General features: G+C 33.3%; 4 protein-coding genes and 1 pseudogene across 4 annotated transcripts in view; 3 read left to right on the top strand and 2 right to left on the bottom strand.

The window, feature by feature from the left end:
- LOC128236230 (heat shock 70 kDa protein 12B-like) overlaps nucleotides 1–4,359 on the top strand; it is a 6,356-nt gene extending 1,997 nt beyond the window's left edge. The window contains exons 3-7 of the mRNA XM_052951113.1: nucleotides 642–734; nucleotides 1,435–1,653; nucleotides 2,057–2,216; nucleotides 2,481–2,615; nucleotides 3,944–4,359. Coding sequence (XP_052807073.1) covers nucleotides 642–734; nucleotides 1,435–1,653; nucleotides 2,057–2,216; nucleotides 2,481–2,615; nucleotides 3,944–4,359 — 1,023 coding nt within the window. The remainder of the gene's footprint in view (nucleotides 1–641; nucleotides 735–1,434; nucleotides 1,654–2,056; nucleotides 2,217–2,480; nucleotides 2,616–3,943) is intronic.
- A 23,460-nt stretch (nucleotides 4,360–27,819) lies between these two features.
- On the top strand, nucleotides 27,820–53,717 carry LOC128236221 (uncharacterized). The gene is made up of 27 exons (XM_052951106.1): nucleotides 27,820–27,991; nucleotides 32,362–32,445; nucleotides 33,815–33,912; nucleotides 34,668–34,763; nucleotides 35,325–35,446; nucleotides 35,632–35,773; nucleotides 37,488–37,639; nucleotides 38,037–38,175; nucleotides 38,389–38,503; nucleotides 38,619–38,717; nucleotides 38,944–39,149; nucleotides 39,394–39,566; nucleotides 40,211–40,349; nucleotides 40,646–40,996; nucleotides 41,274–41,397; nucleotides 42,676–42,864; nucleotides 44,382–44,418; nucleotides 44,670–44,794; nucleotides 46,203–46,368; nucleotides 46,764–46,832; nucleotides 47,353–47,525; nucleotides 47,779–47,968; nucleotides 48,373–48,498; nucleotides 48,792–48,946; nucleotides 49,158–49,268; nucleotides 49,846–51,159; nucleotides 53,142–53,717. The coding sequence occupies exons 4-26, from the start codon at nucleotides 34,753–34,755 to the stop codon at nucleotides 50,035–50,037; spliced, it is 3,306 nt and encodes a 1,101-aa protein (XP_052807066.1). The 5' UTR covers nucleotides 27,820–27,991; nucleotides 32,362–32,445; nucleotides 33,815–33,912; nucleotides 34,668–34,752; the 3' UTR covers nucleotides 50,038–51,159; nucleotides 53,142–53,717.
- A 7,203-nt stretch (nucleotides 53,718–60,920) lies between these two features.
- On the bottom strand, nucleotides 60,921–77,985 carry LOC128236209 (uncharacterized; annotated as a pseudogene).
- Nucleotides 77,986–96,220: 18,235 nt separating this feature from the next.
- On the top strand, nucleotides 96,221–102,646 carry LOC128245366 (myosin-11-like). The gene is made up of 3 exons (XM_052963536.1): nucleotides 96,221–96,307; nucleotides 100,064–100,190; nucleotides 101,274–102,646. The coding sequence occupies exons 2-3, from the start codon at nucleotides 100,074–100,076 to the stop codon at nucleotides 102,474–102,476; spliced, it is 1,320 nt and encodes a 439-aa protein (XP_052819496.1). The 5' UTR covers nucleotides 96,221–96,307; nucleotides 100,064–100,073; the 3' UTR covers nucleotides 102,477–102,646.
- Nucleotides 102,647–111,833: 9,187 nt separating this feature from the next.
- Nucleotides 111,834–137,656, bottom strand: LOC128238075 (uncharacterized). The gene is made up of 28 exons (XM_052953654.1): nucleotides 137,435–137,656; nucleotides 133,330–133,437; nucleotides 132,180–132,277; nucleotides 129,460–129,555; nucleotides 129,050–129,157; nucleotides 128,084–128,225; nucleotides 127,536–127,687; nucleotides 126,984–127,122; nucleotides 126,653–126,767; nucleotides 126,441–126,539; nucleotides 126,005–126,210; nucleotides 125,723–125,895; nucleotides 124,943–125,084; nucleotides 124,126–124,479; nucleotides 123,513–123,636; nucleotides 122,902–123,087; nucleotides 121,933–121,969; nucleotides 121,477–121,601; nucleotides 120,433–120,598; nucleotides 120,106–120,165; nucleotides 119,609–119,796; nucleotides 118,960–119,131; nucleotides 117,501–117,617; nucleotides 114,960–115,114; nucleotides 114,647–114,772; nucleotides 114,337–114,451; nucleotides 114,020–114,110; nucleotides 111,834–113,718 (listed from the first exon to the last, which is right to left on the bottom strand). The coding sequence occupies exons 1-28, from the start codon at nucleotides 137,512–137,514 to the stop codon at nucleotides 113,586–113,588; spliced, it is 3,807 nt and encodes a 1,268-aa protein (XP_052809614.1). The 5' UTR covers nucleotides 137,515–137,656; the 3' UTR covers nucleotides 111,834–113,585.
- Nucleotides 137,657–144,179: the final 6,523 nt, after the last annotated feature.

Below are 144,179 nucleotides of genomic sequence, written 5' to 3'. Positions count from 1 at the left end.
GATAAAGGCTTTATTAGACTTTGCTAAACACGCCAAAACATGTAGCAGCGAATTAATATTTTAAACTTTCAAAAATCGTGCCGAAATTTAAAAAAAAAATGAAATAATGAAGTGTTCAAATGTAGAAATCTTCAGCGTTCTCTTTCGTCTTTCTTTTAAAATCTATCAATCTAGAATATACTATTGATAAATGTTGCGATGTCATAAGTACAAAGTTGCAAATTTTGCAATAGTCATACAATTACAAACTTCAGTTATTCTTTTTATGGTTTGTCTGATATAGCTTGTTCCATTAAATAAGATTTCAGTAAGAATTTGTCTGCTTGGTTTGGTTGCGCGAAAATGCAGCTGTGGTTGATTATTTGAATTGCCTGAGATTGGCTGTTTGGGTTGTCTGCTGGGATTGGCTTCTGGCTTTGGCTACTGGCATTTGCTTCAGGGATTGGCTAGTGGGGTTGACTGCTGGCATTTGCTTCAGGGATTGGCTGGTTGCAATGATTGCTAGGATTGGCCGGTGGGGTTGGGTGTTTATTTTTTGTCTTCTGAAGTTTGTTTAAGTTTGTTCATTTGCAGCTGGGATTGACAGCAGCGTTATCCAGGGCAACGTTCTCTTGTTATGAATTGTTCAATTTTCTTTCCAGGCCGAGACGAAGTATAACAATCTCGCGAATGATGATGAACATAAAGGCTGGCGGTATTTCAGAAGATTCAAAATGACATTGTTTCAAAACAATGTAAACAGTTTTTAAAACTTTATATTTTTTTTTACATTTTTACTTAAGAATACCTAACTAAAACAAATGAAAGGATGAACGTTAGGTTTTTTTTAAAAAAGCGATCTGATTTTGTTTGCGCCATAAAACTGTTTGAAATAAAGATTGATCAGTATGTCTATAATTATAAGTACTAGACGATAATCGCATCTTTATCAACGAGAGTTTTGTTATGTATTTTAATGTAGTCACATGGCCTAAAGCGGAGCCTTATATTGACAATACCCTCATTTTCCCTCTGTAATAAAGTTCACTTTAAATTTATTTCTAATTTAATATGGTACTTTTAATTGCAGCGGCTAAGTCGCCGTACAAAAATTGATGACGAACAAGGCCAGAAAATGCCAGCGTTACATGTATTTGCAGCCGCTATACAGTTCTTAAAGGACCATTTGCTAGCACGCCTGAGAAATAGGAGCAACGATTTGCTTCCAACTGATATTAACTGGGTGCTGACTGTACCTGCCATTTGGGAAGACGCAGCAAAACAGTTCATGTACTAGACGATAATCGCATCTTTATCAACGAGAGTTTTGTTATGTATTTTAATGTAGTCACATGGCTGAAGCGGAGCCTTATATTGACAATACCCTCATGTTCCCTCTGTAATAAAGTTCACTTTAAATTTATTTCTAATTTAATATGGTACTTTTAATTGCAGCGGCTAAGTCGCCGTACAAAAATTGATGACGAACAAGGCCAGAAAATGCCAGCGTTACATGTATTTGCAGCCGCTATACAGTTCTTAAAGGACCATTTGCTAGCACGCCTGAGAAATAGGAGCAACGATTTGCTTCCAACTGATATTAACTGGGTGCTGACAGTACCTGCCATTTGGGAAGACGCAGCAAAACAGTTCATGACAATTGCAGCAGAAAAGGTAGATTTTAATAAAAATGATTCGACATAAATGATGTACCGGGAGTAGTAAACACTGGCCTCGTAGTAAAATTCCAGTAAAGAAATTAATGGTATTATCTAATAGTTAGATTACATAAATTAAAATCGTAATGATTTAGTATGGGCGGAGTGAGCGAAGTGAACAAGCCCAAGCTTAATCATTAAGATTTAATTCAGGTTATCAAACTGTCTAAGGATACAACCTCAGTGGCTGACACATTGTCAACGCAAAATCTGACGTAGGAGTTGTACATCGGATGAGAGACATCGCCCAGGAAAGTTGAATTTAAACCTGGGTAATGATTGCCTATCTGTAATTTCATTGGCTATAAATGTTGGTTGTATTCTAAATGTATTTTGTTATTGAAACAACATGATTTAAGGCTGGTATACCGAGCGACCAGCTCAGTCTTGCCTATGAGCCGGAGGCTGCTGCTGTTTTCTGCAAACATATTAACTTTACTCTATCAACGGCGGGAGGTCAAGCTGCTGAACTGGAACCTTTCGGTGCGGGATCCAAGTTCATGGTTATAAATCTTGGAGGTTTGTAAACTTGCAAAAGGTTTAAGAAGTGTTAATTAAAAAAGTTATTATAACAATTTAGGTTTTACACAGTCATAATTGCGATCCGAAATAAGAATTAAGGAAGGTAATTTTAGATTAATTTAACAAGACGATGACATCAAATAGACGACATCAACCACTTTAATTTTAATCAATCCGGTTAATTGCCATTGTTGATTCGCATTAGTCAAAGTTTGTAGATGTTTTGCCACTTAACATTATTACTTTTACTTCTTTAAACAGGAGGTACTGCCGATATTACCGTTCACGAAGTGCAGTATGACGGGACGCTGGCCGCTCTCGCTGCGCCATCGGGCGGGCCTTGGGGTGGAACCTTGGTGGAGAGTCAGTTGGACAAGTTCCTCATTGGGTTTTTGGGTAAAGACGTCATTGACAAATTTTCGGAAGATTTTAAACCCGACAAATTAGACATGGACAGAATGACGGAAGTAAAAAAACGACAGATAATTCCAACAACCGACAAAGTTCATATTAAACTACCAACTGAACTGTATGGGTTGTATACGGAACAAAAAGTTGAAGAACAAAACATTCGATACATCACTGTTGAGTAGTGACTTTAGTCAATATGTTTCCAAGAAACGGGACAAGCTATACGTTGCGAATACAGTTTTCTTGGACATGTTCAGAGAGTCGAAAGAAAAACTCATAAGTCACATGGAGGCACAATTGGGACACACTGATATGAGAAATTTGAAAACGTTGATGATGGTTGGTGGATTTTCCGAATCGGGAGTCATGCAAGATGCAATAAAAAATGGTTTGAAGACAAAGGATATGACGTTATCATACCGGAAGATGCAGGCTTGGCTGTGGTAAAAGGTAGCTTGTTCAAAATGTTCTTCATTGATTGATTAATATTGATAACGCTAACATGTTTGACAAGTTGAAAATGTGGCTCGTATTTGTGTTTGAAATGAGTATGCCGCTGCTCTGACTATATTTCTTTCGGCATATATTTCTAAAGGCGTTTTGTGGTTTTGTATTTTTTGTTGATTATTGGATCAATTGGTTCAATGCAGAAATATAGCATTTATAGTAATGTTCACAGACGCTGACATATATACCGTTATTATCGTTGGTGCGTCTTACAATGAGATCAACAATGCTCAGTAATATTTAACAAATATAAACAGTAGATAAATTGTCACCACGGTATTGTTTTCAGGTGCCGTGATTTATGGTCAAAATCCTGATGTAATCTGTTCCAGGAAGATGCCTTTTACTTACGGTACGTATAGTTCAAACTTCAAAATGCCTTTTTTACTAGAGGGATAGGCTACCAACATGACAATATTTGATATAACAACATTGTCTTAAACAGCGTATATTTCGCGTTTTTTGTTTTTTTTTAAACATCTATTGGTCTACAAAAAGTGTTTTTATCACGTTTATTGCTTTCCTCGCGCTCAACTTCCACTAGTAATACAAGACAGAAGATAGGTCGTTTTTTATATTTCCTTGTACAAACTATTACTTGTACTTATACAAACTTATAGTATACTATTCATACACTTGACTGTTTGGTGATTTGTGGTATGAGAACAAGTGTTCAGTCTAAAGTAATATATTGTGATTTGTGAAGGGGAATACGTATTCAATTATAAATCTTCAAGGGGCCCTAACATAATAAAGAATTATTAACTATTTAAGACTTCCTTTAAATGATTTATTTTGTTCTTCAGGCATCAGTACTGCTGTGCCGTTTGACTACAATAAGCATTCCGTAGTGCACAAATACACGCGATCAGATGGAATCGAGGTGTGTGAAGATATTTTCAAAACGTTTATTTTGAAAGGAGACACAGTTGCTCCCGAGAAAAAGTCCGCCGAACACACTTTCAACTCACCTACTGCAGGCAACACGCAAGTAACAGTTGAAGTATACAAATCGGGGGATGATACTCCTCCAATGTATTCTTCCGACTGCAGAAGAGTAGGGGAACTAGTGTTACAGACAAGGTCCTGCCAGATGGGCCAGAAAGCTTTGATAAAAGTGAAAATGATGTTTGGAGGAACGAAGGATTCGGTGGAGGCACAAGAGCAGGGTACACTGGGAATGAACAAGGTTGAAGCTAAATTTGACTGGTTAAAGAATTAAGTTTGGGGACTTTCATTGAACTGTTTAGAGTCTACTGTGATAGTTAAGCATTTTGTTATAACTCATACTATATTTGTTAATTGAACGAATATACACATGTAGACGCGTTTGTGCTTGCAGTGAAAATGATTAATATCGCTAATGATCAAAATTTGTCAAAATGCTTTTACATGTGAGTGATACAAGTACATTCTGCGATAAATGCGAAAAAAGACTAAGCTTATGAAAGCATTTGTCGGTCTATACGAATATCATTGATAATGGCTTGTTCAAGCCTTCAGTAGACTCGGGTTTAAGTGAACTCTTGTTTAACCGACCGTTCCAAGGCGGTTACTCCATCATTTATAAGTAAAGCAAGTTGATGAATGTGTTGTATTTTTGTGGTATTTGTTTTTGTGTACTTTTGTATTAGTGTATATTTTTGAATTTTCGACTACTTGGTGGTCCCTGGTGTTTTCATTGTTTAATTGTATTTTTAGCACTGTTTAGTTAAAACTGTTAAAGTTTTCAGGGTACAATGGTAAAGTTCAAGCCTTTACATTTGACTATCTTAGAAGCCTTTCTAGTATTTCCTTTTAAATAAAATTTTCGTGCTACTTTTTGAAAAATAGGGTATTTGTTAACGTCATGTCATTGACAGACATATATTTATTTTCGTATGAAATCTGAACAAAATGCTCATACAATGATAAGAAATTATCACAATTTCAAGTTATAGACATTGGAACGGTTCTGTAAACAGATGTTGAAAATGCGAAATAAAATGCTGAATTTTACCGAAAATCGTTAGTAAAGCTATTGTAAACTGTATGATGTAAGGCTTAACATTATAATGTTCTGTATTTTGCTAGTGTCTGTTCGGTGCTTGTTGCACACAGTAGTTAAAATACACCAATTTTATTATTATTATTATTATTATTATTATTATTATTATTATTATTATTATTATTATTATTATTACTTTCTAAGGATGTCCTTCAATATCTAAATTTTGAAAATCGCTTATAAATACTGGGCAAATTTAAATGAAATTTATATAATACAAAACTATGTAATCTCTTGCTTAACTTATACGATGTAGCATTTTTTATGGCAACATGGATAATTGAACATCTGTTGTACAAGGTGGAATTCTCTTATCTGCATAATTTGATGTCTGAAGATAACAGTTAAACACGTTTACTTACAGTACGTTTAAAACAGGTATATAGTGAGGGGTCATTTCATTTTTAATGGTAAAAGTTTTAGAAAAACAATGGATTATCATGCAGACGACAAAAGTATCTACTTGCAAGTTTAGAAAAATATTCTCTGACATTAACGATTATCAATGACTTATTAATCCACTGTATTTCACGATCAAATATGAATGTAATTTTGTGAACAAAAACAAAAAAGTAAATATATTGCATTGATTTAATATAGTGCAGTGTAAAATAGTTCTTGTCCAATCGACAAAGGTTAATGCCAGACCTTTATGCAATCAAACCAGAAAAAGCATAATGGAATAACTAGTATACAGATTAGGCCATTTGAGTGACTATTTGAATAAGGCCAATAAATAATTTTTTACAACCTGGAAGCATCATGAAAAGATCAGTCTTAGATAACTTCCCCATAACGAAAAGCGAATACACCATTTAACCATTCGAACCCAATTCGGTCTGATGAACATCCGTAAAACGACGAAGTCACTCATTTCAATGAATTTTAATTTCTCAATAGTAGATGTAAACCATACATATAAATGATTGGTCACGAATCGATATATAATACCCAATTTTATTCAACGAGTTCAGGAAATTTGTAAGAAAGTGAGCCTTTGATTGTCGATGAATCTATCTCAAACATATTTATTTAAAGGAAAACCTATTACTTAATTTCAACATATTTGGATTTTAAAACAGTCCAACACATATTTTTCTTTGAATCAATACTCATTTCGCAAAAAAACACAAATGTTACAGGATCTAATATCGTATCTATATAGTTTCCTTTATTCAGGGAGAATGGTTATAAGATAATTGTACTAAAATGTAGACTTCGATGTGTTTTTTTAAATTTGATTTTAATGCATAACTTGAATGCCTTTATATATTATTATTTTTCAGTTAAGATTACGTGTTCCTAGTTATTTTCCCCATATTTCTTCTCTGATGATTTGCTCGAGTTTTGGGTTGAAAATAAGTTTTTGATATACTAGCTTGCGAAGTCTTTTGTATACTTTGTTTATTTCATATAGTCTGAGTAAGTGCACAAAAGTGTTTCTGCTATAAGCGTTATTGATGTTCAATATATTTATCTTTGTTGTACCAAATGGTATTGATAAAAGTGTCATCGTTTCGTTGTAAGAGTTGTACTTTGATAAGATTTACCTTCTGCGTTTTATCTTTATCTTATTGTTGGGATAAGAGTGAGGTTTGTGCACATAAACTGGTTTAAAACCCCAGTAAATTTACATTTTACTGACCATTCCAAGGCAGTACCTAACAATTCTTGATAAACATACCTATTATATATATATATCGTATGCACTGAGCTGTTTGTGGAGTTTTGTGCTGTTCTTCTGTTTCTTGTTTGTGAGTTTGTGTTCTATGTCTTTGGCGTTTGCCCAGTGCCACTAAACTGGGTTTATGTTTAAACCTTTTGCTACTGAGCTTGTTTCTGTAGCTTTTTGCATAAATATTGTTCAAAATATTTTTTTTAGCTGTAAAGTTTACTTTTCTGCTTTAAATTTCAGTTGCCTATGATTTTATAACACCACGGAAGAATTTTGATTTTGTTTGAATACCTTCTATTTAATTTGGATCAAAAGCGTTCGAACCCAGCTACATGTTGTTGCATATTTGCTATTGAATATTTCAAGCATTGTTAAACCTCTTTTTTCATAGTTTTGAACAGTTTGATAACGAAAAACTCTTCCCTCACAATACTGAATAAGCCTACGGAATAACAATTACCTTTGCACATAATCAATTGTTTGTCATGCACGTTTTTTGTCTTTGACAATCAAACACATTATTGCGTGTGATGCCTTATTCAAACAAATCGACACTTCGGATATTTTAATATATTTCTTTAGAAGAAAATATTGACTTGATACTAACCGTAGCCTCAATATGGACAGTTTCCGCTCGAGAAAACTATAAATTGACTAAATGGCCGGTATATTGCCCAACAAGCTTTGCATCGCCGTAGCACCAGAAGCTTCAGCTATATTTTCCGATAGAACTAATTGATAGAGATGTTAGCTGAATCCAAAGAAGGGGATTTGCAGAGTTTCCACACCTCCAGGAATGCTTTCACAATACAAATGCCAGGTAAGAAAACCATTTAAAACATAGCCAGTTAATGTAAAGGATTCATCTAGAAAATCATGTTGGGAAATATACGGAAAGGAAAAAAACCATCTTGTGCATTTGACTCATTTCATTCATAAATATGCGATATAAGCAGGTATGTCTTCACTGGACAACTTTTCTTATTGGGCAGATATATATAAGAAGTTCATAGAAAATCACTTTGGATGTTATAACAAAAATAGCCAATGTAGCAAAGATAATAAAAAATGCGTCAAATATACTGAGTTTTTGCGCATTATTCCAATTTAAAATTTACTGGGGTTGTTTAAAAATAGCGTTTTAACTATTATAACATTATAGTATAAAGTTAGGGCACCAATAGGTAAAGATGTTCAGTATATGCAAACATTTCTGCTATGATATGTCCAACGTTTATAAATTCAAAACCATGTAACAAATAATTATATTTTTTTTTCTTATTTACTGAAGGATATATACTTCCGTTTCAGCTCAGCAGTTCTTCAAGGCACCCTGATGATGAGCGATATGTCACCGGACTCCAAACAGCAATGGTCAAGATTTACCTTGCTTTGGTTTTAAGTCCTTTATATCGCGGATGAACACCCCGACTTTTTGACATTTACCGAGGATAGATTTGATTGGTGTAATGGTGTTTTTGACAAAATGATTAAGAAGTAAACACTGCTGGAATATGGCAAAACATGTGTACGGAAAAGGACTGGTCAAGCGTTTTATCCAAAAAAGAAGCACCAGGAAAGATATGCGTCATAATAGAGATCTACGAATGAAAAACCTTTTGTTTAGCAAAAGAAGGGGTACGAGAATGGGCGTATGAGATCTCCCTCCTCATGACTGGACAGACTATTTGGAAGCCGAAAATCGCCAGATTGTGGCAGGGACTTGGTTTACAATTCAAATGGGAAGATAAAAACACGGGTGAGGAATATGATATTGTGATGACCTTCCTACAATAAACACAAAACTATGAACCTTTCATACATATTATTTCAGTTTACGTATGATGCGCATTGCTCTTTCAAAGACTGTTAGGCAAATAACTCAGACGTTTTCAGTATATAACATCGTACTGTATACTTTTCAATGGAAATAAGATAAATACAAAAAAATACAAAAAAAGGATCTGCTTTCATGTTTTTTTTGCTTGCTTCCAATTTTAAATTGATATAAAAATAAAAGTTTACTTTATAACTCTTCAACAAGCAACTAATACAGTGTGGGGCTTTCAAACTGTTAGCGTGAACGGTGTTTATTCTACAAAACTATAAATATAAAATGCCAATGTATTCGACAGACTGCAGAAGAGTGGATAAACTAGTGTTACAGAAAAGGTCCTGCCATATAGACCAGACTACTTTGATAAAAGTGAAAATGATGTTTGGAGGAACGAAGTTGACGGTGGAAGCACAAGAGCAGGGCGCGGTGGAAATGAACAAGATTCAAGCTGAGTTTGACTGGATAAAGGATGAAGTTTGGGAACTTACATAAGACTGTTTCATGGTCAGTCTGTTATAACTGTGATAGTGGGGTTATTGGTATATATATTTCTTTACCAATACGTACATGTTATCTTCTACACAAAAGCGATGAGCAAGTAGTACTCGGACCAATGCAGTCTGCAAGAATTTTAAAAAAGCTGGAGGCTGAAGCTCCTGAAATATCTCTTCGACCTGTAGAAATTGCATTGTTGATTGCTTGTATATTTTTAGAACTAAATAGTACAAAACTGTAAAAGTTTTCAATCTTATATTGATATACTAGTATTTAAAATATATTTAAATATATTTTTTAAAACCGTACCATATTCTTAACTATGTTTTTTTTATGAAATATACATAATGCAAAACTATTCCGTGCCTTGCTTCAGTAATACAATTCAAGCCTCATGTTTATGCCACATTGAATGATTGAGCATCAGGGTCATATAATTTCAATGAAACACTTTAATAAAAACGATGGATTTTCAAGAAGACGACAAACTTAAAGTATTTACTTGCCTGCATAAATGTAGCAATATATTCCTTGCCCTTAACGTTTATCAATGGAATATAAATCCACTTTATCTTATGATTTGATATAAATTATATTTTAATTAACAAAAACGAAAAGGTCAAACATATTGTTTTGATTTAATATAGTGTATTAAGTTACTTTTTGTCCAATCGTCAAAGGTTATTGTCAATTATGCAAACAAAATAGAAAAACAAGTTATTTATACTTATCTAATACCTTTCGATAACCATACAAAACGATATGCTTCCACGGGATGTTTCGTTCGAAATGCACGTACACTCATTTATTGGCATACATAAAATTAAGAATGAGGCAGTAACTATTTTTGGACAGGAATGGCATGGTTTCCAAAAACATTTATAATGAAAATGACATACAATTTTGAACTTTGTCCAACGCAGCGTCATGCAGTGGCGGTCAATTTCTTAAGCACTCAATGTTTCTTACAACTTGGAACATTTATGAAGAAATCAATTTCAGATAACTTTTCACTTACAACAACCTAATACGCACTTTAGCTATTCAAACCCACTTATTTCTGATGAAAACCCATAAAACATGGCTTAGTATCTCATTTGCACGAAAACTAAAACGAAAACTTATATCGTTGTTTAAACATCATTTCAGAAAATTGTTTTTTGAAACTAGCAAGCTTAGAACATATTCTTTATTTAAAACCAATTTTTGCAGACAACCATACTTACATCTGATTATGTTTATTAAGACCCATGATGATAGCACATGTTTCTAAAACTTTAGAATAAGCTTTTACAAGAATATTACAACTAGTAAACGACATTGTAAAATTTGTAATTCTGCAGAGGTTGAAGATGAGGTCCATTTTAAAACCGACTGTAAAGCTTATGATAAACAGCGAAAAATATTTTATGATAGTATTCCAAGTCAAAACAAACAACTTCGAATCTTATTAAAAAATAACAATATTATTCTGCTACTCAGTAATGAAATTAAATATGTGATATTACACTTAGCCAGTTATGTATTTGAATGTTTCCAAATAAGATCATCATGTTTGGTGAAATAACCTTATAACAATGTACATTTTACAAATGCGATATTTTAGTTGATCAATAACATTGTGCATAATAGATATCTGTTAATACTCATTTGGGAAGTTATCAGTAGTGATTTAATAATTATTGCCAATTAATGAGTGAATGCCTTCTTTTTGCTGTTGTCTCCTGTTGAAAGTTTTATGAATACTATATTGTGGTTGATTATAAACATGATTCCCAGTTGTAATTTATAATCAGACTTAAACATCAAATCTGGATATTTAAGTAGAAGTTTAGTTTATGGTATTTTATTATTGTCATTAATCACAACAATTAAAAACACAATTTAGTAATGCATAAAAAAGAAATGGGAAACATATTTATTGATTTTCCGAATGAGCTGATGTCATTTGTGTTTAAAAATCAAAATGAAGAAATATTTACATTAACTAAATATGTTACTTATTGTTTTCATTTATTTTCTGCATTATGTAAACTGTGATTAACATGTCATTTAACATGACCCATGATTGGAAATGAAATTTATTTTATTTTATCTAATCTTTGCATTCTCCAACCACACGGTCACCGAAAAATATGCTTTCACTGATTTTGTGCCTTTTTTCTCAAATATAGATATAGACTAAACACATATTAGATCTCTCACGATTCGTCATTTAAAACACAAATTTATTCAACGAATTTATTCAGGAAATGTGTTAGTGAATGTCGATGTATCTACCTCAAATGCAGTTTTTATATAGCCTGTTATCTTATTCTTAATATTTGGGTCTTAAAACTGTCCTACCTGTAGCTTTGACGAATCAATACTCATTGTTCAATACTCACAAAGTTTACAATAATTCATATTGTATCCAAATAGCTTACTGTAATGAAGCAGTTATTGGCATTTGTACTGAATGCTCTTAATTTGGTATCAAAGCAAAGCTTGAATCGTTGAATATTTGGGTATTAATATTTTCAGTTAAGATTACTGATATCTAGTTCTGCTTTCCATATTTATTTACTTGTGATTTGTGCGGGTTCTGGGTTGAAAATGAGTTTTTGATATATTAGCTTGTAAAGAGGTTTTAAATATTTCTTTAGTCCATATCGTCTTTGTTAGCGCTCAAATGATAAAACTATTTCTATTGAAAGTTGTACAGTTGCTCGATGTATTGTAAATCTTTGTTGTACCAGATCCTATAGAAAAAACGTGTTATTGTTAGTGTTGTTCCAAATAAATTATTTACAAGTAAAGTTTATTTCTCTGCTATAAGTTAGAGTTGCCAATGATCACGGGGAAGTTTTAATTTGATTTTATTCCAAGAGTTTATTTGAGTCATGGTGACATTTGAAAATAAGAATTATTTTAACATATATTCATATATCTAACCAGTTTTTATTGCGTTTAAACAACACCCATTGAACCCAGCTAGATGTTGATGCACATTTTCTATCGATTATGTCATAATGTCTAACAATTTGATTTCGCTAAACTTTATCAAGTTGATTGCCCAAATGTTTATGAACATTTTCTGTCTTACATCCAAATGTATCCGGAGGTCATTCTAATGCAATTGGGTACAATAACTTTGGAACTGCAAACGCTTGAAAAACATATATTTTTTTCTAACAGAAGAAGGTAACATTGTTTCTACTTTTTTAAAAAAGCTTCAATTATTATCTGTTAAGTTCAATTCTGATGAAACATTTAATGCATGGGTGGAAAAACCATAACGACGTTCCATGAAATAGATGAGCTGAAAAGACATCAAGCTTTGTCTTTGCAGAGTGAGATTTGATTTTCGTTTAAACATCGTTGAAAACAGGAAATAAGAATTATAATTATATGCACTTTTTCTCTTGAGCAATTAAAAACGTTATGACTTTGGCGTGTGATACCATTTTTAAACAAAGGGACAAAGATAGTCGAGTGTCGAATATAAGCGACGGAAATAGTGAATGGAAACTAACCGTATCCTCAACATGAACAGATCCGAATTATGCTGGAATGGCGAAATGGCTGGTATTTTGCACAAAAAGCTTTGTATCGTCTTAGCATCATAAGCTCAAGTTATATATTCAGAAAAAGCGAATTTATAGAGATGTAATATGAATCCGAAGACAAAACAGGAATGACTATCTATATACACGTCCTCTCTGATCTAGGAGTGGGCGTCTTTAATTTTAACCATTTAATTGATATGGAGGTTAACCGTGAGTATTATATGTTGCTTATACTTTTTAGAGTTTATTCGAATAGAGTGATAAAGCATGGAACCATTTTACCAGAAGGTTTGACTATGTCGTGTGTTAAATGTAAATGTTGTGAACACAAATCAGAGAACCTTTTCACGTAGGTTTGATCATGCCTTATGTTGAATGTAAATGTTGCGAACAAATATTCCAAATCTAATCCTCTAGAACTTCTAACTTGCTAAACCTTTATATAGACTGCCTTAAAAATTATTTTGCACGGTATTAAACATGTATGTCGCTTTTTATACCCCCAAAATGCCTTTTTACGATTTTCAGAACTTTATTTGATATACTCGGAGCCTATGACTAGATTGTGTTGTTCTGGTGAATAGGTTGTGGTGGCAATGAACTGTTCTAGTTCTCTTAAAGGGTAACGTTGCCGGAAACGGAATATAGTAAAACTAATTCAACTTATTGAAACAAAAACAAACAATACAACTAATTAAAATACATGTCGATCTTTTGAAAGAGAGACGAACCACAAGATTGTTTGGTGACTTTAAAAGCTCATTCGCTGCTTGATAAATAACATACAGAAATTTGTCAACAAAATCTTACATATATGCTACACATACATGAATGGACTGCTAAAACCAGCAGAGCGATATCACGTTTTATGACAATTCAGTTTTTTACGTGTTTAGCATAACAGTCTAGCCCAGTGTACAAGCTCTTGACGATCAGTTTTTAAGTTTGGTTAGAAATTTACAGCTAGCATTACATAAACTCCAATGTGGTATACTATCCATCGTGTTCAATTATTTTTACCGTATTCACCTCTGTAAAGGAACAACCATAGATCATGTTCGAAGTTTAGCTCCATTGTTAACGACGGATGGTACAATGGAGCATTTCAAACTCATTTAAAAATGTTGTGGCTCAAATGATTCAACTCTAGAGTTAAGAACTCATATTTCTTTAAACTAGGGAGCAACGGTTGTGATGGCATGGATCTATACTACTTCTTTGTTTAAGTCACTTACTGTGTCAGAGATTTAAAGCATCGTCGTCTTTATTATAGTTCATCAATTTACAAAATGATTTTATTTGGAAACAGCTCAAATGTGTATACCTAGGTAATCAAATGGGATTATTTTTTACTTGCTTATAGTAAAGATAAGCAATATTTCATGTTAAATACTAATTGCATTCATTTTTTAAAACCGAGTAATTTTCTTTTCTTGTTACTATTCTTCACAAAACTAGGTCAAACTTAGCACTACCTTAGTTTTGTTACTAATTTTAAGCAGGTTTGCTTATGATATTTAGTCAAGTAAACCAAACCATTCGTCTGCATGCAAGTAGTTTGCATTGTACACACACTGCATTACTTTCAAGATTAAAGATTTGATTGTAATTAATGCAAATTCCACGCATTTGATCATTACAAATTCACAAAAGTATAGTAAAAAACACAAAACACTAAAAAACCCAAACATGTTTAGTATGTATACCTTAGGCACATCTATTTCGAGACAGTAGAGATATCATTTACCACCCAATTTTAAAGAATTCATATCATAAAAATAGCATATGTTGATATACGGAGAATTTGTTATCGAAACACAGATCAGAGCAAGTTTATAAGATTTTTCCTTTCTTTGCTATTCATTTGATTCTTAACTTTGTAAGTATTTGAATGAGTTATGTGGAAAAGTTTTTTATATCAATATTAAAAACTTACAGAGGTGTTTTCTCAGACTTTTGTAAAGGGGACAAAAAGAGGGAGAAAAGGAAAGCCTGATTTACGAATAACGAAACAGTGTCTTCGAAACCTAAAAATAACAGAAGATAAGTCCGAATTACAAGCAGCAGGAAATGGATTAAACACAAGAAAACAAATATTGAAATAGAATGAGAGATATATAATTGGTATATAACGATATTGTGGGATATGCGAAAAAAAACTAATGACACATTCATACCAACAACAGGTAGAAGTACTACATTAAAACAATTAATTCAATTATTTATTATCGAAAACAATGGTTCTTATAGAGTATACCTTGTTGAATTTGAAAAAAAGGTGCAGAAAGCACGATATTTCTACATCATGGGACGATTGTTGATCAGTGTTAAATCTTTTAGCATTCACCAATCATTTTATAATTGTGCATTTTCATCTATTAAATACACGGTTATAATCGTGTTATATCACGAGTGTCACATAAAATTATTGCTACTAATAGAACATATATGACAATTTTCTGCGCAAAAAAATGCCTTATCTTTACGTTATCATCTACATTTCCTGTTAAACACACCGACTGGTGGAGGCCAAAATGGCCAAAAGAAAATGTAAGAAAATAGTGAAATGTTGAAATCAAATTTCTGTTATAAACTTATGCTTATTGATAACAATTATGCGATGTTACTTGAACGATGTTTTTGTCGGGAACACATGAAAATGTGTCCTTGCAGCTAGTTATAAATGAATAACAATTATTGATAGCGAAATATTATATGATGTTTTTCGATCAAACAAATTGTCATTGAAAATATGGATTTTATATAATTACTGCTGTCATGGACTTTGGTTTCAATTAAGTTTAAAAGGTTATGTACGTTCTTTGTGCCGGGTTACTCATGAGTATCACACATATCGCTGATAATTCGGCAGCTTCATTATATTGGTTGTTCTGAATTGTTGCGGGTTATTCACATGATCATCGTTATTTTTTCATCGATATTTCCAAACTCATCTTCAAAGTGAATAGGTTGCCATATAATTAAGAGTAAGCTTGGTATAGAAATGGTTTAAATTGCAGTAATTTTATGTTTTTGCTGACTGCTGCAGGGCGTTGACCCAAATGGTCATTGGTAAATTGTTTGTTCTGAGTATTTTGATATTTATATTTCGTTCAGTGTTTCTAATGCATTTGTAAGAATGTCCTTAAACAGTTCTTAGCGTCTTAGCTTGTTCATGTAGTTTTCATTGTAAAATTGATCCTATTATTACTGAAAAGCCATCCTCTTGTTCTGAGTTCGTATAAATTAAACACCTAAAGAAAGTTTTTAAATAGGTTGATTTCCGTTTAAACCTATATAAATATATTGAAATTACTAGTGCTTTTAAATGATAATGTCATCTTTTAAATTTTGGAATCCATATTTTAATTGCATAATAAACATTAAGCTTGACACATTCTACCAGTGAGATAAAACACTTCAGTTTACTATTGAATATAATGAAGACGTATACTATTAACTGAAGCTACTTCCAGGTTTAAAAAAATGCAATTCAGAATTTCAATTCTTTGAAACAAACACATTACTTTATTTCTAAGTTTAGACCAACCATCGAACCGAATGCATACATGTGAGGTTAGGCACCCTTATAATTGTTATATCAGTGAATATCGTCTCTATGAACGTTTAGCAAATTACCGGTAGAAACATATTTTTCTTGAATTTCCATTATTCTTAAATTCCATTTAGTATTTTGAGTGGCTTCTGCATTTCCCATTGCAATTGAAAAGCTGTTTCAATCTCAAAGATAAAGATATCTCAATTAATTCAGCTACAATTATGACAACCAATTCAAATGAATATTCTGAACTTTGTCATAGGTTGGATCCAGGTTATGTTCCACTATCATAAGTACTATGCTATAAATATTTAATCATATTATTATCTACTCTACCTTTGAATGTATACTTTAAAAAATTACAAACTATCTTATAACCCAACAAATCTTCATGTAACTTGAAAACAATGTCCAACATTCATATCTTACCCATAGAGTGTTGACGCCTTATATATGGTAATAATAAGTATTACATTTTTTCGTTCAAAGAACGTATTAGGTTACCATATTGAAAAGTTGTTCAGTGTATGAATACATCTCTTTTTTGACATTTTCAACGTTCAAACCATGTATAATATTCTTTTTCTAACATCCCAGTAATTGAAATTTATTGAAGGATTTATCTGGTGCAATATGTTTTGACTAAGTGATTGAAATGAAGTAGCTCCTGGACTATAGACAAATATGTCTAAGGAAAAGGACGGGTCTAGCTCTGATTTAGAAAAAGAAACACCAGGAAAGATTCGCTTTAATATTAAGATATGCGAATGAAAATCTCCGCTTATGTTTTGCAAAAACGAAAGATGCAAAAGCGATGGGGATAATGGTTTAGCAATATAAAACTTCTTTCCAATTCTTGAAATACAAGACATTGCATATGTGATTGCCTACTTACCAATTACCTTATTTCTCTTGACTATTGCTTTTTAAGTTTCATAATTAACACAATTACCTTTTATGATACAATATGCAAGAAGGAATCAAACATGATTTGTAAAATCATTCCGCGTTTAAATAAATTACTAAATTTACTTTAAAAATATTATACGGACACATTAAGTATTTGGTAGAACTTCCTAGTGGAGCCTACTTGTCCTAAAAAGATAACATATTTATCTATTTAAATATTGACATAACAGGATTAATTAAGACCGTTCAACTCAAACGCAAGCGCTATCGAATATCAACTTTCCAATAAGGAAGTAAATTAAGCTGTCCGTGAATGGAATGCAATTGTAAGACAAGTGTGTGAAATGGCCAGCTGGAGAAAAAAGTCTGAGGGTCCCCTGCCTCCATGGCAACAGTTCGCTTATCATCGGCCAAGAAAAACGCGTTTGATAGTTGCGGCTATTGACTTCGGTACAACATATTCCGGCTACGCGTATTCCTTCCTGGATGAATACAAGAAGGACCCATTTAAGGTAATCTCAGTTAAACGACTGTTTGCTACTGCTGCTGCTGCTTATAATGATGATGATGATTTTAATTATTATTATTATTATTATTATTATTATTATTATTATTATTATTATTATTATTATTATTATTATTATTATTTGAAATAGTAGCAATATCAGTAACAAAAGCAGCAGCAGCTGTAGTAGCAGTGGCAGTAACAGTATCACACGTTTTAAATAGATATTTCAGCTGTTTATTTTATGATATGCTATGGAATGTTTGGCATGACAATTCCCTGCTGTGCATCTCCTGCTAATTGCACTGGTGTCACAGTAGGAGCAAATTTCCTGTGTATTCGTTTATTTGCTCAGGGCCACTTAGGGTCCATTTCTTTAATAACTTCAAAAACTGCACAGCAGGATACTCAGATTGGAGATCTGATAAGAGGGATCAAGGCAAGTCTGATTTTATCAAATATTAAAATAAATATGAACATTTAAAAAAATCCCACATCTATTTAATAATTTGAAAATTATTAAATGAATATAAGCATGTATGAAGAGTTTTATATTTTAAGGAAGAAAAGTCGAACTTAAGAAATACAAACAACACCTATAACAATCGGTAGTCGGTGACAATATGAAGGCAATACGGTAGACATATACTGTACTGATGTTTAATTTCATATATAATCATAAATTATAATTGTGGCGGAGGTTGTCAACATTCCAGCCAAAGTTGGTAAAATTTAAATAGTAAAATTTATATTAGATTGGGCAGGTTTTAGACGCTTAAAGAATGGCGACAGTGAGAGAGGTATCCGTAAAGTGCAACTGGGCTTATAATATTCTCATATTTAATAGAAACATGTCTTCTACAATTGAACTATGAGCAAGAAGTAGTGGAACCAATACCGTCAGAAGAATTCTAAAAACACACCACGAAATCTGAAGCTTAGGAAATCTCTTTTTGGCTAACATAACTAGCATTGTTGATGACTTGCATATTTCAGCAGCGTATAGTTAACTGTAAAAGCTAAAAGAGTACCAGGGCATAGTTCAAACCTTTATATTCGACTATTGCACAATCTTAAATTACTTGTGCTTAAATTGTACTTGATGGCTGTAATTTGGATAATTATAAGCTTTTCTTATGGTGACTCGTTCACAGTTTATTGGGTCAGACATACAAACTATCAAATAAGTATGACTTATTAAGAAAATGCTTGTAACAATGATAAGGCATTATCACATGTAGGTTATATACATCAATATCACCAAAGTTTGATAGGCAAATGTCAGTAATATATAAACTGTGAACAAGAACCTTTAATACTATCCGGAAACGAATTATTTTAACAATCCGAATTTCTGTAATTATCACAAAATGCATGATTATATTCTTATTTCTTATGTATTTTGAAATGCTCAACGATATTCTAAACATTGGCCAATTTCAATAAAATTTGTACGATGCAAAACTATTTTCTGTCATGCTATTATTATACAATATTGATTGAACATCTGGACCGATTTTAAGAAAACCCTCACTGTTTATCATGTGTTATCCTCAGTCAATTTCCTAAAATAATCAGAGTCAAATCAAATAAACACTATGCATTTTCAATGAAATCAATGAAAATTGTATATCTACGTTATCATAGCAAATGCTTAGTAAGATACTTAGCTTAAGAAAATGACTTAAGTTAGGAAATGAGTTAAGCAGAGTTTTGAACGGTGGATTCCCCTAACTGCATACGATGTCTGAATAATATTGTTTAATACCGACACATAAAGTACATAAAATAGGTAGATAGTGAGGGGTCTTATCGTTTAATTAAACATTGGATTATCTTGCAGACGACAAACTAAAAGTAATAACTTTTCTGTATAAGAATAAAAACATATTCTCTGAATTATCAGTCGAATATTGATCAACTGTATCTTACGGTCTGATATTCATGTGATGAAGATAACAGACAGGTAAAGGTAAACGTTATTGTTATGATTTAAGATATTAAAGTATTTTCCAACAAGTTATTATTTTGTCCAATCGTCAAATGTTAATGTCAGACCTTCCTGCAGCAAATTTATAAAAGTCATTTATATTGAGCTTATGGCTAACAGGGGTAGAACTAACAAAAATACATGCTTCCCCGGGAATGTTTTGTTAGTCATTACGGTAACACACATTTATTGGCATACGTAAGTTTAATCTCAAGAAGGTAGTCATTTCTTTTTCTGTACAGGAATGGTGTAATTTCCAAATACAATTTTTTATCGGAAACAACTTCAACTTCTTAAATTTGTCCAACCCCGCAATTTCCAGTGACGGGCAATTCTTCGAACTAGGCAAAGATATTCCAACAACTCTGAATTTTACATCTGCGGGATAAACATCCATCAAAACATGACACTGTGCCTCATTTGCTTTTCCTATAACATGAACACCGAAGAATATGCTTTGACTGATTTACAACCTTAAGCGTAATATGAGGAACTGGAATAAAAATCGTCGATATTTGTCGGGGAAATATCGTTCACTGTCACCAATATCTATGTGAAAAACTACAGAAACAAACTCAATAACCAAATGTTTAAACATAAACCACGTTAATAGCGCAGGGTAAACGCCAGAGAAATAGAACACAAAAACAAACAATCACAAACAAGAAACATGGAACGACGGAACAACACCCCACAAACACCACAGTGCATATATACCATATGAAAAGATTAGATGTGTGTTTATTGGATTGTTAGGTACCGCCTTGGAACGGCCAGTAAAATGTAAATTTTCTGTGGGTTTAAACCTGTTTACGTGCACAAACCTCACTCCTATCCCAAGTAAAAACGTAAAAGGTAAATCTTATCAAAGTATGCATTGACTTGAAGAAACGTAATTATGAAACAAATAATAAGAAATAGTTAAACCCCAAGTACTTCAATGTTTAGGGAACCCAACTCTATCTGCAGACGAAGGAATATAATTCAGAGTACCTAATGTAAAAAATTTTCAAAGATACGATGCAGTTATTGTTTCCTCATAGATGAGTATCACAAACAGTCTGCCTAAGAAAATAAAAAGGTTTAAGACTGTGTGGTCATAGCGTTTCATAATAAAAAGCATTATTGTACTTCAACTGGGAACAAATGAAGAATACATTATAAAAAAAAACATGTTTTAGCTAATTTTTTCTTCCAAATGATAACCTATGTTAAATTCTTGAAAAAAGAGAAACCAAAACATCTTTGTTTACAGACAGAAAAATGTAACCTCTGTCAGTGTTTCTGATTTGTCATCTGTGAGTTCGATAATTCTGGAATATTGAAAAGAAACTTTAACAAACATTGTATTGCTAAAACATGTTAAAAAATAGAACATACAAGAAGATGCAAAATGCATCGTTACACAAAACATACAGCATAAAAGTATGTTTTGATCTCTCGATGAGACTCCTACGAGTACAAGGTTTGTAATGAAACAGGATAAGAAATGAAACTATGATATAATGCATTGTGCAATATACGTTAGTAAGATCCGAGTGGTGGTTAAGTGTTTACTCCCATGTTCGTATTTATAACCTGAATTACACCAAAGCAAATTAACAAAAACAAACCACATTCTTACCCGGGAAACACTCACGCCAATCACACAACAATTAAAAAAGAATAGCTTGGGACATTTTTTCCCCGCCCGGGAAAACATTTCTCACAAAAATGGAACTTGCAATGACTAAAAGACCAGGCCCCAATTTCTCGAAACTTCTTAATTCCCTTATAACAGGATAAAGCTAATCTCACTATTTTTGTTATTCTATAAAATGTGTTATATTTACTTCTTCAATAATTTTTAGAAATTATGTAGGAATAATCTGTATGATTATCAGAATAAACCATTTTTCATTTACCAAAAAACATTTTCAGTATGTATTTTGGCTAATTGAAATAAGCGACTTAAGCCTGTTAAGCTTAAGAAGTTTCGAGAAATGGGGGCCCGAGGTCTACAATTAACAAAGCAACAAAATATATAAAAATCAATGTATATTGAATAAAATAAATGCAGAAACTTAATTAGACTTGCACAAATTTGAAATATACAAAATATAGCAGGAACATATTAGGAATCATCAATGGGAAGTAATCATTGTAAATACTGAAAACTTCGAAAACGAAATTGAAACAGTCGTCGCCATTGATTATGAAATGCGGTTGAAGACTGTGAACAGAATATACAATTAATCAAAAATAGCAATATTCGTTTTAATGCTAATATCAAGATAAAGACAACTGAAAGTAATAGTTTATTTTTAACCACATCCTAAAAATGGAGGATGCAAACAAACTTTTCGAAGATACCTTAAGAGGTATATAACAAGATCAGATTAAATAAAGTAAATGCTTAAATACAATTGATTCAGGATAGGAAAGTTTTCTGCTGTGATTTTTTGCTGCTAAAACAAAAAACAGTATCTGGAAAGCATATTTCAAATGAAAAATTAGCAAAATTCGCCCATATGATAGAAAGTCGACAAAAGTGCAGTAAAATAATGTATGAACTAAAAATATCAGAACATTTGAAGCTTGAAGGGATTAAATCAACTCTGTAGGGTAAACAAAACATTAAATGCACAGTAACAACTTAACAAATGAAAAGTAATTTTGGCAAATAATGATACAAGTACAAATATAAAATCTAAATTTATACAAATAATTGAATAAGATCCACAATTGAACAACAAATGATAAAAACATTCGACTCCCAATGTTAATAAATGTTTAACATATCGTTAAAATTATTGAAAAGTATAATGTATAAAATCTGAATTATTGTGTTCATGATCAATCTTGTATTTGGGTAATGTAGTGTCAATTATTAAATCAGGATTGGACATCTGAGTTTTGCTAAAATATTTATTTATATTGTAATAAATTAATATGTGTTGACAATATGAGCGTTTCTTAACTTTCCCAATACACATTAAATGCTGAAAATGTCTCAATGGCACCAACTTGTTGTGTATACATCTCGATCTCGAAGTGTACCTCTTGACATGGGAACAATTACTATTCTGAAAAATTGGATGATTTTAACTTTTGCGGGTTGTCATTCATATCCCTGTGTTGCTTCCCGATAATCAACCAGAGAATACATTTATGCCATTACTCATTATAATACATGTAAAAAAATTGAAAACGAGATCGCGAAACACAAAATCAAATCTGCCTAGCTGTGGTACATAGCCCCAACGCTATGCATGATTAGTAAGAGAATGACAATGACCTTTTCAACTACCACACGATTTATTAAAGTGCATTTTAACGTCAAAAACGTGTTTGATTTTTTTATATGTTTTAAACATATGACATGTTTAAGTGAAGCACTTCTGAAGCTACCACTACATTCAATGACTAAGGACTTTGAAGAACTCTTCTTAATACATCCAAGTCTGGCACTCAATGTTAAATAGGAATCAGAACTGTAATAACAAGAATAACACACACCGTCTGCGACTTTTGCATTATCACGAACAAGCTCCGATCCTTTTTGTCTGCAAATACACTAAACTAATATCCTACTTGTTGTAAAAACTAGATAACAAAAATCCATAAAATATTAAAATCCTTTTTTTTTTTAAAAGTCGTGTTTGCCGAAATTCTCAGGAATAAAAGATAATAAAATATATTTTGTGTGCACTACAAACCGAACATTTACATTTAACTTGTATATATTCTTGGGTGACTGGCAGATGGTGATGTGTATAAGGTTGTGAAATTATGAGAATTGGTCTCAAGACGGTATAAGTTCAAGTGCCTGAACGTAAGGTCTAGAGTACAAGATCCAAGTTCATGGTAACCGATCTTGGAGGTGTTTAATAATAAATGGTGGTCGCAAATAAACTTATAAAAAAGCTACAGCTATGAAAGTTTTATTCAGCCAAAACAGCGATCCAAAAGAAGGTAATAAAAGTTTAATTTTACATTGACGTTGATGAACAAACATCATATACCAACCACGTCGGTTTAAATACCCATGTTGAATGGACACTAATAATACGCTTTAGTCAAATTCTGTAAATGGTAATAACTTGATGTTTTCTGGTTTGTTTTAAATTGATTAGTATATTTTGCAAATTAACATCATTATTTTTACTTCTCCCATCAGATGGTACAGTGGATATTAACGCATTTGAAGTGCAACATGACGCGAAGCTGCGCCATCAGGCGGTCCCGGGTTGGAAACTTAATTGACAGATTGTTGGACAATTTCTTATTGGCTTATTTGTTAAATTAAGAATATTGGCTCAATTCTCGGATGAGTGCAAACCTGAAAAAACACATGAACAGAACGGTTGAAATCCAGAACCGACAGATTTAATTATCAAGTTTTCACATTTCAAGTATTACCATTTGAGTTAATAAATAAGTTAAAGAACGAAAAGTTCGATAAATCATTGATGAGAAGTGAGTTTAGTAAAACAGTTTCCAAAATACGAAACAGGCTAAATGTTATGTATAGTTTACAGAATTTAAGAAGAATCATAAATCACAGTTGATGCACACTTATTTGAGACAAATGAAAACTATGATGATGGTTGGTGGCTTTTTCGAATCTGAAATCATGAATACAAATCGAAGGATGGGAGTCCTTCTTTGGATTGGATCGACTGAAGAAGAGAACGAACACAAGGGTTACACACACACATTCCCGCCAAATGGACCAGAAAGCTTTGATACTTCGATGAGAAGAAATTCTTCTCATTCGTTCTTTGTACTCATCCCACATGAAATGGTTTGAAAACAAGTCACCTATTATTCTAATCTGATTATGAAGAATCATAACTGATTACATGAAGTTTCACGAAGACATTTGAATAAAATTGAATCGTACTGAAATATTATCTATAAATGAATAGTAAGTTATATCTGTACTTTTCCGTCTATCGCCAATATATGTTGTATTTAGTGCTTTTTTAAACGTGTACCATTCGTCTAATGATATGTGTTGTTTTATTTTGGAAGCCATTATAATTCGGATTTTCTGATCTTTTTTTAGAACAAATTTGTATCACACTTCAATGTTCTGACTCGGTTATTGTATATTTTTGAAAAAAATAAAAGTAACTTTCAAAATAATAAAACAACAAAAAACACAGATTGGAAGGTCCCTTGATATTAAATTACGGCTGTTTATATATTATGGTTATATGGCCATGTATAAATTCTGCGTTCACTAAGCGAAAAAATCCTCAAAGTCCATTTCCAATCAACCTCCTCTCCATATCATATTTTGGAAGTTGCTTTGTGTATTCTAAGTAACAACATAGATCGGCAATATTATATCTCTTCTAATGACAACATCTTTCAGAAGATATAAAAAGTAAGTTAGACGAGCGAATTTCTTTCTTTGACAAAGAATATTTCATCAAAACTTGCTATAATAATCATATTCTTGCATACCGGACGTGTGTTTCTGGTCATGTGACCAGTGCTGGAAAAAGCCATCTTACATACCCCATGTAAGATGAGTCACGCGCAACAACGCACCACTTCTTATTTCATTTATTGTATGGTTTATGAAAAATATATTATGCCATTTCAATAAAGCGCAATCAAATATATATGTTTTTTAATTAAAATTGAACATAAATAATCGTTAAAAAACGCTATTTTTAGTTATTCAAAATTACTGCGCTCTATGACGTCGGTAAACAACGTTGCACGCGCTTTTTGGTATAATTGTACAAACGTTCGTTTTCTACGTCATTCTTTCCACAAATTGATAATATCAGATTATAATATTTATCTAATTAAACAAAATTTTGAAGCTTTTACTGTGGCAAGTAACGTCGTTGGTGAAATATAAACAAAAGTGGACCAAATCGATTTCAGGAACTGCAATGTCCACCCCAATAAAGCGAATAAGATTCGTTCTTACGTTGATTCTTTTATTTGTTATTTGTTACAGTTATTATTGATGTGAGTATTTTTGAAACAAAATGTTGCGGATCATGTTATTCGGACTAGTTGTGCTTGCTGCTTTTGTAACAACATATTTACACAATCACAGAGCATATTAAGTGATAACTTACCACACGTGACATTCTTAATGTGGCATTTTGCCGACTGCCAATTCAATGAGATAAGCTTAGACAATAATATATTGGATTATATAAAATGCATAAATACATATACGAATTGTCATTTGATGGTAAACTTTCATTATTTTACTCGCTCATGTGTTTTATTATACATGGGCTAATCATCTTATTATTGTGAGTAAAATTTCATTATCAAATTTACATGAACAAAATTGCTATGGTAAAATACAGCAACCCCAATGTAAATATATTTTACTTTATATATGACCTACTTACAAAACCTCTTGTTTAAAATCCATTACACAAACTGCAATTTTAGCCCAGAGAGTGAGTCATTGTGCAAGTGATTACGTTCTGGGTTTGGGTCGAAGATATAATTAAAATTGTTCAATTATTTGCTATCTGTTACTGTAATTGTAGAAAGGAGTACATTTGAAGCAAACACAAACTGTTGCGGGGAATGTGTATTGGACTTAATGTATTGGCTGCATTTGCTGTTAATCTTACAAAATCACAGAGCTGGTCTGGATAGGTATATCTCCTTCATGTTTTCAACATAATGCTATATCCGAGGATACTTATTTTTGTTAATTTTGAAATTATTGATAAATGTTGGGATAAAAAGGCGGTTGCATACATAAAGTCTCGTCAAATTCTGGTTTTAGTTAACTAATGTTTCACTGTTACGATTCGGAAACCCTAGCATTTATTGAAAAAGATATTTAGATGTGTGTTGTCTATTGGTGTTTTTATTTTTACATTTGTGTGTCTTGTAATAGAACATTTTAACCTTTTTCGACTTATTTACTCAACTCAGCTCTTAAGTTACGTACGGTTTAAGTATAAAAATGTATAACCAATAAAATTTAAAACGCACCGATTTAGAATTCATTGTAAATTTAATAGATATTGGCAGGCTAAATTGTAAAGCTTAATAAAGGACATATTGACAAATTTAAAGAGATCAGGAGTTGTATTCAATATTGGTCTTTATTGGATCTAAGATCGATGAAAAGCAAGCGTAATTAACGACAATGTAATAGCACCGGGCATTTTGTACCATAAATTTTAATAAAGAAATGAATACAATCTCAAATCATATTTTTATTCAGCCTATTTATGTTCACTTTAAAAAAAACAACCTATTATAATACTAATAAATACGTAATGATCCTTAAGAAATATACAAACATGTGAGCGTTAAACAAAACTATGGTTCTAACATCGAAGGATGATAGCTCCAAACCCTATGACAAACATCTAATGGTTTTGTATATGAGATTTTGATTTTGCGAAAAATATATTCTTATTAAGTAACGAAAAGAAAAACGCTTGTATTGGGGCAAGTGATTTCCGTCTCTTGGTAAATTACTTTCAAAACATTTAGGTGTAAATTAACTACTGCAATTCCACACAAAAAAGGAACGAAATATGGTGAAATGTTTTCGTTCTTGGGTGTGTCGAAACATATTAATACTAATTGTTTTGTTTGCAATTTGTTTTTTTCATTAAAGATGAATGTTTTATTTGAATCAATATTGCAAGGAATGTGTTTCAGACTAGTTGTGTTTGTTGATTTTGCTGTTACGTTCACAGAGTCACAGAGCATAAGGTCATAACTTAGCAAACATAGCTAGTTTTGAAAAAAATATTACTTCGAAGAATGCCGATTTCAATGTGAAGAAAAAGTGAAATAATATATTGAAAGCTATGAAGTTTATGTTTATATATAACATTATGATTTGATACTGGAATAATATCATTTTACTTACTCGTGCTTGAAACGGAAATCAGCTAAGCACTCAGAAACATCAAATTATTATATGTAAAATTTCAAAATAGAGGTAATTGAAACTAAAAAGGCGACGTGTGAAATATTTTTTTTTTTATTAACAAAGACATTCGCCGCGTGAGACAGCAGATCAATTACAAAACAAAATGCCTGTATAGGTGACATAACTTCCTGGTCTAAATATATAACACTCACTGCACTTTCTCCTTATAGAGCGAGTATTGGCTTAACAGTTTTTGTTATTGGGATGGGTGAATTACTTCTTTTATGCGCGCTGTTTGTTGTTGTAATTGTAGATGTGAATAAATAGAAACAAAATCATTATGTTGCGGGAACGTGTTTTGGACTAGTTGCGCTTGCTGCCTTTGCTATAACCTTTACAGAATCACAGAGCTGGTCAGGGTAGGTATTCGATTATATTATCAAAATAAGCGGGCAACTAGTAATTGTTGTGCAAAGGTTTTCTTTATCTATAACTAATGATAATGTTAATTGTTCCATTTAATTTGAATGCCAACGTGTAAGCTGTTATAACCTACACTAATTGAAGGCATAAATGCGTAAAAACATATGACTACTCATATTTACGAACGTGCATGTGTGTTAATATGATGATGATTATGATGAACGAGCTTCTTCGACAGTGGTACAAAAACCCTTTCATGTGGTATCGTAAATAATAAGTCGCATTAGTTTTGTACGATTTAAGGGTGTAGTATAATGCGATATTAGAACGATAGTTTTGGCATTTAGTACGTTAGAACGGCATTTAATAATTCTTATATTAATGTTGTTAAATATATATTGGTACTGTCCCTGCATAAAATGATTTGCGCGACAACAATTAGGTTCTTCGTATGGCACACACGTGTTGCAAACACGCACGTGAACTACACATTAAGTGAAGGGAGATATCATTTGAATATACCATTAAGTATCATTTCTGACTCGACCAAAATACATGCTTCCAGATGATGTTTTGTTCGGTAACACGCGTACATTTGTATGTCTATGTATGTAAATAAAATGCTAGTAGAAGGCAGTTTCTCCGTTCTGAACGGGTATGGCGTTCCAAATACATATGTAACGGAAATTACCTCAAACGTTTCATTTTGTCTATCGCTGCGTTTTGCAGTGATGTGCATTTCTCTGAACAAGGCGACGACTTTCATCTCAAGTAAGAATCAACTAACAACGACCGATTCAGATCTTTGACTATTGAAACTCACTTCTATCGAATGAAAATCTATGAACATATGAAGCAGTATTTTATTTGCATTCACCCATTACACTGAAATCGATGAATATGCTTTCATTGAAAGGAACTTACAATGATGCGGCGAATGTGTTTCGGACTAGGTGTGATGGCTTCTCTTGCTGTAACGTTTACAGACTTACAGCTCTGGTTTGTGTAGGTCTTATTCGTCATTGTTCTTAAGTCGATGCTAGTTGCGATGAGGGTTATACTATTTCATTTTGTAATTTTTTTATAAATGTTGAGACAAGCGTGAAGTCATATGCATTTAAACTAGTTGAGATAACGCCTGCGTCACTGACCGTTCCAATGTGGTAATTATAACATTTATTGATACATATGTTATGATGCGTGTTTAGGATGTTTGTGGAGTTTGTATATCTGTGGCTCTCGTTTAGTTTCGTTTGGACATTTTTCTTGTAACTCTGGAAAGGGATTATATTTGAATTGTTGACTACTTGCAGTTTTTAATTGTAGCATATTAATTTTGTTCATATCAATATAAAAAAAATATCAAACAAGTTGCTCAAAATATGTAATTTATTTATTATAAATGCCTGGAAAACGTTAAGATGAAACCAAAACTCATGTTGATAAAAATCATAACAAGCGATCATTTATGTTGGAAACAAGAATCCTTCAGCAGAATGTTTTACAATGTCATTAAGAGAAATGCATAAACATCAATTGTGAGCGACCTTCATTATCACAAAAAGGTTTAAATTACTCATCTTATTTGATCAACAAGGTACTTGAGTTACACTTTAACAATGAAATAAATACTCGGTTAATTTGAATAGGCAAATATCGATAATTTGATGACAGATTAAAAGATATTTGCAGCGTATATCCAAAGAGATAAATAAGATACGTGGTGATACATTTAACGAGATCAGGGTTGGCTAACTTACATTATACTGACCGTTCCAATGCGGTACCTAACAATCCTTGATAAACATACCTAGTTTTTTTATAAATAGTATGTATGCACTGTGCTGTTTGTGGAGTTTTGTGATGTTCTTCCATGTTTCTTGTTTGTGATTTTTTTTTGTTCTATGTCTATGGCGTTTACCCTGTGCCATTAAACCGGGTTTATTTTTAAACATTTTGCTACTGAGCTTGTTTGTGTAGTTGTTTACGTAAGTATTGGTGATCGTTATTGGTCCTTATCGGATCAAAGATCGATGTTGAAGACCTTTGTGGGCAACAACTTAATAAAACCAGACACATTTGCACCGTATAATTTGATAAATAAATGGTCAGAACGTGGATTTTCACCAAAGGTGACCTCTATTCTCTTTTTTTTTATATTACACCTGTACCATTTTCAGACTCTTGTTTTGCGCTTATGCAATAATTATTATCTTACGGTGCCAATGTGTGAGACTTATGAAGAGCCAATGGTCATTCCAATATGTTAACTTTGGTGTTCTGCAGGGTTCCATATTGAATCATCTTTTGTTTCTTATACATATACAGGATTTCTCTTCCATTCGTCACTAGTCTTCTATCGACATATATACTGACGATTCGACTTTGTATACAACAAAAAGCAACATTAAATGCATACATTCACAATAACAAAGCAATGTTGATGCTTTGGTTGACTGATGTGAGACGAACAACTTGAAAACAAAATACGTGATAAATTGCTCTTCAGATAAACTAAAGATTGAATTCTAACTATCCTAAAACATAAACAACACGTATCAATCAATTCTGAGTTGTCCATCAATTAATTATTTAAATTCTTTCGGTGTCACCGGAATACTGAGTGGCAGAATAACTCGTCAATGGTACAAAAGTGATCATTTGTTTAGGAAAAGGCCTGGTTATCCAAATGATATATAATATCTCAGTTACTATGTATTTCGTATTTAATTTGCAAAATAGCGGAATTCGGTGTACCTAACCTAGGATACACCTTAAATGGGTCGGAATCCGGTGTATCAAAAGGTGGTTGAGTAAAACCGTCCTTGCTTAACCGAATTAAGAGCATATACTTAAAATAATTATATAAACATTTAACAAAGCAATAATATATACATTCAACAGCAATGAATTACATAATCATAATATCATAATTCAGTATTGATAATTACATATATTTTTAATCTAACCCCATTCGGAGTTTTAATTGCTTTATTGAAATGTTACTTTATTTTCTCTGTTTTTTTCTATTTAACAGCGACTATCATGCAACTCGCTTTTGTTGTTTGTTTCGGGAAATTGATATTTTGCCCAGTCTAAGGTACACTACCAACCACGCGTTTTTTTTACACATTTCGCACATCGCCGCAATCTTTTCTTACCGTGGACGTTACATGTATCTTTTTAATATAATTTAAATTAAATTATACGCCGCGATCGAGCATAATGCCCACCGCGTTGGTTTCTATATTTTTTCCTGCGTTCCACTGCGTCGACTCAACTCGATACGCGGCGTTGCGAAGTGTTAATAAACAATTATAAAGGTAGCTGAAGGCTTTTTCTTTGTTCCAGCCCTATAAATATAGTTCTAGTCAGTTGTATTAAACTCATACAAACTTGACCCGTAACCTACAACTCTTGGTTCGTATTCACAACGTAGTTTGATCCCTCAACATTATGCTTTGCAACTGGGATTCAAAGTATTCAAACCATATTGTCACATTATTCGCAAAAATCTAACTTTCGAATGCCTTCGTTAGACTTGTGTGATGGTGAATAAATAATATATTGAATAAGACTCCGCATGTTTTACTATGCTTGATGTTCTGGTTGTATATTTAGAATTTATATAAGAGCTATGTTTTTACATTGAATTTTAAATCAATTAAACAGACTTAAACAGACACTCAATATTCCAGCGACATGAATATCAAGTATGGGGGACAATATTGTTTACACTCGCAATCGAGTGAAATCCATACTGTAAGCACGATTCAATTAACATTTACAAGCTTCTGTTTGTATAAACGGTACCTGTTAAATACCTGAATATCGCAAAAGCCTCATCGCGGCGAAATGCCGCATGAATGTTTTCGGATTTGTGTACGCGGTGGCAGCAGATGAACGCGGCGATGATGCGCACCACCGCTTTGGCTTCCGCGGAATATATCGCCACAATTTTCCGCGATGTCACAATCTTGTCCGCGGTGCCAGCTCGTTTTTGTTTGAAAAACAACAACGCGTGGTTGGTAGTGTATAGCATTAAGGATTTTACCTACGTAGAAGTAGGTGTGAACTCTGAAATGTTGTAAAATATAATGAGCACAATAACTTTATTCTCTGAGCAGTTGTCGGAAAAAAACAAAGGTGGCGAGTTAGGAATTTTCTGAGTATAATAGAAACAACATCAATCTATGAAATAGATAAACTGAAAATGACAGTGACTGTCCTTAAGCCCCCCCCCCCATTTTAGTTTGGTTTTCATCGACGAATTTACAGTACAGGGATAAAGTATAAAGATCACCGTTAAAGAATGTTATCTGTTTAGCATGTTAAAAACGTGATTGTAAACAAACTGTTGTTTTAGAAATTACAAGAGGCGATATGGAGTGACACGCTACACATCGGTCTGGTATTGTCGATCCCGTTACTGGTACAACTTGCAATCGTGGTAGGTATGCTGTTTCGAAATAAGTCTAAATGGATTTTTTTTTAAATTATCAGGTTTAAAAATATTGTTTTTCTATCATTTTTATCACTCAAACAAAGGCTAGTCTAGCATACATTATGATTTGAAATGTAACATACCTGCATCATTGTAAATAAAACTTCATTTATCAGTCTCCAAATGAAAACAAAAATCCGTAATCTAATTATTTTACATTCTCAAGCTAGTTATAAGAGATTGAGTTTCTATACACTATTGAATTGATAGAGCATTATTAATTATAACCGTTGATAAATTGTATTTAATAGGATTTTAAATCAAATCAGTAACTGAGTTTTGCAAAAGATAAGAACGGGCAGTCTTGAATTTAAAGTATTGATGCCTTCTTGCATCAACCAATTTTTTTCTTTCCTTGATGCCCGGGGGCGGGGTGGATTTACGTTTTAAAAACAGGTTCGCATGAACCTTACAATGAATCCATTGTTAGAAGAAAAAACTCTGAAAAGTTTATACTCCCATGTGAACACTTTTATTACTTAAAGCAACTGTGCACCTGATAATCAAATTGCAAGAAAAAAAAAGAAAATTGTCGAAAACTGACATTAACTTGGTATTAATGTGTACAATGCATTGAAACTTACTAACTGAAGTACCACATTGTTTACAATATATTTAAGTTTAGGAGTTATTTCGTATTGTTCCATTAAAAAGAATACTGGGTATGTCTACCTAGTAGAATTCATTCCTTATGCGTGATTGCTAGTCGATGTTACCACATGATATTACCAAGTTAGGTATATAGCTTAAATATACCACTCGTGTAGTGTAAGCCTTCGTAGCACACTGGATACAACACTGGACTGCAATTTTGGCGACACGGGTTCGAACCCTGTCTCCGACACATTTTTTTTACATTTTGATATTTTTTAACAATTATGACATCAAAGCGTAACACATTCTACTAAATCATGGTCCTGAGATTCGTTACAGAAAAAAAAACTTTTTTTAGTGCCAATCTGGTGTACAGTCCCTTTAGCACATGTTGAATAACACCGTTTCTATAGGATATACATTTCCGGTAAATTCAGCCGTGCTGGAAAACTCCATCTGGCATCCCCCCATGCCAGATGAGTCACGCGCTGTGACATAATACTTTATATTTCTTTTATAATACACTATATTCCGTATAAATGACCAGATAGCACATAAGAAATAGGTTTCCTTATACTAACTGTATGATATAAAACAGCCTTAATTAAATGGTTTTGACAATAAATTATTTGTAAATGTTTATGGTTGGGTAAATGTTGTTTTTATTTGTAAGTGGATAATAGCCTAAAATCGAACCTTTCTTAATTATGCACTTTGCCAGGTGTCCCGCTTCCAGCTTTTACCTCCGTCCTGTGTATGGTTATATTTACTTGTGTAAATCTGGATGGACAACGAGTAGCTATCGGAACTGCAATATACGTGAGTGTTGTAGATATGTGACACTTGTCTAGGGGTATTATTTCTAAAATAAAATTTCCCTTCCAAGGTCCTATAAATCATTGTTCAACGAGCCATCAGTAATATTCACAAATGGGAGTACTCCAGTAACTACATAGCTAACATAAGCTGGTAAAAATACACGTTTATACATGCATAGCTATATATATCGTTTACATGACAAAACCACAATACTATTAAACCGTCGAAATTACCCTTACAGGTTTCATTCTCGTTGTGCAGTGTTTTGCTGTACGGTATTGTTTTTTGTTGTAACTTTGCGACTAGATACATTCCACTGAATTACATAACGGACATTTGCTGAAAAGTAATCTTTCATTGTAAAAACTGCAATTTTCTAAGTTAATTAAGCTTCTATTAAAACCGATTATCTAAATGGCAAGGTATAGTTGATACCGTTAGAATTGTTTTTATTTGTAACATAACAGTGCATGTTAGAAATGTTTCCTAGTTTATCATACATTGATATAGGCAGCATATATCCTCCGAGATACGACAGCCATGACTGACAGATAGTCTTTTTGAAGGATACATTGCTTTTTGAAATTTTAATAGATAATTGTTTGTTTTGTTAATGCTTCAGGTTATTTTATTATGCATGATAACATCAGAAGATAATAACGCAAATAGAAAATAACGATATAGTACGTATCGAAGGCTTTTCGTTTCTGTTATGTCGTTTTATTGACTATGTCGCACATTCGATCACATTTCAGCTATTTGTCGGCCATCATGTCAGAATGGCGGGAATGGTACACATCCAAATCAGTGTGATTGCCCTAGTACATCAACTGGTGGATCATGTCAGACACGTGAGTATAGATTATTCTTTGATATTAACTTAGAGCATAGAAATGTATTTTATAACTGAGATGACATGCATCGAATGAATCAAATATATTTTGGACTTATTAAGAAAGATTTGTTTTAGATAAATGCAGTTCGTTTACATCATTTGAGATCAGAGCTTCGGGTTAGACAAATTAAAATGTAATGTCTATAATAATTTGTTTGTGTATGAAAACACGAAATTCACCTGATATATTGATATATTTAGAATACAGCCTACATTTTAAGCCAATGAAATTGCAGATAGGCAATCGTTTAGTACTGGACCTAATCATTAAGAATTTCACCATTCGCAGGTGTTTAATGTCCCACCTACTGCCAATCATAAGATAAACGCTCTTTGCGTCAAATTTTGCGTTGGCAACGGATCAGCCAATGAGGTTGTATTCTAAGTCAGTTAGATGATCTGATGCTCACGCTTCGCTAACTCCACTCATTCTTTTTATTAAGAATTACCATCATGTCTTCTTTCCATTACATAATTTACAAATATTGATACACCTAACACAACTATGAAAAACTAGGTCAATACTTGCAGTCACATGTTCCTATAGACGCCCCTGCTATCCTGGGGACTGTGAAGCGAATTCATGCAAGTGTGAGCCTGCATTTTATTTAACGAACACACAAGACGGATGCATTAACAGTAAGGCTTATTAATTAGAAAAATAAAAAAAAATGATTCAATTATAGAAATAATTAACACTGGGAAAATAAACAAAAAATAAATGAATTCATGAAAACAATGGATGGCATACAAATATAAAAGAAATGGTGAAAAAAAAACTGATGGAAAACATTGCAATAAATAGTGTTTGAACTTCTTTCAAGTAAACAGCACTGCTGAGAAGTTTCGCCCAGAAATCGTCCAAAGCAACGTTACACTTGGCCATATTCGTCGCCCTGATAATCAAACTCAGTTCATGTTCACTGTGGTCGGGAAGGATGAAAATGACTTCACTTTGGTGTGGAGGTTTGTTTAATTGTTTCGAGAATTTATGTATAAATGACCAATTTCATTTTATTCAGGTAGGATATGGTGATGATTCAATGTTTTATAATATACATAAAACTGAAAAATACAAATGATCGGATAAAAAATCCCATATTACACACTGCATCTTTCTGTTACCATAATACACTCTAGACCGGGACTCCTTTTTTTGATCGTACATGTTCAAAATGTCAATAATTATGCAATTGCGTCACTGAAAATGCAAGAAGAAATGTCAGACATTCAAAACAAACAAATACAAATATTACCATACAAACTTCGTCGTTGTCAGTACCGGCTCGATTGGATGACATCACTGCCCGAAATGCAATCCCGTAACGCAAATCACATGTCCTTAGTAATGCTCGGCTACTTTACTGCAACATCCCTAACAACCATATGACAGATTGCCCAGAAAAACGAATGTTAACGGATTCCTGTAATCGATAGTGACAGTAATTGAGTGCCCTTAAAGACATCTCCATGAATAAAACTCACATACACCAGTTCAACCGTGTACTCGTTTTAAAATGGCGGACGTTTACTTTCGTTCAGTCAATTCATAAGTGACGTCACATAGAGTCGCGTGAATTATTTATATTCATACGCCATTTATATTTTGTATTGTACATGTATACTTGGAACTTTTTGTCTAGCTGCTTACGTCTTATGAGTGCGGGAAATTAAAACGGTAACATTATTTGCTGTTTTTATTCAGAAATAGTTTGAAGGTATAAAATAAAAGGGCAATAATGATAGTCGGTTGATCAACCGACTAACATAATTTACAATGTTGTTATGACTTGGCATTATTTAACTTTTTAACGGAATATTACAATTGAATGCATGGCCATCAAAAGGCGTCTTATGATAAAAAAAGGCACATCCCTTTTGGGAAAAAATGTCCACATATTAAGTAAAATATCCGTCAATATCTTAAAGACATATCTGCCTAACACGGAAACCTTTTCTATTTTCAACAAACAGGTAAAATGCAAAAAAATTGACACAATAATCATTGAAACAAAATGTCATATTTTGAAAAGTAGGAACTTGTGTAAACACTAAGACTTGCATACAGCAAATAAATTTTCAAGAATTACCTTGCTTTTAGAAAAGGCATTTTAAACAATTACTCATTAATCGACATGTGCAACTAACCAGTTATACAGGTTGTGTCTGACATATAAGTACGTTTTTTTAGCTAACTTTTCATCATTTTCATTTTTTAGAATTAATGGCTTCTTTTCACTTTCAAGATTTGGCAAACGGGGAAAGATATTGAGCTGTGATAAAATATGCTTACTACTAGACTGAAATATTTCACTGAACAATATGCAAACCATGTTACATACATATATAATGCTTTTTCTTTTCCATTTATGGAAGTGTTGTTTCGGGATCCCCGACCCATTCCAAACTTAAACGCAGAAATAAAATTAGTCTATGGCTTCAAACAGAACAGAAAAACGCGCATATATCAATGTCGTGACTACTTAATATTACATTAAAAACCTTTGTAACAATTAATGTTTACAACTATCTTCTTAAATGAAATTTCTAGTAGCGTAATGTTGTTTTGTGAGGTATTTACCAGCCTGTTTTTCCAACTATTTTTATGTTGTAGTTAGAAATATACATTCGCTTATACCTTATCCAATTAGTAGGTTCAGAAATGTTTTTTTATTGACAGCAACCAAAACCGTTTCAACAACCTGAGGTTCGAGTTTGATACGCTGATCAACATTCCTGAAATCCCAGAAAGGCCTGTTTATGTCCATGACGCTAGAATTGGAATAGTCGCAAGCAGTATAGAGGCATCTGTAAGCAAAATACCACGTGATGGTAAGTGCATCTGTAAATAGATGTTCTTCTAGATTGTTTATGCCAGCAGACGTAAAGCATGTCGACAACACTTACACTTACAGTAACGGTATAACGTTTTCAGAACAAACATCACATTTGTAATTCTACTTAAAAATAAATTTAATTTTTAAGCATACTCTATTAATGCAGCTATATCATGAAAAAAGGTAAAAGTGAAAATGGACAATTAGCAATAACATGAATACCAAGAATGGGTATATTCTGGAAAAGATAAAAAAAACATGACAAAGTGAAAACAGTAGTTTTCGTCCCGATTATATTTCTTCATGGCAATAACAAGTGAAACATTGCTAAACCATTTGTTTTAGTTTATTGATATTATAACATGTTGTTCATGATGTGTTCGTTATGCTAGGAGGCAGCACTCGATACATTGCTTCTAACAAAACCTACAACTGTGAGACTGGTATAAGCGAAGATAATCCTGCAGTAGAGAAGAACACTTGTGAAATCTACGATGAAAACTTCGCGACCTTGATTGAACATGGAGATATGTAAGTCGTTACCAATTATGAAAATAATCGTGAGTTGCAATAAATAACTTCTGTCACAGTTTTATGGTTTTTAATTGAACATATTTAAACATATTAACATTGCAGCTATATCTTTTCCCAAATTAATGAAAATAAAACAAAACAAAACACACAACAAACCAACACAACTTTCAGTATCAGATAGACAGTTAGCGCAAATTGTTCTGTTTACAGCCTTCTTCTAAAATTCCGATCGCGTAGCGGTGGGTTTCAAAAGCTAATAAACATAGATAACCAGGGGAAACCGTTTGCGACCAAACATTACAATGGCCTTCAAGGCCAGGAAAATGTAAGTGTCTTGGTATATTACACAAATTGTGCATATTGTGTCTTAACACAATTGTTTATATACATAAGATGTATATTAGTTAGCGTATTCTGGAATGTGACTATGTTTTTTACAGTTGGAGTTTCGTTTCGACTTTATTGTTCCCGAGCACTGTTCTTTAGATTCCGGGTCGTGCCTTTCCAAGCCACTTCACATAGACGATGAATTTACCAGGGTACATCTTATCAGTTGTATTCTATGGAAACTATTAAAAAGTGTTGACAATTAGACACGAGCGTTTATTACTAGACATCGTTGTCTACGTTGATTGTTCTTCCATGATAATTATGAACATTGCCAAGGCAGTGAATATGGTTGCATTATGCTTTTAATGGTAATTACCTGGTACTTAAGAAAACACCAACTATTTTATAATCACTTCTTTTGCATCTGCATTTAAGAGTACTATACAAGTCCGTTGGTCTGATTGGACAGATGCGATGTCTGGCATGTGGCAGTATTATTTTGAGGTGTTTAAACTGCAACCAAACAGAGACGGAAAACTAGAAGAGGCTACGCCTATCAACCCAGTTTTTAATAGAACACTTAACCACACTGACGGAGAAATATCTAGTTCTTTCACACCCGACGAACCTGGAATGTACAGGTACATTGTATAATCGATTGATGAATGTGAGCGAAATGAGGTGTTTCTAGAGACAATAAGGACTTTTATCAATATTTTAAAAAAATCAATTTATTAAACCCTTACAATATCTAGGTATTAAGATACATATGAATAGTAACAGAAAACGATTGATATATATGTGCAACATCTGTTTTTAATTTTAAATACATTAACTTGCTTTTTCAGAAAAAGATATTCGAAACTATCGAAATATCTATTTCAGTGTGCTTTTGAAATTGTCCGATATGGCCAACAATTCCAGAATCGCTCGGCGCTTTGTTCTTTACGATGACACATCCGTGATATCTGTGAGTAACGAGACGGACAAGAAGCTGTACTTCTCCAGTGCTATGGAGGAGACTGGATACGCTTGGCAAACGCCTTCGAACAATAACGGTAAGATACCCAATACTTTTCTGCATGCTCTTATAGGATGTCAGTAATTGACAAAGACATCGTTTGCTTAATAGTAGGGTCTACCAGATGAGTTTATCGGTTAAGATAATCACAGGTTTAACGGACTGCGCGAAGTCGTTTACATACTCTTAGTCCTCGAAAAATGTTTCTTTTTCGGTATTAAAGCAGTTAATGCATTCATGTGGTCACATTCTCTTAGTCTTAGGTAATATTTTGGAAACAAGTTCACTAACGATTATATGAACAACCAACAAAGAACACTCCTTACATTCGTCAGGATATTGAGTAATTATTTAAATGTACCATGCGTTCTTAGTCAGTGAAGTAATATATTCCAGTGCCCATTGGGATAATGGAAGGCGTCTAAATATTCCTAGAGAATGCCAAAGTACCTTAGTCTTAGAAATGGGAAGTTGGAAGGGGGGGGGGCGGGGGAGGCGAGGTTCACTCAGTTCCGTCAAAGTACAGTTTACATCAATTCAAGACTGTTGTTTTCGTACTTGAAATGCGTTTTTATATGTTCGGGATTTGTATTTATATAAGGGGAAATAATTTATTACATATTTCTTTCATTATATTAACGTTATTTCTGCTGGTTGATTATCAAAGCAATTTTGAAATAGATACCACGGTAACTGTGAATGTGAGTTGGGATGGACACGCAAACAAATTGCATGAAGACGGGAAATTTCTTGCTGAAATCGAAGAGTTCCCAATTCAGTTTAAAGAAATTGAAGATGAAGGGATATTTATGAGTCTAAAGTAAGTAAAAACTATTTCATTATATGCTTACTATCCTGCCTTTTCATTGGTCAAATGATATCACGCGACGGCTGTATGATTGTACTTCTAATGGCTTGGTAACGATATAAAAATAGCATTCTAGCTGCATACTGTGGTCTTGGTTATTATGAGGGTGAAAAGATAAAGCGACCGTATATTCGACAAGGACATTTAGGAATTGACTTAAAGAAACCTCAATGGAAAGTTTAGCGGTATCGGCGCGCTATTGGGTTCACGGAATAAACCAGAACATAAAATATTGCTTTTATTTTAAGGTTTGTTTCCGACTCTCTTGACGACGACGAGGGTGAACGTACACGTCAAGCTATTCCTAACTATCATGGCATCGTCCAATTTGAGGTAGCATACGAACAATCCGCATCAGAGGAGGTGCCAACAGGATGGTCAGTAGTCGGACTTCATGAAAGAACATCATCCCAAAGAACCCTTGAAAATGGTGATCGTTTGCGTGTATGGATCAGAGCTACTGACGTTATGGGAAATACTAGGACGGATTCGACATTAATGAGAATTGACGGATCTCCGCCAACAATTTCAAGTGGAAATAATTCTGATCATCGCATTGAATTAAATATTTTTGGTGGAGCATATAGACATTCATCAAGGTTTGAAAAACTTTCGGTTACTGATCTTGTTTCTGTAGTTTTTCATATAAATATTGAAACACACTATCGGAAAAGTGGTGCCTTCTTCATATACAGTTATAAGTGAGGGCCCGTTATAAGAGAAATGAAACTAAAGTAGTTTTAATGAATACAATTACTTACAATCTTATTCAATATAGATCTTATACACACTTTTTGTAACGTTTACCATTATTGTCGATGACTAGTTTCAATCAAAGAAATTGAACGAATTAAAGAAAAATATTACCGTTTTCAGAGCAAACTTTTTGGCATCCGATAGACAAAGTGGAGTACACAAAATTGGAATAAAACTAATAGTGAAATTGCCTGGGAAGGATGGTTTAGTAGCATATGACAATTTTACAGAAGCTATGAGAGGGGTAATTCAAGTTCATTGATTTGTTTTTAAATGTGTGTGTTTTTGTTTTGGAATGTGTCTTTGAAGTTGTCTACTGATGCACTTTTCCCCAATACAACTATTATCTCATTTTCTTATCCAACTGATTTATTGTTGAATTTTCTAATTTATTTATGAAAATCGCAGATTCCCCAGGCTATCTCAAAAGTGTGTTAAACAAAGAGGGTAGGCTAATGGCATAAATCGATTCTTGGTGGCATTGGCAGTGTTACACTTAACATTACTTTCAATAAACATTTTCAATCAAATCGTAACTGTTTTCATATTTTGAATGCATTCTGTGCTTCCTAAAGTGTTTTTTTTGAGAAAACACTCTTTGTTTTTGTTAGATGTTCCTGTTGATTTGGCTATATTTTTTGATTTCATATCCATTCAACAACAAAATGATTCCAGTATTGTGTAGTTTCAAATCCTTTTATTTTTTTATTTATCTATAAATAATTTAGGATGAACATGCTCAACGTCTTACTTAGTTGTTTCTTTAAGAACGCTTATTAATTTAACCTGAGTGATGCTAAAGCATGTTTCTATTAGTTCCATTGCATCCTAATGGACATATATAAAATCCAATCGTGTTCCTTGATAACTACATATTATACAAGTACATGCAGATCAAAACATATTATCAAAATAAGAGTATCGAACAAATATGTTAACACTTAAAACAATATATATGCAAAAAGCTACAGAAACGTGCTCAGTAGCAAAAAGTTTAAACATAAACCCGGTGTAGTGGCAATGGAAAAACGCCAAAGACATAGAACACAAATTCACAATATAAATAATTGGTATGTTTATCAAGAATTGTTAGGTACCGCCTTGGAACGGTCAGTAAAATGTAAATTTACTGGGGGTTTAAACCAGTTTATATGCACAAACCTCACTCTTATCCCAACAATTCTTAATAAAGATAAAACGCAAAAGGTAAATCTTATCAAAGTATGCATTAACTTGAGGAAACTTATAAATAAAACAAATAATAATAAAAAAACGAAAAGGTTAACCCCAAGTACTTCAATGATAAGAGATCCCGACTCTATCTACAGACGGAGGGAAACAATTCAGAGCACCTAATGCAAATACTTTTCAAAGATACGATGCAGTCATCGTTAGAAACCAAAAACATCACACACAGTTTGAATATCATAACTTCATTAAAGATGTTCCAAGTCCTTCGGTTAAATTGTTACTCATGCCGATTTCGCTCTTTCAAGCGGACGTGTTGTGTTTATCATTTCAGGACGGCGACGTCGAAGATCCTCGGTGTATCGGTTTAGACCAAAATGATCGGTGTCTCCTGCCAGAACAAATTGTGGATATCGATAACTGCTGGCTGACTGTAGACAAGGAGGATCTGGAGACCGCGACTGCCGAGCTAGAGATCACCGCATACAATCAAGCAATGCTTACAGCAACCACCATATTCGATGTAAGTTTTTTTATATAATGTACTTAACATAGTTATTATGAGTTTGTCAAACAAGTACTAGTATTACATAGCTCACCACGTAGTTGACACAACACTAGGCAGGGATACGGTCTAACATCATGGAGGTAATTGAGGTATCCAAAATTAACCCATCTTGCTGGCTAAGTGACCACAAACAACATTATGAGAATTCATGAGAATTAATCAAGCTTGCTAAGTATTTTTATGAATGTACTGGTTAGCAACCTATTATTCGCCCTTACCACTTTTTCGCCCACCCTGTTAAAACCAGTCAAAACGAAATATGTTACACAAATTTGTCTGGAGTTACATTGCGGCATCATTTTTGACAGATATTAAATGTTAGAAGTATGTTGAATTCGACCCAAATAAACATTGTTTACACTTCTGACCTTGTAAGTTGCACGCGGGGATGTAAGGATTTTTTTTATTTTCATTATACCTTGCACTATCAGACGACATTATTAATTGTCATTATAAACTATAAAACCAGTGTTGAATTATACAAATACCATAAATTGCTGTATTTTACGTTCAATTTTCGAAAAGGCAAATGGTAAAACCTGAAAACGGTGAAGTAATCGCCGAATTTTTCGTCTAAGGGAAGCAACTCAAATTTGAATTAATCATTACATTCTTGTACGGACATGCGTTGTCCCTCTTCGGAAGTCTATCAATAAGCATATATTATGTACATGAAGGTCATGTTTTAAGAAGGAATCCCGTAAGCATACATAAACAGTATGTAATAGTTAACACATTAAATTTATTGACCAATTGTCGTTTTAAATGGTCGCTAGACTGGTAAAATAAAATAAAAATGTTTGAAGATATAGTTTAGAGAAAAATATACGAAAACATTGTAAGAACAGCGAATTCATGGGGTGGTACAGTAGGGTGCTTATTTTAGCGGAATTATAGGGGTACTTTGCACGTGGGAATATTCGGAAACCCTAGCTATTTTTAGACAGTTTTCGTCTGAAGAGCCAATCTGTCTGAGATTAAAGTTTTATCGTAATATCTATCTTATGTCAAAAGTAACGAAGGAAAAATCTCCGGCCGAAAAGGGGTCGCTGACCAGTACAAACTATGGTCACAAAATGTTGAGCAATGCAAAAAGAAAAATTTATATGGGAATTCCCCAACTCTGATGACAGCCAGATCTACTATAACTGTATTCTATATTTGCGTTTATCCTTTTGGCTAGTTAAGTCATCTTCAAGTTCAACTCGAAGCCTTACAAAATCTTAAGGCTAGTACTACTCTTACCTGAGAGGTAATGGATTTTAGCGCCATTATTGATACTGTCTTATGGCCACTCAAAATAGACAGCTAGCAAGCTTTAATTATGTCAACTTATAACTGTCTTTAGAATCGGACTATAATACAATAACATAACGGTCCCACATTATTTAATATACAATTTCAGCATCCTCGCTTGTTAGTAATCTAAAAATCGGTTGATTATAGGCAATGTATTCTCTCTTATTTGCCAGATGGGTCCACTTAGATATCTTCAAGGTTTGGAAAAATGTGAGTATCAGTGTTTATTATAGTTGTGTTTTTTTGCTAATGATAACGTATGCTGAAAGTCTGTATCATTTAAAAACTGAATGAAAATATTTTGATAGACATAGGGTAAGATATTTGTACATAAATAAGTGCATACGTAAGTAAGTAGTAAGTAAATAAGTGTACATATATTCAATGCTGTTTTAAGATTTATTCAAATTTAAAGAAGTTTATATCAGTTGACAAGTTAACAAGTTGCTTCTTATTAACAGACAATGGTCCAACGAACTTAAGGATTGAACACTTGAAACCCACAAGCTTCCGACTTAAATGGGACCTTGAAGAATCGGAGTCTTGCTACTGGGCACCACACATCATCATTATTATAACATTTAAGGTATCGTTGACTTAATAATGACGATATTTTCCTCAAGTGTGTACTGTTCGTCGTCTTACAGCATTGTACGATTAATGTTTTTGGGTGGGCTTGATTCTTGTGCTTTAAAAAAAGTTTACCAAAGTCAGCAAACTTTTATCCAGCTGATATCAGATACATATCAATCACATATCGGACATATATCGATTATAGACATCAGTGTTATGCCTAGTCCAGTGCAATGCAGTACAGGTCTGATATTGTTCTTGGCATCTATCAATTATTTTAAGTATCAATCCGAGGGGTAATTCGATATAGGTCCAATATTGTCCGATACCTATCCGATGATCCAAAGACAGGCAATAAATGGATAAAGCAATATATGCTTTATTATCTGTACTAAAGTACTCATATAGTATTTATAGGACAACGGAAGCCTTTTTTATTTTTCAATAACATACGTTCTAAAGCTTGAACCGATACACATACAGAGATTAAATAATAAAACGAGAGTCATTCAAAATAAAGCACAACTTGCATTTGCATTTCCATACGGATGTGTACAGGTTTGTTTTACGGGAATTCTATATTACCGTTGAATGTTTTGCCTCTTACCCACGTCATCATTTGTTTGAAATTACATAAAGATAATTAGAAAAACGTTCATTTATCTGAAATTTATTGTATGATAAGGAAAGTCATGTGTCCATCTGATTACAAACATTTCTTGAACTGCAATATTTTCTTAAAACGAACTTTCTTAAAAAGAGTAGACAATCAGATACAATACATTTTGGAATTGTTTATGTTGGGTAAAAATAACGTCCCAGTAAACATTAAATTTTGAAAATTCTTAATTTCCATTTGATCAATAATTATTAAACTCTGCTTTGAAAATAAGTTAACCTTTTGTCAAGCTTCGGCTCTACAATCTAAGTTTTGAAACTGACGGATTTCATAGTTTAAGCATTATCAATTACTGCAAATTATGAACGAAAATACACCGATCGATATACTTTTAATTTATAAATAGAGTTTCGTTATATAAACGATATAATACAAATCGGGTCATTTTCGAAAAGTTCCGTCGACATTTAGACCATAGGCTATATGGCTGGGAAGAAAGTGTCCGGTGTGTATGATTATGTGAATTTTGGATGCCATTTTACACTGTTTTTTTACACGAAGTAAAAAGGTGTAGTGAAAATATGTTATATTTAAACCTTAAATATACAAAAAACATATTACAAACTAAAAAAATGTCTTTGTTATTTTGTTTATTGAGTGGGTATCGTTTGGTGTCTTTTAAAAAAAAATCATTGTTAAATCATTGGCTCTTGGGCTTGTTTAAGTTCTGAACATTGTATAATTAAAAACTTAGTTTAATATGAATATTTAAAGTAAATATTAAATGATTTACTCTTTTCAGGACTTAAACGGCGAAATTCAAATGCAGTCCTTTGAATTTTTAAGTACTTTAGCCTATTTTGATATTGCTGGACTGTACCCTGAAGTGGAATACAATGTAGAGCTTCGGTTAAGAGCAGACAATGGACATGTCCGACAAGTCGGAGAAAACCTTTCCGTTGTTACCCGTACGTACTCATCCAAAGAATTAATTTTAAGTATAATCTTATAAAGTTAAAGCTACTCTGAAAGAACAAAATGGTAATGCCGATGTATATAATTGAGTCCCTTAAGTAAAGTGGTTAATCCGAAATGTATATATTTTGAGTTCTTTTTAAGTTGATTCTGGCTCTTTATGTTTAAAATTGCAGTTATTTTTTGATGAATGATATTGGATACAAAGAATATAGTTCAAGCCCTGTAATCAGTTATCGGTAGATTAAGACTACTTGGCTTGCCGGCAAACTTAACTTTGAATTTAAAGTTTGTTAGTTTTTGGAAAAAGACATTGACGTCTCTATGTAAAGACCTAGCACGATGAACTTGTCATGCATTTTTACCGAATCAGATCATATGGTTTCAGCACATTTTAGTCAAGAAGAAGACTTATCTCGGGTATTTCCTACTGGTGCTGTGGTCGGAATAACAGTTGGTATGTACGGCACAATAATGTAATATTACAGCATGCTGAAGTGTATGTGGATACTAGTTACCTGTGTTTGTTCTGTATATAATCTCTATTAAGGTTCCCGGCGTACATATATGTATATGTTTGATGTTTGGTAACCCTTTTATATATTTTGAAAGAAGTGTGAGTGTAGAAAAAAGAAAAAGGTGAAACAAATACCGAAACGGAAAAACAAACTATAATGTTTTCACCTTCAACAATTGCAAAAATGTCATTTTACTGTCGAGTTCAAATTAAACAAAGGGGGAAATATAAAAACTGTAACAGCTTTATGTGAAATGTACATTTTGTAATGCATTTAACATATAAGTAATCAGAAAGTTAAAACCTTTCAAATGAAACAAAATAATAAAGAGTCATAGGGCTTCAATATCTTTGAGTAGGGATAATGAAGCTGCCAGAGACTTATTTTATTTCTAAATCAGATTCTCAATCTTATTCACCTTTACATAATGTATTTAGGTATTCCTTGTTTTCATTTCAGGTATACTGTTATTGTGTGTTATTTTCGTTCTCCTTTTTATTAAAATTCGTGGAAATATCAAAGAAAAACGTAAAAAGATTGCGATGCCTCGAGCCATTACGAATCGTGTACATCCATCTGCGTCTGAGTCGAATAAGGGAAGTTTACATGAAATCCATAACAATGAGAATGAGGTGAGTTACATCTGGTTTTAAGAATGTTGCCTGGAACATAAGCCATATATGAATAAATAAGCCAGTAAGCCAGTAAGCTTGTGTTCAATGGACACATACCTGAATCGATGTAAACTGTTTTTGGTGTAATAGGCTTGAAGTCAGCCTTAGATATCAATTTTATTCTGATTGATATTAATTAAAGAATCAATCATCTGGTTTTAGCTTAATTTTACAGTATGATATATATATATATGCGAGTTTCCGTTTACAGAACCTTCAGAGTGAATTGTACTTGTACGGAGAAATGAACTTTAATTCCTCCAGCAAAGGTTACATAAGCAGTGACAATATTACGTTTATAGCATTCTGGAAGAGCGGTCACTTTGCGAACATATACCACGCACGTTACAACGGACAAAACGTTGTTGCTAAAACTCTTACGAACATTTATTCTTTATATTGTTTTTAAAAATTCTCTTCCCTTTATCGAAAGACAGACGCAAATAATAAATAATAAATACCTTTGTATGCTCACTTTAGACAATTCTTAATACATAAAATGCCTTTGGGATATTGTTTAATATAACCATACATAGAGTCGTTAAATTAATGTAAAATTGATCTAAACTGCAAAGAAAAATGATTAAAATAAACATGGTCTTCTTGGACATGCTTGTTTTGTTATTTTATGTCTTAACAATGTTCATTTAACAACTTTTTTTTAATCAAATGTTTTCCGGAATTATGTATTTTAACAATGACAATAAGGTTTTGACTGTTGTCCTTTGATTTGTACGGTATGATAAGTAAAATGTTAAACCTTTAAACTTTTAAACTTTTATATTTGTACGTACCTGCGATGAAGTTTCAGAGGACTTTTCAAAGAATGACGAGCTGCTTATGAAGGCGAAGTTAAACTTCTCTTCTGTAAAGGCTGGCGACCATCCAAATGTCATCAAGTTCGTCGGTGCGGTAGTAGATAACGTTGCACGTAAGCCTATAATAATCTAGATGAAGTTTAAAGTCAATTGTTTTTAGTTCATTCTCAAAGTGATAATTGTGGCAACGGTACTGCAATATCAATTTTTAGCCTATTGTTTTGCTTATCAATAAGTTTGTACGACATATGAAAAATATTTTGATTTTGCTTTTAATGCCTTTTTGAATAGAAAAAGAATTAAAGATCCATTATTCTTTAATTCAATATCTGTTCACGGATGAATACATATGCAGTAGCCATTTTTAGTTGATTTATTATGTGGAATCAGTCATTTCTTCCTTTAGTTGGTCCAATAATAATTTATGAGTTATGCGAAATTGGAAGCCTAAGGCATCACCTCCAGAAAAACAAATATAACTTCATCATCAAAATGCAAGAAAACCTCTTTCGCTTTGGACTCGATGTCGCCAAAGGCATGGAGTTTCTAGCTTTTCGAGGGGTAAGCAACATTCATTTACGATGGAAAGAATACAGAAATTCGATAAATTAACACATTTATTTACTAATTGGAATCAGACAATTATAATAAATAAAGAACAATTTGCTTCTTAATTATATAAATAGGGATGGAAATTAAACAAATTAAATGGCTTTAATTTGAGTGACAATTAAAAAGAGATACCAATATTACCTCCAATTTAAATCTACAGGTGACACACCGACGTCTTGCTGCTCGGAACATCCTGCTTAATTTTCTCAACGAGGCGAAGATTGCGGGTTTCGGACCCCAGCCGTCAGGCAAGGATAACGGAGGTGAAGCGGTTAGTATGAGCTGTGCTATCAAAATGGATTTCTAAAAGTCTGATATATATGATATTATTCAGATAAATATGCTTTTGAGAGAACCTTTACCTAATTTAACCAGACATTTTGGTAATTCAAACATGCATTGAACATATCAACAGAAGAGTTATTTAATCTATTGTAAAGAGTTTGCCGTTTTAGATCAAAGAAAACGAACAACCATGACGTTCAGATCATTGTTAAAGCTGCACTCTCACAGATTGAACGTTTTGACAACTTTTTTAATTTTTTTCTTGGAACGAGTCAATTTTTGCGAACATCCAGTTATATTTTTTCTTAAACCATTATTAACGCCAAAAAAAACATTAATTTTTCGAACAGAAATAGGTAAATCTGCGATCTGATCTTTTGTCAGAAATCTTTTATTATTAGTTTGCAGTTAATTAGCTCATTCCAAGATAAAAAATAAAAAAAGCTGTAAAAATGGTATATCTGTGAGAGTGCAGCTTTAAAGCAAAGAAATCAATTTTACAACCGTCATAAATCTTTTTAAATCATGATATTACACTTTGTTTTAAACTTTCAATATGAAAGGAACGTATTCCAATGAAATGGACGGCGCCTGAGTGTATGACAACAACTAAGGAGGCAAACGAGAGAAGCGATGTCTGGTCGTATGCTGTAGTTCTTTGGGAAATTTTCTCTCTAGGCAATTTCTTAAATTTAAAATATGTTGTAAAAATATACTATTATAAGCATGTACGAGCTGTTCAAATAACCTTTTAAGTAATAAATTGTTACAAGTTTAGGTAAATGACATAATATGAAACTATGTGCACGATTGCTGAAGAAATTGGTCTAAGCACCAGAACGATTTCATATTTATATTCTTTTAAAAACTCTGTTTTTATATAACTTTTAAAATAGTTATATTTTCCGCTTATATCGGGTATTGGCAGGTATGACATTTTAAATAATATTTTCTATGTACTTTCCAGGTTATTCGCATTTGTATAACAAACATCGGATAGAAATTGATGTGACTTATATGTTTTACTTTTTATATGTTTCAATTGTTTTATAACGAAACTAACGGCGCAGGACTAGTGTTATAACTTTGCATATAAGGTAACCGCATTGCATACAAAAGTGTAAAGATGCAAAACGGTACCTCAGCCTTGGGATGCTTGATTAAACAGAAATACTGTCGGTGTGAACAAACTCATTTCCATGATGAAACGAAGCCTGCTTTAATCCAAACAAACGACTCCCTTAACAAAGAGCCAGAAAGTTGAGAAATTGAATTATTACAATATAACTTCTTTTAGCTTATACCATGCCTATAAAACTCATTTGTTTATTGGAACATGATTTATATTTCATTGTAAATGGTTTATTGTTTTTCCGGTGGATAAAACTGCCCTATAACACAGGACACGACAATGTGTGTTGAGGAAACTTTGGTCGAGATTTCGACTGTTAATGAGTAATGTTAAAAAAAGAATCTCAAATAAAGGTTTATTTGGTATCGAATTTAACCAAACACAGAGTCTCGTTTTTGTTGTTTTAAAATGAACTCGTTTCAAAAATTCGATACGAAATAAACACTGATTTGAGATCTTCTATCTATATCGCATGAGGACTCCCAAAACAAATTTGGTTGCCACGATTTCATCCGATTTATATGTTTAACGTTGTTTTGGATTGTTGCACTGTTTAAGTCCGGCAACAACGGTTTGAATTTCGACCTGATGTTGGATTTTTCATTCATTTTACTAATACTGTATACTCACTAAAAATGTCTCCACAATGTATAGGTGAAACTCCGTACACTGGTAAAAGCCGAAAACTTCCCCAGCGCCTGAAGAGGGGCGAGCGTCTCGGAAAACCGGGGCTTTGTGATGACACGTAAGTTTGAACTTAACTATAGATTAATGTTAATATTTATTTTGAATGACGTTAATTCTCTATTTAAAACAAAAAAGTGAGATTCTTTATTTTGCATTGTCTATACCCTTATATAACTGCATCGTGGTATATTGCATTCGCGTTGATTCGCACTGGTCAATAGACACATTGTTGTGTTTACTTCACATCAATGGTCAAGAAAATGAGTATGCGTCATAGGCGTCAGTTTTGAATAGGTTTAAATGCTGTACCATAGAGTCTGACGTTATCAAAATGGACACGCCTACATTATTATTGTAAAATATATATATAAAATGACTTTGATAACAAACAGCCTTGGTATAAACTGATTAAAAAACCCAGAAATACCAAGATACAATAAAACGTATGTCTTATACTGTTAGTACACCTCTTTAGATACAATAAATGGGATTTTAAAAACTTGTCCATAAAGTAGTTTGCAACTGGTTTTATAGCTTTGTTTTTAAACCTTAGGACCCGATTTAAAAATAAAGTTTTGACTGTCCCGCCTATCCAAAATGATCTGATTTTTTATAAATGGGTAAACTTAAAATTTCAATGACAATTCAAAATATTTAACAGTAAGAAAGATATATTGTAGAAACTGAACGTAACCCAACTATGCAATATTCATGGCCGTATCATTGTCTGACCTCCTTTTCAAATTGATATAAATTAGCATTAAATTAAACTGTTTTATGAAAACAACAGTGTAAGTATGATATATTTTTTTAAACAGATTATTTCTTAGTTTAAATACGGCAATTGTTAGTATATAAAGCAATATGGTATTCGTTGCATTAACAAAGTCACGTGACATGCAAAGTTCGAATTGATATGTGTGATCAATTTTGGATAAAAAAAGAATGTTACTATTATTTCTATGCCCAAGCAGTTAAAATCTCTTGAAATCCTAATATGATTTTGGAAATATATCATTTTATATTAATTGAAACAATTTAAAATTTACTTAAGATGTTGCTGTAATACCGACTTTGTTGTATTTCTTACATTCCTCTCAATACAGGTCAGTTTGTTTATTCAGACCATTGTATTATTGCTGATTGTTGAGTATACAATTATGTGAATTTTATTTTAAATATCATAAATGTTCATTTATATAATATACTCCATTAAACTTGATAAGTTGATAATTAATTAAAAGAAATCTCATATATGCTCCATAAAGAATTTAGAATTTCCCTTTTTCATCCAAAGTTTATCATTGTTGTCTAATTATCTGATCGTCTGTTCGTCCATCCGTCCGTCACCACGTCCATCCGTCCGTCACCACGGTTTCCAATTCATATATGAACAAATCTTAGGCCCAGGAGTCTCAACCTATACATCCAGGTTAGAAATAACCAGCAGATAGCGCCTTTTGATTTTGAGGTCAGTTTTTCAAACGTCAATGTGCTGGTGACCTTTAGATGACCTTCAGCTAAAAATCGGTTTCAGATCAATATAAATATGAAGAACAGGAGCCTTAAACTTGCTAGGATGATAGTTTATGACCATTATATGAACTCTATTGATTTTGTTAAAAGTCGGGTAGAATTAATATCTGAAGAACGCTTTGGCTCAGATACCCAAACTTGGTAGTAAAATTGGTCATTACTAGCAGATGAATTATATTAATTTCGAGATCAGTGAATCAAAGTTGAAGTTGAAAATCGGTTTTGCGCGAGAACCTCAAATTTGGACCAGCACCTTAACTATTTTGACGTCAGTTGGTCAAAAGTCAAGGTCGTGGTAACTTTTAGTCCGTATTTGTTCAATTACGAATAAATGCTTGTTTCCAGGTAACTAAAAACTTGGTATGCTGGTGATCTGCAGCTGCTTCCTTTTAGTCATGTTTCAATAATATTTGCGGCGTATTTAATGCCTTGCATCAGAATTAGTCTTTTTTCTGTCATAAGATAATATAAAAATACCGAACAGAATACATGCTACTATTTTAGATGGTACAAGGTTATGCAGCAATGTTGGGAATACGACCCGCAGAAACGACCTAGCTTCGCTGAAATCCGCGAACAACTTGATACCATGTTTGCCGCTTCTCCGGGAGATGGCTTCGATGACTGCAAACGCTAAATTAGCTCTTCATTTGTGAAGAAAACTATTCGAGTATTCTAGGAAATACTTATACATGTATACTAAACACCCGAATAATTGTAATAATTTTCTGTGTCGCTTCTCTCGTAATCTGAAGGATAACTTATCATAAAGGCTATACATTTTGCACCAAGATATCGAAGCACTTTGGGAACGATTGTTATAATAACAAACACCAACAATCCCTACAAGGAATATGAAATATTGAATACCTTTGAAAGATTACGCAAGATTAGGAAATATATATTCAAGCTCGGCAGACTGCTTTAAATACTTCATATGCTATATAGCCCATAATATACAATGCATGTTGCAAAAAAGACGAGGTTGATGTATTTCAGGAATGTTAATAGACTGAAATACTTTAATTGGAAAAGACTTACACACACACACACACGCGCGCGCAGACGCACGCACACACACACACACACACACACACACACACACACACACACACACATATATATATATATATATATATATATATATATATATATATATATATATATATATATGCTTATTTTCAAATAGGGCGTTTGGTGAATTTAACTGTATCTTAATGGCAGTGTGAAGCCTCTTGGTTTCTTGTTTGTTATTTTTTGTTTTTATGTTGTATGTCTTTGCCGTTAGCCAGTGCTGTTAGACCGTGTTTATGTTTAATCTTTTTGTTATTGCGCTTGTTTATGTAACTTTTCGCATACATATTTATATTATAAATCTATGTGTTGCTATATTGGTATGATGTATTAACTTATGTCACATTAATTACATTTTAAAAATTACTTCATATTATGGACAATAGTTCAGGCCCAAATAGTTCTAATGATGTATTCCATTGCATGTAAACTAGAATTAAACAATATTGTTAGTGACACGAGTCTTCCAATAAAAATAAAATGTGCCTGACTTAAATAATGACCGCCTTTACAGCTGCCGATATAACTCCAAATAAACTCACTTATACTCGGCGATAACCGTAGAACTGTGTATTTTGTCCTTCGTAGCTTATAACTTTAGTATTTATTATCCAATCGAGATGAATTTCAGTGGAAGTGTGTGTAGGCAGACCTTTTCATTTAATTTCGATGTGGATTCGCAAAAATCGGTATTATAATTAGCTTAGTTATGATGCTTAACAGGCGGCATGAAACTCCAGGGAATTTCAGTAAGTATCCATTTGTCTACACCGTGACGAAAGCTTAAAGATAACAGAACCACACTTGAGTACGTTACCTTGGTAGAAACTGATTAGAAAAAAGTGTCAATTATGAATGACAAAGAGGACTCTAGCCCTACTTCATTGTTAATACTTTTCAATAAAAAAAACTGTTCGTCTTTTCGGAATAAGAATAGACAAACTTTCAATTATGGAATTCAAATCGCAATATTTAAGATTGAAATTTGTCCTGTTTTTTTTAAACAATACAAAGAGAGCCCTTATTTTCGTAAGTTAAACACCAGCTGGTAACTACATAAAAAGCTGCGATTTCAATACATCGATATTTTGTTAAAACAAGTGTGTAACGCGTCCATGCTGAAACAAAGTGTACAATATATTAGTTGTTCGCTGGTGCTTAAATCGAATGTAAGAGCTATGCAGATGCAATCAACAAAGGTCAGTTGCAATTTCTTAATATCCTCGTGCAATCGTGTTTTTACCTCATCTTATTTTTAGATTCACCCGTAGACATATAATGCACATACCATATTCAACAATGTATAAATAACAGGAGAAAAAATGGTGAATAAGATAAAACCTTATATAATGAACTAAATGATATCCTCATGATATGGCTAATACAAAATCAAACATAAACTATAATAGTTGTCCACCTCTGAACAAACTATTAGGCCTGGATGTACAGTAGCTTTCCTGTCCATCTCTACATAGAAAAGGAGGACTTTTGCTTTAGTAGTTGTCATCTCCATCTCTACATAGCCAGCATGTCTTACGCTACTGTGGATGTCCTCGTTATTTATATGAAGGCCAGTACGAGTTACTACAGTAGCTATCCTTTATCATTTCAAAGAATAGTATGTTCGACATTAAATAATGTGTCTACTCTATCCCTACACAGATACGAATACTATACAAAGTGTTTTATCTATCAACTCATAAATCAGAAAAAGCTGATAAAACGGTAGTTGTCCCCTTAATTTATTCATAGATAGGCATGACTGACATTAAAGTAGTTGTCCCGTTCGTTTTTAAATGGATTAAAAGGTAACACTTCAGTAGTTGTCACCTCTATCTACATAGACTTATATTAAAGTAGTAGCCCCCCCCCCCCCTCACCCTTAATCTACATTGACCTGTATGATTGACACTGAAATTGTATTCCTTTATAGATTATCTTATATGACACTACAGTGGTTTTCATGTCCATCGTAACAAAGAAACCCTCACGTGACTTTTCTTCACGATTCAAAACGAATAGTCAAGAATGTAAATTGTATTTTTCTTACGAAACGACTACGACCACTATACGATATTTAACTCTATTGCAGATCTGTTTATAATATAAAGCTTCTTGCCCATCTAATGTTTACGACACGTCTAATTGTCTTATCATCAGAAGCTATAATAATATATTCCAGTAAAAACGAAATATTAACAGAATCCGAAAAAGAAAAAACAACAACGACCTGCTATAGATACATACTGGCTGATTGCAGCTGCTGATGCTAAGACGATTCGCAGCTATCTCGGCAAAATTCTTACCAGTTTGACACTTTCAAGTATAAATTTTCTAGCGTAATTTTTCCATGTTGAGGATACGGTAAGTATCAAGTCAATTTCGTCTTCGTTTTTATCCGCCATCTGACTAACATTATCACATGTCATAGCCATAAGTGTATAATGGCTAAATATGTATATAGATTTTATTTGTTTGCTTATTCCCAGATTTCAACGTTGTTTTAACTGATATTATCCTCACTGTTTAAAGACTAAGTTTGAGTTCGTTATGTATTATCACTCTCCTCTTTTTTCCTCATCCTTTTCTTGTTACCTAGTTGTGGCTTCGTGTGCAAATAAGTCAAGTGTTTCAACAGGTTACATCAGCAGATCAGTTGATACTTTTTCTTCTGGCTCGTTCGTAGCTTTAAAACCCATCCTAGTATCTTTACTGCAGAAACAGTAACCACAATATTCCGATACGAAATGCTACTGCAATGTATTATCATCGACATCAAAGCGTGCATTAGAACGAGCACAAACAGTATCCTCACTATCAACTTCATCTTACTCGCCTTTATCAACACTTTCTACCTATGTGTGTTCGTTTTTTGTTGAGTTATGGTTGTTGACTTTAAATTTGGCTCATGCTCCCTTTGTTAAAACAATTTAATCAACCAATATACAGTTTAACTCACGCAAGAACAGCCACATTTCTATAAATGTTCAAAGTTTCTTCGGGGTTATTATAATTTTGTAAAACCCCTCAAAATATTAATTGACCAATGAGATGAAACTCGGTGCTTTAATTGTTTAACACGCAATTGGATATTCGATATATATTAAATAAATATTTCTTTACCCGGTAGCTTGGCTAAAGAATGATAAACATACTTGCCATGTAATTTCGATATTTTCTTTTATCTTTATTTTGACTACCTTCTTTTGATTTTAAAATAATAAAGAGTCCTGCTGATATTAAAATGCCACTGTAAGGAAATGTTTTCGTGTAACAAAATAAATTATGGACTGCCTGGTAGGATTCTTGTATATACCCAAAAGAAGTATACTAAATCTCTAATAAAGAGTATTTCTGTACTTAAGGTATATCAAGTATAATATATAAATGTAAACTGGAAAGTCATACTATCATTAATATTCGATCAATTGGGGGAAAAGTTTCTAATATTCCATATGCATGTAGACACTATTAAATCAATGCCGAATATAAGAAAAATAACTTTGTTTTATAAACGGTTGCGTATATTATGGATCCAGTTTAAACAACTGCCAATTAATCAAACTAAAAGGTCCGACACTAACTACAATATTAGAAAAGAAATATTTGGGGTAATACATTCATAAAGTCTTTTATTGGAGAACTGGATCAATTCAAACATACTTTACAATAATGACATTATATCAATTTCGGGCAACAGCGACACAAAATATTCATTATCAGCTGAAGTATAAACACAATTGGATAGCAGAAGTGAATTTAGGGTTAATACATCTTTTTGAGGTCGTTACCATCTGCAAAGGCCCGCAAAATGGTTGACAGCCCGAGTGCGTATCGCCTTTATTGCATAAAAAGGCTGTTAAACGTCACGAAAATGCAAAAACAGTTAGTTCAAAATAACCTCCATAACAGGTGATTGTGTGACGTCATGAGTGATGTCATTGAAAAAGTTTTAAATTAAGCTCGATTCGGGCTGCAACATAACTCGGCAGGTGCATTTTTGTTCCGATGCCATTTATTGCAGTGTTCAATCGTTTGGAAAGTGTTTGGTTTTGGAAATTGGCTGTATTTCTCGGATTATTTACAAACAATAACTATTGGGTAATCGATTAATTACCGATATAGTCCTACTTTAACCATTATTTCTTTTGACAACTAATTTAAGCCTGAAAAATTTGCAAACATGTTCTTGATAATTTGTACAGCATCTTCAGCATCGGAAAAAAAAATGTTTGAAATTTCTTCGTTCATTGCTTACGACGTATTAGAATCATGTCCATATAAGTCGTTTGTTCTAAATAAAATCGACAGAAATAACTAAAGTTCGTAGAAGTTGAACGTTGTAGACTTAATTTAGTGCTTTTAAAGCAAACAAACTGCAGACAGTACTCTCTAGTAAGCACACATCAGCTTGCCAGGAAAAGACAAAGAAAATATGTAAGTTAGATGCGGTTTACTTAATTTGTTGAAATTTGTATACAGCTATATATGCTGAAATTTGTTTTGTGTAAAATGGCATCGTTGAGCCACTTTCGGTCAGAAACTAGGTCGCTCAGCTGCCATTGTTATGATGCGAGCCCTGAAAGCACTTATGTAAATCAAAAAGCCGGTCATTAACGGCACGTAAATTTACTGAATAATGCACGTTTTCCACCGATAACGCCCGGATTTTTGCGTTTTCAAGCACCGCGATAATGGACCGAAAACACTCATTTTGTGCAATAATATATTAAAACAAGCAATATCTAACACTTGGAAAAAAACCTTAAGAACAAATGTATCTACAAGGACTATGGTTAGAACAAAACTTTTAATTAGTTGTCAAGACAAATCTCTGGAAAACATGACGAATAAACAGATATATCAGATATAAATTAAACAATTCTATGAAAAGCCATATATTCATAGTTATTGGAAAAGACGATACCAAGAGCATATTTGCTGGAACTCTTGGTATAACATTGTTCCTAAATCCATCGTGGGCAATAAAGTCAAACACTTTATAAAAAGTTATTACATAATATTATAGTAACAAATTTAAAGATTGCCCTTTATGCATATACTGCATTCAAGTAGAAGATTATGAGCACTTATTTGTTACATGTAAGGCATTGTCAATTTTTTAGAGTGATATTTAGACAGTCTTTTAAATATGTTGAATACAAAAACATGTTAAGAATATTAAGCACAAGGTGCCGGGGTATCAAATTAACCAAAAAAAATAATATTGTTAACATTGTTTTAAGTCAGGTTTCTTATTGTATTGACAAGACTTACTATGTGTGTGAAAGAAAAACGAAACCGATAAATACTATCCACCATTTATATAATGATTTAATAACTCTTCAAACTCTTTTTGTAAATAAAGGCATTTCCTTGCGCTATCTAAATGAGTTAATCAAGTATATTGCTATATATTGATCAACTAAAATATTGTACCATTTACCACATTACTTGTTGATGATAGCTGAACTCTTTGTATGTTTTATGACAAAACAAACGGATTGTTATAGATTGACAATCCCAAAAGAAAATAAAGCTTAGAAAAATAAATTTACACTAAAATTTCGCGGATTTTTATGTCGCCAGTTTGGAGCACTCATCATAGCCAACCCAATTATAATACCTTTTTTGCGAGTGAATCGACGTCAAATTTGAACTCAAAAGTTTGCCAACAAGCACTTTCCCAAATATCATCACTAAATGCTCAAGTTATTGAGACAAGACAAAATTTATAGTTTGCTGCGGTAAACGCCAAATACGAGGGAGTTTTCTTGGACTCACCAATAATCTTATTAAATTTGGACTTTACATGCAGTGGCATACATTATCAGAAAAGAATGTCAACACATATATTCACAAATGAGTTTTTCAGTCAGATAATAAAGATTTACATGTACATCTTTTCTTTACACAAACTTTTAGGAAATAAGTAAAATATGATACTTATATAGCACATATTCCAGTATGATATATTTCCTTAATGATTTACATGAATCTACATTTATGATAAATATATGCAAATGAAGCCTGCATATGCTTTAAGAAAAATACAGTTATTGCCTTCTACTCGTATTTGATTTTAGCATTACCTGTGAATGTTTGTACGCGTTATAAATGCCAACCTTTCCAGGAAGCGTGTACAATGAAATACGTCCTCCTTCCTTGATACAAAGTTTGATTTTACTTAACTCCTATGGAGGAATTGTTCTAGTTTGTTTACCAATGAGACTATTATGTTCAGACATAATCTGCAGGTAATGAAATTAAGTTTGAACAAAGGCCGAAAGACAAACTTTATCAAACCATTAATAAAATGTTTTAAAACGTTTGGGTATATGCAGGAAATTTAAATTGGCAGCATTGTCGAGAACATAAAATAATATAAAGTTCTCCTTTTAAAAACCGGAAAGTCATTTTAATGCTTCTCATACTATTTTTAACATACAAACTAATTGTCCCACAATATCTAGATATATATTAAGTGTACCAGGTTTAATTATTATATCTTAATGAGCGAAATTACTTATTTTCAAAATGATTTTATAATAAAAATCATGGTTTATCACGAAATCTTTTAAAATGACTTACGTTATTATATCAAATCTCTTGAAAAGGTTGACATTTTCCACCTTATGCCAAGCTATAACAATGATCTTAGCAAGATCTCATGAGAAAAAACATACGATGTATTGGAGCCTGAACAATTATTTGTTCATATTTTGAAGTATGAAAATGTAATTCTTGTGACATTAGTTAATATATCATACGATAACAAAATCATCTAGGCTTTTACCCGTCCTTAAGCTCGCTTAAACACACCAAAGGCCCAGAATATAAGCATATAAGTCTTTCCAAATTAGAGAAATTCAGTCTGTAACAACTGAAAATACCTCAACTTCGTCTTAAATGCAGCATGAATCATACACTTGAGTTTGTAAACAATAACTTGCGTTATCTTTCCAAAGAAATCAGCATTTTGTTCAAAACATATTCCTTGTCGGGAGGGTTAGTGTTTGTTGTATAGTAATCGTTCACAAAATGCTCCCTCATTTTGTATAAATGTAAAGCCTTTCTGATAAAGTATCCTTTAGATTATGAGAGCATCGACAAAGAAGAGTCCAATTATTTGGGTGTTTAGTAAACATGTTTTAGTATTTCCTAGAGCAATAGAATAGTTTTCTTCACAAATGTAGAGCTTCGCGTAATTTAGCGTTTGCAGCAATAGAAGCCTTCTCCTGGATGAGCGTCACACATGGTATCTAGTTGTTTTCGGATTTCAGCGAAGCTAGGGTCATATTCCCAGCATTGCTGCATAACTTTGTACCATCTGAAATAGTATTTCGTTCAGTAATTATATATCATTAAATGAAAAAATAAACAAGTCTCATTTTGATACAAGGCATCGAAGACACCGCGAATGTCTTCACAAAGAAGCAGATGCAGTTCCCCAGCTTACCAAGTTTGAGTTTCCTGGATACAAGCGTTCTTCCGTTATTGAACAATATCGGACTTTAACAACTAAGTCACCACGACCTTGACTTTTGACCAACTAGTGTCAAAATAGTTAGAAAGCAGGTCCAAATTTATGGTCCTTGAGCCATAGCGTTCTTGGGATATTGATCAGAAACCGCTTTTCAATATGACCTTTGATCTACTGACCTCAAACATAAAATAGATCATTAGCTGGTCATGACCAACTTCGCTACCAAGTTAAAGGTCTCTGAGCCAAAGCAGTCTTCATATATTGAATATAAACCGATTATTAAATGAAGGTCAACGAGCTCTTGACTTTTTATCTTCTGACCTCAAAATCAAGTTCATATTATGGTCATGACCTATTATCCTAGAATATTTAAGATCCCTGTACCTAAGTATTCTTCATAAATATATTGATCTGCAATCGATATTCAGCTGAACGTTATCTTTAGGTCACCACGAATTTGACATTTGACCAACTGACCTCACTATCAAAAGGCACTATTTATGGTCTTGACCAATCTGCATGCATAGTTTGAAACCCCTGGGCCTTAGCGTTCTTCAGATATTGATTTTAGACCGTGGTGATGGACGGATTGACGATCAGATGACATTATCAACAGTAATAACCTTACGGTTTTTAATGTGTTTTTTTAAGTTTTGAATGACACAAGCTTTTGAAGAATAAAGGTTATTCTAAACTCTTCTAGAAGCATATGAGAAAACAGAAATTTAGATTAATTAAAACTAGATAAACGGTATTTACAAAGTATGTATGCACTATGCTTTTTGTGGAGTTTTGTTCTCTTCTTCCATGTTTCTTGTCTGTGAGTTTTTGTTTTTGTGTTTTATGTCTTTGGCGTTTACCCAGTGCCATTAAACGGAGCTTATGTTTAAACCTCTTGCTACTGAGCTTGATTCTGTAGGTTTTCACATAAATTTTGAGAGGGATGTAAGAAGTACAACAGTGTCCGTATTAAAGCATCTTAGGTTAATCTTAAATAATTACACTCAATTATAAAAAAGTGATAAATTACCAAAATCATATTAAAACTTCAGGATGTTATAACTGTTTAAGCATGAAAACAATAGCAATATTCAGTTATTTATGTAAATTTTACCACACATAAATATCCTTTATGTGTAAAGTACCAGTCCCAGTAACTTTAAATAATTTAATGTGAGCTCATGAAAATGTATTTATAACACTATGATTTCTCGTAACCTTTTGTCATTTTTAATCCCCCGTTTTATAAAAACACAAACATGCCTTTCCATCGAAAGTTTAGTCTTAATTTAGCGCGCACAACGTTAACATGAACTTTGCATATTACGTGACTGTTGTAATGCCATATTGTTTTTTATTCTATTTTTTCATAAACAAAGAAATAAAATACGTCTCAAAAGATTTGAAAAGAAAAAAACAACATACTCATGAATATCTCCATGGTACAACATTAACGCCTAATCAGAAACTGACGTTTATGATAAAGCATACTCATTTTCTTGACTGTTGAGTCACCACAAGGTGTCAATTTTAAATGTAATGACAAGTGCGAAACAACGGATATGCAATATACTATGCATTGATATAAGGGTAGAGACAATGCAAAAAACAACAACAAGAATCTGCAATAATTGTTTAAATTAGAAAATTAAGATTTCCAAAAAAAAAAATATTTACAGCTTATGAAATCCATTGTTAAGTGTAAACGTACGTGTCATCACAAAGCCCCGGTTTTCCGAGACGTTCTCCCCTCTTCAGGCGATTGGGAAGTTTTCGGCTTTTACCCGTGTACGGAGTCTCACCTATACATTGTAGAAACATTCGTTTTCGTAAATTATACAGTATAACTTAAATGAATGTAAGATCAACAATTTGGTAAAATTTTAAACCGGTGTTGCTTGATTTAAATATATCGTCAATAAGCATTATCGTGTCCTAGTGCGAAAAAATACAATGTGTGTTATTAGGCACGTATATACAAACAAAAAAAAGGACTGTATACAATAAAAAAATAAATCATGTTTCAAATACCAACTGAATTTCAAAAGTTTCATTTAAAAACAAAAACACAAATATTTCAATCTATTTCAATCAACCCAATCAATAATAATATGAGCAATATCATAAGTACGTGACATCACAAGTTTTTTTTGCGGATGAAGTTTGAATTGACTTTTAGTCAGTGTCACTGTCACTTTCAATGGAACTGTTTTGCTTTCGAGCTGGTGAAATACCACAGGGATATTTGTCAGTTTGTCGGATGTGAACTATGTATTACCAGCGTGAATTTGAGCACCAATAAGGTTGCAAATTTCACCACAACAGTGAGTGTGGAATCAGTGACCGTGTGAACTTGAGCATAACTGGCAAACCCATCGATTTACCTAGACAGAGCATTGTGCATGGAAGTTGACGGACGGGGTTATTTTAACGGGAGTATAAAATGTCGGACTACAAGATGTTGGATTTATAGATGTTAATAGATGCACTGTTCTTGTGTTCCGAGATTTGCAAAATCGTATGAGGAGTTATATTGTCGCTTTTCAATTTCTTGACCATCTGGCTCTGTGTTAAGTCATTTGTTTGGATTAAACCAGTTTTCTTCACCATTCGTTTCATCGTGCAAGTGAGATTTGAAACCGAAAGTATTTCTTATGAACCATGTGTCTCGAGGCCAAGCTACCCTTGCCCATTTGTTTAACATTTATTTGTGATGCGATAACTTAATTTGCCTAGTCATAACACTAGCAATATATGAAAAATATTGCACGGATTTATATCACTCATGCGTCGAAGATATTGTATGTATAGCATTAATACATACAAAAAATAATATCTATATATAAAGTATAAGTATAAATAAATAAAAATATATATATAAAAGTCATGTCAATTTCTATCCGATGCATATCACGCAAACACGAATAATCTAGAAACTATAAAGCAAATATATTAAAATGTCATAGCTACCAACTTTTGATATAAACGGAAAATAGAACTGCTTCAAGAGTAATATAATAAAAAAGTTTAACAAATATATGAATATGTCTAAATATGACTGAAATCATCCTTTCGCTAAGACACATTTCGCCAGAACTCGTGCACATGATTATTATGTCAATAACGTAAATACTTGTAGGGCTGCCACGATACGCCAAGACTGTATCGCGGTATATCGTGATACAAGAGCTGCGTATCGCGATACGTACCGCGATATTTTTGTGTATTAATAATATTGTTTCGAATTGGAACATTTTTATTCAAAACAGCAAACTGCTTAAACAATTCATAGATATGATGATATCATATGTTGACTAGAACATATCTAACTAAAAACAAATGAACCAAACACAACAATAAAACCATCACGGTGTTCAAAACTTCTATATCATTTCAGTCTTTAACTTTGGTCTAGAAATATATAAACAATTAACACTAAGACCACACATAGTAATTAAACTGTCTCAAGCCTTCGGTACTTAGTCACATTTCTGACAGTTTTTCTTAAAAAGAGTAACCTGTCTACAAGATCTGAAGCTAGGCAAGATCTCTGGGCGGTAACTATATCTCCCGCTGTGCTGAACACGCGTTCGGATGGTACTGAAGTCGCTGGGATGCAAAGCCGAGCTTTTACTAGATTGGCAAGTAAAGGAAAGTAGAAGCAATGCTCCTTCCACAAAACAAGAGAATCCATTTCATTTTTATTGGTTGGATCATTTTGTACTTGGTAATCTCCTCATCCACCCTCTCATAACTATATTCGGCTTATTGTTTATCATTACATAACTATAATGAAAACAATTATTAACAGTTACGTTTAATAACAATACTATAAACTGTAAGAAAACACAAAATTGATCGGTAACAAATTGATCGGTACGGTGAACGGCGGTCCGGAGACCCGGGTTTTGGGGATATTGCAAGCGCCTACATGACTGGAACAAGAGGTAATCGATTATTGAATCTGCACACGTCAACTTTTTCATAATCCAAATTACGAAAAGACCGATAAATTTGGAAATTGATTCTAATGGAAAAAACCGGTACGCTAATGTTGTACCGCGGTACGATTTTGTTTTCCTTCGTACCGCGATATACCGGTATACCGGTATATCGTGGCAGCCCTATTTACTTGTGACAATTTATTTATTAAATGCTATTTGAATAGTTCGTACATTTTTACAGTAGGTTGATTTGACAAATTTGTTTTATATTTAAGTAATTACCAAAAGAGAATATTTCCCAAAGAACAACAGCATACGACCACACATCGCTTCTCTCGTTTGCCTCCTTTGCCGTTGTCATACACTCAGGCGCCGTCCATTTCATTGGTATACGTTCCTTTAATATTGCAAGTTTTAAAGAAATTGTGATACCATGCTTCGAGAACATGGTTGTGAAATTGATTTTTGAACGTCATCGTTGTTAAATGATATGACGAGGCTCTTTGTTATCTTCATTAAAAGCGGCACACATTTTAAAATGGATTAAATAACTCGTCTGTTGATATTAGTGATAAAATTACTAAACTGTCGGGTGCAATTAGCTATAGGTTCTCTCAACAGAACACTCATCCGAATATTCATTGATGTATTACAATTAAAGAAGTCCATTTTGATAACACCATTCATACTTACTGCGTCACCTCCGTCATCCTTGCCCGACGGCTGGGGTCCGAAACCCGATATCTTCGCCTTGTTAAGGAAATTAAGGAGTATGTTCCGAGCAGCAAGACGTCGGTGTGTAACCTGTGAATTCAAATTGGAAGTTAAAGTGGGATCTCTTTTTAAATGTCATTCAAAATGAAGCTATTTACTATAATGTCTGATTTTCATCCCTCTCTTTCTATATATTTTAAAAGCAAGTTGTGTTTGATTAACCATACTTATTCCAGTTACTTTATCGATGTGTAAAAATATCGATTTACTGTTTTCTTTGCAACACAATTGAGTTTTGCTTACCCCTCGAAGGGCTAGAAACTCCATGCCTTTGGCGATATCGAGTCCAAAGCGGAAAAGGTTTTCGTGCATTTTGATGATAAAATTATATTTGTTTTTCTGGAGGTGATGCTTCAGGTTTCCAAGTTCGCATAACTCATAAATTATTAGGCGACCAACTAAAGTGAGTAAAAATAATGACATACTTCACATATTGAAAAGAAATTGTCACGATAATAAGGCACGTTAAACAGGACAATCATTTAAAAAGTATGGAAGTCTGACTTGTGGTAACTGGAAGGAAAGTTAGATTTATCTAGATTGCACATCCGTGAACATTGAATCAAAGACTAAGAGAGGTCGTTTTTCCTATTCTAAAGGCAAACACTCAGTACAAAGTATGTTAGATCAAACATATTAACGTATTTATAAGCAAACCAATCAGCTAAAAATTAATATTTTAGTACCATAGCCACCATAACCCACTATTAGAATAAACTTATAACAATGGACTTCATTAAGATTATAAAATACGTACGTGCAACGTCATCCACTACCGCGCCGACGAATTTGATGACATTTGGATGGTCGCCAGCCCTTACAGAATAGAAGTTTAACTTCGCCTTCATTAGCAGTTCATCATCCTTTGTAAAGTGCTCTGAAATTTCATTTCGGGTAAGTACAATTATAAAAAGGTATTACCTTTTACTTTAAATCATACCGTACAGATCATAGGACAGAAGTCAAAACCTTTTAGCCTTTGTCAATGTACATAATACCATAAAGCACAAGGTTAAAATAAAGTTGTTACATTAGTATTGTTTAGACTGGAAATAGCAGTACAAGCAAGTCCAAGAATACCTTGTTTGTGCACTTTTTACATTTTGGGTTCCGCTAAAGATCAAATGTAGTGGCTCTATGAGTGCTTTATTTCAAAGATATGCCTTAGGCATTGTATGTGTTAAGAAAGGTCCGAAGTGAGCATGCTAATATATGGAACACTTATTTCTATTTTCTTGGTTTTATATGTTAACTTTCGTGAGCGCCAGCAACAATTCAACAGTGGCTGAGGAAGGTCAAACACGTTTAAAAAGTTCATGTATCATTTAGTTCACAATAGTGGATGAAATTCATTTCTGAGTAACAAAAACGCATATATATATTTAAAATAGCTGCAATCAAGACAAAGCCCCAAGTCATTTTTTGAAATGGTAGTTCCGATGAATTTGAATAAACAAAATATTATAATTGTATTAAGACATTTCCGGGAAAACGTAAATGCTTTTTGATTGGAAACTAATAATATTTTCTTTCTTAAAAATTGTTCAACTCCTAATACCAGCGTTTCAAGTTGCAACGGATATATGCATCATGCTTGTTTAATATTGAACCTCAAAACTAAATAGAAATTGATTTTTTTAAACATTTTAAAATTTTGATCCTTCAATTGACTTTTGCATCGCTGCCGGCCCTAAAATTGAAAATAATTTAAAATAAAAATAAAAATGTCCGTACCTTTAAGAGTTTTAGCCACAACGTTTTGTCCGTTGTAACGTGCATAGTATATGTTCGCAAAATGCCCACTCCTCAAGAATGCTATCAACGTAATCTCGTCACTGCTTATGTAGCCTTTGCTGGATGTATTGAAATCCATTTCCCCGTATAAGTACAACTCACTCTGTAGGTTGTATAAACGGAAACTTACAAAGGCGAATTGTTTGACTTTAGATGCATTTTAACTGTTGTATTTATCATCACTACCATACATATATAACACTGACTTCAAGCCTTTATCTGACCAAAACATTTTACTTTATTTAATTTAGGAATGTATACATTGAAAACCTGCATCATATTAGCTAATGTATTCATAAATAGCAAATTGTTCCAGACAGAGGTCTAATAATCAGAAATATCTTACCCTCTTTACAATGGTATGGTTTTCATGTGAAATTTCCTGGGGCGACTCAGACGCATTATTTGTTGATGGAGTTACACGATTCGTAACAGGTCGACGTTTCTCATTCTTTTTACCTTTTACTTTGATAACTCCACGAATTATGAGAAACAGGAGAAGGACAATGACGCACATTAAAAGTATACCTAAAATGAATACAATGCATACCAAACATACAAAATGTAAAGGTAAATAAAAAGAGAATCTGATCTTCAAATCAGATAAGTCTCTGACAGCTCAATTAACCCTTAAGTTAAATGTTGATGCCTTTATATAATCTATAATCCTTTATAATGTTTGTTTCATTTGATAGGTTAACTATTCTGATTACTTCCAGGTTAAATGAATTACCTAAAGTACAGTTCACATATAGCTATTACAGTTTGTGTATAACTCTTTATTTCAATTGAAGTCGAGCGTAAAATGACTTATTTGCAATCATTAAAAGTGAGAAAGAAATAGTTTGTTATACTATCGTCGGAATCTTTTTGCCCTTTAATTTTTCTTCACAGCAAATTCTTTAAGGTAATACAAAAAAGTATGGGGTCACCAAGAATCCAATATTTTCATAAACTTTGAGCCAGAAAACATTAATGAGATAATAATAAATTTAATTTAATTAAATAATTTTAAACTATTTTGACACAGGTAACTAGTATGCACTTCATCGTGCTGTGACATTACATTATTGTGCCATACATACCAACTGTTATTCCGACCACAGCAGCAGTAGATAGTTCTAATTCTTTACTGTTTTTGGCTGAAAAAATAAATGTATATATTCCCAATATCTAAATTGCCTAAAAACTCAGATCGAAGAGAACTTAAAATATTTTGGGATCTTTTCTAAGTTATGAATATTAAAAGTACGCGTATGCATTTTCATCAGCTTAATGACAACCAAATCTCTATTGGAATAACCTCCTGAAATAAGAATATTAAGGATACAATTAATCCTTCAAATGTAGCTTCAACTTTACAACATCATACTCAAAATAAATCAATATTAACGTACGAGTAACAACGGAAAGGCCTTTGCCGAATTCTTGGACTGTTCCATCATCGGCTCTTAACTGAAGCTGTATATTGTATTCCACCTCTGGGTTAAGTCCTCCAAAATCAAAATAGGTTGCAGTACTTGAAGTTTCAAACGATTTAATTTGAATTTCGCCATTTAAGTCCTGAAGAAATAATGTGAATCTTCATGTATTTCATTACATATCAATATCAAGTTTAAGCAATACAGACAACAGTATATCAACAAGCCCAGACGCCAAAAATGTAATGCCAATACTGTTTAACAGACACCAAACGGGAGACACACACCAATCAAAACATCTTTATTCATAATTATTTTCGAAAAGCGGAAAATGGATGCCAAAGTTTATAGCGAGGATAGGCATATCGGTAAAGTTTAAACACATATATCAAATGAATACTGAGAAGTTACATGTAAATGATGATTAAAAGACATAGACACTCCCAATGGTAGTGTATCAAAGTTAATTGGAATCCTTTGTCTGCGCGATGCATGAACTCACACCTACTATGAAAATGGCCGTTTTGTTTGATAGCTCATTTAATTGTCAATTACTCTTTTATAACAAAAAATGATTATTTAACAATCATCCATGATCTTCTGACTCCTAGTAAATATTTTTTCACTATAAAGAAACGTTCAATTATACTAATGTACGCTGGCATCCAAAAATCCACAGAATAGTAAACAATGAATGGACATCCGATACCAAGCAAATAGCCTCTAAGTCAGCTTGGGTCGGAAAATTATGAATAACTAAACAATGTACTTTGAAGTAATTGATCAAGTATCAGACTTTAAAACTTTTACTTTTAAAACTTTAATTGTAGTGCAAAGGCAAGCGAAAGAAAAACTAGTTTGCAAATAGGAATTAAGGTGTATTTTATTTAATGGAAATCAGCCTAGCAATATGTAATTGAATGCAATTTTTTACCCCTTAGACATTTCTGAAAGAAATGTATTGTTTCGTTTGGCATGAATGAAATTATCTCCCCCGTTTAAGATTGTTTTGAATACAATGAATTTCAATCAAATGCGCCTTAATATAAGCTGATCTTAATTAAACTTGAAACATAAATGGTGTATTTATGTTTAACCCGTTATATAAGCAAGGATAAACGCTAAATCCCTATTAAATTTTCCTGTAATCCTACAATAAATGGTAAAAGAGTCCTCAGGACATATGCAAAAACGGCCACCCTTTCCGCAGGTATTTATAAAATTGAAGTTAAGATTGTAAATGCAAATGACGTTATATCGAACGGCCCTTGTATTAGTGTTTCATTTCTGTATTTCTTTTAGTACATGCTGTATGTTTTCGTAAAGCATGACTTTCATTTTCCAATAATTACTTTGTGAGTGTTTTTGTACTGCTTAGCCTTTACGCTACGGTAAACCTTTACAAATATCCTTTTCAAATTTACAAGTAACAAGGCCAAACAAACATCAAGCAATTGATGCAAAGATTCAAGACAACAATCAATAATACATTTTAGTACATCGTAATTAGTACGAATCAAATACCTTATATGTGAGGAGTATGATGATATATGGTACCCATAAGCAAAGCTCCGATTCTAGGAGGCTCCACGCAAGTCGAAAGCTTGTGGGTGACATGTTTTCAATTCTTATGTCCAATGGATCTTTATCTGGCAATTCATATAAAATATTGCCAATCAATATAACTTAAGGAAATGCCATAATTGTTTGTGTGTTCGGGAGGGCGGGGATGCCGGAAGGCACTTACCTTTTTATTTTTGAGTAGTTAGGTCTCAAACAAATACATATTGACGAATGGAGGGTTCTTCAAAGAAAGCGTTGTCGTAATTAGTGGGTTGATTGCAATTAAATGGTAGGTTGTATTGTGTGACTCGTATGAATCAATAATGTTTGTGCTCCATTTGCACTTAAATATGATCTACACGCACATGACTCGGCAACAACGTCATATATCGTCATATAAGCAGGTAATCCGGACTTAATTTGCCGAACTGTCTATTCGTAAATAACATTGACAGAAAAATGCATATACTTCGCAACGTGTGCGAAAAAGGTTTGCAATCAATCAATAGATGGTTGTGACCTTAAAAAATTTATATAAATATCAATATAAAAATATATATATTTAGAACTATATAATTACCAAGAAATACGACCTTTTGCAAAGACAATAATTAGGTCAAATTACATAATCTCATTTAGAGTGGTCATAGATGTTCGCGCTTCGAAAATGTTTTAAATTTCGCGAATAGGGAAACAAAATTTCTATATCGACCAGTGTTAATCACTATGAAATAATTCTTTGTCTTTAATGCAAATTACAATGCTATTGATGAAATCTGATAATTTTGAAAAAAAACTTCATTAACTGCTGGTGAACAAGGCATCACCAGGACCCTCCGTTGGTCACATGAGGAATTCAAAGCTTTGAGGTGTAAAATAATTTTGGACAAAAAAACTGGATTCCTGCAGTATTGTTAAATTATATAATAGTATTGTGTAGCACGTGTTTAACAAATCATTTGAACATAAAAAAGTATTACTAACAAGTGTTTTATTCGGGTCCCTCCTGGCAATAATTGATATCACTGTTGTTTTTTTTGAAATTTATGTTCCTATTGATTATACACCCAACCAACCCTGGACGGAAGATTGGAATATGACCGTCCCCGTTTCGAAGTTTTTAAAAGGTCAAATTTGGTTCTGCTATTTGTTGCTATTATAAGAAGTAACTAGTAACCATAAGACTATATGGATGATCCTGTTCATATGTCCGTCATCGCCCACGTCATTGAAAAACATGTCTCTGCATTGTCCATCGTTGCTCACGTTGTATCTCATGTAACTGTCGTGTCCGTAGGATGTCCCGTCGTTTGTGTCACAATTGTGTTCGTTGGTGCTATCGTCATCGTATTTCATGTCATTACATACTCTCTACCTGTTTTGTGTCCGTTGATTCTCCTGTCGTTGCATTACAAATAACTGGCATGTCCGGTAATACTTAAGTAGTCGTATTTCAGGACACTGCTGTGTAAGACAAGGTCTCAGTCGTTATATTCATACAATTGTCATGCTCTTGCCGTCTTCGACCATTGCACGATAGCCTGCCTTTTTTATACACGTTGAATATAATATATCCTATTGTGATATATTTAAAATTAACCTACAACCGAGTGCAAGCTTCATCAAATCAGGGCTTATTTCTTTCAAGAATAGGTAAAATGTGTTGCCGTTGATATTTCTTTCCCTTATATCCATTTCATTTTCAAGTTTGTTTAACGTTCCAAATTCTCCGAAGCGCTCCATTTTAAACATGCAATTTGATAATTTGGTTTTACGAAAAGGTGTCGCATTTTTGTAAGAAGATTATAAAGAAAACTAACACGAATAAACAGCATCGGTTTCCATTATCATCCTCGAGCACTTACTAATATGTTGAATGACTAATGCATTAATTAACCCACGCTTGTGTGGTAATTGTGGGAAATAATTAGCTTTGGTGATCGGTTAAAAGGGGAATACATTAATATGAAAAATGGACTAGCAGATTACTTGAATTATATTGGTAGTTGGATAAATTATTTCAAAAATTGCCGTCCGCTCTCCCTTTACAATTAATTCTGGAATCATCCTCGCTTTTTAATGAAATTTACTTCATTGGAATAAATGTTTATATCTTAAATATATATTAACTTACTAGCGTATTTCACTTACAAAGTGTTATCCTATGCCCCTCGGAAAAATTGTTTTTGATGTTTAATAAAACATTTAGCAAACGTCGCAAAGTCGGTACCTTATCATAAGAAACAATAGCAATGTATCAATTATCCTTACCTTTTCCAAATCCTTGAAGATGTATAAGTGGACCCATCTGCATGGCAATGTAAAAAAGACATTGTTTATAACAAAACATGTTTAGATAAGTAACAAGCTACCATGCTGTAATTGTCTTTCGAATATTGTATACTATGTGGAAAATTGAAGAATATACCCAGACAAAATCCTCTATCAGAAGTTTATGCTTTAAAATACTTTTTGGTAAATGGTAAAAACAGATTGAAATAGAAATATATATCAATCTCAGAATTACTACAGTTAGATTAAAACACACAAGAAGCGAATCGCACATCAAATTTGGTGGTTGCAGTGAGCATTGCTTGGTTGTAGGCTGTGATCTCTAGCTCGCCTGAAGCCGACTCGATTTCCATATTGCCGACAGACAGCCAGCAGTTGTCAATGTTCACAATCTGTTTTGGCAGGAGACACATCCCGATCTTGTCGAAACCGATACAGCGCGGATCTGTGATGTCATTCTGAATAATACACCCGAAATCGATAGCGACATTATAAATGAAAAAAAAAAAACTTTTCGAAACGAAGAAGCGTTATTTTTTAAACGAAAACATCCGTGTGTGGTCTGTTTGTGGAGTTAGCATAAGTGTAGGTGGTGTTTTTACGTTTGTGTCTCTATTTCATTGTCGTTTTGGCCCTTAACGTTTGCAGCTACACAAGGTGTTTGTTTTTGTTAATTTCGAAAACCAGGCTTGTTTGTCCCTATAGAGAACATTGTATTCAAATTAGGTTATGAGTAATATATTTTGACATATAGAACAAGGGCTATTTGTCATTAAACGAAAAGATATATGTCATCCGTTTTGTCTGTCTGTGTGGTGTTAATACGTTTAAGTCTCTAGTTCATTGTCGTTTTGATCCTAAACAGGGTAAACAAATTAAATTTCCAACTGGGATTGTTTGTAGACCTAATGTGATGGTGTTTAATGGTATATGCAACCACAAGCTCTTAAATACATAAACTGTCGAAAGATATAGAACCATTCGATCAATCATGTACAAATATGCTCAAGGTTTCACTAGCTCCTTTTCACAAGCTGCTTTTATGTTTTGTTTCTGAAATGATTTGCTTGACATTCTAACTTTCATTTCCAGTCTTATTGATCAAGCATTGCAATCTAAAACGTACTGACATCTTAGTCAATCGCCGAATGATCAGTATCAGTATATTTTGCAGGTAAAGACCTTATAATGAAATGTACAATTGTATTTATTAAAGAGTCAATACACGTGTGGAATACTTCGTTAAAACAAACATATGAATAGTACGATAATTTAAAGTACCCCTCTTCTAGCTTCTGTGAAATTGCGATATGTGACCATATCATCCTTGACAGGTGATTTCACTGTTAGTTTTATTTCGATCTTATGAACACCACTTTGCTGATCAAAAGCCAAAAAGCTCGCTCTGAAACGAAAAATAACCTTTTCTGTAATTTGATAAACTAAATGACAGCCACGGTGCGATTCGGACTGTTCCTTTATGATTAAAACAAACTTCAACATTGTAAACGTTTGTTTGAGTTCTAAGACGAACGAATATGTAAATAAATTACTGTAAAAATGAAAAGTAAATTCGATACCAGCATCGTAATACTTACTCGCACATATAAAGGTTATGAATATGAAGCATCTATTTTTAAAAAATATCACAAACCTTGACGCATGTTTGAATTCTCCACCTTCAATATTCAATACTACTTGATGTTCAGAGCCATTTTCACTTGAAATGAATGGAGGGGATCCGTCTATTCTCATAAACGTCGAGTCCGCCCTTGTATTTCCCATGACGTCAGTAGCTCGGACCCATACACGCAAACGGTCGCCATCTTCAAGGATTCTTTGTGTGGATACACTTTCTTGAAGTGGGATATCTGACCATCCCATTGTTGGCACCTCCTCTGATGCGGATTGCGCATATGCGACCTCAAACTTGACGATGCCATGATAGTTAGCAATGGCTTCACGTGTACGTTTACCCTCGTCGTCATCAAGAGAGTCGGCAACAAACCTGAACATGAAACCGACGGATTATCTCATTCATGTTTGCGTCTTAAATTCAGTAACTCATTTGTTTTCAATGCGGTAACCTTTATTTATAAATGTACTAGTTGTTTTGTGTGCTTCTGTTTTATTTAGAAATAAATATGTGTTCCTTTAGATTATGTTATTAATGTCAATAACAAATAGCTCAATATCTTAAGCATCTTAAATGAACTTTATATCAACGCTTTATTTGATACCATTATCACGCTACAAATATACAACATTTAAGTGACAACATATCGTGCGAAAACAGGGCGGTCATAAACAAAGCATATACCAATCAATACTTACTTTAAACTCATTAATATTCCATCATCTTCATATCCTTGAACTGAGTTGGGTACTTCTCGATTTCAGCCAGAAATTTTCCGTCGTCATGCAGTTTGTTTGCAAAGTGTCCATCCCATCTCACGTTCACTGTAACTATGTAATCTGTTTCAACATAGCTGAGATATGTAACAAGCGCAAATTACGTATAAATCAAACACCTTACAAGAAAAGAAATGTGAAATACACATCTGGAAAATGAATTTCTTGTACGAAAACAGTGTTGATTTTAACTGTTCAGTGACGGTAAAGATTAGTAATCAATGTAATCTTAAGCAGTATTCAACTCCGTAGAATCATTAAGATACATTCAACGATCTCGGAAGACCAGAAGATAACTTCACTTCATAACGTCACTGACCGAAAACGTATGATGAACTTTGTTTTAAAATAGTATCCAATAAATATTAGATTTAATCAGACTTATTATTCATGTGACCACGTTTATGCCTTGTACATCAATGAACTCGCACATACCGTAAAGCATGTGCGTACCCGGTCTGGTAAGTCCACTCGATAAACCACGTAACATACAAGAAAAATATATGTTGGTCAATCCCGGACAGACGACATTGTCATATTAGCCTATATATCTTACCCTCACTGTTCGAAGACGTTTGCCAAGCGTATCCAGTCTCCTCGACAGCACTCGAGATGTACAGCTTCTTGTCCGTTTCGTTACTCACAGATATCACGGATGTATCATCGTAAAGAACAAAGCGCCGAGCGATTCGGGAATTGTTGGCCATATCAGACACTTTCAAGAGCACACTGAAGTAAGTTTTTTTTAACATTGGTTTCGGACATCGTATGCACAACATTTTTGTATTTCAATTATGTTTTGCGTGTACAGACAAAAGAGAAACAATATGTTAAAAATACCTAAAATATTTTGTCATGAGCATACATTCAATCGATTTCTGTTTAATAACGCTTATATTTTATCATTTGAATTTGTTAATTGTAAACCTCGAGTAGAGTCAATTTTCAAATATATCGTTGAAAGACCTTATTATCTTAAGAAATCCCTTATTTCTGTCTCATTTTCAAAGTCTTTATAAATAAAAAAGTACCTGTACATTCCAGGCTCGTTGGGCGTGTATGAAATTGACATTTCTCCTGCAGTGTGGTTCAGTGTTTTACTATAAACTGGATCAGTAGGCGTGGCCTCTCCTAGTCTTCCGTCTCTGTTGGGTACCAGTTTAAACACCTCAATATAATACTGCCACATGCCAGACATCGCATATGTCCAACCAGACCAGCGGGCTTGTATGTTACTCTAAAAATAAGGACCCAGCTGATAGGATAATAGCGTTGTATATGGACAACTTACCGATTAAATATTATCTTAAGATGCATAATTCAACCAGCAATTATACAAAACTTCGGACATCATATTGTCTGCCTTGAATTATTTTCAAAATTATTACGGAAAAATAATCACCGTCAGAAAAAGTTGCCTAGTGATTAACGCAGATGTCTTATTTTCTCTAATCTATCTACACTCTCATTATAATAAAGTATTGACGTACTTACACTGGTAATATCATCGTCTATGAGAAGTGGCTGGGAAAAGCACGACCCGGAATTAAATGAACAGTGCTCGGTTACAATAAAGTCGAAACGAAACTCCAACTGTAAAAGACATAGACATATTCAAGGATATGCAACCTAATATGCATCTGATGTATATAAAGTATTGTCTTAAGACACAATATGCACACTTTGTGTTTAAGTACATAGACACTTACATTTTCCTCGCCTTGAAGGCCATGATAATGCTTGGTTGCATACGGTTTGCCTTGTTCGTCGATATTGATTAGCTTTTGAAACCCACCGCTACGCGATCGGAATTTAAGAAAAAGATTGCAAATATAACAGTTACGATTAAGGTCTACTGGCATTTTCCAAAATCTGATGTTTTACAATTTGCAATGTTTTAAAATAATACTTTAAAAATAACAGTTATTGGGAAAAGCATATTGCTGCACTCAATTATTTATAGCAACAATCGATTAATTGGTAACGACTTACATATCTCAATGTTCAATCAAGGACACAAAGTTTTCATCGTTGATTTCACAAGTGTCCTTCTCTACTGCAGGATTATCTTCGCTTATACCAGTATCACAGTTGTAGGTTTTGTTAAATGCAATGTGTCGAGTATTGCCTCCTGCATAAAATGAATCATCATGAATAACTGTTATGAAATCAATAATTTAAAACCAATGATTTAGCAAATCGGGACGACATCTACTGTTTGTACTTTGTTGTGTTTTTATGCGTTCAAAGGATATCTTTTCTAAACTATACTATTTATTTTGTGTTCAAGCTATTGATAATTGTCCATTTTCATTTTCACCTTTTTCATGAAACAGCTGCATTTATATAATATGCTAAAATAAGATATTAAGTTTTACGTACACTTACAAGAGTGAGTTTCGATCTATGACATTTATACCTTTACTGGAAGTGTTGACAGCATGATTTACATACGCTGGCATTAGCAAGCATATACTATCTTAACAGGTGCACTTACCATCACGTGGTAATTTGCTTACAGATGCCTCTATACTGCTTGCAACGACTCCAATTTTAGCGTCATGGACATAAACAGGCCTTTCTGGCATTTCAGGGATGTTGATCAAAGTGTCAAATTCGAACCTCGTGTTGTTGAAACGCTTTTGATTGCTGTCAATATAAATACTATGAAATCTATTTAATAAACGCAATTCAAACTCTATAGGATACATTTTTTTTTTATTTTGATCCGCGAGAGAAACAGATTTGTTAAACCAATACCCACGAACACTCGCTTGCATGATAACACATTAAAGGAAATAATTTGATTGATCAATTCCATGCTGAAAAATGCTTTAATAACAACGTTTAGTTCTTAAAGATTCGATTATTGCGCCATTTTGATCTCAGAAAGCACTTTTATTGCCGGCCTTTCGCTGCACTCTTAACATTATTATGCAGTATAAATGGTTTTATTTTGATAAACTACCTTAGTTTATTGTTCTTTAAAACCAATATTATACAAACTTTAAAACAAACCTCCACACAAGCGTGAAGTCATTTTCATCCTTCCCGACAACAGCGAACATATACTGCGTTTCATTATCAGAGCGTCGTATGTGAGACAGTGTTACGTTACTTTTAACGATTTCTGGACGAAATTCTTCCGCGGTGCTGTTTACTTGAAAAGCAAAAACATTCATCTAATATTTATTTGCACATTTTCCGAACTGCTTTCTTCTTTCAATATTAAATTATCAAACAACAATATATTTTATTATTATTATTTTTGTTTATGTCGTTGATTTCATATACTTATCATTCCATTCATTTTTCCACCTGTTGTTTGTTTGTTTGTTTGGTTGTCCGTTGTTCCTTCCTACGATTGTTTGTTTGAGTATTGTACATTTATTATCTATTCCATTCAGAGTTTTATGCATTTCTTCATTTATGAATTAAAAAGTTATTGAATTGTAATGACATTATTAAATTCCGTATTCAAATTTTCAGGACTGTTACATTATCAATTTAATTATATCTTTAAACAATTAACCATACTGTTAATGCATTCGTCGTTTGAGTTCGTGAAATAAAACGAGGGTTCACACTTGCATGAATTAACCTCACAGTCTCCAGGATAGCAGGGGCGTTGATATGAACAGGAAACTGCAAGTACAGTTCTAGGTATTTTTGACGTTTCCAGAACAGTATTTTCCACATTTGTATTGACATAAAATGAAATAAAAAATAAAATAGCAGTATGTATTCGGACTATAATGCATCATTAACTTGATAATCATAGCAATAACATTACCAATGTCAATGCAACATGTAGTTGCGACTTAATAATTTGTTTGGATAGTTAAGTCATGAAGAGATGCAAATCTCACAGCATCAATAAAAACAACTTGTCGACACTTTCAAAATATGCTTCATTCGATATATGACATATCTTTTATCAAATTTTATTCTATACTATTATTTTACATATAAGATATCTTATTTTAAATACAACTTTTTGCTCTTATATACTTCATTTACAATTTTGGACTCTTATCTGAAAGCAAAGCAAAGGCCACTCACGTGTCTGACATGTTCCACCAGGTGACGTACTAGGGCAATGACATACGTTTGGAAATTCACAAGTTCCACCATTCTTACATGTTGGCCGACAAATAGCTGAAATTTCAATGTATATTTGAAACGCACTATAAACTGGTATGTTGAAACATAAACCCGTACGTATTGATATACATCGGCAAAATATAGTCATTTTACATCGTGTTATCTTTTATACTTATAATGATTAGTTAGAACTCCTGACATATGATGTTTAAACGAATACAAAATAATAATAATTTATATGGTTTCAATATATAATGTATTATTGCATTTGAATCTTAGTCATACGTGCCGTCTGGTCAAAATTGTTTACCCAGACAGCAAACACATGCTATATATTATGCAGTTTATCGATTTCTTGTAAATGTCTTTTAGGGTTGATTCACGTGCACGCTGAGCAACCAAACGAATTGTTTATGTACATCGGCAAGTTATATCTACATTTTACTGACCGTTCCAAGGCTTAACAAGGGATAATCAAATAGTTCCGGGCATATAAATCGCTTATGGTAATTGCTTAGTTTTTAAAAAGAGGACTCAAAACAAATGCTTAGAGTGTGTATTAACATAATGCACAATTTTATTGACTTTGATTGTGTGTAATTCCACTGATAATTCTAATACATAATGTTTAAAAGGTCACGCCCGTAACAATAAAAGTAACAGTAAAGTGGGCAAAGGCGTACACAAGATCGGTTGGGCATATTCTAATAATAATTAAATATTGCCCAGGTGCAGAATCTAAAATACATGTGTAAGAGTAATAACCGTTTTGTGTGTATAAATTTAAAAATAATAGCCCTCGATTAGTTCAATTAGTAACATATAATATGACTCACGTATATTGCAATTTTGATTTTCACTCTGTGTCCATCCAGGTTTACAGGAGTAAATATAACCATATATTGGGCGGCGGTAATAGCTGACAGCGGGACACCTGGAATTATTCGTGATAAATGAAGTGGAGCGTTTCTCATAAAAGGTAGCAAAACGTTATCTTAGTTTTATAAAACTTCACAAAAAAGTAAGTTTGTTAATAACAAACGATACCAAAAAAGGTTTCAAAAACAGAATACATCGAGCCGGGATCTAAGGTATTTTCAGGTAAGAACGGACCCACTTCACCATAGAAACGGATTAACAATTTGCAATTTTGGTTTTTAAGCAAAAGTGTTAACATTCATCGCATTTGTTTAAGAGAGCGACCCCCCTTGTTTAAATGAACTCAACGAGAATTTACCGGAATGAAAAGTTGACATATTTTACTGCATAACAAAAAATACGAAGTTACCCGAAGTAACATTAGCGACATATATTTTGGACAACCGCTATCGATTGTCGCCAACATAGCATTGTTAGCGACGATTTATCGATTGTACTCGATAATAGTTTCATCACTAGTTTAACCCCCCAGTAAATTTACATTTTTCTGACCGTTCCAAGGTACAATCATTGATAAACATCCCCAGTTTTTAAAACATGTTATATATGTAGTGTGTTCTTTGTGGTGGTTTGTGCTGTTGTTCCATGTTTCTGGTTTGTGATCTTTTTGTTTTTGTGTTCTATGTATTTGGCTTTGACATTGTGCCATTAAACGGGGTTTATGTTTACACTTATGACAACTGTACTTGTTTCTGTAGTTTTTCATATAAATATTGATAACATACATACCACGTTCGCCTATACAAACTGTAACGGGATCGGCAATACCACACCGATGTGTAACCTGTCACTCCATATCGCCTCTGGTAGTTTCTGAAAAATAACTATGCTCAATCCTTAAAAAATCATAGACTGTACCACATATGTTAATATATATATATATAAATAAAGTAATCCACTTAGAGTGTCCGATGTTCAAATATGTTTTATGTCCCCTAACGATTTCTCCGTCCATCAACTCAAAAAGTATCAACGCTAGGTTAATGAAACTTAGAATGTGGAAAGAGGGAAATATGGAGATCACGCACGTTACATTATTGTTTTCCTCAGCCAAAGTAATGCAGAGTTATGGCTCTTGACTTATTAAAAATATAGCCAAATTGGTTCTGTGATAACTCAAAAAGTGTCAAAGGTTTATAAAACTTATGTATGGAGGGTAAAATTGAAATTATGCACATTAGTTTATTTTTTCGTCAGACAACGTTATTAAGAGTTATGGCCTTTGACTTAATAAACATATCGCTGTTGACGGAAAAAAAACTGGGTCCTGGGATAACTAAAAAAGTGTCCGAGCTAGGTTAATGAAACTTAGAATGTGGAAAGAGAGCAACATGGAGTTTATTTTTTCGTCAGACAAGGTAATGCAGAGTTATTGCCCTTGACATTAAAATATAGCCAATTTGGTCCTGTGATTACTCAAACAGTATCAAGGTTAATGAAACTCAGTATGTGGATTGAGGGCAATACATCAAGAGTAGACATTTGTGATCTGGTAGGTCTTACGGCTCAAGCTGTTGCATTTTGATAAATAACGTTTACTGTAAAAGCCATTAGTTCACTATCACATAGGCTGGGGTGACTTAAACAACTTTGATATATTGGTACAATTTGTTTTAAGTTTTCATGGATATTCTCTTGAGACACGCTCATCCTTTCACAAGGCTTTAAACCTGTAGGGTGCAATTGGCGCCCACTGCGCGGCGCTCTTGTTCCTTTTATTATGCCATTGACCGTAATGTTAAATTCCGATTCCATGTGACATCATATAATTTTGGAATCTTGTGATAGGGTTTTGCTCAATTATTACTTATATGCAGAAAAAACACATCTTTCAAATCCAATCATTCAATATTTAAACCCCGTGTTTGCAATATTCTAATCGGTATAATATTTACATATTCTTGCTCTACCCACTAAACTCCTTCATATGATTCCAACATAATATGAGGTCATTGGGCATCAACATTTAACATAACGGCCAATGACATGATAAAACGAATATTTTATTTATTTTATACTAATTTATTTTATCTCGATTGTGACGATAGCTGATAGCGTATAGAATCACTGTCGAGTACGTAAAATCTTTCTTGATGGATGTTTGGACCTGTGTGAGGATGAACGTACCTAATCTAGTTTATAACTCCATAGAGCTCCAGCTAAGCAAACCGTTACACAGCGGGAACCCGAGCATTTGTTAATAAGTATATTTTGATACATCCGTGGTTTGTCTGTGTTCGCATAGTGTGTGTCCCTCGTGTATACATATGTCCTTAGCCTTGTGCCTTAAGACACTACTTTCGTTAATTTTTTTCTACAGCAAGGGTTTGTTCCCGAAGTTAAAATTGCATTATTGTTCATGTTTTTACATTTCAATATGCTATACTGGACATGGATTTTGTCAACAAAAATTGACGCATTGTCTGACAAAAATGATCGGAGGAGACCCCGATCAACCCCACACAGAAATAAAAAAAAACTACACCCTATTTTACTAATAATATTATGTTGTTTTAGAGAAGACGAATAAAAAATCATAACAAAATGTTTACATGATGGTTTTCTTTTCACGCATTCAACTAAACAATACGCAATGACCTCTATATGCGCAAATCGTATCATAATAAATATACTTGGATAGAAATATAAACGAAATCATTGAAAACACAATCCACAAAAGACCCTTAAAATTTAAAGTAACAAGACAAATCACCATTGATGCTTTTTGTTTATGTTACAAGATACGATATACAAGAGTCAATCACCATTCATTCTGAGTTTTTGAAAGCATGAGTATGTTGTAGGCCTTAAACCAGTCAATCATGGCGTCAACATCATTTCGTAATTGTGAGTGTAGACATTTAATATTGCTTCCTGTTTCAAACAAAGTCAAATCGTCATTATACAAGTCAATAGAAGAATTGTACTGACAGGAACCGATATCATTCATATATAAGAATCAAAAGAAGATTGAATATCTAAACTGTGGAGCACAAAACTTTCAATAATGGAACAAAGACTGTTTTTACTCATTTGAACACATTGACTCCAATTTGATAAGACATATTTTGTAAACACAGGACTAGAGTCTGAGAATTCGTAAAGGTACAATATATGAAGAATTTATGTTAATCGTGATGAAGTTAACAAATGCCTTTCTTAGATCATAAAAAGAGAGAAAATAGTTCTACCGGAATCAAGAGTCTATCGACCTAAGAAGTGCCGTTTGACAAGACTTTTGTTGTCGAAGTCCAGATTGGTGTTTATCTTTCCAAATATTCCTTTAAACAATTGTGAACATGTGTTTCTAACATCTTTGATATGGTAGAAAGAATCAATTGAAATGTAATGTTAACGGTTATTCTGCTTTTCAAGTTTTTTTATTAGATGTGTCACTTTTTTTCGTTCAATCTAAAGAACATTTAATTTGACGATGATCTGTCTTTTTTCATTAATTTAATATCGTCTGTAAACCAACTATGAAGATTTACAGATTTCATTCGTTTTGTCTTTAATTAGTGCATACGGATCAAATACAGATTGCATTCTGGGTCATGGGTCTATTCTTTTGCTACTACTGTATAAGCTTTAGTCCTGATTGTTGTTCATTACAATTTAATTGTTCATAAATTGTCTATTTTATTGATGTGTGTTGCTGTTTTTACAACTTGTAGTATTTTCGTGTCATGTACTGCGGACAAGATAGTGGTCACGAAGATAAAATTAAAGCCTTTGCCAGTATTATCGGTTTCGACCAATATTAGACCCGCCAATAATATCCGATATCACTTTTTTATTTATTCGTGAATTAATGTATAATACATTGTTAGTAATCCATCGGTTATCAAAAGTAAAAGACGTATGAATTGATTAGTGCTTTAATCAAGATAGTTTCAGCTATCCATTAGCTTATTTGCTTGTTTTGTCTAATTATATAACTTTTCAATCGATTATCTTAAAATGAATGAGTCAAAAACTAGCAAATCTTCCCTTGTTTCATGTTACGTGCAGGGTAAATATCCGACAATCAAAAATATAGATTATAATTAAAGATTATATGTAGCTTCTATGGGTTTCGCGAACGTTTGTGTGAATTTATTTTCTTCTAAGAAAATCCAGATTTGTGTTAAATATTTTATTCAATTAAGGCTTATTTGGCTGGTGGTGAAATTGAAAAATACTTCTGAAAGTGAATAACAAATATCTTACATGAGTTACCATTTTAAACAAAAAATAGTTTGGATAACTTTATAAAAAATATCCGAATATAAAGCGAGTTTCATCAAATTGTGATTTAATTGTCAACAACTTAAAACATATTGATAATATGAGACATCTAATGTTTTAATGTTTAACGCGTTAATCATTTTGGTGTTTCCCATCCTGATAGAAAACCCCCCAGATCCGATTGCACGTGCATTAGTCGCAAATGTGGCTCAAAGAGTTACCGGCAACGCAGTGTACCCAAGTACCTCAAATTCTACATTTGTGCAAAAGTTGAATAAAGTAGAAAACACATTTTTGTACTTTTTACCCACACCCTTGTGCGACATGGTTTTTATGGCGCGTACACCAATGATTATTTCGGTCACACGAAAATAGCATTTATTTCAATTTGTTACAATTGTATTCTTTGAATCTCTGAGGATAAGGCATATATGTATACCCTACGGGTAAGGCATTATTATAGGTTATTTTTTGAAAACAATAAACACGAAATAAGTTGCATAGAACTAGTTAATTTGAGATTCTGGACATTTGGTTAGCAAAAATATAATGCAAATATATCAGGTGTAATTCAGCTGTCGTTCATAAATTAACCCTTCATCGATCTTAGATCGAATGAAGAACAATATAGAATACAACCCCTGATCACTTTAAATTTATCAACACCATCTTTATATAGCTTTTGAATTTTGTCTGCGATTATCTTTTCAATCTGTACATTGAATTGTTATTCATTATGTGTTATTGTATATCCGTATTTAACTCGAGCGCTGAGTTGATCAAATAAGTCGAACAAAAATAAAATGTTCTATAATATAAAATTCACACACCATTGATTTTGATAAATTTCTCTTAACTCCAGTATGTGTAACTGGTTTAATCGACATGATTTTACACACTTATAGATTCATCTGCTACATGTTTTACGGCAGTATAAAAAACCCAAACAAAACAATTTTGTATTAATTACAAATTAATGAACAACATGATTTCTATTTCAACTCCTCTGCTCATTACGATATTAATATATAAGTAGTACATGTAATACAATGCAAACTGTAAAAATAATAATAAATAACACTTTTTAGAGGTATAACGTAAGGACCCTTAAGATACAAATCAAGAGACACAAATGTACAAAACAAACAGAAATAAACATCTGAATATCTTTACCAATAAATGCTAGGATTACCGTGAGAGTGAAACATTAGTTAAGTTAAGCGATAATTCAACGTGATTATATGCACGTAAACTCCCGCTTATCGCAACAAGTATCCAACATTACAAAATAAACAAAAATAAGTCTCATCGGAAATAGCATCAACGTCAAAACAATATAGAATTAAACCTACCCAGACCAGCTCTGTGATTCTGTAACAGTTATAGCAAATGCAGCAAACACAGTAAGTCCAATACACATTCCCCGCAACATTTTGTTTATTTTAAATGTACTCGAGTCTACAATTGCAGTAACAAATGGAAAATAAAAGAAACAATTTTATCTTCTCGCCAAACCAAGAATCATTTGCGCAGCGACTCAATCTTTTGGCGGAAATTGCAGTATGTGTTATCGATTTTGAACAGGAGGTTTTATAATTAGGTCACCGATAAAGGGATATACGTTTTCAATGGGTTAAGTGTCTTTTAAACATAGCATTTTAGTTTATGTAAAGGTGGAATTTCAAAAACTTTTATTCAATATAATATTGTTGTCTTAGCTCATCTCATTGAAATCAGCAAACACAACTAGCCCTAAAATATTACCCGCAACATTTTGTTTTAAAAGTATTTACATCAACAACTACTATAAAAAATAAATACATGAAAAAAGTATTTCAATATTTCCGTCACCCGAAGAACGAAACCTTAATGGCTCTTTCGGTAGACATTGCAGTTGTTGTAATCGATTTGGACCATTTTGTTAAGTAATCCACTTACGACGTCACCAGCCCCATTATTTTAATAAATTAAACAGAAACCTTTTATCGCAAAAACTAAAGTTCGTGGTTTAAACAATAACAATATTGTTTAAACAATATGTCCTTCAAAAGAACATTTTAAGGATATATTGTTTAAAGTATAGTCAATAATTTGAGGTTATAATACATGAAATGTAAACAAGTGTTTATGCACAAAACAAAATAATTGCGACATAATTGAGAAAGAAGCTTGTACTATGCCTCGCTTCTGTCACTTTTTCAAGCTGCTTATAAAGGTGAATATAAGGTTATAATTTGTTGTTTTGTTTTATCCTTATGATTGGATGAATAAGCGGAAAGTTGAATGACAAATGTATGAAGTAGTAGATGGTAAAATGCGTCAGAAGTATGGCGACACTAATGCTAAACGTGATTGATTATCGTCAGGTCCGTGGCTGTTTTGTTTCCAAACAGTAGTACTTGGTGATGCCTTTGTGCATGATATAGATGATATAGAACAAGTGATTATCTAGAATTCTTCAGTGTTTCCACAGCCATGAATTGGTGACACTCAATTTAAAAAATGCGGAAATTCTAGCATTTATTGATAAAGATATGTAGATGCCTTTGTTGTATGTTTGTGGTGTTTTATACATATTGTTCAGTGGCGTATGGACCTTTGCCTTGTGCCTCTTAAGAAGGTATTTTTTTATTTTTTGTATTAATTATATCTAAATATCGAAGTAAGAAAAAGTTGTTTTACAATCTATTTTGTTCATTAAAATGTGTTTTATACTAATTTGTATTGATATAAGCTTTAGATTGGGTATCTACAAACAAACCATAGATTTCGTGAAAATGTCAATTTTATAGTTATTTATCCAGGATATTGTTTGCATATAATTCATATATGTTTACCAACAATGTATCATAATGTGTTTGTGCTTGTAGGTATGTAATATATGACTACCAGCAAACATTCAAACGCTATACCATAACTATAGCAATAACATATTAAGGGTTAACTGGACAAATTTTATAAGAGCATTGACAAATAACATCTGGTTCAATTTTATGCAACCGGTATTTGTCTTCAATGCGAGGTTACCAACAGGACATGTTTACAAAACCATCGTTCAGTTTATGCCACTTAATATGGAGTTCATCCATCCTATTCCTGTAATCAGTAGCAACAATTGTCTTGTTACTCATGATGCAACATACTTATAAAAATCAACTATTTTAAACTGATGGCAACTGATGTTCAGAGGTAGATTGAAAGACAGCAACGTAGATACCATCATATAAATACACCCAATATAAAGTTACTACTATTCATATTCATTTTATCTGCTCAATCACAATCATATTATGTTTATGTTAAATTTCAAGTTTTAGTCTCTGATTTAAATTTCCGACACTGTATCCAAGACCATTACTGAAGATAATGGTAATACAATTTTGAAATTATACAGCTTATCATTTAATAAAATATAGTATGGATCATAATTTAGTTATTTTGAAGATAAAATGGACATAATCATTTACATTTCCACACCGGTCTGGGTTTTAAAGCAAGTTCGCGATAAATGTTCTCTAATATTTACTTACAGAACCCTACACTGGAATAATTCATTTCTCAGGTAATCATGTTCAAATAACACCTCTCACACCTGTGTTTTTCACTCTTTGTTTGTCTTGATATGGTTAATATTACCTGATATGTTCTATAAATGGCAAAAACAGTTTCTGTTGACAGAAAAAAACAGCAGCATTCTTTTCCTGGAAAGAATATTTTCTTTTAAAAATAACCTTTTTCTTTTATTCATTATTTGAGTGAGAAATCTGGACGCTCGGGATATCAATGACGCACGCTCTTCCTTTATATATAAAAGTCAACAACTGGATTCACGACCGAAATCTTGTTTACCTCTTCTTTATCTTGTTACTTATTATTTTTCATTAAACATCAATATTGATTAGAACATTATCATATAAAGCTTAAAGATATGTGTCTCTTTATCGATACTAATTTTGTATTATACACGAGATGTTTCTCTTGGACTACCAGGTGCTTAACTTTGATTTTGCGAATGGGTAGACACTTTTATAACTCTAATCGCCCTTTAAACCAATCACAAGTAGTGATACCCCCCTGCAAAGTACACCATAGCGTAAACAGGCAAATCTAAGGTTGGGGACAAATCCTAGGCTTAAGGCAAACATTTGGTTTAGGGGAAATTTAGGCTGGGGGAAAATCTTAGGTGGGTGAAATCTAAGGAGGTTCTATGACCCCCGACCAAATTACACTACGGACACTTTTAGCTTTTTAGCTTATTGTACAATAGCAAACGGAATTGGTCAAGTTCAACAAGATCAACATCGATATCAAGTAATTTTTGTCCGTTTTGGCCGTTTAAATTGATCAACTTTTGATAAGAAGAAAGTTGTAGTTGCATCGTCGTTGAACATCAGTCAACCACTGCATTTGTTTAACAAAATTAAATGAACATTTATTGATTCAATAACTCAAATACTGTACATAAGACTAACGGTTCATTTGCAAAAAGAAGATGTTATGAAATATCAAAACAACAATAATACCAATTTCATGTCGGTAAGCTCATGGCGCATTTTTAGCAAATATTTGATAAGTAGGTAACACGGGTCCGCCTTCAAGTTGTTGGAATAAGCAAAATTTGATGTATTGTCTGTATTGATAAATGCTGAAATCAAAATGTCCAATAAATCGGTCCAGCAAACTCACATGTTTCAACGTATAGTCTGCACTTATTGCATGCACATACTTTAAGGTAGTAAGACCCCAATGGTCTTAAATTTTAAAACATTATCAGCTAAAATATTTCTTAATATGTAATTTTTCCTAAATGCAACATTACAATTTAAAAGACATTAACCTTCAAATAACCATTTTTATTTTAACTTGTACCCCTATTTTAGATTTTTATCATAAATCCCGAGATGCAAGAAGACATTTTGTACGTTTTAGTAATATTTTATCAGTTACATTGTTTCAGGAAAACAACAATACATCACATTCTCTACAAAAATGATCAGTGTACTTGTATTACAATTTCAACATACACTGAAGTCCGCGTTCTTTATATATAAGAAATTAAACCTTTCGGAAACATTATGCCAAAAAATCAATATTTACCACCTTACTTTAAAATACGATTACGTTTTTAATACCAAACAACCTACTTAGAATGAGCCTGCAAGTTAATCTCCGAAGAAGCTTATATTTGTAGAAATGTATTTAACAATTTATTTTTTAATGAAAATAAAGAAGAAAAAGAAAACAAAATGTGCTTCTGGATAAATTCCATCATTGAAACCTTCAAAATATCTGTTTTTACTTTTTATCACATTTAATCGTGCTTGTTTATAGCCTTTGCGACCTTACTCATATTAAGCAAAACTTGTTAACAGTTCTATTCTAATAGTACTACATATTTTCGTATATTTAGAATTATATAAATTTGACTTAGTTATGGTAATAGAATGTGCTTTGTAAAGAATATATTATAAACACAAACTAAAAACAATATAGGTCAGATCTATGACGAAGTCATCTGAACCATGTAAGAAATATACGCTCTTGGTTAACCAGTTTATAGTAGATGAACATAATTTGTCCGTTAATTCGTTCAAGGCAGAAACAGAAAAAAACCGCGTGCAGACGTTTACTGTGTCGTATGAATATACATCGTGGAAAACATATATATTCCATCTAGAGTTATTGTTTATTTCAAAATATTCGCCATGGAATGAACATAATTTATTCAAATCTTTCCAGTAAACACGTACTATGTATTTTTTGGGAAATATCATTTGAATGTTTGCTTGTAGCATTGCCACTTTTAAATACTTACAAATAATTATATTGAAATCTCAGCGCAATACACACGTTACTCAATATAAACATACAAATACAAATGCTGAGCCCCAAAAGTCTACGTAAATGTTATATAGAGAGTTTGTATCTGTGCGGTGCTTAAACTAAATGCGCTATTATCTACAGCAAATGGTTGAAATTATATTCTTTATATCGTAAACATGGTAACTTGTATTAAAACGATGCAAATTTCAACTTGACGAAAGTTTGTAGAACAATGCAACGCTGAAATTTTGTCCAAGGTTTGCATCATTGAAATAATAGCAAATCTGAAATAGTTCACGTTTAATAACCGCAAATAACATCTTTTATAGGCTATGAACTATTTTTATATCGTTTCTGTTAACACTATTTAACGTAATTTCCTTGATTGTTTACATCGGCTGTGACCCGTGATGATGCATGTGAGAACCCCTTTGAATTCACGTGATTCATAACCGTGGTATTATTTGTCATTTGGTAGGATACTTGGATTCAATAAATGTTGTATCAGGATTAGGTTTGAGCCGCATTCATCTTATATGTAAATGATGCCAATGATTGTTTAACTTCTGGAAGAAAAATACCCATATTTAAAATGAGGACTTTAAATACTTTTTGGAGCGTTTAAAAAATTATATCTACTCCAAATTGTTTCATCCTTTTCACATATAGTTAAGGTTTATATCCAATTGTCACGGATAAACTCTATTTTTAATAATGTATATTGTCTATTTTTCTGCAGGGCCTTATTATTGAATATGTAACAAAAGAAATGGTATGTAAATCAGTGGTAATATTTGCAGATTGTTTTAGTTATCGATAAAGAAGTCTTATTTTTTTATTTTAATTTCGCTAAACTCCGATAAGTATTGTCGTAGTACTCTTAATCGTTAATCTTAAATTTAAAAATAAATGTGTATGTAGCTTTACGGCCCTCGTTTGTAACTGGCTGTGATTTAGACGCGTAAAACAATTACTAGTCAATATTGAAAGTATGCAAGCAAGATTCATCGACATGAAGTTTTCTGCTTTAGCGCAAAATGAAAGGCGCGGAATTAGAACTCACTGGCCACTAATAAAACACTCCATAGAGACATTTATAGAAAGTGCCTCGGCTGAAAACTGGTTAGTAACATTTTCCAGAAACTAATTCGCACAAACATCTTGTTCGTGGGTTCCTTTTAAAGTGTCTGAACATAGCTCGAGCACTTTGAGTTCATGTTAAGTTAAGCCCTCGAACGACTATGCTAAAGCTCAAATTCCGTCTGGACAAAAGTTGTCTGGAAATTATCTACTTTTCATACATTCGCCCAATTTTTAAATATGCTGATATTATGTCAGGCAATTGTACAGACAACGGAAAAATGAACTCCAAAAGACCCAAAATAAGGCAGGTAGAAGTGTGTGTGGGACTACAAAATTAATATCAATACCTGTTCCTCAAATGGAGCTTTGTTGACTACTCTCTTCGAAAGACGACTCAACCACAAAGCGTGTCTCTTCTATAAAATGAAAAACTGCATTGTACCTGATGATCTATCATCACTTTCACCTGCTTTCCCATAATGATTCACTACGCAATGCATATAATACAAGATCAGTTTTGTCACGTACTAGTTATTTTCTCTTCCGTTTGCTTCCTTACGTGCATAAAATGAATTTCCTCATAAAATGCAGGATCATGATCGTATTGTTATATTAGCGCGTTTTCGTGATCGTACTGTCCTCTTATCATCATCGTAATGTTGCGTTTTCGTTATGATAAAGTTATTTTGTGAGTTCGCGGTTTCATTATCGTACTATCGCGTTTCATATCAATTTTTTTACAGGCAATAGTCCTAACTGAATTCCGTGGATGGCCCTTCTATGGCTTCTATCAAGAGATCTCTTCCAAGTCAATCTTCAGTCTGCCCTCCATACTTTTACAATGGTAGCCGTCGTTTGAAGATATTTCACACTCGACTGCGTACGCGTTGAAGTACCCTGAACTACCATCTGTTTTGCAAACAAACATTCTAAATTCTGCTCTATGCGATTGTGGTGAAGTTGAAGGCAGCAAAAACTTCTTCTTGCATTCTTCATTGTTTACAGATATTCGACAAACTATAATGTGTGATGTGCGTAGAGTCACTGAAATTAGAATTGATTTTGTTGTCGATATATATTCTACCCTTAACAATGAGGGCAACTCCAAAATCTTCAGAATTGCTAACAACATCTCGAAAAGATTTTGATAATGCCATATCGCACGTTTGGACTGATTTCCATCATCAATCTAACATGTATTCTCATCTTCTCTGTTTTCACCCATGTTTTCTTTGTCCATTGTACAAGCGCATTCTTTATTATCTTAAGATAATATTCTGCATGTCTAAACCAATTTCCTTAAACAACATATGTATATGAAATCGTTCAACCTTCTCTTATTTTGCAAAACGTTTAACTTCATTCCCACGGAGAGAAACTTCTAAGCTATGCGAATATAATTTTCTCCCACCTCAGATAAGTAGATCCAAAAATTTAACCATGCGAGAAATTCTTATCTTGTCCACGGGCGAAGATAAAATGACCGCATGGAACTCCTTTTTTAATGGTCATCACATTGAAGTTACCTCCCTTGTTGAAGACAGTCGTCTGTAGCATCATAGAAACATTGTCTTGTGGCAATATTTAGGATGCTAATTAATTATTTCTCGCTTCAAATGTCACAATAAAAGTTTTCACGCACCCTTCATGAAATAATGCTCCACTCTCATCAGTACTATTTAAAGACCGCTTTGACTATTAACATAATCTGAATCAATGCGCCCAAATCCATGACAACCACGAGTTATTAAATCTCCATACGCATTATTTTCATTACGCACAAAAGAGTTTCAGGAAAAAATACATTTTTACTTAATTTTGTTTAACTGAGGTGGGAGAAAAAGCATCTACCATAGCCGCTCGTGTAAGATAGGTTCATCTCGACCCTCGCGCAGGGTGTTTTGCGGAAACTCGGTAAACATTGTTTCCGCAAAACATCCTACGCTCGGGTTGGGATGAACCTATCTAACACTCTCGGCCATGGAAGATACTTATAATATGTAAAAGTTGTTTATGTGAACTTTGAAGAATAATGTATGAATATATTTGTTAAACCTCACTTTTGTGTACAATGGTAAAATCCCATTTACCGGAAAAGAGATACTTTGATTATCAGAAACATTTTCAACTTTTTTGACACGTGACCAAGCGAAAATTCACTGTCAGGTCATGTGACCGCAGTGACATTTTGAATGTCATATAAGGGCAAATAACTGCTTTAATATTTTAGCTCAATCATGACGTGATTGCCTCCCTTATACACATACAGCAGTGACGTCACTATAAACTATATTTGTGTACACAAAAGACATCAGACAACAGTTTTTGAAGGAATTTGAGCATAATTAAAGGTGGAATTTTGTTATAATTATTTTAATATGGTATATTTTGTTTACCTTGTTAAACTTGTTTGATTAAATACATTTTTAAACTATTTTATGTAATTAATTTTGTTCGTTATAATAAAATAAATATCATATGGCAGCATGTGTGACATTGATATTGTCAGCCCTTGAAACAGGATGTCACCCTTGGTAACGCCTCGGGTGACATTCTGCTCTCTGGTTGACAATATCAATGTAACACATGCTGTCATATGATATTTATGTCATATAGATATATATGTTGTTTAAAAAATGTTAAAACCCACTTCAAAGCTAGAGCTTGACCGACCATCTGGGAAAGGACACCACACAGATTTTGCTTTTATAGTTCGGCTTTTGTTAATAGTTTATATTCGATAAGCTAACGTAAAAGATTTGTTTTAAATACAGATTTCGATGTGATAATTGTTTGGCTATATATACAGGTATCTCGTAGATACGGTTCTACTCAAAAGGCATTGGATAACTGGTAATTGTCTTTGGGCAAATAGGGTGTGAATGATTGTTGGTTTAATGCATATTACATAAGCATACAATCGACTATGTTATGGATATAGTGATTGTTTAAATGTGGTGTCGTTTGTTATGGGAATAATTTATAAGCGCTGTGAAGACGTTGTATCAGTAACATTATTCTGATTTGCAAAGTACTTGATTATATTATCAACATGTCCAAAGATGTTGGCCTGAGATACAGTCCATAGTGGACAGGTTAAATATAATAGTTGATATGTGTCTTATTTTGTAGCCGTTCTGGGTCGGGTGAGACGCACGGCTTGGTTATGTCAGGACGAACCCGCCTCAGTTAGCGTGATGCCATTTCTATCAGACCAACATCCTGTCTACACTGAGTCATTCACGTTGACAATGCCGACGCCACCAATGCCATCTCGAGTTACCGCGCTTGGGCACAGCGGACCATCAGACGTCCGGCACTTGACTGCATCGGTCATTAGTAAACGAGATCACCGGCAGATGGTCGGCACGTAGTGACATCGGTTGTGAGTATACGAAGTTCATTGTACTTTGACTTTCGAATTTCGGATATGGCGTGTTTCCGAGCATACGACCCGAAAGCGCTTTCAAAAACAGGTATATTTCTAATGCACATCAAAGTCTACATACGGAACTGTTACATTGGTGATTAATATAAACTCTTAATTAGTGGTTTCTTTCGAAAAGTAGAGTGATTATTAATAATATTTTGAATGTTTCTCTTAACTTATTTTAAATATATCTTTTGTTAATAGAATGTAAATCTTTAAATGTTTTTATCGATATAAATGGTAATTAATATTGATAGTTTTTAGCAGACGTGGGGTATCTTTGTGTTACACCAATGCTATTTTGTATGTAAAGGCAGCGAAGTGAGTAAAGGCTGTTTTGGAGTATAACTGCAATGGTGTTTGTATCCAATTTTAGCTGAGATTGTTTGTAAAGATAGTGCTTTTTAGGGTTATAAATAAGTCATCAAAATGAGAATAGGTTGTTTGTGGAAATCACCAAGCGCTGGTGCATATGATGAAATACTAGCTCTTCTATAAAGGCTATATCGGGGTATTACTAAGTAATGGTGATTGTGTGAAGTATATCACATAATTCAGTTCGTACGTCAAAACAGAACAATTTAGCTCTAGAAAGTATAAACTTAATCTTTCTATTTAAGTATATCTTCAAAAACAGATCAATAATGCATGTGTTACCTTAAAACATTGTTGCCAATAACATCAAACCCAAAACAGTTTATCTTTCTCAGAAAACAGGTTTGTCGGTTAGTGTATTCATTGTCGACACAAATCATGCACGCGTGCAGCCAGCCCTCACGAAAACAACATGCTGGTAAAGTTGCAATAAGAATCCAAGATTCCGAAGGAAGGTTCCCCTTCGTTTTAAAATCAAATAAACTTCAATCTATTTAACGTAAATATTGAGATTAAATTAATATTCGTCTTGACGTCAGTAAATGAAGTCGTACATGCCTTTCGGTGAAATGTAAAAGGAATGCGATGAACATTCATTATTACGCCAATTAAATACCTAAGGTATGTATATTATATTTTATATGTCCCAAGAAATGTTTATGCACAACAATAGACCAATCCTGTGTTTCTAGATGATATATATCATATATCCGCACGAAGACCGTCAAGTTTGTATCTAGTTTATTATTTCGTTTTGTTCACTGTAGCTCAAATCCTACTCATTTAACCGATTTCTGTTTGAACCAAGGCAGCATATATATAACCGGAAGATTTGTTGCAGTCGCTTCATTGCAGAGGAATCACACGTGCTAAGACAGACGGTAGTTTTGAACTAGAAATAGGAGTTTAGCTGTGAAACAGGTATCAAGGTAAGAGCATCAGTGATTACAAGTGTGTGTTTTCATTTACTGTTAGTTATTATGAAGTGTTGTGCATGGGGTAAGCAGAGACAAATTTACACACAGGGCTAAACTACTAGACTAGTTATAACAGCTATATACATGGCATAGATGGTCAAAACGGTCATATTATAAGATTCGGTGCGTAATGTAATTTTTAGATTTTTTCAAAGACTTTGAACTTGATTACAGTTCCATCAATTTGATTGAATGGTTCACAACCTTTGAAATTATTTTCTTTTTGAAAATACCTTACACATCGCGGCTCATAAAAATAGCAATTAATAGACAATTTCTTATTGATCGAAAGCACGGTTGGTAATTACCTGGCTGATGACTACAGGACAAATTGAAAGACATTTTACCACTTTTTTACACTTAGCTCGATAGGCGATTATATGACATATCAATAGATAACCTCTCATTAGCTAGTTCTCTGAAAGCTGCATTGATTTTTTTCTTTATCAAATAAGCGAGTTCTCTGGAAGCTCCATTAAGGTTTGGGCTACTGTAACGGGTTCTACCAACACACTATAACGGAAATCAGTAATAATGGCCGACTGTTGGTTACATGTTACGATGTGCTTTCCGTTATCTAATGCTATAAAAGTTTACTACATTTATCCGAATTTTACATATAATAAGCATGATTTACAATTTATACTTCTTTTTATTTCAAATAAAATTAAAGTTAAGCCTTGCTTGCCATTTAATTATACATTCAGCATCAGCTGATAATGAATAATTGTATATGCAAATCTTGTTAATTTAATTTTGTTTGTAATTTATTCATTGAGAAATGTGCCTATTTGGGAAATAAAATATGAGATAGATTGCTTTAGGTCGCTTGTTTTGACTCAATTATGTTATTAAAATGTTTTATAATTACCAACATGTCGGCTTGTAATATATTTTAGCTTTGTTGTTTAATTGATTTAATAACCAAATTAAACTATGCAATGTGAATAAATATTCATATTTTACAAACCATATTTGGGGCGGTCTTTCTGTCTTCTTAAAAACCGACAGAATCATTATCTGTATGTTATCTCTACTCTAACAATCTCTTCAACCTTTTTATTTTCATTAGCTTCGTTAAGTAAGTGCATGGGTTCCCTGTGGACCGTTCTCATTGATTTACAATGGGGTTTCAATTTAAATGAATTTATTGTTCCTGAGATGTGAATTTTCTCTGCTGATCAGTTTTATAGAGTTAGAAATCATTAACGTTAGAGTTTTTTTTAAGATAGTGTACTGTTGATTACCAATTTGTGACAATTTCATTTCAAACTGACAGTCTAAAGTTTACATTATAGCTTACCGGCAATGTGTGGCTTAGACACGTATAGATTCCTATTTAGCTAATAAACTTTGGTACAGTATTATTGCCATTTGAATTAATTGAAATATGAATAGATTTTATGAAAATGAATGTCGTTTTTCACTCCCAAACTCCATGCCTTTGCCCTGGGTCGAACCTGAGGATTCATGTAACCGCCCGTGCGGCTACAACCACTCGTTAAATTTAATACGGGTTCGGTAACACTACAAACAAACTAGATCTCTGAAAACTACATATAAATTTGGCCACAAATAAGTTAGTTTTTAGAAAACTCTATTAAGGTTTTTGGCTAAAAACAAACTACATCTCTAAAAACTACTTTGAGGGTTTCGGCCACAAATAAGCTAGTTCTGTGAAAGCTACATTGAGGTTTCTGCCACAAATAACTTGAAATAAGTGAGTTCTTTGAAAGTTTCATTAAGGTTTTTGGCTACAAACAAACTCTCTGAAAACTTAATTGATATTTTCGGCCACAGCTAAGCTAGTTATGTAAAACAATTCCATTGACTGTACACCAAATTGGCAAATCTCAGGACAACTATCTAATAGAATGTGTTACGCTTTGATATCATTATTGTAAAAAAAAGTACCAAAATGTAAAAAAAAAAGTGTCGGAGACCGGGTTCGAACCCTTGTCGCCAAAATTGCAGTCCAGCGTCGTATCAACTGAGCTACGACGGCCTACTCTAATAGGGTGACATAATTCAGCTTTACACCTACCTCGGTAATATCACGTGATAACACCGACTAGCCAATCACGTATAAGGAATGAATTCTACCTGGTAGACATACCCAGTAATCTTTTTTGATGGAAAAATACGAAATAACTGCAAAACTTAAATAAATTGTAAACTATGTGGTACTTCAGTTAGTAAGTTTCAATGCATTGTACACATCGATGCCAAGTTTATGTCAGTTTTCGACAATTTTCTTTTTTTTCCCGCTATTTTATCATACGGAGTACAGCCCCTTTAAATCACACTGATGTATCCAATCTATAACTGAACTAGTTCTTGCAAAGCTCCATTGCGTTATCGGACCCAAAATTAAGGTAGAAATCTGAGAGCTTCATTGAACTATCAAACCCACATAAGGCTTGTTTTCTTGAAGCCCTTTTGAGACATCCGACCATAAATTAAGCTGATTCTCTAAATTAATCATTAAGGCATCAAACCCACAAATCAGCTAGTTATCAGAAAGCTCCATTTAAGTGTTCGACTTAAGATTGAATAGGTTGTCTAAATCTTTTAGCATCAGACCCACGAATAAGCTAGTTCTTTTAAAGCGACATTGATGTTTTGGAAATTCAATTGAGACATCCGACCCGCAAATTCGATATTTGTCTTAGAGATTCATAATGACTTAAGCTATTTCCCTGCAAACTCTAGTAAGTATTAATACTTCCTATCTTTATGAAATCTGATTCATTAAAAGCTCATTTAATTACACCTACCCTTGAAAAATATATGACTCTGAAATGTTCACGTTAGGTCCAACCCACAAGTAAACTACTTATCGGGAAGCTCAATGACAAAAAACATGATACAAGAATCTTTAAATTATTTATATATTAACAAGAAACATTAGATCAATGAGGCATCCTGCCAGCAAACAAAATAGTTTTCTGAAAGCTCAATTAAGGCATTTAATTCACATATACACAAGTTCTCTGAAAGATTCGTTAAGGCTTTCGACTCATACAGCGTCTAGTTATCTGAAAGCTGTATTGAGGTTTTCGATCCACAACTAAGCTAGGACACTGAAAGCGCCATTGAGTCATCCGATCAACAAATTAGCCATTTCACTGAAAACTCATTTTTCGATCCAATCCACGAACTATCTCGTTCCTGGAAAGCTTTATTAAAACATCCCACCCACACATTAGCTAGTTCTCTGAATGCTCCATTGAAATATTCGATTTTAGGTAAATTATTTCTCTTAATGATGCTCAATTGAAGCATTTGCCCATAGGTAAGCTATATCTCTGAATAGTTCGTTAAAACGTTCGACCAACAGCTAAGCTAATTCTCTGAAAAATCCATTGAGGCTTCATGGCAGACAAATAAGCCAGTTTTCTGAATGCTCCATTGAAGCGTTCGTCTCCCTTAAACAGGCTAATTTTATAAACGCATGCATAAGTAAAATGTTAAATCATTATAATCATGTTTATTCGACACTGTTAATACTTTTTAATATATATATCATAAACAATTCATTTCAGGTGAATATAAAGAGATTAATTGTTTTCATCCTCATATTCGAAACGTTGTTTCTATAATTAAATATTTTATTTTATTCGTTATTTTCCTGGATAATCAAAATAAACACTCAGATTTCTGACTCTAGACTCATGCAGAACTCATTTATCTATCTAATAATTTCAGATACGGCGACATGCGACCCGTCCTGCTTCATCTGATATTTTGCTTGACTATCTTAAAGCCCATTGGTGGATCACGGCTGGGAAGACTTGAAGATGATGTTAAAATTCTTAAAAGCTACATTTACAGGGTAACAATATTTACATTGCAGCCAAAATAAAAATAATATTCTCAAATACAATTCAAAAACATTAACACAAGTTCTATTTTCGACGTTTCACTATCTCATTAGAAGTAAAATTGAATGACAAAACAGGATACTTGTTTGCACTTAGGCTACAGATAAAAACATATAATTTTGTGCCCTCTTAGTCTGATATATTGCTATGATACTGTGTAACAAACATTTGTTATTTCAAACCTCGTGAACTACCTATATTAATGTTATTGACATTAATTGGAACAGCATGCTAAATCCTGGACGTCATTGGTTTTTGTTTCCATCCCTGCGTTTACTTTGAAAACGAACAGGCCAGAATACCAAATACTGATAACATAATAAGAATACAACCTTAACTTTCAGCCAAAGAAATTGAAGATAGGCAATTATTTAGCACTAGGCTTAATCATTAAAAATTACAATTTTCGCGGGTGTTTCAAGGTCCCTTTTCTGCCACTCACCCGACGCATAATTCCAGCGTCCTATTTTGCATTGATAATGTGTCAGCAAATTAGGTTGTATCTTAACTCAGTTAGTTTACTTGTAGTAAAACTTAATGATTAAGACTTAACTTTATGTCAAGTATTTACTATACTATACATCTCTTTTATTTTGCGTTGTTTAATTTTGGGCATGTTGTGTAATAATTCGACATAATTTACTTATAATAAGATTGGTAAATTAGGATTTCGCTAGAGTTAAAATCGCACACCGATTGATTCAGAAGAAATTGCGAATATAACGTAATTGCTGAAACAAATCAGTGTTTATAATGTGTGTTTTTGCAATAATCACGACCAAAAAGCATAATCTAAAAATATAATAATATACAAATATATATACATATATATATATATTAATAGTTAAATATAGCTTTTAGTGCTCATTCATTGGAATATATTAAAATCGTTGAAAGAAGCAAGTCTCCTCTTTAAAGTCCATTGATTATTAACCGCCGAAATAACGATATATGTTTAAGGTTAATAAACTGTCAGCGTTATGATACAGAAACAATACATTTATATTATTGTACGTCTCACATTAAATTTTCAGGAGTTATCATCTATTCGTGATGAGGTCAAAGAAATCTCCAACAGAGTCGACATTTTAGAAAACATCACGGTTACGCACGACCCGGGAAGTCCTAATCAAGACATGGACATTACTTCTTACAACCTTGCTGATAAAACTGGCGAAAGTGAAAAGCAACTCCTACGTGCTGGGAACAACATCGGAAGTCAAGCTGTAAAAGCAGAGGTTCAAAATATCCGTAAGGCTTATTCGAACGACAAACAGAACTTACATAAACTGAAGAACGATGTTGAAGGCCAACTTAAAGAGCTAGAACAAAAGATAACTAGCCATATGCATAACCTGACCTTAGAGGTACAACACAATATTGAGTACATTCATAAAAATATATCGCTGGCAAACTGCAATTTGTCTGAGTTCATCAATGGGTCTACTACAAACGTCAGTACTTTTTCACAAAACATCAAAATGGAAATAAATGAGCTTTTTGCTAACACCAGTCAACAGCTTTTTTTACAATTGAATCTAACTGAGGCGAAAATAAAACTAAATATATCCTCCACATATAGTCAGAATGAGGATCAACTTGATAGTTTCCTGGCACTTGCTGAACGCAATGTTAATGAAATGATGCTTAAAGCAGACACTATTATCAATTTAATCCGTTCTAACTTTTCGAAAATACCGATTCAAATCACTGATTTATCTATGGAACTTCAATCAATTAAAAATGAAATGAAAGGTGTAGAGGAAAGGCTGGGAAATGAATTTGAGTCATCATCAAGCGTTTTAGAGAAAGAAATTGTTTTACTAAGAACATGTATAAATACCAAGGGCATTATACAAAATGGTTTCTATTACCCGTGCGAAAAAGACATCCGTTTGGCCAACGCGTCTCCGTACCGCTCGACCGGAGTCCAGGGGCGACTAGAGGTCCGTCATGATAATGAGTGGGGCACAGCATGTGATGACAGCTATGAGAAACAGCCGGATGTAGGCACACATTACGTAACAGACAACGTAAACGTCGTGTGCAGGACGTTCGGGTTCCGCGAATGTATCTATGTGGACAAGGCGGGTCTGGGTCAGGGCAGTGGGAACATTTGGATGGACAATATGAGATGTCGAGGAGGAGAAAGTAGCTTTATAAAATGTCCTTTCAATGGATGGGGAGTACATAACTGTGGTCATCACGAAGACGTCGGGTTCCGTATGTGGAATTAAATAATGAATATTATATTAAGATCAAAGTGATCACGTTTAGTGTTTCATATTTATTTTTAAAACAGTGTTGAATGCGCTTGTATTTAGGGACAATAGGTTATGAATCACTGGTGTTTATTGTTTGGTTTTGGTTATGACTTTTTTAATTTTGCAATAAATTTGCATTCAGATGTGTGTTTTGCAAGAAAGTGAACATGGCGAATAAATGGTGAATTATAAAGGGATAATAGACCTTCTGCGGGGCACAACTATAACGTGACATCTAAAAAGCGAATGATTCTTAGAAATCTCTACTCAAAACGATATCGATGACTGTTATCATTCTACCAACAAGGATTAATGGATATGAAACAATTTAATATTTTGTAGTAAAATAACAATAGTTCGTACAAAAATTCAATGTGTATTTATGCAGCGAATACAGCGCAGATAAATAGTCAAGTGGCATTATCTAATTTGAGATCACGACGTCCGCTGTTAAAAACCAGCCTTGATCTTTGCAAACGTCTATAAATTTTAAGTGTCTTTAAGTATCAACCAATAGTCGAAAAGAGAAATTGTTGCCAGTTTGTAAAAGAAATTGTAGAAACGTTTTAACAGTATAAATATGTATTTATATATGTTATTAGCAATAAAATATACTAAGTATTTTATAAATAGCTGTTTGTATAAAGCATGGTTTAACATTACAAGTATCTTCCATGCCGCTCGTGTAAGATAAGTTCAACACAACCCGAGGGTAGGGTGTTTTCTGGAATCGAGGTTTACCAAGTTTCCGAAGAACACACTGCGCGAGGGTCGGAAAGAACTTTGAGGTTGTCATAGATATGTGCGTAGTGATATAAAATATGTAAATAGTCAACTTTTTCTTTAAATAGTTCTGAGGAGAGTTCAGCATTATTTCTTGAATGAAGCGTAAACGTTTTATTGTTTCCATTTGAATCGAGAAGTAATTTATGGTGAGGTGAGTGCAGTATCCTTCCTTTAATGGAGCGTGAAAGCCCTTTTGTTGGTGCTAATTCAAGCCAGAAATCATTTCTTTGGAATTAAATTTTGTCACAAGACAAGGTTTCCACGGTGCTACTGACGATTGTCTTCAACAAGGGAGGTAATTGACAATAAAAAACTTGATTCATGCGGGTTCTTTTTTATCTCGATAATTTTCTAGTATAGTCAAAAATTTGTATCTACTTACCAGGATTAGGAAAATTGACCATCTTACACGAGCGTTCATGATAGATTATCTTCTCTCATCTCAATTAATCAAAAGTTAAAGTGTATGTTTTGGCTTGAACTCTTTTGTGTGTAGTCAAATATTTGTATCTACTTATCAGGATTGGGACAATTGACCTTCTTACACGAGCGATCATGGTAGATCAACTTCTCCCACCTCAGGTAAACAAAAGTTTAAGTGTATGTTTTGGCTTGACCTCTTTTGTGTGTAGTAAAATTAATTCGCGCAAAGTGATTCAACTTATGTGAATAGTAAAATCGTTCTTTAAATAGCTCTGTGGAGAGTGCAGCATTATTTCTTGGATGCAGCTTGAAAACCATTTTTTTGTGCGACTTGAATTGAGAAATGTTTTATTTGGATTTTAAATATTGCCACAAGTCAAGGTTTCCACGGTGCTTCAGACGACCTTCATCAATATGGCAGGCGTTGGCATAATGAAAATAAAAGTGTTATGCGGGTACCTTTTTATCTTTTTATCTTTAAGATAAGATATAACAGCAAGGCCAAATATCTTGATATACTCAACTGAGTTGGGAGAAACGTCTCCCTCGTAATATTTTGATTTTTATACTTTGGTAACATTTATTTTCGTCCCAACACGTTTAAAAGTAAACACTCAAAACATTGGTCCAACATATTTTAAAGGCAAACACTATGAACATATGTCTAACACTTTTCAAATGCACACACTCCTGACATTGGTCTAACACGTTTTAAAGGAAAACCAGCAAAACATACAGGATTTAATTGAAGGAATATAATCTGAACTTGGCAAAAGACGTTTAAAGGGAACATACTCGTAATGTGGGTCAAAAAGGAATTAAATGCTCACAATATTAACGTTGGTCAGACCGATATCAATGAAACTCAATCTGGACCTTGATCTTACAAGTCTTACAAGTTTTAAAATTCTGAACATCGGCCCAATACGATGTAAATGCTCACAATTTAAACATTGGTCCAATATTATTAAAAGGTATAGCGTCTAAGCATTGGCCCAACAGGTTTTAAAGGAACGAAATCTGAATATTGGCTAAACAGGTTTTAAATCAACACAATCTGGCTTTTGGTCAAATACAACTAAAAGAAACAACATATGAACCTTGGCTAAACAGATTTTAAAGGAACACAATCTAAACATTAGCCGAACAACAGGTTTAAAAGAAACACAATTTTAACATCGGCCCAACAGGTTATAAAGAAGCATAATATGAACATTTGTCCAACAGGTTTTAAAGAATCACAAACTTTTCAGCAGTCTAACAAGTTATTAATGCACACACATTGAAAATTAGTGTAACACATTTTAAAGGCAGACACTCTGATCATTGGTACAACGACTTTTAAAGGCAGACAATCTGACCATTGGGCAAACAAGTTTCAACGGTATGCAATCTGAACATTGGTCAAATACGTTTTAAAGGTACATATTCTGAACATTGGTCAAACAGGTTATAAATGCACATAATATGATCGATAGTCTGATTTAACGGCACACCAGCTGAATATGTTTTAAATTTTAAAGGTACACAATGTGAAAATTGGTACAGAACCTGTTGAAAGTACATATTCTGAAAATTGGCCCAGCACGATTCAAAGCCACACAATATAAACATTGGACCTAAACGTTTTAAAGGTACTCAATATGAACATTGGCCAAACATATTTTAAGGGTATACAAGGTGGACGTTGGTCAAACACCTGTAATTTCTTCGTTAAAATGTTCCACGAAAAAGAAAGAAAATTCCCTGTTTTGTTTTATTTCGATATTAGTAAAAAGAACCGCGCTCTATGTCGATACGGTATGTCGTAAGGTCGAACTCAATTTTGGTATTTTCCAATTTAAAGAATAACGCAGATATTTGGACATGTGCATATATTCTGATGAAGTTTAAAGTTTGCACGCGTATTGTACCAGAAAAGGACACTATTCAGGCCCAAACAATGCCTTTTACTTAGGCAATGTAATTAGACAGCAGACACAGATAAAAGTTGACCACAGCAGTGATCACTCTGGCTGTCATGACCAACCTGGTGAAAATTAAGGGCTCTATGCACAATGGTTTTCGGGTTATTCATCGGTTAATACTTTTGCTTTTAATCACTGTGACCTTAACCTAGTGCCTCACAAAACTTTGAGGTTATCTGATCAACATGTTAAACAATCCACCATAGGGAGTCACTTCTTTGGTTGTGGAACGGAAAACATACACTACTTTGACCAGATTTTGTTAAGAAAAATTCCCACTGGCGATTGACTCGTGGTCAAAAATAAAATTTCGTCGAATGATTTGATCACTAAAATATTTCAAATGACAAAAATTTGGTATTGCGGAAATTTTCCGATTCAAATTTCCATTAGATTATACAACGAATACTTTTGGATAGACACTTTAGTTCAATGTTTTGTTGTTGGTTTTTTATCATAGGATTTTGGAAAATTAATGGCCTTTAAAAGTCTAAGGGAAATAAACAATTTATGTTTTTTTTTATTGCAGCTCAACGCTTCCAGTCTGGTTCCTTTGCAATTGTTTTATTCATTTGATGCAGCTCAACGCTTCCAATCTGGCTTTCTTGTTTTGGCTCAATTGATTCATTTAAGCTCAGTGATTGCGGTTTGAACGAGTTCCAATTTCCAACAGCCTAGGGGGTTTGAACGTTACCCAGTGCGAGCGCATCTAAGGATTTTTTTTGAAATAAAACTAAAAATGCCCAACGCGACGAAACGTGGTTGTACATTTTGGCTATCAGAAATTATAGCCAATTAATTTCGTATATGAGTTTGGAAAAAGTAGCAGCAAATGAAATTAGGTAAACACTATTTATCTAAACACTATTTTTCTATTTTTAGTTTCAGTGACCTTGAACTGGACCAGACACATTCCCAAGCTAGCTGTTTAAATAAGGTTCACACACACCAACCTTTATCATTATCTATCGATTCTAACTGAAATTATAGGGAGGAAATCATTTTTTATTCTAAGTAACAGTGACCTTGACCCAACCGCCCGCAGAAGCAATCCCACGCTAGCTCTTCAATTATCTACCTACAAATTTCATTATTATCAATCAATTCTTCTTTAAGTTTTTGTGTGGAAACCACTTTTTCTATTTTAGAAACAGCGACCTTGATCTCACCTCCACCCCCTAAAAAGCAATCAACAGCTAGCTTTTCACATAACCTATATACGAACCAACTTTCAGCACTATCAATTTATTCTTACCTAAGTTATTGGGCGGAAATCATTTTCTATTTTAAGTAATTGTGTTTTTGACCTTGACACCAACACCGTTAAAAGCAATCCCATGCTCTTCATATAAGCTCCCCATACACCAGCTTTCATCTTACTATCCATCAATGCTAGCTTAAATTATTGGGTGGTAACTGATGTTTGACAACCGCCCGCCAGCCCGTCCAAACTTCGGTCAACCCAAAGACATCCCCATTCTGCAAGCTCGGTTTCGTAAAAAATGATAAAATTGTATGTTTTTTCGATAATAATCTGAGCCTCGAAATATCGGATAATAAAGTGATATTTAATGTATAATTAAGATCCCAAGTAAAAATTCAAATTCTGCCTAAGCGGACTTTTAGGCCAATTTACCTTTTTACCTATCACAATGCATGGTAGACCGATGAAGAGAAACAAGTCTTCTCATGAGCCCAAACCATCTTTAAACTAGAATCGTATGATTCGACGTATGAAAAAAATACTAATTAGATGATGAGAGTGACACTGCGAGTACGTCTGAAACTTCCCCACCCACTGTCAAAACTACCAATCCAAAACTTTGCCAGCTTTACCAGCTCTACCAGTTTACTACCAGCTTTACCAGTTTCAGACTTCTTGGCAGATATTGCACAACTCACTGCTTATGTTTTAAAGGAACGGGTGCTGTCTTAGTTCCATTAATTATGAAAGACAATAAAACGGAATTAATGCAACAAGTAAAAATACATCTACAAAAAAAATCAAGCTAAAAAGCTAAAAAAATGAGGTCAGTGCACTTAAGCAAGAAAATGTCAACCTGCAGAATGAACTTTTAGTAGACCGTCTTGATATGGATGAACTTGAACAATATGGCAGACGCACGTGCATTGTCATTTGAGGTATTTCTAGATTAACAGGTGCCTTTGATGAAGCCATCGAAAACAAGTTATTGGACGCATGTTACCATGTCGTCATCTAATTGTCTCCCGATGGCATTTGTCTATGAAAAGGTAAATTAAGGCAGGAAAAAACAGTCAGGGATAAGCTATAAGTTCATCAACTGTTATGCTCGTCAACGTGTATATGACATCATGAAGATGTCCACTTCCGGATGCCCCCGCCCCTCCCCCGTAAAGACAATCCCTGTCGCCCAGACTCATTTATTGGTGACCACCGTGTTCACCGTGTTCATACAATTAGATATATATTTGTACATATCTTAATGTTTACTATTCTGTACCACGACTCAAATAACTTATATTATTATAGCAGTCTTTACTCTTTTGATAAATTACGTCAATGTAGTGTCCCTACAGCAATATTTTTAGTTCAGTGATTTATAAATCCACTCACCCATGCAACTTAACTTTTTATTCCTCGCAATTTTCTCACTTATCAGTAATTTAACATCAGATTGTATATCACATTCACTCCACACTGAAAGATTTAAATTGCACTGATAACTCGTAAAATTTTGTTTTTGGTAACCCTCTTTAGGATGTCATTAATTTAATTTCATTGTAATTGTTTACTTGAAAAAGATTAAAACGTTTACTTCCCTTAGTTACAATATATCCATTTGTATTTGATATTGGTGGCTAATGTCAAATTTTACTCCATTCAACTGTCAACGGTCGCCTTCCTTTGACTGCAAGTTCCTATTTTTGTGAAGAATAATCATAATCTTGAAGTTAATATATATATATCAAGAATTGAATTTGTATTTGTTTACAAATCGAAAATGCAATTTCGCGAACGCTTCTCTTTAATCTTTCAAAAATATAAAAAAAAATCTTATAGCCTAAGACCAATTCTCTAGGGAAATTTTCAGTTTATCTTATTTTTTTCGTATTTATGTTAACTCATTTTCATCTCTTACTTCTCCTTTCTCTGTGCTGTGCTCCTGTTCGTTTTGATTGGCTTACATAAGTTTAAATCGCTTAAATGTATCTTTCTAGTTTTAGCATTGACCGGTGACCTATGTTCTAGAATAATGTTTTTTTCTTTTGTTTCTTTACCTTGAATGCCATATTGAAAATTAGAATATATGCTCTCATATGTCTAAATGTGTAACCGTCGGTAAAAAGCTTTTATTATTATTATTATTATTATTATTATCATCATTATTATTATTATTATCATTATTATTGTTATTATTATTATTATTATTATTATTATTATAGATTGCTTCTTGCAAACATTTGGCAACCATGTTTAAATGACGACGTCATCAATTGATGTCTTGTGACATAGCAACATGCACAATTGCATTTGTGATGTACAATGCAAGATTTGTTCGCTATTCTAGTGCATGCTTTTTCCATATTAGACATTTCAAAGAATGAGCAAATTCATTCATTTCTTTGATTCGCTATTTTCGGGAATTATTGTACAAATCTACTTTTGTTTTAAAATCTGCCTTGGTTAAAATGATTCATAGCATCGTTATTGTGATTATGCTGAATTCATGAACAAAATAACCTGATAGAAATCGTCTTACTCTGTTCTGTTCTGATTCAAAATATTATCGGGCGATATTGTTCTTCCGAAAATATCATGTATTCGATCAAAACTAGACTACATCAAATGTGAGCATATAAACGTTGATATTTTGTGTGTGCACATTTTTCTGATATTAATGATGCTTTTCTACAATTTGATTTCCATGAATTCCTGTTCCAAAAAGACAAATCTTCCCATTCAGACGGTTTCTTAATTTATGTTTCGGTTTCGTTTATGCCTATGCGCAAATAAGACTTATAGCATTATCTTCCCTAATCGCTTTGGGTAGAAATGAAGTACATGACTGAACGTTTTCCTGTATGCTTATAATATCGCAATCCTCATATGAGAATATAATGTTGGGACCGTGTTAATATTAGCCTTGAAAAAGATTCGACTTGTGTGAGAATATTATGCTTCTGAGTGATATTAAACCGAGAAATTGGGGATGGTATGCTACTTGATAATCTACATAATGTCATAAACACACTGACTAGAGTAACTTATACTTCTAGTACTTTATTAGACTCTGTCGCGATAGCGGTACCTGCTAAGTGACCAGTTCTGCTATGTGTAGGCAATGGATGAAATAAAATCTGTAATCATGGCATGTCCAAATTATTTATTATATTCTTAATGAAAACATCCGAATGATAAACTGAATAGTGACTTTTGTTTCAAGATGAAAACAATGCGTATGAATATCTTGAATGAACAATTGAAAACAGGATATATATCTCTAAAACATACAGAATTATTAGCTCGTATAAAGAAAGCTAAAATAATGCAGAAAGGATATATATTTAAAATCGTAAATTTAATTAAAAAAAAGCGCAAATTAAGTAGAAATAAGATTTCCTCAGATTCTTACCAGACGTCTTGGGTTCCAAACTCGCAATATTTGCCTCGTTCAGAAATATCAGGAGTATTTTCCGAGCAGTAAAACGACGGTGTGTCACCTGGTTGCATCCGTACTCATATCAAATCAAATATGTTAAAATTTATCATTATTGTTATCTAATTGACTGAACTGACATATCAGTATATGTTTTATACTTTAATTAAATTCTCACAAGTTTTAAAGAATGAAATCACGGTGCCTAACTATTCGTAGCAAATACTGATGGTATGGTACTTAATTAGCAATGCTAATTGAAAAGGAAAACACAAACAAATATACATGCTGAACTGGCCCGATTGTCCCGGAATATCTTTAGTTTTTTTTATAACATGTTAAGGCTTATCTCACTATTCTTATTTTGGTACAATGTGTTTAGTATTGTGAATTATGGACTTAAAAAATTAAAAAGGAAACTAAATCTTTTGTTTATCACCATAAGTTATTTTATGCATAATTACCTTAGTTATTGTAATCGACCATCTACGCTAAACAGGATCCGGATTAAGTTTGCAAATCTCGAACTTTTGCAAACTTATTTTCTTTATTTTTCACCCAAGGTTTTCATGTTTGTATTATTGAAATGTGTTCGGTAATACTTAAGAGGTTGTTTTCGGAAATATGTTTTTTTTTGCATTTAATGTCAAGTTTTCCAATGGGATTCCCATGATTCAATATGGGAATGTTCCAATTGGAGTTTTCCAATTTCCTGATATTTACCCATATTGAATCATGGGAACATTCCAATTGGAAAAAATGGTTATGGCCTTAATCCAGTTGGAGCTTCTGGCATTCAATTTGGGAAAATATTTCCACTTTCCTAAATCTCTTAAATGAAGATCCATTGATTTATTTAGGAATATATTTTAAGTTTTTTTTTATTGTTTTCCTTTGTTCTGACAAAGTATCTATCCAATTCCAGGCTAACACTTCTGTGCCGATATCTTAGCGCTAAGATTTAAGCACCCTTTAATGAGTTATAATGCAGTAAATCATATAAAACATTACCTGAAGTAGTATTACTCAACCAGTGACACAAATTCCATTTTTTAATTATCTTTACACTAGTTTATTCTCCTCAGATGCCATTTTTAATCGATAAGGTGTGGTCACAAACGACTAAGAAGCCTCGTTTTGATCGTTTTTAAATGAACTCGTTTAATAAATTCGATAGAAAATTAACACTCATTTTGAGATCCTTTGTTTAATAACCATGGTCAGCAAGAATGTGCTAATGAAACTAACAATAAAGTGTTAACACTTAGCGCATTCAAGAAAAGAGAAAAAGAAGAAAAACCCTGGCTCGCAGATGCTTTTCTGTAAATAATTTCGCGTCTGGTCAGAAAGAGGGGAATCTACAGCCGGATTGATTTGGTATTGCAAGTGTACCATGTATTTTCTAGAATAAAAATATTACTTGCCAGTTATAAACAACATGTCTATTAGCAGAATTTACAAATGCATTTGCCACAAAATGCATAGGGATATGGACAAACAATACAACTCAAATGTATTCAAATGTATTTATACAACTAAGTAGAATATAATAAAAGTAATTTATGAGAATGGAAAAACAAATTTGAATACATATATAGAGTTTATACACCGTTTTGAAGATGTAAACTTATACAGAGAACCGCAAAATTGACCCATGGGTATTAAAACTGAAGAAATGCCCTTGTAATGATACAAATAAACCTGCAAGATAAATCACCTGCTTGACATCAATAACTTTCAACTTCAAACAGTTTTGGTTAAGAGTATGACAGGTCCAAGACAATGAAACAAAACAAAAGTCATTTTCGGGTTGTTTGTGTCATTTACTTAATACACATCAATAAGTTTGGGTTAAATATAATTATAAAAACGCAGGCTACCTTATCACAAATATTAAACTGTGATATGTTTGAACTCAAACGTCGGTTTCTAGATTTGTAAGCTTGAAATAAAAAAAATCGTTTGAATGGGTGAGGATTTTAAATGCAATTCTGGATGTAATTGTTGTCACTTGTTTGTCCAAATGAAATCATTTATTGACCGTTTGCATGTGATGGATAATTCCAAACTTTCTACAGCCTGTTTCCAAAACAATAAGTCATATGTCAGGTAATAACTAAAACAAAAAGCGGATCCTTATCGGCATATTGTTGAGTTGAACACTATACATTTTTCGTAAAATCCTGGCTAATCATCTGAAACCAAACTCTCAAAAAAGAGAAACTCGGAAAAAATATTCTGGTTATATCATAGCTCTGTATAATGTATACTTTTGTAAGAATTGTACTAGATTATATTTGAATGCACTATCATATAAGTTTTCTGTCGTTATTAATCTGTTTCAATGCTCATGATTTGATGTATTACGATCGGAAATAAATACTGGTCAAACCATCACAACTCTATAACTGATCGAAAACCGACATGTTATGCTATAACATACCCTTCTAAAATCATCCGGCTAATACTTGCTTTATATATAAGCCTTAGTCGAATTCATAAATCAAATCATAAAGCAAAATGCGAGTAGGATTTATCAGTTTTTAAAACACATCTTACAATAATTAAGTGACATTAACAACTAAACAAACATAAAAGTCTTATTGAAAAAATGTAAACAATCGATTACGTATATTGTCAAGCAAATATAAATAGAATAAATAGAATAAATGCGTAATGGGGATAAAATAATGAAAGTGTGCGCTTAAAAACGAATATGTACGTGATACATTGACAACGAAACAATAAAAAACGAAACTTTTATAAAACCTACGCTATTATTCAGATCAGAATTTTCAAATTAAAATGCACGTAAGAAATTTAAGGTATCTTATAGTAAAATACGGATGCATTTCTGACCGTTTAAAGGCGGTACCTGATCAATCCTTGATAAACATACCCTAGTTTTATATATTATATATGTAGTGTGTTGTTTGTGGTGTTTTGTGTTCATGTTTCTGGTTTGTGATTGTTTGTTTTTGAGTTCTATGTCATAGGTGTTGACCCTGTGCCATTAAATGATGTAAATGTATAAACTGTCGACTACTGGACTTGTTGAAACGTTTTCATATAAATAGTTTTATGCAAATGCACTTTAACATAGCGTTTAAAATGCATAGCGGTTTGTTAGAGTAAACGTAAATAAAAAAAACCCCATATGCTTCCGAAAGATCGAGGAAGAGAGAATACTGAGTGAATGAAACGATTGCATAACCTTTTAATATAACATCTAATACACATCTACTGTCTTTCAAATTTTATACTAATCAGCGTTTGTAGTAATAAAATTCGTCTCCTGGAGAATTGACAAAAAGCGTGTCAAGTTGCTCGCGAACTGCCGAAAATCGAGGTCTTTTCTTTGGGTCGTACTCCCAACAATGCTGCATCACCTTATACCATCTGAAAAAAATGCATATAGTGAGGTAATTTGTTTTCTTTAACTTACTACGTTCTTAAGAAACAAATTAATATATTTGTTGACGTATATTATTACAATTAAGCGTTTTTCTTATTCCACAGAGGAATGTATTTTAGGCATTAATATTATAATTGTGATTTGTATGCATGTGTGTGGACGCAGTATATAGTAAACCCAACCAAAAAAGAATTCTCTCTATTTATGCCTTTTCATCAGAAACTGCACTTAAAGTGGAAGATTCATGCAGAATAAGTGAATCGCCATATAAATTTTTCAACTCACATGTCATCACAGTGCTCCGGTCTTCCGAGACGATCGCCTCTTTTCAGACGCTGGGGAAGATCGCGGCTTTTACCCGTGTATGGCGTGTCACCTAAAAAAATACTTACTAAAGACAAGGTAGAAGGAAATAATCGTCAGTTTATTAATGCTGACAACTCATTTTTCAATCGTGGGATAAATCTACTGGAGTTTGACAATTTTGATTTGATGGCAGTTGAAACTTGCTACAATTAGAATTTTTTGAACAGAAAACATAGCGAAAACAGATTTTGACAATAACTTGAAATACATTTATTCTAAATAAGCTAAGAGATTACCAAGAGAGAAAATTTCCCACAGAACAACAGCGTACGACCAAATATCACTTCTTTCGTTGGCCTTCTTTGTTGATGTCATACACTCAGGTGCCATCCATTTGATTGGGATTCGTTCCTATGGAAATAAATAGGTATACCACAATCTAAAACATCCAACTCTACGTATAAAAACGAGAAAATGATACATTCTGGAAGATGGGTAGTTCGAAAACCCCAAAAATGAAAACAGCTGTAAACAATTGAACGTGCAACAAAGTTACTCGTGAACGTAATTCCACAAATGAAACAAAAACATACACATATTTCTTACCTTCTTTCCCGTTTCAGCGTCTCCACCATCCTCTTCGCCTTCCGGTTGAGGTCCAAATCCGGCAATCTTTACCTCGATGAGGAAATTCAGGAGGATGTTCCGTGCAGCAAGACGTCGATGTGTCACCTGGATACAATAAATGCAGCTTTTATAAAGATATCATGAACAAAGAATGTTAAATAGTGCCCTAGGATACGATACCAATAGAAACTTTACCAATTTCACGGTAGTATATCAGTAATATTGAAGGTCGTCATGCATTACAAAGTCATTCAAGTGCTAATTTCATTTTATAACAACTACACCGGCTTACCCCTCTATCGGCTAGAAATTCCATGCCTTTAGCGATATCAAGTCCAAAGCGGAAGAGATTTTCTTGCAACTGCACTGTCACGTTAGTTCTGCTTTTCTCAAGATAATCCCTTAGTGTCCCGTTTTCACAATACTCATAGATGATAATTGGACCCACTGGATTGAGAAAACAAACAATTGCATCTAATGAAGCGCAGGCCACAATGCAAAAGTGGGTGGGGAAAGCAAAAAATTAAAGCGTTTAAAAAGTTCATGTTTTATTTAGTTTTGAGAATAACGAAAAATAGTGGATGAAATTTATTACCGGGTTACAAATTGCATATATAGAGAGAGGATATCTGTTTATTTCAGTGTAAGACCGTATTTTATTTCACGAGTGTCATAGAAAAAACATATTTTCACGATTGGCGAAGCCACGAGTGAAAATGTATTTTTAATGATCACGAGTTTCCCCTTAAAATGTCACTAAGAATATATGTTTCACTCCCCAAAAAGATCAATACGATCTTACACTGAAATAAACAAATTTTCTGTTTCTTTTATGCTTATTTTCGGAGTTTTATTTTTTTATTTCTGAATTACCCCCTTTTATGAAATGGTGCGTTTTACGCCGCTACCCGTGGGGCGCCCCTCAATTATAGCTGTCAACTTTTTTATTTTTGGTTTGCTGAGAAATTGTGCTCTGTTATTCATTCTTATAGCTTAATATTCGCTCGTTTTTTATTACAAAGCATTATGAACAGTATACAGTGAAGTTTTATTAGTGCACATATGTTCAAAAAATAATGAAACGCTTTTATTTTAAGATGGACATAAATACATAACCAAATTACTACGCTGCTATTCAATGAATGACAATTTGGAAGGTCAAATGTGTTAGCAAAACAAATGTGGATACTTATTGGATTTTAAACATTCTTCTTAGTTAAAGACTGCATGTGTTTTATAGTAAATTAATATTCAGTCATTTTACTGTCAGAGAGCAGTCTGTTTCGCTTTAAAACAGGTTTGTTTTCCAGATAAAGAGTGAATGCCACGCTAGTTTGTTGACACATTTTGAGGTGTGAGTGGGGTAAAAAAAATCGGATCTATCTGTAAATAGTTGTGTGAATTTTCCAGGAAGGTCATTTTACGTACTACAACGGCAAACAGTTCAAAATACATTTGAACGATGATATAAAAATTTATTTATGTTCGAACAGTTATTTTTGTCTGTAATTTGTTTGGTATGAAAGCAAATGTTCGAACATTCAGCTTCAAAGATTAAAGGAAAATGTTTGAAAAACGGGATAACCGGTAATAAACGGTAAGTTGTTAATTTCCAATTATATGTTTATTAAATTTATAAAATATTTCTTTAATTTTTAAACATTTTTTGACACAGTATACTTAAGTCCTGAGTGTTCTCTTTTGATCAATGCAAGTACATGTAACAACAAAGAAATTTAAAAGTAGTTCTGAAAGTTGATATTTTCACTCCTTATTTTGCAGTGAAAGTATGTAATGTATATTTTTACTGTTGTTATTTCAATGTTAAAACCCAATATTTCACCGTAAAGCATGAAAGAAATATTTTTAAAAACTAGCTGTAATCAACACAAAGCCCCAAGACATTGTTGATTGGGTAGTTCCGATAAACTTGACTCATACTGACCGTTCCAAGGCGGTACCTAACAATCCTTGATATACATACCTAGTTTTTATATATAGTTTGTATGCTCTATGCTGTTTGTGGAGTTTTGCGCTGTACTTCCATGTTTCTTGTTTGTGATTTTATGTCTTATGTCTTTGGCGTTTACCTAGTGCCATTAAACCGGGTTTATGTTTAAACATTTTGCTACTGAGCATGTTTCTGTAGCTTTTCGCATAAATATTCATAAATATATTCTTTTTGTATAAACACATTTCAGGGAAAATGTAAATGATTTTTGTTTGGAAATCTGATAACATATTCTTTCATAGAAATTGCACAACTCCTAATGATAGCTTTTTTATGTTTCAGCTGATATATGAATCATGCTTATATATTGAACCTCAAAACTGAACAAAATATTTTATATATATATATTTTTTTTTTAAATTTTGGTCCTACAATCGATTTTTGCATTGCTGTCGGCCCTTAAGGATGTGTTCTCGACACTTAATCACAAGACTGATGAAAATAATTCAAACTAATACATTAGTATAATCATATAAATATATAAATAACACAAAATATGACATATCAAAGAGATAATCACACAATAGCATACGATCTAAACAATACAATGAATACAAGGTGAGTTCCATCCAATATTTTCGTTTAAAATGCATCGCATAATAACAGAGAATAAAGGTATCGAATATGATGGACCAATATTCTTTTGCTTCGTTCATGTCTACATACTAAAAGCTTGGGAATAACGACGTTGGCTAACACATAAATCTTTTCCTCATATATAAGCGGATATTTCTTAAATAAATCGTTTTATATAAATGATAATCTATGTGCTTTAAATATTTGTCAAAAATAGTTCAGTAATTTAAGTTTATAATATCGTACTAGTGGCATCATCCACGACAGCGCCGACAAATTTGATTACGTTCGGATGATCGCCTCGGTCGGACGAGAAGTTCATTTTCGCCCTCATCAGTAGCTCGTCATCCCTCGTAAAATGCTCTGAAATACATCGGATAAACGAATTTTATCAAGAGCTTTCATATAGCAAACATAAGACAACACTTACTATAACCTGAACATACAAATAGACCGAACGAAACGCATTTACAGCTTTCTGTCAAAGCATTGACGTTTTCATTGAGATTTAATATACTTTTTAATGCATCAATTTGAAAAGACGTACTAATGATTAACCTATGACATACGGTCTTCGATGTCAATAAGGGTTACCTGCTAGTCAAACGACCCTTTCAGCGTCGTATATTCAAGCTATTGTGCGAACAAAATTTTCATGAGACTGTTGATCGTTATCTCGACCTTTGACCTGCTGACCTTTTTACAAAATGTGTCATATACAGGGCAGTTAAAACATACCGCGAAATGATCATATCCTTTCTCCAGTTATTGCATAAGTTTTCATGAGGCTGTTAACTAAGATGTATGACATACTAACAACACATGTAAGAGCGGCCATTATCTGGACAATAACAAGCTATCGCAGCAGTGTTATGGTCCTGGATCAAACCGCTATCAAGTTATTGTACAAATAAAGTTACGCTAAAACTTCTGATCATGACCTATGACTTATTAAACTCATACTTTATAGGGGGCATCTAACGGTCAATGGCAACCTATCGATCAGATTGTTACGTGGAAAGCGAAAGCGGTCTCGGTTTTTTGCGCATTACCGTTTACCCTTACAAGGCCTTTGATTTTCTTACAAACAATTTAATAGGAATCGTTTACTGGTCAAGTGTTACCTTAAGCTGATTACTTTACGTCAAAACATTCTCGAGCTTTAGAGTGACCAACATTTTTAAAAGACTGACTGTTGACTTTGACGTTGATAATCTTGGTCAAGAGCAAATTACTTTTTGCAGTTTTCCTGAGCGAAATCAATCTTGGGTTTTTGTGCGGTAAAATATTGTTCCGGGCGCCAGCACAGATGCAATTATTATACGGCAACATTCTGTTGCTTGGAAAGAAAGAGGTTTTATACTTAGTTCCATATCGTTCGCAGCAATAACATATTTGTCAATGTTGTTGGCATACAGACGTCATCAATTTTTGCAAGACGGTCGTGGGATTATGTATAAATCTGCTTTAAATATGAACAACAATGATTGAAAATTATCGTACCTTTTAAGTACGTTTAAATTTTAATTTTGTGTCGATTTTCAATATATATATTTACCGTATAAATTTGTAAACCTCTATTGTAACTACTATCTGAAGCAAACTATTAAAAATTAATATGTTTATTCTTTACAAATTGATTACACTATTGGTTTAAGAACTGGTGTGAATTAAAAATACGTAACTTTTAAGACTTTATCTGTACCTTTCAGAGTCTTAGCCACAACGATTTGTCCATTGTAACTTGCTCGGTATATGTTCGCAAAGTGACCGCTCTTCAAAAGCTCTTCAAATGTTATCTGGTCCCTACTAATGTAGCCCTTACTGGATGAATTGAATTCCATCCCCCCGTATAAGTACAGCTCACTCTGGCGATTCTGAAAAAAACAACATCCAGCTTTAAGTAAAAGATGTTGCTTTACATACATTTAAGTAGTTTTTGTAGTCATATACCATAATATCGTAATAAATTAACATACAAACCGACATGTTGGTGAGGAATTATCATGAATGTTGCAATCCAGATGAATGTGATCGAATCTAAACGTGTTGGAATTTCATGCATGGGGCATCTTTTACTTTCTCATCTTCATACATTTGCATTTATGAAATGTATCATATTGCCGTAGGAATTGCAAACCAAATGATATCACACAGTTAGCTTTGAAATTTTATCAATAAGAAAACAGCTGATACTAAAGCCATATCTACCGACTGCCAGGCTTAAACATATTCTTTAAGGTTTTTGTCTATTGTATGCATACAAAATTACCTTACCGATCAAATACAAGTATATCAAAAGGGTTGGATATGCCAAACATATATAATCAAATCGGATATCTGAAGAATCTTACATCATACGCCTGGTTCGAATGTAAACGTCCATCAGCAGACCCTGACGCAAAAAATCTCGATTCACGTACTCGCTTTGTGACGGCTCGGCGCATCTCACCCATCTTACGTTGCGGTTGAATGTTGATAATTCCGCGACGTGAGAGGAAGAAAAGAACGACAACCACCAACACACACAGCACAAGTATACCTAAAACATATTTATGTGTAGTGAAGCATAATGTTGAGGTTTTTATTAGGTCTTTGCTCTACTTGATCATAACGTTACCTATCAGTTATTAAAAGTTAAGTTAAAAGTTTCGATCAAGATTGCCTTATGCCTACGACGACTCAATTTAAAATGTCAATCTGCACTGCATATGCTGCTCAATGTTGTTTAATTAATTTTGATCCAGAAACATGAGAATCGTTTCCATGAATAGTTATGTATTTATGTCTGATAAGAACTTATAAATAGACAAGAATAACTTTCACCACTGCGTTATTGTTTCTTACATACCAACTATAATTCCGACCACAGCGCCAGTTGAAAACCCTCCAGTTATTAGTTCTTCTTTCGCTGAAAACCATAATGATTTATTCAGTTTAAGTGCATAGATAGTTTATATTCACAGTCTATATTTAAACGTCATGGTGTATTCTAAAACAGAGGAAAACGTTTCGGATATTTTATTATAACTATTCTAAAACAAATTAGCTGTCAACTCATGAGTTAGAAAATGATAGATATGAATCCTTCTCATGGTTATATTATTCACCATCTCGTTTGTTATAGAAGTTCCAAATAGAGGACACTATACCCGCAATATTTTTTACGCGCACTTACGCGTAACAACGGAAAGGTCTTCTCCGAATTGTTGGGGGGTTCCACCATCGGATTTTATCTTTAACCCTAGATTGTACTCCACCTCAGGGTCAAGTCCAAGAAAATCAAAATAAGTCGCAGTACTTGGAGTTTCAAACGATTTGATTTGAATATTGCCATTCAAGTCCTGGAAAAAATCATAAAAAGTAACTATTTAGCTTTAATATACTCACAAGCATGGATGTCATGGATGCAAATTGCCATTAGAAACATCATATTCTTTGCGATACACTCAATACAATTAAACACAATATAAAATATTACAGATTAATGCTATATTCTTGGCAATTGATAGAATAAATATATTTAAAAACAGTAAACAACTCCAGGGTAGTGTTTATAAGTTTCATTGCAGGCAGATTTTAATTCACCAATAAAAAACAAACGATTGCGTTTGTTTTAAACCATTCATTGGTTGTTTTCCGTGTGGTACATTTATGACTATTTCAAGCGCGTTTATTAACGTCTTCTCACCAGGCATGAAAAAATCCGACCCGAGGGCACCTGCGTTGCCAGGTAACGAGGCTTGCCGAGTTACCGGCTACGCAGCTTGCACGAGGGTCGGATTTTTCTATCCGGAACGGACACACATGATATATAATTTTTCTAGCATACCTTAAATTACATTTTTTTGTGAAGAAAATACATAAGAAAGCGCGTTTTTGTACATTTCACCAAAATGCGCATGCGATGATGTTTACTGACGTCATGACGCGCAGTAATTTGTATTCACTGCATACGTCCATAAGTTCCTTCGCTATCACGTCTTTTAAGGCTTATTTTGTTTTGTTTTTAAGGAATATTTTGTAAAGTTAATGTTAATGGAACTCATCTATTGAAATTTCATTACTATGGTTACATTAAGTGTTTAATAAAAGAAATTGAAAGTATTACGTCACAGCGCGTGACTCATCTGGCATGGGGGATGCCAGATGGAGTTTTCCAGCACGGCTGAAATCACCGGAAATGCCTATCCGGTGTGCTAGAAAGCTAACTATGTCTTACCTTAAAGGTTAAAATAATGACAATGTTTGATGCCCCATAACAAGACTCGGAATCTGGCAGGTCCCATGCAAGCCGGAAAGCAGTGGGTGACTTGTCTTCAATTCTCATGTTCGTTGGACCAGTGTCTGTATAGATTTTATAAAGAAATATTTCATTTATTATTCTAGATTTACATATTAACATTTGCATTCTAATGAGTGTTCCATAATAACAACAAAATTTCTTTCAATTTATGAAACATTCTAATTGATTGAAACTTTTTACGAACAATATTCATCTGGTAAAAGAAACATCGTCAACGGCCCTTAACATGGACTTGATGGGTTTCCTTTGTTTCGAAATAATTTCTGTTTTCATTTTCTTTGCCTTACCTTATGAGATGAATGTTAAACAAATGTAAAAAAACCGTAATATTGAAGGAAGAAAGCAACACCTTTCATATACCAATAAACTTACATGTTTTCAAACCATTAAGATCTGTCAATAGACCCATCTGAAAAGTAAATATATAAAATATGTTGTTATTGCAGTTTAAATTTTGTATAAAATATCCTGGTTTTGATAAAACTTACCTGATATGAATGTATGATCAATGAACAACTTATGCTTAAAGATGCACTCTTACTCCCAAAAAAGATTTACCACAATGAATAATATTGTTTTAATATTCCATAAGGGATTAATAAATATCGAAAACAATGGTTCTTATGAAGGATACCGAGTTTGATTTGAAAGAAATGAACATAAAAAACGGTATTTACACCTTATAAGACCACAGTAAATCTGTTAGCATTCACCAATCATTTTATTTCTTTTTCTGCTATTAGATACTTGTTAAAATCTTGTTATCAGTAATTAATAGTTTCCATAAATGCATTATTTGGTTAGTAGTTAAAGGTTTATCAGTCAAAATTGTTTTTTGTTATACATGTGTATTGATTTTGAATAAGAGTGTCACTTTAATATACCCCGATGGTGATAAAGTCGTATGTGAATATGATTTTACCATTGAGTTCAATATATAGCTGTCTATTTTGTGTTGCGAGTCCCTTATTGGACTTGAACATGATACCTCATATGTGAGATGAGTACAAATAGTAAATCGTTACGATAACTGAGAAAGCAAATAGCAAATAATATTGCAGGAATGATTTAAACATAGTATGAAGTTGCCGAGGCATATTAATGCCTTTCCTGATTGTAGTTAATTATCGAGCTGCATTGAACATGAAAGTTGGTTGTCACCAAGTCTGACTAATGGGTTTAACGCATGTTCTTTGACTGCATTCGGGAGTAACTCTTTGTCAATTAACGTGATTACGATAGCATTATAATATTAAGTTAAACTTGTTTTACAAATAATCTTTAAGAATAATTAAGATTCGATGAAAACATTTTTATTAAATTTTAAGAAATATTTCCTACATCAAATGTAGTGGTTGATGTAAGCATTGCTTGGTTGTAGGCTGTGATCTCTAGCTCGCCTGAAGCTGACACCAGGTCATCCTTGCTAACAGTCAGCCAGCAGTTGTCAATATCCACAATCTGTGTAGGAAGTAGACACAACCCGTTCTTGTCGAAACCGATACACCTTGGATCATTTTTGTCGTCCTAAATAAGACACACACGCTGAACAATGACGGAAACGGAAAACTCGGAAACAGTTGTATGTCTTAGCGTTTACATTTTAAAATGAAGTAGGTTTTAAAATCATCGTATATATTTAAGAGCTGCAAGCATGCCTCATATTTCAATAAACGGCACAGAAGTATCAATCTAGAAAACACACACACACACACACGCACGCGCGCGCGCGCAAGCACACACACGTACACAACCACACTCATACACACACACATACACATAATAATACATGTATAACTTAATGCTGCAATATTTACATTTGCAACTATTCGAAGTGCCATGTCTAATAAGTATTGATATTTTTTGTACCAATAAAAAAAGGAAATATTCCATTAAGCCACTTAAGACATGAATCACAGTTCAACCAAACACATGAAACATAAATGAATTACCCCTCTCCTTGATTCTGTAAAATTGACGTATGTGACCATGTCATCCTTCCCAGGCAATTTCACTGTTAGTTTTATTCCAATTTTGTGTACTCCACTTTGTCTATCAGACGCCAAAAAATTAACTCTGGAAAAGCAAAAAAAGTAATTCTGTAATTCATTTTATTATCCTATTCAGATTGAGGTTGTTCGTTGACTAAAATAGTCCCTGCAACATTGTCAGTGGAAGTCAGTGTATACAAAATATATAGCTTCGGCGAATGACATTTCTTTAAGAAGCTTCTAATATAAGTACATAAACAGAATCATACCGACAAATACTTTCTTATATAAATGCAAATTAACCCAATCAAATTTATGTGATTTTTGTCAGGAAAAAAAACAAAAAAACATTGTCAACGTAAATATCTCAGTTTGATGTTCAACACAAGTGTTAGAAAAATAAAGTAATAAACAATTCTAAAAAATGATATCTCAATCAGTAACGTAAATCGTATACCAGACACCTATTATAAGAGTATATACAGAATGAACCACACTTCGTTAAGAGTATAACAAAATACAATGGAAAACAAAAGTACCAAGGCAGCAATTTAATATGAGATCCCGTACAAACCTTGATGCATGTTTGTATGCCCCATCGACAACATTCAATTTAATGCTATGATCAGAGCTATTTTCGCTTGAAATGGTCGGCGGAGATCCGTCAATTCTCATGAACGTCGAGTCCGTCTTTGTATTTCCCATAACGTCAGTAGCTCTGACCCATACGCGCAAACGGTCGCCATCTACAAGAATTCTTTGCGTGGATATTCTTTCCTGAAGAGTGATTTTTGACCATCCTGCAGTTGGCATTTCCTCTGAAACCGATTGATCGTAAGCGACTTCAAACTTGACGATACCATGGTAGTTAGGAATTGCTTGACGTGAACGATCACCCTTGTCGTCATCAAGAGAGTCGGCCACAAACCTAGAAAGTGAACGATTAATCTATTTACTCCTTGAAATCTCCATGAATTAAGTGCATCCACCCGCTGTCGCTAAACGTTCCGATGTGGTGACTATTACTTGAATTGATAAATGTAATGATGCTTCGTGAGCCTCTTGCTGATTATCAGATTGATTTGGAGTTTAATGCTTGTGTCCGTCTAATGTCGTTTATATTATTGATACCATTATTTAAAAGTTCAGTATATAAAGCAGCAGATCAATAACCCCCAAAAATGACATGCTAAGAAAATGACTTCACTAACGTCAGCGCTTCTTCTGATCTCTTTATTCATTACATTGCAATTTGTACAACGCCAATGACTTTGTGCCTTGTTACGCACGCGAGTGTTTACAAATGTGTTCAAAAAACAGCTTCTTGACTAATGAAAAGGGTTAAAAGTACAAAACATAACATCACTAACCATAAAACAGTCTTTTCTTACTTTAAACTCATTAATATTCCATCATCTTCTATGTCTTTGAACTGGATTGGATACTTCTCGATGTCAGCAAGATATTTCCCGTCTTCATGCAGTTTGTTCGCAAAGTGTCCATCCCATCTCACATCCACAGTAACCTTGTTATCTGTTTCAAAATATTTGTAGAAATTTTACCAGCGGAATAATGTAATGTATTGTTGCAAAATATATGTCATATATAATATAACACACGCGCACACACAGGGACATACAGGCTTTATAAACAAAACATGCGTTTATAATACAAAAGTGGCAGTCTAGCATTGTTTTCAACTGTTCACTGACGGTAGTGAACTGTCAACTTCCTATAGCGACAGTTTAAGCTGTATTTCTTGTCTATTATGAGTGCGATGCATTCAATAAGCCCGAGATACCAGATAATTAATCGTTACGTGGTGAACAAAGGCATGAAATTCAAGTAAGCGCAATATTAACCCTGCAGTAGAAAACGTTCTTTTTTTCTTAGTATCATTGTTTTAAAACTGTTACAGAGAAAGATTTCCCGAACCTTAGTATTCTATTGACCTGGACATAGCGCTAACTGCAACAACACCGTCAAAGATGCAATATAAATTTGTTTAACGGAAATGAGTATGTCAGAGAATAAGCAAAGTTGTAAAGTTTCCGGACCAGGAAGCGCAGTATGTAGACAAATTACATGCAAGTAAAAGGTCCCTTGAGCGCCGTAGACTGAACGTCAATAATTTTATGAGCCTGTTGCATATCTATATCACGGTGTCTTACCTTCATTGTTTGAACGCGTTTGCCAAGCGTATCCAGTCTCCTCGACAGCACTCGAGATGTACAGCTTCTTGTCACTTTCGTTGCTCACAGCTATTTCGGATACAGGATCGTAAAGAACAAAGCGCCGAGCGATTCGAGAATTATTTGCCATATCGGAGACTTTTAAGAGCACACTGAAATAGATATTCCCTCACATATACAAACAATCAAGCCCTTCGAGACATTTGTCATACGCTTGTATCTTCCTTCCAAAAAGCCATTTGATAGGATTGATAAAATTACCTATACATTCCAGGTTCGCTGGGCGTGTATGAACTAGACATTATTCCGCTTGTGTGGTTCAGCGTTATGTTGTAAACTGGGTCAATGGGCGTGGCCTCTTCAAGTCTTCCATCTTTGTTGGGTGTAAGTTTAAACACCTCCAAATAATACTGCCACATGCCAGACATAGCATCTGTCCAACCTGACCAAAGGGCTTTGAAGGGTGTCTTAAATAGAAAACGTGTATGGTTAATTATCTAATAAATACTTCCGAAAGATGATTATTCGGAACTTCTTTTGAGATAATCAACTAGACACTATATCCTATTACCATGAAGTTTTTATAAAAATGTTTAAAAAAATTAACGTTAAACAAACGCTTTCCAGTGAAAAAAGCAGATCGGTAATTGTCAACAATAATCATCACTCTCTCAAGAATGTGGTAATAAAAACGTACCCTTGTGAACTCTTTGTCTATGTCAAGTGGCTTGGAAGGGCACGACCCGGATTCTAAAGAACAGTGCTCGGGTACAACAAAGTCGAATCGAAACTCCAACTGAAAAAAACATAGACCCATTCCAAGATATGTAAAATAATATACATCTTATGTATACAAATCCATCTCAAAAGATAAGCGTTTGCCAACTATGTATTCATGTAGATACTTACTTTTTCCTCGGCTTGAAGTCCATTGTAATATTTGGTTGCAAAAGGTTTGCCTTGGTCATCGATGTTTATAAGCTTTTGAAATCCACCGCTACGCGATCGAAACTTTAGAAGAAGACTGCAAAAACAATCATATACGTAACACGTCGCTTAGAATATTCCGTTTCTAATACTGAGAGTTCTTCTGCTTGTAATGTTTTTATAATACCTATTTAGCATCTTTTGAGAAACTGATAGTGTTGCATTACGTATCAATTACGCTTCAATTACCAATTATCAAACTATTAAACACGTTATTCTATATGACATTTATCGTACAAGGGATACGACTTACATATCTCCATGTTCAATCAAGGTCGCAAAGTTTTCATCGTTGATTTCACAAGTGTCCTTCTCTACTGCAGGAGTATCATTGCTTATACCAGTCTCACAGTTGTAGGTTTTGTTGGAAGCTATGTATCGATTGTTGCCCCCTAAAAGAAACATATCATGTATAATTATTGAGTCAGAAATAAAAATTAAAAAGTCATAATTTACCAACGATTAACTCACTTCTTTTAATGAATATCTTTCAAATCAAGGCATAATCTGCTATTTTCTCATTATCTAATCTCTTCCAGATTATATTCCTATTTAAGAGCTCAAGCATTTGATAATTTACCGTTATCACTTTCAACTTTACCATGATGAAGTTATATTGACAATGATAATAATATGCTAAGAAAAATGAAATGAATTTTTGTTCGCAGCCAAATAAAATATTATAGTTTAGGAAATATAATGTATGTATGCTTCATATACCATTAATAATTGTATTGAAAAAATGCGATATATATGATGACATTTATTAGAATATATATGAATATTAGTGAAGATATAAACTTACCATTACGTGGTATTTTGCTTACAGATGCCTCAATACTGCTTGCAATGATTCCAATTTTAGCATCATGGACATAAACAGGTCTTTCTGGGATTTCAGGGGTGTCGATCAATGTATCAAATTCGAACCTCAGGTTGTTGAAACGCTTTTGATTGCTGTCAATATAAATACACATATCAATGTCCTAACTGGGTGAAATTAAAACCGGGTGCAAAATTCGAACATTAATGAGTACACTGAAATTTTATTAATTTACTAGACTTGTAAAAGCATCCTTAACCTGCAGGTTATACTATTAAACGTCTTAACTGAATTGATCTTTATACGTAAACATAAAGTCTTTTAAGCCCAGACTTTTTTATCACAAGAACAGTTTGCTGGATTTTCTAACAACTCTCAAATTTATCAATTAGTGTAAGGGTTTAATATCAACACACCGTAGCTCGTAAACACATGTCCATATCTTATATTTTATCATCATCGAAAGATAATAAGGAAAATGATATTATTCTAATATTAAAAACCAATATTATCCGAAATATGGAACAAACCTCCACACAAGCGTGAAGTCATTTTCATCCTTCCCGACCACAGTGAACATAAACTGCGTCTCATTATCAGAGCGCCGAATGTGGGACAGAGTTACATTGCTTTGGACGATTTCTGGGCGAAACTCCTCCGCAGTGCTGTTTACTTAAAACATCATTCAATCAATGTTTAATCAATTCATGCATTCGTTTGCTCATTATTCATTCAATCATTTTTTAAAGGGAACGTTTTAAATGAAATAACGTCTTTAACTTATTCACTATGTTGTACATTGTACGGTCATTACACCTTTTTGAGGTCGATGCCATATGCAAAGGCCAGTGAAATGTTTGCATCCCGAGTGCGTATCACGAGGGTTGTAAGCTATGTAAGGGCCTTTGTCGATGATAAAAAGGTGTATTATCGCTATCATCGCTAGTGTTGCATAAAATACACACCAACGGTTACTTTTCGGTTAAAAAGCTGTAAAATGCCATGAAATGCAAAAGCAATTAGTTCAAAACAACCTCATGAACAGGTAAATGTGTGAGGTCATTAGACTAATTGCTGAAAGAGTTTAATAATGCTCTCGATCAGAGCCTCAACACTACATGACAGTTGGATTTTTGCTTCGACGCCATTCTTTTCAGTGTTCAGTCAATTGGAAACTGTTTTTTAGAAAATATACTGGACTATTAGGGTTCTTAACACGCAATTATTCGTTTATTTGTCCGCATTGTTGACCCACTTTTGGCCAGAAATCAGGTCGCTCAGCGTCAATTGTTATGATGCGAGCCCTAACATCGTATATGCAAACAAAACCCGGTCGATTACTGCACGTGCATTTACTGAATAGTGCACGTTTTCTACCGAAAACGCCCAGTTTTTGTTCGTTAACACCCCCATAACGAACCGAAAACACACATTTTATGCAATATTAATAAATATTTAAAAATCAATATCCAATTACTTTAATCAATAAACCTTACTATTAATGCATCCGTCGGATGGGTTTGTGGAATAAAACGAGGGTTCACACTTGCATGAATTGGCTTCACAGTCCCCAGGATAACAGGGGCGTCGATAGGAACATGTTACTGCAAATATAGTCCAAGGTAGTAATATATGATTTAAATGATTCTATAACCTATCTGTACTTTTATTAAACAGAAGAAAACTGGTTATTGTATAACAATTTAATAATCATTTTATTGCATAACCAACGTCAATGATTTATGTATACAGCTATTGATAGCAAAACTAAACAACAAGAATCTGTCGAATTGAAAGCTCTTTTATAAACATAAAACACTGCAGCAATCGAAAACTCATAGGTTAAAAGCTGGTTTGCTCAATTCGTTTTCTGAGATATCTGATATCAGCACAATTCTATACTCACGTGTCTGACATGATCCACCAGTTGACGTACTAGGGCAATCACATACATTTGGAGATTCACATGTCCCACCATTCCTACATGTTGGCCGACAAATAGCTGAAATATGAAACAATGTGCGACATATAAATAAACCGATATGATGTTCAGGAATATACGAATTATAGAAATATAATACAAATTGTAAGTGTTCTATAAATTTCACTATAAAATATATCATTGTAGTAACGGAAACACACGCTTGATACCATCATGACACTTTGTTTCTTTTGAATGCATTCCAGGGCTGATAAATGTTTTAGCTGAACAACCATAACAATCAGTTTTCAATATATTTAGCTATATCAAGTACAACGGCACTAGCGGAACCACGGTGGCGCCCACCAGGCGCGCGCCCCCACTAAAATAATTTAGTTTACTCTTTATTTTAATATAGGAGTACGCCCAAAATAAGCCATTTCGGACTAGAAATTATTATTATTTTTTTTTTTAATGGGGAGTATCTCCAAACCCCCTGCCAACATTTTTTTTCCGAATAAATTCGGTTCGGAGGCCGTGATGCAAGTAAAAAAGTAACGCCCCTACGTTGCGCCACATCAAACGTAAAAGTTTCTCGCCCCTGTATGGTGGCATACTTCTGTCATCAGATAACCATATAACTAACTAGTTAATTAAGTGGTTAACTAGTTACGTAACTAGTTAATCACTTACCACTTATCAAAAATATCGCTAACTGGTAACTGATTAACTAGTTACGTAACTAGTTAATCACTTAACTAACTAGTTAATTATGTGGTTAACTAGTTACGTAACTAGTTAACCACTTAACATTAAGCTGGTAAAATAATACAAGAATGGCAGTTGTAGGCACTAACATGCATTTTTTTCCCGTTATGATCTTTTATTTATTGAAAAAAATAACTAGTTACGTAACTAGTTAACCACATAACTAACTAGTTAATTAAGTGGTTAACTAGTTAGGTAACTAGTTAACCACTTATTCACTAGTTAGTTAATATATATGGCTATCTGGTGGCAGATGTATGCCAAAATAAACCTGCACCATGAGGTTCAACTTAATTATAGTAACCCGAAAAAAGTGTTTTCATTAATGGAATCATGAATTTAAAATAAATGCTTTGGATATGTATATATTCACCCTGCGAAGTTTAATTGATTACAGGTTGTTGTAAGTGCATTGAATGTTCTAGAACATCATGATGCTTTTATTTTATTTTTTTTGCATTCTGCAATGATTTTTCTGGTTTACCTAAACTACGTCCTGGCTATTACAACATAGCAATGGTCAAAAACAGAAACAAGCCCAGCAACCAAACTATTTAATGTTTTTTATTACGTTAGGGTAACAGTATTGGCACCGTCAGTTAAAACTGAGTATAAGGGAAATGTTTAAAACAGTTTGCAATCTGACGTTAGTGTACGAGTTTAGATATGGTAATTATTATAAGATCCCTCCGACCTGATGACATCTCATGGATGTGAGGAATGCAAAAACTATTATAAAAAATCGCTTACTATTATTATTTCCTGAACTTGATGATGTGTATCATGTGACGACTCTTATGCAGATCATGATTTCATGTGTGTTTCACTTCATATAAATAACGGTAATGACGTCATGTTGATGACGCAAATATGTATTCGAGATCAAATGTCAGCGTTCAATGGGAAATTGAAAAGAAAAACAATCCGTTTAAAGCAATAAATGCAGGAGATGTATCATTTTAATGTCAACCACAGTCGTTGTGCGATACAGTGACGTATGCTTTGTATGGGCACAAGATCGGGCAGTTATGTTTGCTTTGTAGTCTAACATATCTCAGGTAGATAGTTGACAGCTTAGATTATAAGTATCTTCCATGGCCGAGAGTGTAAGATAGGTTCATTCCGACCCGAGCATAGGGTGTTTTGCGGAAACGAGGTTTACCGAGTTTCCGCAAAACATCCTGCGCGAGGGTCGGGATGAACCTATCTTACACGAGCGGCTATGGAAGATGCTTTTTTCCCACCTCATTTAAACAAAATTAAGTAAAAATGTATTTTTTGCCGGAACTCTTTTGTGCTTAGTGAATTGCGTACGGATATGCAATTCGTGGTTGTCATGGATATTCGCGCAGTGATTCAGAGTATGTAAATGGTCTGATCGGTCTTTAAATAGTTCTAAGAAGAGTGAAGCATTATTTCTTGAAAGCTGCGTGAAAAATGTTTTCTGGTGACATTTGAAGCGAGAAATAATTAACTCGCCTTCTAAATATTACCACCAGACAAGCTTTCCATGATGCGCTACAGACGACAGTCTTCAAAAAGGGAGGTAATTACAATGTGGTGACCATTAAAAGAACTTCCATACGGGCATTTTATCTTCGCCCGTGGGCAAGATAAGAATATCTAGCATGGTTAAATTAATGGTTCTACTTATCTGAGGTGGAGAAAAATGCGTTCGCGTCCGTTTTCTGGACACAATTTCAAATCAGTACTGATTTCAATTTTCAGTGGTCATGAGAAGGTACACTTGGTGGGATTTGAATCCACCACCTCTTTTGTGAGAGGTTGACACCAATACCACAACAACAGTTTAACGTATAATAACCTTTCATGCAAGTGTGATGAGGGGTTTATTTAACAGAGAATGATACTGTATATTGGTGTATATTAATATGGAATAATGCAAACAACAAGTTAGACATATGTACATCACTTACGTATATTGCAGTTCCGATTGCCGTTATGTGTCCAACCAGCTTTACACCAGTAGATATAGCCATACACAGCACGGCGGTAATAGCTGTAGGCGGGACACCTGGCAAAACACAATAAAGTACAAATTATGCATGTACAATAGCAATAAAATACAAATTTCACTGATGCTACACATGTCGTACTTTTCCACGCATATTTTTACACGAATCAGTAACGCGCGCGATTAAATGTCAATGAAAATACACAATACAACAATTACAGCATATGTACGCCATAAAACCCATCATCGCGGCTCCAACATGCTATTTATTCAAGCATACATAACAATTTTTGTCAATAAATATGGCACAATGACTGTTGGGCAATTTCTATAGCTAAACAACGCTATTATTCTTTTAAAGGATATTTCCATTTCAGAGTCATGTTGCAAGATTGTGTCGTTTCTGCGTTAATCACCGCAATTAAAAAGCACACCCGTAAAAGCTGTCAAAAGTTGTATCCCCATTACCATTCTTATCACTCACACATAAGAGGTTTCAAACTATAAAGCTACCATTAACTATAGCACTTGTTTTTTGCTTATGACAGAATGAGGAATATCCCAGATGAGTAACGAGATAAACGCTAAGGTTTTTTTTTATAAAATATATATTTATTATTACATGAATCGTAACGTATACAATTTAAACTTATTATTCGATATTCTTTTCCTTGCGCTTTAAGTAGCAGATTCTCCTTCGGATATTTTAAATGACTATGAAAAGGAACGTATGAAATGTTCTAACTTTCATTTGACATATATTCAAAAGCCAATAATAAAACAATTCAAGCAATGATGAATGTCAAAAAACAAGCACACTATTTCATTCTCTGAGCATATTTTATTTTTTAAAAACAAAGTACCAGAGCAAGTTGAAATAGGTCTTAAAGTGAGATGGTAAATATGATGACAAAATGTTATTTGCGTGACGATATAATTGCGAGGGCTGTGTGTTAAGATAATAAACTTTTATAAAAGATATGAATAATACATGTTATTTTATTTAATGTAAAACGTTTTTGAGGTGATTCTGTAAAGTTAAAATGTAAAAGAAACATATATCAAGACATTATTCTACGTATCTCAGATCATTGGTTCAATAGCATACTTACCACGATCGTCTATACCATCCAAATCCCCACCACCAACGGTACCAGTAACGGCATCGACAATACCAGACCGATGTGTAACCGGTCACTCCATATCGCCTTTGGTAGTTTCTGAAAAAGGCCGTCGACAAACATTATTGAAAATTACACGCGTTTGTCTGAGTTGACATTGATTAGAAAGGCATGGAAGTGTACGTTGTCCAACAAGATCATTTTTTTCTTCCAATTGCACGTTTAAATGCTTGGATCAGGCAACAGTTGCGCCTATAATCAAGAGCTTCGTAACTTTCTTACTTTCATAAGATATATTGCTAACTGGTTTTTGAAAGATTGTGTCAATGTCGTTTCGATGCATTACATGACACGGTTGTTGAAGCAGAGCGTACATCGTTTGGCATTCTAGCTTCTAACGGTCAGAACCCATTTTCACTAACATTTTAAGTCAGTTTGCTAGCTCAGACTTAATATTTTGGTGTATATGGGTTCAGGTTAACTGAGATTATTTTGCGATATGCAACACAATAAACTTTTATGTGTATTCACAGTAAATATGTAAAAAAATGACACATCAAATATCAAAACCCACTTGCAAACATATAAAAACCATTTACATTTCGGTTGTGAGGTGTGAATGTCGAAACGTTGTGCCCCTATGTTAGGCCCTATCTAGCGTCAGGTAAGGAAAACAACTATATTGAATTCGGCCCTTGGTAGGCAGTCATGATATTCAGATACGTACAAATACTTACTTACAATATTAGATATGCTCCCTACATTTCTTAAGGCATCATAGTGTGGATTATTTTGTTAAACTAATTATCAAATCAATACTCCTGGGAAAGGACATAGCATAATCGCATGAATATAGATATTTATTTGAGTTTTGGGGAACTGCTAGTAACGAAATACAAAAACACTTACACGAACATTTTTGTCATATTTCATATGCAGGGACGTTCAAACGAACTCCATTATCAGTGTGTGTATACCACGTGATAAATTGCGTCAAAAATGCTACGTCGGAAGGATTTTGTTTTATTTGAATAAAAGACTTTAAACAAAGATACCTTCACTATTTCTTCACCATATTAAATGAAACATAGCGCAGTCTACGCTGCTTACGGAGCCCCACCTTCGGTCTTTTACCAAAATGTGATTGAGAGTTTAGTTTCTTAAAACACTTCGACAAACCTTTTCACAATGTCTGACGTAGCACTGTAAAAATATTATTTTGGAAACAGGTTTGTCGAAGTGTTTGATGAAACTAATGACCTCATCAAATTTTGGTAATAAAATATACGGGGCTCTTTAAGCGGCATAGACTGCCCTTTGTTTCATTTAAATGGTGTTGTTAATGAAAAGATGTCTTTGATTTTAGTCTTCATTTTAAGCAGATGTTTGCCTTCCGACGTAGCATATATGACGTAATTTATCACGTGGTATATACACACTGATTATGTATGTAATATATGCATTTCGCAAGCTATTTCTAAGAGTTAGTGTCAGGTGTCTTAATTTGTGTTGTTCAGATCATTTGAAGAGTCTTTGCATTAAATTATGCATTTTAAGGTATGGTGATTATTTTCAATATGAAGTAAATTATAAAAGACTAGAGAGTTGATCAAATTTTCGGTCAGTTAATATGTGACAAATATACTCGGCTAGATATTTGTTAACCATAGTGTCTCTTCTTTCATTTTAATGAAAGCTATATTTAAGTAGCAATATAAATTTGAAAGCATTTTCCCTTTTGTAAATGTTCAACTGAAATTTGAAATTATAATATGTACTTAAGACATAATTGTTACTATAAATGGCAACTTGTCTGTACGCATTTATTATCTCTCTACGCTTTTGTGCATCAATGCGACATGATTGGGCAATCACGCAATCATTTTGTGCTAAACAATCGTACTGATCGTTGTCGGTAGATTCAATTCTTCGTGTGTTTCTTCAGCAACTTATAAAAACGAAATTGCATTCTTAATCTAAAGAAAAAGTAACCCTTTATTTGAAAACGAATATAAATACTTGATTTAAGATATAAATGTGGCTTTCGAAGTAAATTCAATACTGAACGATCGCAGCGCGATAAGGGTGAGCTCAATTGATACATCGATTTAAGACTGCATGGATTTTTTTAGATATTAACAAAGACAACCCCAGTGGAATAATTCAAAAGAAGTACTATCCTAACCCCTAGACACGCATCAGTTATTCAATTCAGTCTATTGGTCAGCTATATTTACAAGCCAATGAAAACAAGCCAGGGGAAGAATTCAAAAACATTTATATCCTTATCCCTAGACATGCCTCAGTGATTCTACTCATGCTAATGGTCAGTTACATTTACTGTCTTATCAAAACACTCAGATTCTACCCATCAACTTAAATTAGATCGGTTGGTTATTGAACACGTCTTAGCACTACGAGCAAATTAATTTGACTGAAGTATATCTGAACACCTTAAAACATAATTGTGATGTCCAGTACGGGTGCAGCGTGTCTATGGCATTGTGTTCTTCTTACAATGCGTGGTGCTCTTAAAGCTCGAAATTTAAAATAGATGATAAGGCTGAGATTGATATTGAACCTCATCTCTTCTATACCTTAATCTTACTTAAAATTTAACCATTTTGATCAGATATTTTTATTTATACGGTTGTGTGCGTACAAGATAGCTGCTTGAGTCGACTGAATGGATGTTTATTTTTTATGTAAGTAAAACTTTACTTGAAAACTTGAATAAGCAAATAAAGAAACGTGTTATTACAAGGTTATATAATACTGTTATTAGTACTGAGTTTTGATACCGGAAGCTTTGATCGATTGGAGCGGATTTTTGAAGATCCTGATTCGCGAGGCGCTGGTTAAGACTACTTTAATGTTGCGTAATAATACTCATTTTGATGTGACACTGGCAGGGTGTAATGCGGCCGTATTGCAATTTTATTAAAATATTGTACACAGGGTGATGAAATGGAGCCTACGGCACTATATGATTCAAATGATTATATTGCACTGATGTAAAACTGGTTATTGTATTTAGCAATATGTTTTGCGTTATGATATATGACTTCAATGAGGTTTGTATGTTTAATGTTTATCTCATCGACAGGAGTGAAGTTGAGCTCCCGCAGTTCGGTTTAGCCCCAAAATGATTTCTGTCTTAGATTCACCTACCATGTCACCCAAAACTGATACCCAAACATTAACCAATCATATTTGGTAATGATTTTTGCTGAATGTTATGTGCGTTTTGTTTTTTTTGTTTGACATTTGACCTTATGTTTTCAAACGGGATCTTGGTCGCAATAATGGACTGCCTTACTTGTCCATGTAGGGCTCATTTGTGACCAATGCAAGAAAACACGTTATGTTTGTAAAAAATATATATATTTGTTTGATGACTTCATGACCTCATGTTGTTAGTCGCGGATTGCAGACTTAAATTTATCAATTCATTCTCTATGTAACTTTTGCATATCATCTTTTAAATGTTTAAGTCCAGATCACAAATTTCATCTTAATAAATTGCTGCCATTTTACATAGCTTGGTTGATCAAATACATCGAATATTATAATCACATTCTATTAAATTTTTCGCACATCATAGCACCAAAATCCACCATTACATCAAACCTGCAGCCTATGGATGTTAAATTATGATCCAACAGTGTACAATGGTAGTCCATCATCATCATCATCATCATCATCATCATCGTCGTCCTCGTCGTCATCATCTTCATCATCATCATCAATATCATCACCATCATCATCATCATCATCATCATCATCATCATCATCATCATCATCATCATCATCATCATCATCATCATCATCGTCCTCCTCGTCATCATCATCACCATCATCATCATCATCATCATCATCATCATCATCATCATCATCATCATCATCGTCCTCGTCGTCATCATCATCACCGTCACCATCATCATCATCATCATCATCATCATCAAGCTTGCTCAGAAAATATAAAATGCGTCTTTATAAATTGATCGATAGTATTACCTCTTTATTATCAATTAAAGGCATACTTTTTGGAATAACTAGCCTATATTTTGGAAAAAAAACAAAGATTAAGACCTACCCAGACCAACTTTGTGAGGTAACGAATGTTACAGCCAAAGCAGCAAACACAACAAGTCCGAAACACATTCCCCGCATCATTTTCAGTTTGATTCAAATTATTCACATCTACAGTTATAATTAGTAATTAGTATTAAGTTTTTTTTTTATAATCTCCTCAGACATAAAATGTCCGCAGAACGAAGAATCACGCCTCAAACTCACTCCTTAGGCGGAAGAAGTGCTTGTTTTATAAATCAGCACCAGGAAGTTTTGGTAGTAAGTCAACCATACGGGGGGATTTTGTTGTGAATTGGGTTTTTTGCCTTCTCACGCGGTTCATGTCTCTGCAAAGGGTATTGCGCACATAGCAACATGGTTTATGTAAATTTGGAATTTCAAGTCTACTTTATGATAGAATAGAATGATTCAAATCTTGTATTGATTTACTTTTTTCAAAAGTGCTTTCTCTAAAAGAATATGTTAATTAATAACTTTGGTCATTTTCGACAAAATATATATATTAATTGAGTACAAAGATTTGGTTTTTGATCAGTTTTTTTCCCTGAAGATATTTTTTCTAAAAATAATTTTAAGAAGAAATTTTATCAGAAAATATGCTATTAGAAAAACATGACAATACATGTATAAGGTTTTGAACCATGCCATGTTCTTATGTGAAAAAAATAGTTGAGATTAGGAATGAGATAGAGATTTAACTCTAGTTATTTTAAGATATTGGGGCGTGGACAGTGTGGACAAAATAATGATAATGATTACAAGGTGCAATAAATGTGCCCAAGTTTAAAATAATCTTAGAAAGAAGGCTTACGATAACAAACAGTTATAAGTACTTAAAAGCCTAAGTCACACATTCAGGATTACAAAAATCATAGGGGAGGGGGGATATCCCTGTAGCTGGTGGTGGGGGGGGGGTCGGGGGTCCTCCCCAGGGGAAAAAATGGAAAATGGAACTAACATGTTGAGCTCTGAGGTGTATTTGGAGGAATTTAAAGGTTCGAGACCACAGACTTTGTACTTGCCAAGTGATTGATTTAGGCTCAGTGACTTAACCTAATCTTCCTTTTATTTTGATATTAGTGTTTAGTTTAGCCCTCAACTTTGATGCCATCTTGGCCATATTTATTTTACTTCATTTTTGAAATTGATGTTACGCACATGCGTAAGTGTGTAATGCTGGCTACGCCCATGACATAGACTTAAGAGTGTTGGTAAATATTGGCAAATGAATAACCACAAATCAGATATTTAGAGAACATACAAGCAAACCTATTATTGTGCCCCATCTCAGCGGTATATATCCATAGTGTATGTAAATTTTGCACACCTCTTTGAATTTTAATCCATCAAAGTTTAGAGCCTTGAATGTGTTATCATATATTTGTATACTATTTGATTCATCCATTCACATATGAGTTATAAATAAAATTAAATTAAATTAAACATAAAATGTGGAATATAAAGAGATAAATACACGCCTTGAGCCAGCGATTGTTGTCAAGTAGGAAGCTATTTTAACTAACCTTATATCATAATTGCTGCTTACGCCAGTAATTTATAACGTGAGAATTTTCATTAATGGATGCTTCATAAAGAGAAGACGCCATCTTTTTGCAGTAAAACCACACTTCACTCAAGTAAACATTGGCTGTATTCTTTCAACATTGTCAAAGTAGAGATCAATTAAATAATTTAAATATTTATTTAATCAATTTAAATAGAATAAAGGTAAGTTTACCATATAGAGTTTAATTTTAGACGGTATTTGATCAAACAAAGAATAGTAACGTGAATTTGTTGACGATTTTTTTTATTTCCGGCTTTAACATTTGGAGTACTCTGCTGAAGTATTAAATAAGCATGATCTATAAATGCGCTATTTGGGCATAAGGTTCACACCAATTGGTTACATAACATGAGACGTTTGCGCGACATCACAATTTGAAGTAAAATTAGGTTACCACGATCTTCGGCACATATTGAAGATTAATTAAAAGAAAATGGTATTCACATCTACCTCTACCACATATATTACAAAATAATTAGTAGTATTTTTTTCGCCAAGAACTTTTTTAGAAATTTACTATAGACCCTTTCTGTATTGTAGCTTTACAAAAGCCCCTTGCTGTTGTATGCGGAGTTCTGTGCTGTTGTTCCGTGTTTCTTGTTTGAGATTTTTGGGTTTGTGTTATATGTCTTTGGCGTTTACCCTGTGCCATTAAACGGGGTTTATGTTTAAACTTTTGGCTACTGTGCTTGTTTCTGTAGCTTTTTATATAAGTATTCACAGCAAGAAAACAAAAAAGATGAAACAAACGAGTCGAATGAACCCATAGTTATATTAACAGGAAGTTCTTACCGTCCAGTTTCCCACTGAAACATTCGTGTCTTGTTCATCCAATGTATATTAAGAGTTACTTCCGCAAATCAGTACTCGACCAATCAAATTAACTGGGGCATGAACATAAATCTTCATTTACCTTTTATCACATTGAAATGTATCGATGAACTGAATAAACCTAAAACTTTATATAATATAGCGAATCTAAACACCTTATAAAGTGTTTTATAAATTATATCCACTTTAAATGCAGAGTAGGTACTCGTTGTATGCAGAGGGAAAAAACAGTATGAAGGAAATAAATACAAAAGGACTAAATAAAGAAAAAAAAGAAATCCACCTATTATAGATCGAGATAGATAAAGAAGCAGAAAGCACCGTTTGACTTTCACACCTCGAGATAGAAACATAAAACCACGAAAAAAATGTTTTCCAAGGAAATATTTTCTATTTAATTGTCTTTAAAGCCTTAAAATAGTTATGAAAATGGTCAAACATATAATATCGAGTCACCAACGCAGTACTATTTATATCTAGAGACATAGAGGTACAGTCTATCGTCGCATGTAACATGCAAGGGAACATGTGAAGACATACTCAAAAAAGCATGAATAACTTGATGAGAATTGGTTGCCAGATAGATCGATGCACACCAGTAAAGAAAACCATAATTGGTGAAGGAACGGTTTTATATTGTCGATAACCGAAGATTTACCACGCAAATCAAACATTTCTTTGCAAAATAGAAGCATCGCTGCGGTAGCTCTGTGTGACGAAACAACATTTTTTTCAATTTTCAAGGCTCAAATGACACTTAACGTGAGACCCAAACGTTCAAACATTTCAATCACCCCCACCCCCCTCAAAATAGACCGTCCCAAGGCGATACCTAACAGTCCTTGATAAATACCCTTTGTTTCTTATACAGTATATATATATATTGTGTTGATTATTAAATTTGGTACTATTGTTTTATGTTTTTGGTTTGTCATTGTTTTTTGTGTTTAGCGTTTACCCCGTGCAATTAAACGGGGTTTATGTTTAAACTTTCGACTACTGTGCTTGTTTCTGTAGTTATTCACCACATAATTATTATGAAAATAATTGGATTACCACCGTTGAACGGTAATTGAACACGAATACATTGTAAACTAAGTGAATTAGCGTTTTAAACAAGTTTATGTGTGTATAACCTTACTTGTACAAGCATTAATTTGTCAAATATTTACAGTACGAGCAAAAGGTCACACGAATGAAAGGCAAAAAACAGGCAATCTTTTGATACATAATTTGAAACCGCCTTTGAACGACCAATTTAGATATTCAATGATAACACCCGAGTTCAAAAGGATGCGTATTTTGCAATTTGTTATGCATGATGGTGTTTAACTCATTTGACTAAAATGATCACATATAATTTGTATGCAGATCTACTTCGCTATTAATTAACAAAAAATATAATGGGCTTATCTTTTTTTTATATTTGTATGCAAATAAGGTGCTTTTTTGTTTTGATAATTATATTCAAATTAGTTCAACATGATAATGCATTATTTGTTTTTGTATCATCATATATTGTGCGCCTTAAAACTGGTTTATTAGTGACTATAAAAGCCTGTCAAATTGTTCACGTTTATCGGAAACGAGTGGCAAACATATTATTGTCTTTCAATTTGGGTAACGGATATGTTAATTTATCAACTTTAATAACATACTGTATAACATTTATTAAAATATCGTGAACATAAAGTATTAAGGTTAATGATTTGTTATAGCTATAAGACGATAATGCAATAATATTTTAATGTCAATGAAAAAATGCTTCAAAATCTCAAAATGTTAACACACAATTTTATTTAAACAGTTAAAATATATGTTCATGAATATGTTATTCTTTATTGAATAGAGAAGGATATATATTAAACATGGTTATAACTGCACAGATGATGTACTTCAAAGTTGCATGCGTCATTAACCATGTACGTCAAAATACCCTAAAAATTCGTTTTCCCACATTTATTTCTTCTACGTTTCAGGTAGATTTATGATAAGTTTTTGTAACCGTGATTCGGTAATTGTAAAAACTGTGATGCATAGCGTATCTAAACGGCCGGCAAACTATTTGCAATGTTAATAAAATGTAGCCATTTATGATTCAGCTGAAATGCTCGGTCGGCATGTACTCATAGTATGAATGCTTTGGTTTAAACACTATTTATTTCAAAAGAGACATTTAAAGGAATACAAAAGTTAGAGCATACTTAATAATTAAAAGGTTTTCTTACATAATGATACTGGCAAGGTAAGCAAGTGATATATGCACAAAACAAATTAAATCACGACATAATTAGGAAAGGAAGCTTATCAGGTTATACTATATCTCGCTTCTGTCACACATGCAAGCTGCTTATAATGGTGTAAATAATGTTATGATTTGTATATTTTGTTACCATTACAATTTGAAAGATAAGGTGAAAGTTGAATGACAAATGAAGGAATTAGTAAAATGCGTTGGAAGCATGATAGAAGCAAAAGAGAGAGAGAAACGTAAAGAACGTGATTGAATATCGTTGAGTTGCTCAAGTCCGAGGTCTTTAATAATTTGAAATAATATATATGACAATTAAAAATGTCATATATACTATTTCAAATTATTAAAGACCGTTACTGTAGTTAAATGAAGCTACGTTATTATTTGTTTGTTAATGATCATTGATTGTTTATAGTTTCAATTCATAGACATGACACATTTTTTTAAGGTAAAAACATTTGTCTCGGATAGAACCTTTTTAATTATTTCAATTTATTTCAATTTATTGCAATGTATATTTAACAAATATCTTAGTAAGTGAAAACTACAAAACAGTAATTAGTAGATTTACTGTTATGTTTTGTCAGTTGAACCGGTTTTGTATAATGGTTTCTTTTTGGAATAAAAATACCGGATTTTGTCCGGGAGGAAATCTGAAGAAAATGCCTAACATCAAATTGGTTGAAATCGAGTAACGAGTTTTAAAAAAATTAAAAAAAAAACACATATTTTTTTTTTCTTATCTTGCCTTGTACAAATATTTCAACATTATCGTTCTAGTTCTTCAAAAGATTTGTGTTTACTAAGAATAACGTCTCTTTCAGTAGGGTCAATTCAGCTTAGAAACGGTTACAACAGCATGTATGCTTGAGAGATAACCGTAGCCATTTGTCTGCAATAGTTTAGATTTTTCAAGAAAACGTAAGTGCAACAACACTTCCATGCGACGATATCGGAATGTTAACTGTCAGGAAAAGTGGATAGTTCCGGATAGCATTCATGTCTGCACAAGGAATATGCCTTTCTCAGTAAGACTCATTGTACATTGTTCCTCGATAATTCTTTAAAAGTCCCCTAAAAATGTCCAATTTTTACCCAGTCCATTTCATCTATCAGTATTATTTCTGTGTAAATGATGCCAGCAGCGCATGTTCTCATCTTTGTCGGGCATTTATGATAAAATCAACAAATGCTCTCATCTTCCATGATAATCTCTCGGTTGGAACCGATAATTAATCTGGCGGAATCAAATTTCTATAGTTAAATGTTATTTAACACGAGTATGGTACTGATTTTGTTTGCAATGTTTTCCTATTAATGTTAAGTAACAACTCACACAAGCTAAATAAAACGTGGAGAGAAGCGGTGAGAGCAACCTTGCCTTAACGACGGAGTTTAGTTTTTTTAGTGAATGCTTTATTGGTTCGTGTGTATGTTTTGATGTCGATCGTAAATTGTTTTCATACTTCTAAACTGATGATTCGTGTTTCATTGTGATGCTTTTTCAAAACAAATCTGTCACAACTATATAACTTTTTATAAAAATACCTTTTCTGTTAAGTGCTATTTTGATATAAAACATTAACGACGTACTTCACATATTTCAACCTATTTTGGTGGTCTCATCTGCACCTAATAGTCCATGAAGTCAATTCAAGCTGAATTTAATTATGGTTAAACGGTTCCCATCGACATTATAGCATTATAAAACATAGAGTGAACACGAACATAAGAAGAAACCTCGTTAGAATTATTCAAGCTTAACTAATTGCATATACTAGACTTGAAAGTACACTTTAATTGTAGTGAGGCTTTAAAGCATTTGAAAGTTTATTTTGCTATCATTTAACAGTAGGCTAAGCTATATCAACGTATTGATATCGAACCTAATTTGATTGTAGGTTGCAATATCATTCAGAGATGGCGAAATTCAATTATTTACAAATTTCAAAATGTATTCAACTATTCCTGCTGAAACTGCTATCAATGTAAAATATTTCAAACAAGACTAGCATCGACAATATATCGGAAATTGTTGCTTGTTAATAATCGTTTTTAATCAAGCTAAGACATCCATCATTATTACAATTCCTG

This window comes from Mya arenaria, chromosome 1 (genome assembly GCF_026914265.1).
Source record: "Mya arenaria isolate MELC-2E11 chromosome 1, ASM2691426v1".
NCBI classification, from domain to species: Eukaryota; Metazoa; Mollusca; class Bivalvia; order Myida; family Myidae; genus Mya; species Mya arenaria.
The sequence above is the reverse complement of the archived record's forward strand: the minus strand, read 5'-3'. Positions and strand labels throughout refer to the sequence as shown.

Excerpts from the sequence above, each read along its gene's own strand:
- LOC128236221 (XM_052951106.1), top strand. Across the intron at positions 35,447-35,631 it reads ACAAGACGGATGCATTAACA|TAAACAGCACTGCTGAGAAG; the intron begins GTAAGGCTTATT and ends ACTTCTTTCAAG. Across the intron at positions 39,567-40,210 it reads AACGCCTTCGAACAATAACG|ATACCACGGTAACTGTGAAT; the intron begins GTAAGATACCCA and ends ATTTTGAAATAG.
- LOC128245366 (XM_052963536.1), top strand. The coding sequence starts at position 100,074 with ATGCGACCCGTCCTGCTTCATCTGATATTTTGCTTGACTATCTTAAAG. Across the intron at positions 100,191-101,273 it reads TTAAAAGCTACATTTACAGG|GAGTTATCATCTATTCGTGA; the intron begins GTAACAATATTT and ends TTAAATTTTCAG.
- LOC128238075 (XM_052953654.1), bottom strand. The coding sequence starts at position 137,514 with ATGATGCGGGGAATGTGTTTCGGACTTGTTGTGTTTGCTGCTTTGGCT. Across the intron at positions 132,278-133,329 it reads GGATGGTATAGACGATCGTG|GTGTCCCGCCTACAGCTATT; the intron begins GTAAGTATGCTA and ends GTGTTTTGCCAG. Across the intron at positions 119,132-119,608 it reads ATTCGAACCAGGCGTATGAT|AATCGCCAGAGTGAGCTGTA; the intron begins GTAAGATTCTTC and ends TGTTTTTTTCAG.